We start from the raw sequence: 144179 nt of genomic DNA, 5'->3' as shown, positions 1-144179 counted from the left end.
GGTCATGGTCATACCCAACCTCCTTCACTTAAAACAGGAAGGAACAAATGCATTGGCAAGGAACGGAGGCTCATAACCGTGGGCTGCTTGTGAGCCTTTGGAGCAGGCTACAGGAAGTCCAAGTCCTCCCTCCTTCTATCATAGTTGCTCACCTGAACAGCAGCTAGGCTGCCCAGGCCCAGGCTCATTAGTGCCTTTTTGAATGCATCCCAGTCCTGGCCATGTGCCAGTCAATAGGCCACTCCTTCATTGCACGATTAGGATCCAGTTATATAATATCTTCACATACTCCAATTGGGAAAACAAGGTACTTTCATTACTTATGATCATGACTTTCTGGAAGCAGGTTTCCCAGCATGAACCTAGTACATTAATTATTGCTTACTAACCCCGTTATACTAAAATACCCTAATTTCTATATCATTGAAAAAGGACTCATTTTATCTGGACAGTAACCCCTCAGTAATTTAGAAAAATTACAAATAATATTAACAAAAACGTCACTCAGGAGACCATCAATTATTGCTTATAAACATGCTAACTTTCTCATAATTATAAAACCTTTGTGAGAATTATTTAAATTCATATGAAAAGGGGGCAGCTAGGTGGCGCAGTGGATAGAGCACCGGCCCTGGAGTCAGGAGTACCTGAGTTCAAATCTGGCCTCAGACACTTAACACTTACTAGCTGTGTGACCCTGGGCAAGTCGCTTAACCCCAATTGCCTCACTAAAAAAAAAAAATTCATATGAAAGGGATCCTTGCTGAAAACATAAGAAGGATTTTAAAAAATAAATGAGCCTTTACACATCTTTATTGTCAAACCACTGACTGAAAGGTGCTGAGAATAAATGACTGCTAAGTTTATTATATATTATTATTATGTATTGTTATTATAGCTCTGTGACCCTGGATAAGACATTTAACTTCTGTCTGCCTCAGTTTTCTCATCTGCAAAATGGGGATCATGAAAACATCTATCTCACATGGTTGTTGTGAGTATCAAATGCGATATTTGTTTTAAAAATGTGCCTGGTACATAATAGGTACTATATAAATATGTATTCCCTTCCTTTCCTCTCCTCTACTTCTTTTTTGAAAAAGAATTTGACTTGGTACAGCAAGACACACCCTTAAAATTTCTCCTCCAACGTAGAGTCCCTTGTGTATGTGCTAAGAAAATTCCTCAATAAATGATTTCACAAGGATAATTTTGTTAGTTGATTCTCTGATTATTCAAGTCAATCAAGGTATAAAATTGGGAGGTGAATGCTTGACAAAATTTGTTACTGCCATATGGAAGTTATCTTTTCCAAAATCCAAATGGAAGAATGAACAATTCTCTGAAGATAGTGAGACTCTTTGGATGCTCCTCTTTGTGGGTTTTATTGTGCCAGTCAATTACATTAAGTCCTAGAATGTTAAAGATATTCTTTATGATTATGAAAAGCAACTACCCTAACAATCTATACAGGAAAAATTAAATAGATGAAAAAAGACTATTATCCTGCCCACAATGTGCAATTGAAGGGCCAATCCATTACATATCATTATTACATATATCATCATTACACAGATTTGGGTCAGGCACTGCAGATGGACAATGAGCCGGACCCAGAACTGAATGGAAGAGGGGGAGCAGGCTGGATTGTATCTGGGGAGTCACGTATTTAAAAACAACAACTCTGAGGTCTTCCATCTTTTTGATACAAACATTTTCTTGGTAATGTAGTATTGTGAGCCTTGAGAAGCCACAGTATCTGAGGAATCAAAATTGTAGTTGATCCAAAGGTCATACAAGCAGGCTACAAGTCAAGTCAACAAGTCAAGAAGCATTTATTAAGCATCTGCTGTGTGTCAGATACTTTGCTAAGTGCTGGCAATACAAAGAAAGGCAAGAAATCTCTGACAATTAGGACACTAATGCATTGTGAACTGTTATAGCCATTCTGGAGAACAATTTGGAACTATGCCCAAAGGGCAATCAAACTGGACGTAACCTTTGATCCAGCAATACCACTACTAGGTCCATATCCCAAAGAGATCATAAAAAGGGAAAAGGACTACTTTATACAAAAATATTTATAGCAGCTGTTTTTGTGGTGGCAAAGAATTGGAAATCGAGGGAGTGTCCATCAATTGGGGGAATGGCTGAACAAGTTGTGGTATATGAATGTAATGGAATACTATTGTGCTATAAGAAATGATGAGCAAGCAGATTTCAGAAAAACCTGGAAAGACTTACATGAACTGATGCTGAGTGAAGTGAGCAGATCCAGGAGAAAATCACACACAGTAACAGCAACATTGTATGATGATCTTAGCTCTTCTCAGCAATACATTTCCAAAAGACTCATGATGGAAAATGCTATCCACATCCAGAGAAGGAACTGATGGAGTCTAAATGCAGATTGAAACATACTATTTTCACTTTCTTTGGTTGTTTTCTTTTGTGTTTTTTTCCTTTTGTTCCATTTCTTCTTTACAATATGATTAATGTGGAAATCTGTTTTACATGATTGCACATTTTTAACCTATTATCAGATTGCTTGCTGTCTTGGGGAGGGGGCAAAGGAAGGAAGGAAGGAAGGAAGGAAGGAAGGAAGGAAGGAAGGAAGGAAGGAAGGAAGGAAGGAAGGAAAAAATTTTAGAACTCAACATCTTAGAAACAATGAATGTTGAAAATTATCTTTATATGTCATTGGAAAAAACAAAATACAATTTACATTAAAAATTATAGATAAAAAAATTCCTGGTCTCTAGTTGCTCGTGGTCTAATGGAGGAGACAACATGAAAACAATTAGGTACAAACAGGATATATACTGGATGAATTAGAGAAAATCAACAGAGGGAAGGTACTAGATTTAAGGGGGATCAGGAAAGGCTTCAGTGATTCCAAGATCCTGGCTGTGCATTTTATAGTTGAAGTGGACAGAAGTCTAGCTACCAGCAAAGCAGGAGTACAAGAGTATTAGTTTTTTAATTAATTGATTTGTTTTTGGTGAGGCAATTGGGGTTAAGTGACTTGCCCAGGGTCACACAGCTAGTAAGTGTCAAGTGTCTGAGGCCAGATTTGAACTCAGGTCCTCCTGACTCCAGGGCCAGTGCTTTATCTGCTGTGCCACCTAGCTGCCCCTGAGTATTAGTTTTTAAAATAAATTTTATTGCTGTATGTTTTTATATTCTTGTCATTTCTGGATGTATTCCCTGTATTGCTCTTCACAACCATTATAGAAGCAAGTAAAAAATAACCATTGTATAATGACCACAACTGACAATGTATGTAACATTCGGTTCTCCTGGCCCCTTGTCTCTTTGCTAATGGGAAAGAAGTATGTATGTTTTATTAGTTGTTTTCTGGGACCACTGATGATTTTCCAATTACTCCGTTTGACTCGCTTTTATATAGTGGCCATTGTACAAATTCTTATGATGCTGTTTATTTCATTTTCTGTCATCTCATACACATTTCCCCCGTGCTCCTCTAGATTTCTCATCTTCAATTTCTAACCATACGATAATATTCTTTTTCATTCAGATCCCATTGTTTGGGTTGCCATTCTCATACCCACCTCTCAAGGTGAGGAAAAAAAAAGTGAGATAATATATGTAGAGTACTTTGTAAAACTTAAGGTTTATAGTAATGTTCTTATAATAGTAATATTATCTATAGCAAAAATATTATTTCCTTATATTTCCTTTCTTCACTCTCCTTGCCCTACTCAAAGAGGATAAAGATAGCACCATGGAGAAATAACTGACTGTTCTCGACCCTATGTCTTCACTTTCTACCCTGTTCAGTTTCTCTAATTAAATTTATGGTCAATTGTGCAATTTACTGTGCACATTGACCTCTGAATGACTTGTCTGTGGAGTCAGAGTCCTCTTTTTCCTCCTTTTTGGAAAATTTTTCCTCTCTCTATTTCTCTCTCTCTCCTTCCTCCCTCCTTCTTCCTTCCCCTCTTTCTTCCTATTCCCCTTTGGTAGCAGAATGGAACCAACCAGCTATGGAAATTCCCAAGACAGGAATGACACAGTAATCTCATATAACCAAGTGTCCCCAGGGAGTGTTCTCTGTATTGAGGCTTGAGTCAACTTCTAGGATATGGCTGGATCACCCACAGTCATCACCAGGGCTCTGGTTCAGGATGGGGTGAGTTGCTCCAGGGTTAGGGTTTGAGAAAGATTCACGGGGTTGAGCAAAGTCCAGGGAGGGACTGTGGTTTGAACTTGGGAGCAAGGCCAATTTAATTACTTTAATTACTCTAAGCACAGGTACTTGGAGAAAAGATTCTTGAAATAGGTTCCAAACCAAGGAATCAGTCCCTGGGGGAAAGGATAGGTGGAATGGAAGCACCATTGATGGAGAGTCCTATTGGGTCACTCCTCTGGGCAAAAAGTTCCAGTAGCTCTCTGTTTCCTCTAGGATGAAATACAGATTTCTCTTTCTTTTTTATCATTCAAAGCCCTTCACAATCTGGCTTCAGTCTATCTCTATGCTTATTGCAAGTCACTTTCTTGTCTATGGCTCTAAATTCCAAACTGGCCTACTTGCCCTTCCTATTACCTGTCATTCCATCTCCCATTTCTTCTTTCCATCAGGCTGTATCCCATGCCTGGAATATACTCACTCCTCACTTTTGCCTCATGGACTCCCTAATTTCCTTCAAGGTTCAGTACAAGTGTCACCTTCTACTTGTGGCCTTTACTCATTCCTCTGGTTACTATTGTCCCCTAAAATGACTTTATATTTGCATTTTATGTACTTATTACATAGTTCTTGAATATTTTTGTATGTTTTAAGTATAGAGGAGATCTTAGTATTCTTATATTCAGCAGGGGGGGAAGAGGAGAGTAAGATGGAAAGAGCACTCACCATAAAATCTCAGTGCCACCTAACAGCAGAGCAGGAAGGGACCACGTTGTTGTTGTTGAGTCATTTCGGTCATGTCTGACTCTCTGTGACCTTATTTGGAGTTTTCTTGGCAGAGATACTGGAATGGTTTGCCGTTTACTTCTCCAGGTCATTTGACAGATGAGGAAACTGAGGCAAACAGGGTTAAATGACTTGCTCAGGGTCACACAACTGGTCAGTGTCTGAAGCCAGATTTGAACTCCAGAAAATCAGTCTTCCTGATTCCAAGCCCAGTGCTCTATCCAATGTGCTACCTCGCTAGTCTAGGGACCATAGAGACCATTTAATTAAATCCCATACCTGAACAATAATCCCTTATGCAGCATTCCAGAGAAGCACTCATCCAGATTTTGCTTATAGACTTTTTTTTTTTTTTTTTTTTGCAGGGCAATGGGGGTTAAGTGACTTGCCCAGGGTCACATAGCTAGTAAGTGTCAAGTGTCCAAGGCCGGATTTGAACTCAGGTACTCCTGAATCCAGGGCTGGTGCTTTATCCACTGCGCCACCTAGCAGCCCCCTAGACTTCTAATTAGGAGGCACTCACTTTCTCCCAGAGCCATCTCCAGTGATCCTAATATGTATCTTGCCACTGGAACCAGAGGAGAGAGTGAGGTTAGTGACCTTGCACAGCTCTGCCTCACTTAAATCCAATTCACTGCAAGTCATGACATCATGACTTTTTTTTTTTAATTTTTAGTGAGGCAATTAGGGTTAAGTGACTTGCCCAGGGTCACACAGCTAGTAAGTGTTAAGTGTCTGAAGTTGGATTTGAACTCAGGTACTCCTGACTCCAGGGCCAGTGCTCTATCCACTGCGCCACCTAGCTGCTCCTGACATCATGACTTTTTGAGAATGAAGGACAAACAACAACAACAGCAACAGTAACAACAACAGTTGGCTCAGTGGATAGAGTTAATGCTAAGCTGTGAGGCAAGAATACTCATTATCATGAGTTCAAATCTAGCCTCAGATACTAGCTATGAGACCCTGGGCAAGTCACTTAATCCTGTTTGCCTCAGTTCTTCATCTGTAAAATGAGGTAGAGAAGGAAAAAGCAAACTAGCCCAGTATCTTTGCCAAGAAAACCCCAGATGGGGTTACAAAGAGTCAGATATGACTGAAAACCACCGAACAACAATAATTCTTAGGATGTTTCTCTTCAAAAAAACTTAAAAATTCCTCCTTGATTCTTCTGCTTATTGTTTCTCGTTCTGCCCTCCAGTCCTAAGCAGAACAAGTCCAATCTCTTTCCTACAGGATAGTCCTTCAAATTTTTGAAGATAACTATCACATCTATATCCCCTCCCTCCTTTCTTCCTAAATCTTTTTCTTTTCCAAGCTAAATAACCCAGTTCCTTCAACTGAGCATAGTATGGCACAGCTGCATTCCTGTAATAATCCTGGTCACCTTCCTCTTTACATTTTTGATGCCCAGAACTGAACACATTTCCCATAACCCCATTAGTTTAATCTAATTAGAATTGGCATAATCATTCATTTAGTATTTAATTGTTCTTTTTGATTCTGACTCTGTCATTTAATGTCTCATCCATCTTTGTGTTATCTAGTTATTTAATGAGCATGCCATCTATGCCTTTTTCCAAGGTTCTCTGTTAGAGCATATAGAGCCAAGCATAGATCTCTAGGGTACTGCCCTAGAGACCTTTCTCCAAGTTTATATCAACTCATTAAGTATTATTTTTAGGGTTGCTATACCATCCCACTATTTACACATCATGCTATTTCCATTTATCTCCCTCCACTGGGACCATTTCTCCCTATTAGAAAATTGAACTCTGCTCCTGAAATCACCCAGGGTCTTAATAGGCAAGCTTTGGCCTTGTCTTGCTAGAATCCATCTCACAATATAAGGTGGTACCCCTTCCCTTCACCTTTCTAGTGCTTCTTTATGGGTTATCTTCCCCCATTGGAATGTAAGCTTCTTGAAGGTAAGGACTATCTTCCTTGCTTTTATCCCCAGTATCAAGCAGAGTTCCAGGTACATAGTAAGCATCCAATAAATTCTCTCTTTATCTAGTCATTGAAACAGTTGTTCATCCACCTAATCTTACTATTGTCTAACCGACATCTGTCTATCTTGTTCACCAGGAGAACCGGAGGGACTTTCTCAAATGTTTTGCAAAACCCTATAAGGAACACAGGGGTAGCTAGGTGGGGCAGTGGATAGAATTCTGGGACTGGAGTTAGGAAGAGTTAGGTTCAAATCTGCCCTCAGACACTTTGTAGCTGTGTGACCCTGGGCAAGTCACTTCACCTTGTTTGCCTCAGTTTCCTCCTCCATCAAATGAGCTGGAGTAGAAAATGGCAAACCATTCCAGTACCTTTGCCAAGAAAACCCCAAATGGGGTCACAGAGAGTCAAATATGACTGAAAAATGACTGAACAGCAGTGTTAAGGAAAGCACCCAATAACAGAGAGCCATCTTTAGGAATAGACCATTTTACTGAAGTTTTGGGAAAGAGAAACTAGGAAGCTGAAATGTAGAATTCTGCCCCCTAAGAGCAAGTTTCACACTGAGGTTTTTATACACCCACAGAGATCTAAAAGCCATCATTAAAAACAATTTACAGTTTGTAGAGGAGCCAAGCACCAGGGGAGGAAATCTTCAAAGGAAAGAGATATGAAAGAAGGTGCAGCCTTCCTCTCTTCCTGGAATTATTTTACATGTTTCTTATCAGCGAGCTCTTACATAGCTAGGAGAAAGAGGCTCTTATGCTTAAAAGAACATTTTGGGATACTGAGGCCATCTGCTGCTTGCGTGAGGTAGAGCTCAGTTAAGAATCTGTGCATTTTAGTAACTTCCAGATAACCTAAGTTTGAATTTTGGATTTGAGATTTAATACCTCCGGATTGTGGGCAATTCTTTCCTTCTTTGGACTTCGGTATTCTCATGTGTAAAACAGGATATTGATTTATTCCCTACCCACCTCATAGGCTTCTAGTGGGAAAAGAACTTTGCGAATTTTAAAGCCCCACAAAAATGTGAATTGTTACCATTGGCACTAGAGATGCAAGTGAAAATGATTGATGGAGAGAGGTTGCAGAGGTGATGGTGACTTAAAACAGGAAGGGACTTTAGGGATCATCTCTTCCAATGCACTCTTTTTTTTTTTTTTTTTTTTTTTTTTTTTTTTAGGGAGGCAACTGGGGTTAAGGGACTTGCCCAGGGTCACACAGCCAATAAGTGTTAAGTGTCTGAGGCTGGATTTCAACTCAGGTACTCCTGATTCCAGGGCTGGTGCTCTATCCACTGCGCCATCTAGCTGCCCCCCAACCCACTCCTTTTAACAGATGAAGAAACTGAGGTTTAGAGAAGGGAAGTAATTTAATATCAAATGAGATCATATTTATAAAATACTTAGTATAGTTTATGGCTAATAGTAGGCACTTTGCTGGTCTCCTGCCCTTTATTCTCCCTAAGTTCATACAGCTAGTGAGTGCCAGAGTCAAGATTCAAATCCATTGCCCCTAACTCTAAAACCTTTGTTCTTACCGAGCTAGACTGCCAATGGCCCCAGGTGGAAGAGTTAGATGTTTAGGTGGGATGTATCGCCATGTTCACAAATCATTGGATTATAGATTCATTGCTAGATCTTAGAAGGCATCTAGTTCAACTCCTCTTCTTTTACAGATGAGGAAAGTGACAAGGACATAGGTGAGCAGATGAAGCTGTGTTTGGTGCGAGTTTGGGTGGGTCTTGACATCATTGTTCTGAGGTCAAATTTGCTTAACGCAAGGGACTGCTGGGGAAACGTGAGAAAATAATTATTAATGATGAATTTCTGGGAGAAAGCCAGATGTGTTGGGGTTAGCTGCTCTCGCCCCCCCTCACCAAAAACCAGCCTGGGATGAGCCTTCAGTTTAACAAAAGGTATGCAGACTGATCCTTCTGGTTATCTAGGGGAAGAAACAAATCTAGATGGTTGGAATTTGATCTCTAGACCACTCCCCAAGTCATGTCAATGAATGGAGCTGAATGATTAACCAATTAGCTTGGATCAATGTGTGGTGACCCGCTTCTATCAAAAAGAAGATAAAATCCCTGGGCACACCAGGGTCTCTCTTTTGTCTCTTGGCTCTCTTATTCCCAGTACTCTCTTTTACTCTCCACATTAGGTATGTAATTGTTTAGGCCCATAAGCCTGTGACTAGTGGAGAAGTCAGGAATACATGCAGTCAATACTTTATTAATATGTGATATTAGTTAATAATAAATGCTTACTGCCCAAACTGGCACAATAGCCATTAATTTATAAGTACCAATATTTTAGAAAACCCAGCCTAGTCCCCCAATAATTTAAATAACACAGAAACCAGGATTAAAAAGGCTTGGAGTCAGGGAATCTAGATTTCAGATGCAGCTCTGACATTAACTGGCCTTTGAATTTGGGGCAAATCACTTGAACCCTTTGGTCATTGACCTGCTTTTCTGTAAAATAAGAGGGTTGGTATAAATGATTGGTAAGGGACATTCTGGCTCTAATACCATATCATTTCTGGGTCATTAACTCATTCTCTGGATCTTCTTTTTCACCCCCAACCATCAAGACTTACCTGTCTCCTGCAACCCTCTACCATGGCAGTTGAAGTTGAATCAATGAAAATAATCAATACTGGTTGATAATGAGTTAACAACATATTACTTCCTTCAATCAGTAAGTAAGGACCAAATGTATGGTTCAGGAGGCATGTAAAGCACATTAAAGCTGAAAAGGTCTCATAATATAGGAAGTTAGCACCCATACAACAGGGTCCCATATGATTCAAGACTCCTTGGCTGCTTCTGAGGCATTTTGGATACACATAGTTATAAAACATGGTTCAAGCCTCCATCTAGTGCATTTTCTATCAGCTTTTCTATCAGGAACTATGATTAAAAAGCAAAGCTTTTTAATTAGGACAGAAGAGCCAATTGAATAGCCAGGGAAAATAATTCTCCACATCATATTCCCTGTCCTCCTCTACCCTGCCCTCCTGCGCCCACCTCCACATATACAAATGGGGAATAATCTTTTATAGCAGAGATGTCAAACAGGCACCTGCATGGCGCCTACCAAGTGTTGCCAGATTAAAATGGAATTGGGAAATATTTAACAAAATAAAATAAAAAAGAACAAAATAGATAAGATCATTTTTAAAAACTTAGTCAAGGGGGCAGCTACGTGGTGCAGTAGTAGATAAAGCACTGGCCTTGGATTCAGGGGGACCTGAGTTCAAATCCAGCCTCAGACCCTTGACACTTAACTAGCTGTGTGACCCTGGGCAAGTCACTTAACCCTCATTGCCCTGCAAAAAACAAAACAAAACCCGAACCTAAACAAAACCAACTTAGTCAATGTGCAAACCATAGGGATCCTTATGCAGGGATTAGTGGTCCCTATTCCTATTTGAGTTTGATATGACTGCTCCTAGCTCTGGGCAGAGGGAGAATCCTCCTTTGTCAACATGTGCTTCCATCTTTCATGGTTTCATCTCCCAGAAATGTGGTGCTACTCTGCTCCTTTCCAAAACTGTCATTTACTACTCCTCTGCTGAGTTAATGCTGTCATATGTTAGATCCGTCATCTACTACTGGGGGTTTTCAGCAGATATTGCTTTTTTGTGATACTGACTGCTAATGTGCTTGGTGCTGATCACACAGTTTCAGTTCTTTTGTTAGGCGGGCCTGTTGCATTATGCCTAGCTATGCATAAAAGGACTTTTAAAGTAGCTGTCAAAACCTTTTTTTCTTTCTTTCTTCACATTGATTCCCTCCTCTTATCTCCTCCCTTTTGTGAAATCCTTTTAGCCCCCCACCCTTGTTGTTTTGGGCAAGTGAATTTCTTTTTTTTTAATTAATTGATATTTTCTGTTTCTTACATCATCATAGTATCCCATTTACCTCTCTTCTTTTCCCCTCCCTGAAAGCCAAACCATATGACAGATAGTATTTTTTTAGAGAGGAAAAAGAGTCAATATAACTGATTGATACATTGAAAAAGTCTGAAAATCTGTGTGAATCTGTGGACCTCCCACCTCCACAAAGGGGTAGGTTGGGAGTATCTTCTTATATCTCTTCATTTGAGTCCCACTTGATCTTTATAATTTTGTTATAGTTCCTTTTTTGGGTGCGTTGTCATTCTTTCCATTTACATTTGTGTATATTTTCTGTGTATTTCACCTCCACACTAGTTCATATAGCTCTTTCCATACTTCTCTGCATTCATCACACACATCATCTCTTACAACACAGTGATATTCCATTACATACATGTATCACAATTTGTTTAGCCATTCCTCAACTGATGGGCATCTACTTTGTTTCCAATTCTTAGCTATCACAAAAAGTGCTGCAATAAATATGGAGTCTCTGGTTCAAATGGCATGGATATTTTAGTCATTTTATTTGTATAATTCCAAATTGCCTTACAAAATGGTTGTGCCACTTCATAGCTCCACCAACATTGACTATTGCCATTTTTTGTCATTTTTTTCACAATTTACAGGATTGTGGAGATGTGCATTTCTCTTATTATTAGGGTTTTGGAACATTTTTTCATGTGCTTGTGAATACTTTGCTATTCTTTTTTTTTAGAACTGTTCATTTAGATCCTTTGACCATTTATCTATTGGGGTATGGCTATTAGTTATACACACATATTTATTAATTGTTTATATACCTTTAAGGCCAAACCCATATTAGAGAAATTTGATATGAAGATTTTTTTTATTCCCATTCAACCACTTCCCTTCTTATCCTAATTGAGTTAATGCTGTCTGTGGAGAAGCTTTTCAGTTTCAAGTAATCATCGTTATCTATTTTATGTTTTGTAATTGCCTCTATCTCTAGTTTGGTTAAGAATATAGCTTTTATCCATAGCTGTGAGAGGTATATGATTTGTTTCTCTTCTAATTTTTAAAAGTAATATGATCTTTAATATTAAGGTCACATATCCATTTAGAATGTGTGTGGTATAAGATATTGATCTAAACCTAATTTCTACCAGACTGTTTTCCAGTTTTCCCAGCAATTTTTATCAAAGAGGAAGTTTTCCCCAAAAGTAACATGTTTTCTACTTTATCAAATATTGGGCTATTTGGTTCTATTATTTCCAAATCTCCTTTGTCTAATCTATTACAATAATATATCTAGTTTTTAAAGTCAATAATAGATGGTTTGGAGATTACAATATAGTTTGAGGCTTGGAAGTGTTATTTGCACTTAATATTCTAGATCTTTTGTTTTTCCAAATGAATCTTGTTATTATTTTAGCAGACTCTGTAAAATATCCCCTTGGTAATTTGATTGATTGGTATAGTATTAAAAGTGTAAATTAATTTTGGTAGTACTGTCATTTTGTTTTGGCATGACCTAGCCATGAACACTGTATATATTCCTCCACCTATTTAGATTGTTCCTTATTTCTTTGAGGAGTACTTTGTAATTGAATCTATGATTCTTTTGTGTGCTTTCAGAGTTTGATCCCTGGATATTTTGTAGTTATTTGGTATAGATTTCCATTCCTTTTATTGCTTCTTGTGTTTTGTTATTATTATATAGAAATGATATTGATTTTTGAGGATGTATTTTGTAGCCTGAAACTTTGCTGAAGCTGTTCTTTTTGTTTGTCCTTCATTTTAAAAGAGGGCCAATGACTTTACAGGTGATGTCCTGAGTTGGGCATGAATCGGATTTAAGTGAGGCAGAGTTTCACAAAATCATCAGCCTCACTATCTTTTCCTGAGTCATCAAAGTCCATTGGCAGGACAAAAGTCAAGATGATTGGCAGTGGCCTGGGATGCAGTGGTTAGATGACCGTGGCATCTTCTATGGTTGACCAAACTCTAAGTGTTCTACAGTGCTTGCCTTTGGAACACATTGTTCTCCTCTACCCCTTGATATGCTTTGGTTAGACATCTTCCCTAACCCACTGACAGGTTTGAGGCCCATTGGTTACTCTCAACTTGTTTAGCCTGTCTGCCAAGACAGTTTACCAGGATATGGCCACTGTGGGTACTACAGCTTCTTGGAACCACAGGTAAGAGTTGGGTGAAGGTAGACACCAAAAGTGGAAGAGGAGCCTTCACACCATAGGTGCTAGTCCTCTGGATTTCTATATTTGCTTAGAAATCTCCTCCTTGTGTCCGTGCTCTCCCACTCCTCCTGCAGCCAGTTGTCTCCAGGGGTTTCACCCCCCCCCCTTGGGACAAGTAGATTTGTCAGTCACCAAATCACCCAGGCCTCAATCAGTATAAGGTCCTTTTCTCTTCACCCATAGGAACATTCATCAGTGGAACTCCCTCCTACCCTCAAAGTAAGATCTCCCTTTCTTCTTCTTTTGAATCTTTACTGCCTCTTCCTCATCCACTTCCCTGTAGGCTCTTATCTTTTAAGAGCATGGAAGTTACCTTCCCTTCACTGATAGCCCTTGATTTGACTTCAGCACATCATTTACTCCTCTCCAACCCCTTGATCCTTTCCTCACCTTTCACATACACTCCCATGCGGTAATTACAAAAGAAGCATTCAACTCTAGGCATGCTGTCTCCAGGTTCTGCCTATAATTCTCCTGCCCACCTCTTTACTATTACTTTTTTTTTTTTTTTTGCGGGGCAACGGGAGTTAAGTGACTTGCCCAGGGTCACACAGCTAGTAAGTGTCAAGTGTCTGAGGCTGGATTTGAACTCAGGTCCTCCTGAATCCAGGGCCAGCGCTTTAACCACTGCGCCATCTAGCTGCCCCCTTTACTATTACTTTTACCAGATTTCCATTTGTACTCCTGTCTCCTTGTGTACCTTTAGAAAGAAGTCTCTTACTGGTCTTTCTGTTATCACTCTGTTGCAGTTGCTCTCTGCATTTATTCATTCCTACTTGAATTCTGTTGTGTGGGATGTTAGAGAAGCAAACAACATCTTAAGTTTTGGTTTTCTTCCTCCCTCCTTTTGTCCCTTCCTCTCTCTCTTCCTTCCTCCCTTCCTTTCTTCCTTATTTCTTGGCAAAATAGTTTTGCTGGAATGTGTTTAGTCACAGTTGAAACAAGCTGTATTGAAAAGATTAGTTTCTCCATAGCTATATAGAAACCATTACAAAAACCTATTTTTTTACATGAGAAAATTTATACATTTCATAATCAATAACTGAGTGGTTACCATGCCTTTGTATATATTGTTTCATATATCTACATATGCTTGTTACCTCCCACCATATTCCAGAATTTGATGCAATAAATCCCTCCTATCTCTAGTTTATAATAGGGGATTGTGTTAAATTATAAATGTCATTGTCAGTATTTAACTATATATACAAATAATGTATTGGCAAATGTCTAGTTTCAAATTAGGTTCCTAGAACATGACAAAATAGATGTTTCTGTTTTGAAACTAAATTAATAAATACACATTTTGGTGAAGGGAATGAGGCTGATCAGGAACTTGTCAATGTTTCAATTTGAACTGGACAATTGGCTCTTTACTTCTTTTAATTTGTTTTTTTTATTTTGCAGGGCAATGAGGGTTAAATGACTTGCCCAGGGTCACACAGATAGTGTCAACTGTCTGAGGCTGGATTTGAACTCAGGTCCTCTTGAATCCAGGGCTGATGCTTTATCCACAGAGCCACTTAGCCACTCCCTCTTTTTACTTCTTGAGAAAAAAAAACCTTAAAAAGTTGTATACATATTATTCATTAAATTATGTTGCAACCTTCTTCTTCTTCTTCTTCTTCTTCTCCTCCTCCTCCTCCTTCTCCTCCCTTTCCTCCTTCTCCTTCTTCTTCTTTTGTACATTGTCTCAGAATTGTTTTAATGGAGATATCACTGAACCAACCCCAACATTTCAGGACAATAGGAATGATAATCACCAGCACAAGGTTACCAGCAACCAGGGCCATGGTTGCCTTCATTTTGCATCCTTGCCACCACATTTGTCTTCCCAGCTATTTAGATCTGTTGCTAAAAGTTGTTGCATTATCTGATACGCTTTCTAATTCATCTTGTAGCTCATCCAGTCTCTCTCCTCTTTCAGTTTTATAATATTCTCTTGCATGATATTGCTTATTTCATCCACCTGATTCTGTACATGCCTAATTTATTCATTCTGAGCTCCAAATTTTGGTCCAGATGAGACCCTTAAGAAAAAATCCTTTTCTTCATCTGAATCTTCTTCCAAAAGATTTCTCCTTTTACTTTTCATGGAATCAGTGATGACGTCATCATCATTTAGGTAGAAATTGAATTTAGGAGGCATATTTATTACTGAAAAGGTTGTTTTCTTTCCCCCAACTTTAATAGACAGATATATACTATGATGTTTAAAATCTAAATGTGTGGTCGCCTTAAATTAGAAGCTTTAGCACCAGCCTTTGGGCATTAAGCATTTATTAAAGCATACCAGGTATTAGTAAAAAGGAAAACACAAGGAGTTAAGAAAAGGCCTATCTAGCCTAGAGTTCCAGCCTGGTCTGGTTCTTCCTCAAGTCCTCCACCATGAGTCTGCTTCAACCATGAACTCCTCTCAAACTGAATGTGGAAGCTTTTTATAGGTCTGGAGCAGAGGCGGTCCTTACACACTGCTTCAAGCTGATGGGTAGGCATCATCCAAATCCATTGGTTCACTGGATTTGAAGGTAGTCTCTTGTTGAGTTAAAAGTCCTTAGCTTTTGAGAACAATACCTTCTTAAGGGCCAGCCAGGTGTGGTTACAATCCAATTAACTTTAAGTAGGCTAATCAGCAAAGTCAATCACTTCCACTTAATTCAATCAGTTTAGGTGGGCCTTTGAGTATCTGCCAAATCCCATTGTTTTTTCACAATACCATCTGGACATCAGCTGGGAAACTTCTGGATGCCCTTTGGAGCCAGGCTGGGCTGGACTGGGTGGACTCAACTGGGCTGATTTAGAAGGGGAGGAGAGTGAAGGGAAGGAAGGAGGAAGGAAGAAGAAAGGGAAAGAGAGGAAAGGGGAAATGACTGTGGACCTGGACCATGTCAATCATTCTGCTTTTCTCCTGCTTGATGGGACCCTTGGTTTTCTTTCTAAAATATATCTAACTCTTTTTGTTGTTATTGAATTCATCTTTTGTCCTGTATGATTAAGCTCAGATTTGTAGGATAGGTCCCCTTGGGATGCACCCAGAGGTCCAATGTCTTTTGGTGGAACACATTATTCCATTCCCTCGTCCTTTTTTCTAGTAGGTAGGGAATGGTCTTGCTATTCAAACATCCTTTCTTTTGTATGTGAAGATCTTACTCCTGATGTCTTGCAGAACATGTTGTTTTTGAATCAAATTGTTAAATTTAACCACTATGTGTCTTGGAGTTTGAAACCTTGGGGCTTTTTTTGAGGTAATCTGTGAATTCTTTTAAGTAGGATTTTATTTTCTATGATCAGAAGTTCTGGGCAATTCTCTTCTATTATTTCTTTCATTATGGTATTAAGGTTTTTTTGTCCTGTCATCTTCAAGGGAAACTTATGATCCTTAGGTTGTCTCTATTCATCCTGTCTTTAAGATCCTTGATTTTTTTTTTTTTTTGCAGGGAAGTGAAGGTTAAGTGACTTGCCCAAGGTCACGCAACTAGTAAGTGTTAAGTGTCTGAGGCCGGATTTGAATTCAGGTCTTCCTGAATCCAGGGCTGGTGCTCTGTCCACTGTGCCACCTAGCTGCCTCTCCAGCTCATTTTAAAGATGAGGAAACTGAGATAAACAGGGTTAAGTGACTTGCTCAGAGTCACACAGTTAGGAAGTATCAGAGGCCAGGTATGAATTCAGGTAGATGACTGCAGGCTCAGGATTCTATCCACTGCATAATCTAGCTGCCTCTAAACCTTAGAGTACTAAGTAGATACTTATATAATAAATATATACTTAGAGTATATAAATGCTAGCTGTTATAAATAATTTTATTATTATTTCTTCTGCCTTATTGCTAAAGAAATAGCTATGTTTAAGGCTTAAATGTGTCCTCATTATAACCAGTGGGTTTTGTACAAATGGAAGCACATCACTGGGGGATCAAGAGATAGAGTGGTGAGTAAGAGCGTATATTACCCAACAACAGGGATACCCCCTAGGACTCTGAGAAAGTTTGAGTGGAATCATGTGGTGGTGCCTCTTTTTTGGGGACTTAGATCTGCCAGTGTGAGAGAAATTTGGGGGGAGTGAGACAGCTCAGAGAATAAGTACTATCAAAATGCCCTGTATGAGAGATGTGATGTGGGTGACCACCCCAGATGTCTCTTGTCCCATATCATAATTAATAAAAAGTTTGAGACCTGAAGGCACAGATTTTTTTCTCTATGGACTCCAGAAAGACATCCCTTCCCAGCCCATATCAGAAATAATGAACATACAGCCCTTTTGGCAGTGGGGATCAAATGGATAAACTTTGAATTCGGACACATTCCCATAAAGCGATTTGCTTCTTAACCCAATTGATTAAAAGGAGTAGAGAATATAAGATCCTTCTTGTATTCTCTAAAGAATAAAAGGTCTTTCTGGAGTCCATAGAGAAATGTGTTTATTATTTGTTTGACTATAAAAAGCATTTGGTTTGGTAGAGAAAAATGTCACCTTAGAGGTGCTGCTCCAACAAAGCACCTCTCAAACTTATGTCAAAATCACAGGATTCTTTGAAAGACATAGCAACAGCAATAACCTTGTTCAGTGTTACTCTGATTAGGAACAATATAAAGTGAAACACAAAATAGGTCATCGAAGGCTGGCATTGTTTCATTGGTTTTTAATCTTTCTATCCCCAGTGCCTAGCACAGTGTCTGGCTTATAAATGTTTGTTGAATGATTATGTGTTGTTGAAGTGGAATGAAGGTGTGGATTAGGGAGATAATCAGGTTGATGACCTTGGGAATTAGTATACTTGCACAATTATGAATATGATATAGATGATGTATTCAAATATAGTATAGGGGCAGCTAGGTGGCGCAGTGGATAGAGCACCGGCCCTGGAGTCAGGAGTACCTGAGTTCAAATCCAGCCTCAGACACTTAACACTTACTGGCTGTGTGACCCTGGGCAAGTCACTTAACCCCAATTGCCTCACTAAAAAAAAAAAAAACCAAACAAACAAAAAAAACCAAATATAGTATAAAACTCTAATAACCATAGTTCACAATGAAGAAACAGCACTGCATTTGCCAAAGCCCCCAAATATAAGAACACCCCAAATTGTGGTGGAAAGACTGGGAGCCAGGCCCTAAACTCTCATCTGTCTCCCCTGCATAGAAACTTCTAGCGACTTCTCATAGCTTCGGGGATAAGGCAAGAACTCCTCAGCATGGCATTTAAACTCCTTCACGATATGGTTCTAGTTAGCCTTTATAGGCTTGCTTACGATGACTCCTTTCATGTGCTGCAGGCTCCAGTCAAATTGATCTGCCTCCTGCTCCTTATTCCATCTTCTGGGCCTCTGTCTCTCTCCTCTAGTCTCTTTTCACCTCTTAGAATCATTAGTTTCACTCAAGGTAAAATTCACCTGTTAACTCCTAAGGGAAGATATGCTCTGGGTTGTTTTCTTCAGTCCATGTACATACTCATCTGTTTACATGTTCATCTCTCCTGTGAGAGGCTGTGTATGAAGTGGAGTAAGGATGTCAATCCTGGAGTCAGGAAGATCTGAGTTCAAGTCTTGTCTATGAATAATCTCAGAGCAGGTGCCAATCTATTTGCTTAGAGAGTTTCCCATACTAATCATCTCACTGAACCTGCTCTTTCTCCCTCCATTCTACAAAAAGAAAACAAAACTAACTTCTCATAGATTGTAAGCTCCTTGAGGGCAGGGAGTGTTTTGGGGTTATCTTTGTTTCCCCAGAACCTCTTATGGTGCCTTAAATATACAGTAGTAGGCATTTAATAAATTCCTGTTGGGGGCAGCTAGGTGGTGCAGTGGATAGAGCTCTGGCCCTAGATTCAGGAGGACCTGAGTTCAAATCCGGCCTCAGACACTTGACACTTACTAGCTGTGTGATCCTGGGCAAGCCACTTAACCCCAATTGCCTTCCCCCCCCCCAAAAAAAAAATCCTGTTGGACAGGATTGTATGACAATTGACAAGTAATTTCTCCTCTCTAGGTCTCATCTATAAGTGGGGATAGTCATAGCCTTCTACTTACCTCACAGGCAAGTTATGTATGAGTAAAGTGCTTTCTAGACTTAAGAGGGCTAAGGAACTGGGAGCTCTTTTCTGTTAGGACTGCATCGATGGGAATCGGTTGATTCTTTTTCATATAATGATTAATAAAGTCTTTGAGACCTAAAGGCTGGGAGGTTTTCTCCATGGACCTCTTCAGAAAAATATTCCTTCCCCGCCTCTTTTCAGAAACACCACAGCTCGGCTTCTTTGGCAATGGGATCAAACGAACAGACCTCAAATGCCAGTGTATTCCCAGAGAGTCAGCCGTTTCTCATCTCTGTGAGGCCTTTTATCTTTGGTGGGTCTTGTGTGCGCTAGCAGTAATATCTCTGGTCTTTAAGAGGTGTGCACAGTTATAAGTACCTGGAGGCTTCTTTGGAACTTTGAGACTTTATTCAAGTTGTATCTGAAGTTGGGTTGGAGCTCAGTGTAATGAGAATTTGTAAGTGGTGAGAGAGAGACAGAGACATAGAGAGAGAAAGACAGAGACAAAGAGACACAGAAACAGAAACACACAGAAAGAAACAAAGACAGAGAGACAGAGGGACAGAGACGAGAGACAGAGACAGAAAGACAGAGATAGTGAGACAGAGACAGGGAGACAGAGAGAGAGAGAGGAAAAAGAGAGAAAGGCGAAGGGGGAGAAAGAAAGACGGGGGAGACAGAAAGGAGAGACAGAGGCAGGGTCAGAGAGAGAAAATGTTGGAGATAGAAAGGATCTTAGAATATTAACTATTAGAATTATAAGGATGGGGCAGCTAGGTGGCACAATGGATAAAGCACTGGGCCTAGATTCAGAGGACCTGAGTTCAAATCCAGCCTCAGAAACTTGACACTAGCTGTGTGACCATGGGCAAGTCACTTAACCCTCATTGCCCCATCAAAAAAAAAGTATAAGGGACTTTAAATGAATGACTAATATAAGTACTTACTATGAACAAAAGGTCTGAGAATACAAATAGAAGAGACTGTCTCTGGTCTCAAAGGTCTCATATTCTAAAGGGGGAAGAGAACAGAAAACCTAGAAGGTTTCAGCTACAAGTCAGATGGAAAGATCCCATGATGCTTTAGGGTAAAGCCACAGAGCAGATAGTAACACCTCTTCCTCTTGTCACTCTAATTGACAAAATCTTTCAGTTTCTGATGTCAGCTAGGCAACTGGGTGGCAAAATGAATAGGGAGCTGGGCCTGGAATCGGAATGACCTAAGTTCAAGTACTCACCCAGATGCTTACTTAGTTTGTGATCCTGGCTAAGTCACTTAACCTTTGTCTGCCTCAGTTTCCTCGTCTGTAAAATGGGGATAATAATAGCACCCACCTCTCAGTATTGTTATGAGGATAAACTGAGAGTATTTGTAAAGCATTTTGCACAACTTAAAGTGCTTTATTTTTATTATTTGTTTTTATTATTGTTATGTCAAACCATTTAATAGTGTTAAAGCAAGAACTTTCTTATCTAGACATTCAATAGGCACAGCTCTGGTACCTGCAGCAATAGGCTACATACTACAGGGGTGTTTTTCCCCTCGAAATAAGCATTGAAGGAAGCTGAGGATTCTAAAAGAAAGGGGCAAGGGGCAGCACATTCCCTGCATGGAATCTCTATCTTGTGAAAGGCACTGGAGTAGAGAGTTGGGGCAGAAGGGAGATGGAATGCCAATTTAGTGAAAGCTGAAAATCATACAGTCTGGCTGGATCAGGACATTTTTTTTGTGGGGCAATGAGGGTTAAGTGACTTGCCCAGGGTCACACAGCTACAAAGTGTCAAGTGTCTGAGGCCAGATTTGAACTCAGGTACTACTGAATCCAAGGCCAGCGCTTTATCCACTGCGCCGCCTAGCTGCCCCTGGATCAGGACATTCTTGAAGGGGAGACAGGTGTAGTGGCAAAAAACAATGGACCAGGATTCTTGACCCTGTCATAAACCTGCCATTGATGCTATGTAAAAGGTCTTTCCTCACTATAGGCCCTAGGAAGTAGGCAATGTAAGTATTATTGGTCCCATTTCACAGTTGAGGAAACTGAGGCTCAGATAAGTCACATGACTAGTGAGTGTGGGAGCCAAGTTATGAGCCTAGGTCTCCTGACTGCAAGTCCAGTGATCCTTTCCACTATACCATGTCAGTTTTTTTTTTCTTTTTGTAAAGCTGGGATAATACAATAAGTGAGAGCAAGTGGTGGTATGGAAAGAGCATAGGATTTCATATCAAATGATCAAGTTCAAATTTGTTACTTATTAGCTGTGAGACTGGGCAAGTCAGTTGCCCTCTCTGGGCTTTAATTTCCCCATTTGTAAGATAAAGGGTATTGGACTAATTTCTGAGGTTTTTATGGTGCTGAATTAGATCATCCTCAGCATATAATGTGAGGATCAAATTAGACAACAGATGGAAAGTGCTTCTAACTGGGTGAATCCCTATAGGGACATGAGGGAGGATCATATTACTTTGCCAAAGCATTTTTAAAAATCTGCCACTCTGAAACATGGACTTTAAAGATTATTTAAAAAAAATTTTGTGGGGCAATGAGGGTTAAATGACTTGCCTAGGGTCACACAGCTAGTAAGTGTCAAGTGTCTGAGGCTGGATTTGAACTCAGGTCCTCCTGAATCCAGAGCCAGTGCTTTATCTGCTGTACCACCTAGCTGCCACCAACTTTAAAGACTATTAACAAATGGAGTTAAACCTCTGTAGGACAACTCAGATTTTTTTAAAAAGGGGCCCCACTCTTTGTGTGTGTGTGTGTGTGTGTGTGTGTGTGTGTGTGTGTGTGTGTGTGTGTGTATACGCACTCGCGCTCGAATGCGTATGTGTTGTGTGCTAAGTACCCTATTGGGAACAAAGGACTTTGAAGTAGGCATTAGGTTACAATTTAAAAAGCTATAATTGGGCATGAGGAGACCCAGGGCTTCAGCCCTACCTCTGCCACTGTCACTGTGTCACTTTTGGAAGGTGATACACATCACCTTTTTGGGTCTCAGTTTCCACATCTGTAAAATGAGGATAATTCTTTCAGCTTTACTCAGCTCAACAGGGATGCTATGAGATGGAATGGGAGGCACTTATGTGAATGTGGTTTGAAGAGTTGAGAGGTTTCCCAAAGATCCATTGATCCATTTTGGCTCCATTTTAGAGGGCGCATCTTCATTAGCCTTCTGAGACAACATGATGGCGGAAGGAGTGATGGGCTTAGAACTAAGAGAACTTGGGTAGGGTCTCCATATTGCTGCTAGTTCAAAGTAGCTGTGTAATCACTGGCAAATCTCTTAACCTCTCTGATCCTCAGTTTTCTCATCTACAACGAAGAGCGAATAATGCATTGGCAGCTATTTGGCACAACGGATAGAGCACCAGGCCTGGAGTCAGGAAGACTCATCTTCTTGAGTTCAAATCTGGCCTCATGCAGTTACCAGCTGTATGATTCTGGACAAGCCACTTGACTATGGTTATCTCAGTTTCCTCGTCTGTAAAATGAGCTGGAGAAGAAAATGGCAAACCACTCCAGTATCTTTGCCAAGAAAACCCCAAATGGGATCATGAAGAATTGGACACGACTGAAAAATGACTCAAAGTAATGTGTTACCTTAGTGTCACTTCTGTTATTGTACCAGGAGAGAGTTTATGTTAAGTACATCACAAACCTTATAGAACTAGATAAGTGGCTATTATTATTATTATTATTTTTATCTTTTTCTTCTCATTTTTTTTCAAAAGATAGGCAGAGTCTGAGAACAGGTAGCTGTATTGCTATGATTGTTTGATATGCTGAAGACCCAGAATATAAAGTTCTCACCACTAAGGTCCTGGTACTGCTAAATGACTCACCAGAAATAGTTATTATATGATTGCATATGCATAACCTATATCTGATTGTTTGCCACGGGAAGGGAAAGAAGGTAGGGATAGAATTTGAAACTCAAAACTTTATAAAAATGTTAAAAATGGTTTTAACATGTAATTAGGGAAAATAAAATATATTTAATTTTAAAAGAGAGAAACAATTATGATAATTAGTAGGAATGACATTAATAAGACGGTATTACCATCTGCTTCATGCCTGTGACTTAAGGACCATGGAATGTTGCTATCTGACTCTTAGCTGAAACCTCCTTAGCTGTTGCCTCCCCCATCAGGAAGGGGCATACAGGTGGTACAGTGGATAGAGCACTGGCTCTGAAGCTGGGAGGATCTGAGTATAAATCTGATCTCAGACACTTACTAGTTGTGTGACCCTGGGCAAGTCACTTAACCCCTATTGCCCTCTCCAGTCCTCCTGATATTTATCTCGTCACTGGACCCAAATGGCTCTGGAGGAGAGATTGAAGCTGGTGACTTTGCCCAGGTCTCCCTCACTTAAATCCAATTCACTGCAAGTCATGATATCACCCCGAGGGCGTGGTCCTCTTCAAGAATGAAGGACACACAACCCCCATCAGGATGTCAGTTTCTGCCATGCTTTTCTATTTGTATCCCTAGCACTTAGCATAGTGTTTTGCATACAGTAAACACTTAATAAATGCCTTTTAATTAATCAATTCCTTCAGCATTCATTCATTCATTCATTCATTCATTCATTCATTCATTCATTCTTCTTCTTCAGACTATCACAAAAGTGGATAAATAAATCTTTTTTGAAATAAAAAAATGTGTTTGGAGATCACCTTTTTCCACAGACTCACTGAAAGCATCAGACAGGATGATTGGGAGGATGTGTACCTTGTCCTATTTCCCATGGAGTTTTGCTTTCATCTGCTAGGTCTCTCTCTCTCTCTCTCTCTCTCTCTCTCTCTCTCTCTCTCTCTCTCTCTCTATTTTTTTTTAGTGAGGCACTTGGGGTTAAGTGACTTGCCCAGGGTCACACAGCTAGTAAGTGTTAAGTGTCTGAGGCCGGATTTGAACTCAGGTACTCCTGACTCCAGGGCCGGTGCTCTATCCACTGCGCCACCTAGCTGCCCCTAGGTCTCTATATTTTGAAAGCTTTTCATTCCTTCCCTGTTGGGAGATTTATGAGAATTCTTTATGGTGACATCTATTAACAAGGGTGTTCTAAAATATTAATGCATCAATGTTATGCCCAGGGGATTGTGGGTAACAGCTCTGTTTGGGATGATACTCTGGTTTTTGTTGCCTTCTTAAGAGTATTTTGGGGTCTGTATTTGTAGCTTGAGGCTTGTCATCTGCTGGTTATAGAGGACAGCAAGTGTCTGCCAGAGAATTGTAGCCACCTGGTTGTCTCTTTAGGTATTCGGTAGATGCTAAATGTTTGTACCCTTCGGTGATAATGTTAGCATTTGCCCCTTTTCTTTGCCTAATATGTTTTTATCAATATGTCCAGGCTCTTATGAACAAGCTTTCTGTAATTGCTGGGGGTAATGACCCGATCCTGAATTGCTATCATAACCCCACCCCTCACCCCATTCCTACAAACAAATCTTTATGACTCAACCATTTGCATGTCACTTCCCTGCTGACATACTGTTAATTGAGTTTATGTGGAGGTCGCTATGGGGAACCTTTTGATTTTGCTCATGGATCTTATTAGCTATTTCAATAGTCTTCATCCAGGGATAAATGCATTTGTTATATTTGACAAATCCAATGCTTTGCATCTGTTGGCAGCCTTTGCTATTGTTTTGTGAAATGAAGTCTGATTTTTAGAGTATTTCTGTAGAATTTTGGCCTGTTTATCACGTATTTACTCAGTACAAATGACATTTTGTTTTCATCAGAGAATTTCCATGAGCCAAAGTCTCGGTGTAATTCTATTTGCAGTTGATCCACAGAACTTGACGTCATCTGTTACAATACCTCCCATAGTAGGTGCTTAATAAATGTTTATTGATTGATTGATTGTTCTGTATACATTATATTAATACAATATCTTGGTAAGACTCCCTTTTACTTGAAAATTATACTGAGTTCTATTCAGTAATTTGAATAATGAATTTAAGGCTAGGCTCAAACTCTCTCCCAGTAAGTAGCACATTTTATGCCAAATTGTTCTGGCTATTATTGCATTGGTATTGTGTTTTAAATTGAGTTCAGTTTTTCATGTAGATGTTAAATACCTTAACATTATTATTGGTGTTGTTATATCTACATTTCCCAGGATCATGTCAGAGGAATTATAGGGAATTCAAACTAGAATGAAGTTAAGAGATCATTGGGTTGAATCTCCTCATTTATAAGTGATGAAGGGGAAGCCAAATACCTTGTCCATGGTCATAAAAGGAATAAAATGTCAGAGTTGGGATTCGAACTCAGATCATTGGCCTCCAAGTCATCAGCTTTTTAGCTGCATTTCATAGAGTTTAGTGTCACTTGCACTTTGGGTGTATTTCCCCAGGGGCATCTCTTCAGTAGTATTTTGGTGGTTATTTTAAGTGGATGTGTCTTCATTAGTATTTTTCAGGCATGGTGCCTTGTTCAGAGCAGCAATGTCAAAATGTGCAATGAATGGAAAGTTTGTTGAATCTGATGGAGATGTGTCTAGATAGCATTTCCCTTGCATTTCCGAATTTGCTTAGTGACATCTTTAAAAGGGGAAAATTACTTTTTCTTTTAAGAAATTGAAAATACTTTAGGGGAAAAAAGCATTTTGATGGCAGCGTTACCAAGACCTCACTTTTTTTTAAGCTGGAGAGAAGTGATTTGGTCTATGAAGTGCTTCTGACTCTTTTTGTCACAAACTAGGTTAGAAGATCTCTCTCTCTCTCTTTTCCTCCCTCCTTCTCTCTTTCCCTATCTCTGTCCCTATCTCTATCTCTCTCTTTCTCTATCTCTGTCTCTATCTTTATCTCTGTCCCTATCTCTATCTCTGTCTCTGTCTCTATCTCTCTGCCTCTGTCCCTATCTCTATCTCTAGCTATATCTGTAGTCTCTCTCTCTTTCTTTCCTTCCATCCATCTATCCATCCATCCATCTATCTACTATCTATCTATCTATCTATCTATCTATCTATCTATCTATCTATCTATCTATCTATCTATCTATCTATCTATCCATCTATCTATCTATGCAGGTCAAGACCACAACTGAAGCTCAGGAACTTTGCCTGGCTTATGGAATTTGGCTAAGAAGCCAGCTGCTCCGGGTTTCAGGGAAAGAGATACTTTGGCCTGAGCCTGGCTCAGGACAGTTCAGCCTTCACCCTTTGTTTTCTCCTTCTAAGTTTGAGCCTTTGCCCGAAATGAGCAAACACTGCCATCTCTTGTCTGTTTTAGGACATGTCCCATCATGACAGATACTCCAAGGTAAAAGGCACCCTGGAGGTCAACAAAGCTAACCCTTACCTGAATAGGAAACCCTCTGTAATGCTCCAAGCTAGAGTCCTCTATGATTGAAGTTCCCAGTGAGTTACAGGGAGACAGCCCAAGTCTACTTTTAGAGAGGTCACATTATTAGGAAGCCCTTTCTTTTTTTTTCTCTCTCTCTCTTTTACATATGGTCACAGTCTCTCTGCATTCACTCTGATCCTAGTTGTACACTTTGGGCTCAATCAGTCTTTTTTTTTTTTTTTGCTGGGCAATGGGGGTTAAGTGACTTGCCCAGGGTCACACAGCTAGTAAGTGTTAAGTGTCTGAGGCCGGATTTGAACTCAGGTACTCCTGACTCCAGGGCCGGTGCCTTATCCACTGTGCCATCTAGCTGCCCCTGGGCTCAATCAGAAAAAGCAAAATCCCCTTTGCACAGGGTAGCCCTTCAAATCCTTGATGACAGCTTGGCATGCACCCCCTAAATCCAGGTTCCTTTTTGTTCTTTTAGGAGAGAGTTTCCAGCTGTTCCAGAACAGCTGTGGAGAACTGGTAGGTCCTTGGAAAATTCCAAGGGGAGCTCCATAGAATCATAGCCAGTCAGTCAAAAAACATTTATTAAGCACCTACTGTGTGCTAGGAACTGTGCTAGGCTGGAGATGTAAAGAAAGGCAAAAAAAATAGTCCCTGCTCTCAAGGAACTCACAATCTAATGAGGAAGACAACATGTAAACAACTATCTGTCAATGAGATATAGGCAGGACAAATTGGAGATAATCTCAGAGGGAAGGCACTAAGAAAGAAGAAAAGATCAGTCACCCTGGGATGAACACATCCTCAGAGTATCATAGGTTTTAGAATTGTAAAGGACCATAGAGATCATTTAGAATGATGATGGTGGTGGTGGTGGTGATAATGGTGATGATAGCTAGCATTTCTATAGTGCTTTAAGATATGCAAAGCGCTTTATAAAGATCTCATTTGATCCTTACAGTAATCTCGGTGGTAGGTGCTATTATTATCCTCATTTTCACAGATGAGGAAACTGAGGTAGACAGATAATGATAGCTAGCATTTCTATAGTGCTTAAAGTCTGCAAAGCACGTTATACATTTTAGTGCATTTTATCCTCACAACCCTGGAAGATAAGTGCTATTATTATTCTCATTTTACAAAAGAGGAAGTAGAGAAAGAGGTTAAGTGACTTGCCCAGAATCATAAAACTACTAACTGTCTGAAGCTATTTTTGAACTCAGGACTTCCTGATTTCAGGTCAAGTGTTCTACCTGCTGAGCAACCCTACCTGCCTAGTACTATCCCATTATTTTAGAGATGAAGAAACTAAGGTTCGAAGAGAAGAAGTTTGTAGTGGAGTTCCACAGAAAGTTAGCAGCAGAGTGCAGATTTGAATCTATGTTTCCTGACTCCAAGTACAGGGCTTTTAAAAATTGTTTTTGTATCTCGATGGGGAGAGCAATGTTTGGGAGCATTCGGTGTTTATCTGTCTGTTAGTTACTTGTTATTAAAGGATCTAGTCTCCAGAAAGGAGAGAGATAAAATAATTAACCTGGATACCCTAAAATAGTAGAATTCATTCAGAAAAGGATGATGAACTTAGTCTGGGCTGGCTTGAATTTAAGGAGTTATCCAAGTGGGGATGTTTGGCAGGGAGCAAGAGATGCAGGTGGGAGTGGAGTTCAGGAGATGCATAGGTTGGATGCAAAGTTTTAGGAGTCTTTTGCATAGAAGTCATCATTGAAACCAAAGGCATGAGTACAGGTAGGGTTTAGTCTGATTGAATTGTGTGGTCACTAGCTGGTCTGAGATGCTGGGAAATTCCTGACGAGCAGGAAAAACTATCCACATTCAAGGTCTAATTCATAATCCTTGTATAACTCTTCCTCCCACAGCCCCAACTCCACCACAGACAGCTCTCTGCTGCCCCTTACTGGCTAAGGTCATTGCCAAGGGCTCCCTGTCAGTTTTCTGAATTTCAATAGACAAAAACCAAAACACAAAAGTAGACCAAATAGGATTATTTCCCTCTTTGTTATTCTTTCTTCATAATAACCCAGAACATTCATTATAGAAGATGACATGCATGACAATTAAAGAATGCCACATTCATTAGAGACTTTTGAAATGGTGACACTTAATTGCGTTAAGAATCTGGGACCATCTAGTTTGAAAGCTAAAGGTTCGTAAAGAGGTGTTTCAGAGGAAAATTATCTCTTTCTCTAGCAACATGGGCTTTCAATGCCACATATTCTGAATTGTCTGATCTCCTTGTGTGTTAATCAGTGACGAGCGTGTCAATAAATGAATATTTTCCATTTTAGCTGCTTAATTGTTTGAGTGGTTTAATTAGACTGGTTTCAAAATTCTGTGCTCTTTTTCTCATTCATTTCATTAATTCAACATTCTTATGTAGAGGAGATACAAAGATAAATCTCTAGTGCTTTCAGGTTTTCAAAGCTGTTTTTTTTTAACAGCTGTGAGAGGAATTGTGCAGAGATGAGCACCCTCATTTTACAGATGTGGAAACTGAGGTTCAGTGAGGAGAGATGTCTTGCTCAGGAATATAAGAATATGACTTCTCTCTCAAAGTGTATGTGTGGGGAAGATTTTCCTCTCTTATGAGAGGAAGGGATGGTGTGGATTCTCTTAGGCTTGTGGGATTTTGAGTTTATATTCATCTCCCTGGCCAAGGAAATACCGGGGAATGTAAACCTAGAATAGGACTTAGATGGAGGTAGAAGAGGAAAAGAGAGAATGAGAGTGAGTAGGAGAAAGGGCCCTATTGTTGGTGATCTGGGGCTCTTCCTCCTTCTTGGAGGAAATTGTGTCCATTGCAAGGGAGGTGAAGTTCTACTTAATTTGCTTTGAACAAAGAGACCGAGAGCCCCTTCTGAGCCTTTGCTCAGAGACCAACCCATCTGAGTTCTGGTATTGATGTCTATGCCCCCTTCAAACTCAGCTTAAATGTCCTCAAAGCCTGGAATCAAATCCAATGATTCTTTTGAATTGTCCTCTCTAGATGGGACTCAGTCTTGGGCTCTTAAAGCTCTCTGGGCACTTGGTCACCATTGAGAGTGTTGGGATTAGGAAGGGAAAATAGTCACATTGGCAAAAACTTTCATTTTGCTGTTCTGTACAATGGGAATGATTCCATTTTCCTTTTCTGACTCTCAATTCAATTTAAGTTGACCTACATTTATGAAAGACCCACTCTGTGTGTGCAAGGGCACATGCTAGGTATTTAGAATATACAGACAAAATCCAAAATCCTCTCTTCCCCTCATAAGGGACTTACATTTCACTGGGGAGATACAACATGGGAAATAAAGAGGAGGTAATATGAAGGGAGAGGGCACTGATAACTCCAGGAATCCAGGAGGACTTTACAGAGGAGACAGTGCCTGAATTGAGCCGTGGAAGAAGATAAGGATGCTTGAGAGGCAGAGATGAGAAGGGATTACATGCCAAGCATGGGGCATGGCTGGGTAACATCTAAAATTAATATATACAAAAAAAAGAATTCATCATATTTCCCCATAAACCCTCCCACCCTCCTACCTTCCCTAGTACTGTGGAGGACACTGTCATCTTCCCAGTCCCTCAGGGTTATAAGCTGAGAGTCATTCTGCATTCGTCACTCTCTCTCAGCACCCTCCACCCCATATCCAAGCTGTTGCCATGGTCAGTCCATTTCACCTCTGTCACATCTATCCTATGTTCCCTTTTCTCTCCTCTGATACTGCCACAACCCTGGTGCAGACTTCTGTTACCTCACACCTATCGCAATAGCTGCTGGTGGGTCTGCCTGCCTCACGGCTCTCCTCATTCCAATCCATCCTCCATTCAGCCACTAAATTGACTTTCCCAAAATGCAGTTTTGATCATATCATCCCTACCCCCAATCAATAAACTTCAGTGGCTCCCTATTGTTTCCAGTATCAGATACAAAATATTTTGTTTGACATTCAAAGCCCTTCATAGCCTAGCCCTTTTCTACCTTTCCAGTGTTCTTACATCTTTTTTGGGGGGGGGGCCAGGGCTATGAGAGTTAGGTGACTTGCCCAAGGTCACACAGCTAGTAAGTGTCAAGTGTCTGAGGCTGAATTTGAATTCAGGTCCTCCTGAATCCAGGGCTGGTGCTTGATCCACTGCACCACCTAGCTGCCCCTCTTCTTACATCTTACTACCCAATGTATACTCTTTGATACAGCGACACGGGCCTCCCGACTATTCCAGGAACAAGACACTCCATCTCTTAGCTCCAGGCATTTTCTATGGCTAACCCCCCATGCCTGAAACACTCTTCTCTGCTCTGACTACTGACCTCCCTGGCTTCCTTTAAGTCCCAGCGAAAAACCCATCTTTTACAGGAAGGCTTTTCCAAACTGTCTTAATCCCACTGCTTTCCCTCTTTTTTGTTGTTGATGAGTTGTTTCAGTCATGGCAGACTCTTTGTGACCCCATTTAGGGCAGAGATACTAGGCTTATTTGCCATTTCTTTCTCCAGCTCATTTTAAGATGAAGAACTGAGGCAAAACAGGGTGAAGTCACTTGACCAGCATCACCCAGCTAATAAGTGTCTGGGGTCAGATTTGAACTCATGAAGATGAGTTTTCCTGATTCCAAGCAGAGTGCTCTATCCATTGTGCCACCCAGCTGCCCCCTTTGACTTATTTCCTGTTTATCCTGAATGTAGCTTTTCTATCTATTTGTTTGCATGTTGTCTTCCTTGTTGTATTTTAAGCTCCTTGAGGGCAGGGGCTGTCTTTTGCCTCTTTTATTTATCCCTGTGCTTAGTACCATGCCTAGCACATTGGAGGTGCTTAATTAATGTTAATTGATTGATTAAAATGTGCAGAGGCGGGGGCAGCTAGGTGGTGCAGTGGATAAAGCACCAGCCCTGGATTCAGGAGGACCTGAGTTCAAATCAGGCCTCAGACACTTAACACTAGCTGTGTGACCCTGGGCAAGCCACTTAACCCTCATTGCCTGCAAAAGGAAAAAGAAAAAGAAAAAAGAAAAAAAATGTGCAGAGGCAGGGCATGGAATATTGAATTTTGGGAATAGAGTTGTCTAGAACCCAGGGGTCATGAAGGGGAGTCATGTGAAAGAAGGGTAGAAAGGTAGGTTGAAGCTAGACTCTGGAAGACCTTAGATGACAGGCTGAGAAACCCGTGTTTTATACAAGAGGCCACAAGGGGATTCCAAGCACCGACAGACTTATGTCTGTCCAATCCAGAAGAATCATTGTGGCAGCTGTGCAGAGGATGGGTTGAAGAGACGATATATTGGGAAAAAGGGATTCCAATCAGGAGACTATCCCAGAAGCCTGGGGGAGGAAAGCCTAGACCGTGGTGGTGTCCATAGGAATGGGAAAAGGGGGTCAGATTGTTTCTTTACTGGATCTACATGGGGGGGGAATGGCCCAAGGGGGCTGGTATGGGTCTGGGCACTGGATTTGGACACCAGTCATAAAAGAAGGGAACTGACAAGTCAACATGCATATCCTAAGTGCCTACTATGTGCATGAAGCACGGTGATGCTGCTAGATGATGAGAGGTGTTGTGAAGGCAGAAGTGATGAGCATCAGCAACTGATTGGTATAGGAGAATGGGGGGTGGGCAAAGGAGAGGGAAGAGTCAAGGATGGCTCCAAAGTGAGAAAGTTAGGGAGAAAGATAACGAGCTCCATTTTGGAAATAATGAGTTTAAAATGCCTACAGGATATCTAAGAGGAGATATTCAGCAGTAGTTGGTGATATACAATTAGAGTTCAAGGAAGGGATTAGGTTCAGATAAAAAGATTTGGAATTGTGTGTACAGAAGTGATCATTGAATCCATGGGATCTGATGATATCACCCTCCCAGAGAGTTTAGACAGATAACAAAAGGCAGCTCAGGACTGAACCTTGGGGAGAGCAGCCAATCAGCCCTGCCCATACCAAGGGAGAGATTGACTATGAGAAAGTGGGTCTGTGGATTCACCTACACACTTCCTATGAGTATCTTCCACACTTTCTACAGTTATTTCTAGAAGTTCTAAAATTGGGAGACCCCTCCATTTTGAGGCTTCTCTGGAGTATTCTTTTATTTACCCCCCCAGATTTCAATCATCTTTGATTTCCTGCCTCTTTCTGGAGCAGATTCAGATTCTCTTCTAGTCCCAGGACTAGAAGGGACCTTAGAACATAGGATGGTAGGGCTAGAATTGACCTCAGAGTTGGAGGCAATGCAAATTGTGAGGTCCTTTCTAGCTCTGACATTCTCTCATCTAAGGGCTCTTTTGGCTCTGATATTCTGTTTCCTTAGACAGTATTTACTTCATTTCTCTAATTTTACATATGGAAAAATTGAGGCCCAGAGAAGGGAGTGTGATTTTCTCAAGGCCATTATAGCCGAAGTATGTCAGAAACAGGACTGGGACCCAGGGCTCTGTCTTCTGCCTTCCCATCTCCATGGTTGAGAAGTTTGCATTTACTCAAGGGTACGTCAGCCAAATGTGATTGATATTGAGAGACTGTTCAGTTTAGTGTTCAAAGAATGAAACAGAACCATTTAAAAGACCCATAATTTTTCTTTTTATTTAAGTAAAAACCCAAAATATAAAAATACAGTACGTTCAGTGCAGCAATTTGTACAATATACAATTAATAGTTCCAGAAAACAATGATTATACTAAAAAGGGGTGGGGAAAGAAAGGTTTTACAAAACTTTATCCAACTAACATAACCTGAATGAATATTAAGTTAACTTGACTAGCACATAGTTAATTATGAATCAATATTTTGAGCTATATATATATTTGCTTGTTAGTATTATTAGTAAAATCTTTTAAGTAGAAAAAAACCAACATCCAGAAAAAAGAACTGTGGATTCTGAATGCAGATTGAACCATACTGTTTCTACTTTGGGGTTGTTTTTTTCCTTCTTTTTTGAGGTTTTTCTCTTGTGCTCTGATTCTTCTTTCCCAATATGACTAATGAAGAAATGTTTAATGTGATTATACATATATAACCTATATCAGATTGCTTTCTGTCTTGGGGAGAAGGGAGGGTGGGAGAAAAATTTGAAACTAAAAATCCTTTGAAAACAAATGTTGAAAACTATCCTTACATGTAACTGGAAAATAATAAAATACTTTTTTTTGAAAAAATACCTCAACTAGTGAGGAGTTCAGTAAATATTTCAGTGTTACATACATTTTGTCACAAAGTACAAGCACCCCAAACAGACTTAAGACATTGCTTCATGGATTAGAAATTGAGTCTACCAGGATTATCAGTATATTTCTTCTGGCTGTGTGGACAGTGAACTTTTTGATACATATTTGCCAAAGAATGTTTGATTTTTCAATTACCATGAGTGGCTCCTGATGGAATATGAGTCAGGTCTGGGAAAGTTTTTCTTGGTTCCTTTAGTGAATCTAAATGAGAGGAATGTCCCAATGGGGCTGGCATGAACTTGGGTGTAGGACTTGAATACCAACCAGAAGAGGAGGCAATGGATACCTCATACCCATTTAGCCCTGAGATAAAGAGGGACAGAGGCCTATCTCCATTCCATAGGAAAAAAACCAAATGGATGGGGCAGCTAGGTGGTGCAGTGGATAAAGCACTGGCCCTGGATTCAGGAGGACCTGAGTTCAAATTCAGCCTCAGACACTTGATACTTACTAGCTGTGTGACCCTGGGCAAGTCACTTAACCCCAGTTGCCTCACCAAAAAACAAAAAACAAATGGTGGTGGTAATGAGGAGGGATGAAGGGTTCAGATCAAGGTCAAGACAGCAAAGTTAGGTCCCTTCGGTCTTCACAGGGAATGAAGTTGACTTTTGTTGGGTGGTATTCCTAAGGAAAAGGACATATTGCAGTAGCTCCCATTTAGATAGCATTTTAAGATTCATTCTTTGTTTGCAGCCCTTTTGTGGTGCCTGCACAGATGACCCGGACTTTACAAAGGTTTTGCCATTGGAATACATGTTTCTTACTAAGCAGGAAGTATGGGCCCTGTGAACGTGCGCTTGTCGTTCAAGGACCAGACTAGATAAATTCAGAGAGGTACCTCACCAGGTTGAGCACAGGTTAATGAAATTTTCAGATACAGCAACTCTGAAAGACTACCTATTACATAGTAAGAGGTTTCCATATGCATTGGTTGGGGTGGGGGGGTGGTAACAAGGAGAACAAAATCACAGATCCTTTAAATGTTAAAAGTTGAAAATTTGGAGATGGACAAAAGATGGTCTTAAATTCTATTCTGTAGTGGGTCATTTCCCAACTCTATCATCTCATCTCATCTGTGAGGAAAAATTAAATCTGTATTTCAAAGGTTGGGAGAGGGGTTCAATGGATCCTTCAATGCCACAGTACAAGAGTTAAGTTGTTAAAGTGGTGTTGGGAGCTTTGTCTGGCTTTGTCCTGAGAGTGGGGGTGATATTGATGGGGTCTAGTCAACTCCAAGTTGAATGTAAGTCAACAATATGATGGGGCAGTCCCAACAGATAATGAGACCCAATGCTGCATTATACACAGGTGCAATAGTGCATTAATAGAGGCAGGATATTCAGAACAAGGGAGACGAGTGTCCCACTGTCCTTTGTCTTAGAGCACAACCAGAGTATTGTGTCTGATTTGAGGCATGCCACTGAATAATTAGAGCATATTCAGGGGAAGGGGGGATCAGGTTTGTGAGGTACTTAGGAGCATTGCCTTAATGGAGATTGGGTGAAAGAACTGGGAGATGGTCAGTCTGCAGGAAAGACAATTTAACAAAGTTTTCCTTAAGGAAAATATAAGCCTTCCTGTTTGCAAGTGTCTGAAGGTCTGCCATGATGAAGGATAAGAATTAATGTGCTTGGAATCAGAAGGCAGAATTAGGAGAAATTAGGCAGGATTATAATTAGGTGGAAATCGCAGGGGCAGATTTTACCTCTGTATAAGAAAAACTTCCTAACACTTAGAGCTGTCCAAAAGTGGAATGGATTGCCTTGGGAGGTAGTGAGTTTTCCTTCCCTGCGTCTTCACGCAAAGGCCATTTGACCAACTGCTTTTCTAGGATGTTTAGGAGCTATGGGGTTGGAATATCTGACCTCTGAGAGTTCTTCCAGCTCTGAGATTTTGTGTGTATTTGGAAGAGGATCTAAGAGAACAAAGGTAAGTACATACTTGATTGATGGATGCATTTCTGTTTCTAAGAGATGTGTGTGTGTGTGTGTGTGTGTGTGTGTGTGTGTGAGAGAGAGAGAGAGAGAGAGAGAGAGAGAGAGAGAGAGAGAGAGAGAGAGAGAGAGAGAGATTTCTAGGATCCACCGGCCATTCACTGAATAGAAATAGCCCAGCTAGCTGGATAGATCACATCCAGAAGTCACAGGTCACCAAGTTCACTTCTCTGTGGTCATGGAACCCAAACCAGACTGATCTAGAAGTTGAAATTCATTAAGGAGGTGCCTGAGAATTTTAACCACTGTAGCCTCCAAAGTCCAAAGATGGTCGCTGTGGTTAGCAGATTTAAGGAACTGGGTGTGGTGTGGTCTCTGTGTGTGTGTGTATGTGTAGGGGGGAGTCCTTCTAGTATTGTTGGTTCAAAGGGAGTAAGGGTGACCTATGGAGATTTTTCCGCAAAGCTTTGTGCTAATTTGAAGCAAAGCAAAGTGCCGTCAGCTTGGCTTCCCTGTGGATATCTTCTCTCCCAAAGTACTGCATGGGACTGAGCCGTCAGGTCTTGCTTAGTTGCCACGGCAAGCCGTGTAGAAATGGCTAATTTGCTCTCTCACGTGGCATCTGCCATCAGGTAGATAGATGGTGGTGCCTTCATCGTCAGAATGACCATGTTTTTCACATAATCCCAGGGTTTGGAGCCGGAAGAGACCTTAGAGGTTGCCTTGGTCTGATCAGCCCCAGTTGGACACACTGTACCTTGACCCTGACATAGAGATGCCATTTTGGTCTTCTTTGAGCACCAAAGGACAACAACCAGTCCATTCACTTCATTTTACAAAAGAGGAAACTGAGGCCCAGAGAAGTGACTTTTTCACATTCATAAGCAGTGAATAGCAGAGGCAAAATTTGAACTTGGGTCAAAATCCAGGTATTTTTCTACTACATCCTACTGCCTCTCCAGGTAGGTAGATAAATATGGGATGGGGTGTGTGATTATACTCTGTTTTTCTACATCTTCCAAATTCAAGTGAACTCAACAGTTATTGAGCAAGAAATTAGAAAGTGGCTTGGTCTATCCTTACAGTCTCTTTCAGGTGGCCTTGAGGATTTGGATTTTTTCCTGCAAAGGGGCTGGTTTCTGGGATCCAAATGAAAAGGGTTTTGTTGACCCGTAGTGTGAGAACTCGGCCTTCCGTGCCAATTGTGGCTGGCCTCTGACGACCTCTGTCCTTCATGGTCCCCAGTCAGTGGTGACTCTAATATACTAACTCATGGCTAGGCTCAGTGCCATAGAGCTCAGCCAACATTTTGAACCTGGGTCCCCAGTCATTCAAGAAATCATAGTCAACATCTGAGTCAGAGGAGTCCGTGACAAGGCTGCTGAGTGACTCGGCAATGGACTCGGCTCCTTCGTAGCCATAGATGTGGAGTGTATCATACGGGGGCCCACCACCATCATGGTCCGCCTCATCCTTCTTCACCTCGATCATGACAGCCATCTCCCCGGGAACCGCCTGGGGGTGAGCAGACCTCGGAGGCTTCTGGATCTGAGCATAGAGAGAAGGCCGAGCATCCAGAGCAGGCCTGGGGGGCTTCCCTCCCGGAGGCTTCCCGCTGGTCTTGCGGACTGAGTTGAGCACAGATACATCGTAGCTGTTGGTATCCATCTCCCCGCCACCTTCCTCATCATAGGTGACCAGCTGCTCATGGATCTCTGCTACGTTCTTGCCTTGGGCTCTGTCCTGTTTCCTTAACCGCCGTCGGAGGACGATTAGCACCGTGATCACTGCAAGGAAAACATATTTATGTCAACTGTTTAATCAGTCAGTCAGTCAAGAAATATTTATAAAGCACCTACTATGTGCCGGGTACTGTGCTAAACTTGGGAAAGAGGCAAAAGATAGTTCCTGCCCTCAAGCAGCTTACAATCTAACGGCAATGTACCTTGATAACCATGTCAGCCAATTGTGTCAAATCACACAATGGCAGAACTGGAAGGGGCCTCATCTTGTGTGAACAAAGAATGCTTCAACATTCTGTGACTAGTTTCTTAAGGGTTCTTCTAGTTCTAACATCCCGTGTTCTGCATTTTAAGGTTCCTGACATTTCTAATAATAATAAAAGCTAGCATTTGTATAGTGCATGAGGGTTTACAAAGAATTCTGGAACTGGAATAATCCAGAAGAATCTAGAGACAGTCTAGACCTACCTCCTCATTTTACATATGAAGAAACTGAGTCCCAGAGATATGACTTGTCGGGAGTCTCACAGCCAGTCAGTGGCAGAGCCTGATCTAGAACCAGCATCTCCTATATCTCAACCCAAGTGTTTTTTTTATGCTATAACATCTGACTTGGTTGGATTGCCTTATCAGTCCCCTTGAAGAGAGAGTCAAGGAGTAGTCAGACCACCACTCCTTTGACCAACATCTCCCCTCAGACCTCAATGGAGACAACCCAGCACCCTGGACTGAAGAGCCTTGGCCATAGGAATGGCCCACTGCCCTCGACCATCGTCCTGGGAAGCAACCCTTGTAGAGATGTAGCCTGGCAGTTGTTCCTACAAATGCTACAGTCACGGCTATAGTTCTTGTCATGAAAGTCACTGACACTGTCAAATGGAACATAAAGAAAGGTAAAAGACAGTCCCTGGGGACAGCTAGGTGGTACAGTGGATAGAGCACTGGCCCTGGAGTCAGGAGTACCTGAGTTCAAATCCGGCCTCAGGCACTTAACACTTACTAGCTGTGTGACCCTGGGCAAGTCACTTAACCCCAATTGCCTCACTAAAAAAAAAAAAAAAAAAAAGACAGTCTCTGCCCTCAGGGAGCTCACACTCTAATGGGGGAGGCAACATCCAAAAAACAGTGTACAAAGGATATATCCAGGATAAAAATAATCATCAAAGAGATGACACTAGATTTAAGGGGGATTGGGAAGGTGTAGAAGGTGGGGTTTTAGTTGGGATTGAAAGGACGCCAGAAGGCAGAGATGAGGAGGGAGGGAATTCTAGGTAGGAGAGACAACAAAAATGTCCAGAGCTAGCATTTTGAATTTTGTTTCTTGCATTGGCTAGGAGCAGTTAGACAATCTAGGTTTCTATCTTTCCTCTGCCACTTATAAGCTCTATGACTTTGGGTAATCATTTCATGTCTCTGGCCTTTACTTCTCTCCTTTGTAAAATGGGCATAATAATCTCTGCTTCTCAGTGGTATGTTGGAAAGAACACAGAACTAGGCCTGTCACACCATGGAAAATGAAGAAGATTAGATGTGGAATGGGCTTTCCAGATCATCTAATATGACTGATTTTAAAGATGAGAGAACTGAGGCTTGGGGAAGAGAAGTGAATTATGAAATGTCACAAAGTATTGAGCCAGATCAAGAATGTGGGTCTCTCAATTTCTACTCCAAGGCTTTAAAAATCATGTCATGTGGGGCAGCTAGGTGGCTCAGTGAATAGAGCACCAGCCCTGGATTCAGGAGGACCTGAGTTCAAATCTGGCCTCAGACACTTGACACTTACTAGCTGTGTGACCCTGGGCAAGTCATTTAACTCCAATTGCCTCACCAAAAAACCAAAAAAACCAAAAACCAGAAACAAAAATCATGTCATATACTTAAAACCCTACCCCTCCACCACCTTCTACCCCAAGTAAGACCTTGTGCCGTGAGGTCAAGACTCTAGCGCTTACCAATGATGGTGAGGATGCACAGAAAGATGGCTACAAGGGCCTGGATGCTCACTCCCACCTGCCTGGCTGGCTCTTCACAGAAGGTGGGCTCCCCATGTTCATTGCATTTGCACACTGTGATGACGAGGGTGGTGGTGCCTGTGAGGCTGGGTTTCCCGTTGTCGGAAACTACCACAGGAAGGTAGTGAACCTTGGCTCTCTCCCGATCAAACTGACCGTACTTCACCGTGATGTTGGCCGAATTGTCTGAAAGGGAAAGTATGTCTCAGTAAGGTGGCTGGACCTGATATGACCTCTAAGAACCTGGGAGTCTGGCATAATGTTATTGTGAGCTTATAACATCATCTACTGGGTTCCAAGAGAAGTTAGGGATCATCTTGTCCAGCTCCTTATCTTATAGAGGAGGAAACTGAGGCCTAGAGAAGCTGATTCACTTGCCTAAGGTTTTACAGGGAATAAATGGTAGAACTGGGATTTGAATGAGATAATATTTATAAAGTGCTTAGCGTAGTGCCTGGCATATGGTAGGTTCTTAATAAATTCTTGTTCCCTTCCCTTCTTTTCCCTACCCTTTCTTTCCACTCCCTTCCCTATCCTTCTCTTCCTTCCCTTTTTCTTCCTTTCCTTTTCCCTCCCTTCCCTTCATTTTCCCCCTTCCCTTCCTTCCTTTCCTTTCGTTCTTTCCTTTTCCTTTCTCTTCCCTTTCCTATCCTTTCCTTCCCTCTCCTTCCCTTCTCTATCTTTCCATTTCCTTCTTTTCCTTCCATTTCTATTCCCTTTGTAGGGACCAATTTTTAATTGGGGAGTGTTAGCTAAGTGGCTTGCTATAATATTGGGGCAAGGAAGGAGACAGACAGCCTCCCTCAAAACAGAGCAGGATTTATTTAACAAGAACAAACTTAAAAAAAAAAAACACCAACACAAACAGGATCAGTAGGATTAAGGAAAAGGAAATAAAATGGGGAAAGGGAAATTATACAACCTGAAAAATACCACAACCCAGGAATCAGCTGAGAACACACAGCACCATCCTGTCGCCTTCCGGCTTCAAGCTAGAATGCGGAAAAACCTCCCTTCTTCCCAGCAGACCCCAGGCTGACCACAAACAGCCCTCAGCCAATTGGCTGGCCGCTCTGACAGTTACGTGACTGCCCTCACTGGGCTTCCAATCATTATAATTTTGCCAGGCCCATGTAGGCATCTGCTAGTGGTGATGATGTGAGGTGCCAGTGCCATGGCAACGGCTACAACCAGTGGGTAGAGCACCGTGTGGTTTTCGGAGCCCCAGACCAATGAGCGTCCTGAGGTTTGTTTGTTTTTTTTTAATTCTAGCCAAAAGATGGGGTCATAAAAATCTCAAATAACAATTAATTCTTTATACCTTCTTTCTCTTTCCTTTCCTTCCTTTTCCTTTCTCTTCCCTTTCCTATTCTTTTCTTCCCTTCCCTTCTCTATCCTTTCCTTCTTTTCCTTATGTTTCTCTTCCCTGTCTTCCCCTTTCATTCTCTTCCCTTCTTTTCCCTTTCTTATACTTCCTTTGCCTTCTTAAACCCAAATCCTTCTATTGCAGGTTCAGCCTTTTTTCAGTTCCAGTTTGTTGTTTTCAACCTCTAAAATTATATGTGAGTTATATTTGTTTCCTAACAATATGTAATTCAGTTTCCCCATTTATAAATGAGAGAGTTGCACTAAATGGTCTCTAAGTCTTCAGAAAGACCTGAGTTCAAATACTGCTTCAGACACTAGCTATGTGACCTTGGGTAAGTCACTTAATCTCTCCTACCTTAGTTTTCTCATCTGTAAAATAGACATAACGAGCTGTGTGACCCTGGGTAAGTCACTTAACCCTCACTGCTGTGCAAAAAAAAAAATAGACATAATGATAGCACTATCCCACTGGGTCATTATGAAGATTAAATGAGAGAACATATGTAAAATATTCTGAAATCCTTAAAAATACTATATAAATGCTAGTTATTATTATCTCTAAAGTTCCTTCTAATTGTAAATTCTAAGATTATAAAGGAACTTTGCCTAATAATCTTGATTATACTTTCTCTTTTTTAATTGAGTCAGAAAATTGGGAATGAGGAGAGCTGGGTTTGAATCCTAGCTGTTATTTATTGCATGATATCAGACAATAACCTTTTTCAGCTATATTTTCCTTCTCTGTAAAGTGGTAATAACAATAACACTTCTAGTATCTTGCAAGTCAAATCGACATATAATTAAATACCTACTATGTGTCAGACACTTTGCTAAGTGCTAGGGTTACAAAAAGAGAAAAGAGATAGCCCTTGATCTTCAGGAGCTCACATTCTAAAGGGGAAGACCCCATGCAAACAATTCTGTGTGAATTGGCTATAGACAGGATAAATTGGAGATAATCAGCAGAGGGAATTCACTAGCATGAAAAAGGAGCAGGAAAAGTTTCTTGTAAAAAGGACGACTCTAAAAATTTTTTTTAAAAGGAGGACTCTAGTTGGGAATGGAAGCCAGAAAAGCTAAGAAGTGGGAGATGAGGAGAGAAAGAATTCCAGGCATGGGGAATAGACAGTGAAAATACACAGAGAGATAGGATGTCTTGTGTAAGCAATGCCAAGGAGGCCAATGCCACCACATGGAGAAGAAGAAGGCAGAAGAAGACTTGTTTTATTTGTGTTGTTTGTCCTTTGTTTTCAAAGAGGATGATGATATCACCCTGATGTCATGACTTGCACTGAATTGGATTGAAGTGAGGGAGGGCTGTGTAAGGTCACCATCCTTACTCTCTCCTCCACAGCTGTGTGGGTCCAGTGGCAAGATATAGATCAGGATGACTGGAGATGGCCCTGAATGTTTAAGACAACTGGGGTTAAGTGACTTGCCCAGGGTCACACAACTAGTAAGTATCTAAGGTAAGATTTGAACTCAGATCCTCCCAACTTCCACTGTGCCACCTACATGCTCCCCTGTAAGAAGACTGGAAAGGCAGGAAAAGGGCAGGTTATGGAGGTATTTAAATGATAGAGTATTTCATTTTTGGTTCTAGAGATAATAAGAATTCACTAGAATGTATTGAATTGGAGGGTGACGTGGTCCCACCTGTGCTTTAGGAAGATCAATTTGATTGTTTTTGTTTGTTTGTTTTGTTTTTGGCAGGGAAGTGGGGGTTAAGTGACTTGCCCAGGGTCACACAGCTAGTAAGTGTCAAGTGTTTGAGGTCACATTTGAACTAAGGTCTTCCTGAATCCAGGGCCAGTGCTTTATCCACTGCACCACCTAGCTGCCCCCGATCAATTTGATTGTTGAGTAGAATGAGAGACTTGAGGCAGGAAGATCAGTCAGAAAGATAGAGCAGAGGGAATTATTGGAAGGCATGGGAAATTCTTTATAAACTTTGAGGTGTCACAGAAGTTCAACATCATTATAAGCAGCATTATAATAAGAACTCTTGCAGAGATACAATACCTCCATTTTCTGTCAGGGTGAAGTTGCTGTCCTCTCTACTCAGTGAGTATCTGAATTTCACATCTGGTGGTGTGATATCCTTGTCTGTGGCTAAGATCCGCGTGACTAACTGGTGGTTGAAAAGAAGTAAATGGAGAGTCAGTGCCACCTATAATGGTAGTGAACTAGGTGCAGAAACATAGTTTGTCAGGAGTGGGAAATGAAGAATCTATGGATACAACTTCGGCTATCAGAGTAGGCAAGAACTGCCATGTCTGTGTAGCACTATGCATCTCCCTGGGAACTCCTGTGCACAGGCATAAGTAAACCCTCTAGGCAAAGTTTAAGATTTGTTGTTGTTGTTGAGTTGTTTCAGTCATGACTGTGACCCCATTTGGGGTTTTTTTTGGCAAAGATACTAAAGCGCTGTCATTTCCTTCTTCAGCTTATTTACAGATGAGGAAATTTAAGCAAACTGGGTAAAGTGACTTGTCCAGTGTCACACAGCTAGCAAGTATCTGAGGTCAAATTTGAACTCAGGTCTTCCTGGCTCCAGGTCTTGCACTCCATCCAATGGGCCATCTAGCTGCCCTAATTTTAGGATTACGAACCCTATTTAGAGAAAAGTGATTTTCTTGAGGGAAGGAGACAACTTTTGGTGGGGGGTGGGGAGTGAGGGTGAGGGCAATAAGACTACTCTAGTAGTTCTTCAAAGCATTTGGGGAACCTCCACCCTGAAAATCCTATATTCAAAGAGAGTCTTCCACTTTTCCCATAATCCCCTTGTATATGAACAAATTTGCATTTAAATATTAGGTCACACGGCCAAACCAGGCATTTCATGGGTCTGTGTGGGCAAGTTCCAAAAGAAGTAGGTCCAATCGACTTTCCTAATTGAGTCTCTTTAACTTTTACCCTTAAAGACCTGTGGGTCTCTTTGCCTTGAGAGGAACTTTGAGAAGAAACCAGTCACCAACAATCATTCTGTCTGCAGGGTTGAACAATTTACAGTAAGAGAGAATAGTAGTGTAGGATAGTGTAGAATAGTAGCCTTTGGGTTTTTTTCAGATTTCTTAGCTTTTTAATAAATGTCAATTTTGTACCTGAGCCTGGTGGCTAACCTAGCAATAGAAGTAATTCTAGACACCTTGAAAATAAATAAATCAGAAAAGCAAATAAAGGGTGAAAACAACCAAGAGCTATCTATTCTTCTGAATTGTAGGTCTACTGTCATCAGCCAAGAGTACCAAGTATCTTGGCTGTGTAGACATATGGGGGCTGTCAATTCACTTCAGTTCATAGACTGTCAGAGTTGGGAGAGATCTTAGAACATTCCACTCAACTCATTATTTTTTTTTTTTGGTGGGGAAATGAGGGTTAAGTGACTTGCCCAGGGTCACACAGCTAGTAAGTGTCAAGTGTCTGAGGTCAGATTTGAACTCAGGTCCTCCTGAATCCAGGGCCAGTACTATATCCACTGTGCCACCCAACTGCCCCTCAACTCATTCTTGAATGAACGAAAAGCATTTACTATGTGCCAGACACTGTGCTAGATGTTGGGATACAAATGCAAAAGCGAGATTGTGGCTGACCTCAAGGGGCTTACATTCTAATGAGGAACAGGGAAGGGAGTTTTGGTCTTTGAAGTCACAAAGGACCAAGAAAACTGTCTCTTTCCAGAGGCAATGGTAGTGGCCATTTGATGTACTACTCACAGAAAGAAGTAGAAAATGTGTGTGAGGTGGGGGTGGGGTGGAAATGGGGAAAAGATGAAGAGAGGGCACTTGTAGCAGGAATAAAAGTGGTCAGGGTAAAAAAAAATGAGAATTCAGGGGTCCCTGAGAGAGTCACGTTGAGTGGCTCCATTTTTCCTAGGCATGGCCTCTGGAAGGGATCTTAAGATCTAAGAATGGAGAGTCAGAAAGGACCTCAGAACTTAAAATGTTAGAACACAGATGATAGAATGTTCAAAGTTGGAAATACCAGACCTGGAAAGGACTTCAGATATCATCTAGTCTAAGTCTCTTATTTTCCATATAAAATTGGGGTGACTGAGATCGAGAGGCTGGAGCAAGTATGTCATTGCAGTACATCCTTTGAGTAGCAAAGCTAGTTGTTGCAGAGAAGGGTGCTATTAGGGAGACTCTACAGACATCTTGGGGCAGGAAACTCAGGCTGAGGGAAGTCCCAGTAAAAGGTCTGATTTTTTCCCAACACTTTCTTCTGGTGGAGATCTGTCCATATAAAGTATAATATATTTATTTTATTTTTAGTGAGGCAATTGGGGTTAAGTGACTTGCCCAGGGTCACACAGCTAGTACATGCTAAGTGTCTGAGGCCGGATTTGAACTCAGGTACTCCTGACTCCAGGGCCGGTGCTCTATCCACTGAGCCACCTAGCTGCCCCTATAAAGTATAATATAATCTGATGTATATAATATAAAATAATATATAATGCAATACAATACAATATAATATAAAATGCAATGTAATATAATATGCCATAACATAATATAACATCAATCCTATAATATAATGCCATATTTCATTACTCAAAAGCTTCTGGTAAACTGCAGCTTGCCTCAACCACAAAGATGCCAGGGGTTCACTAGAGATAGATATAAATGTAAAGTTATGCAGAGAACTCAACTTTTCCCTAAATGTTGGGAATTTTCTGAAGTAGGGGCTGAGGGTGATTGTGATTGAGCTCATAACTTTTAATCTGAAATAAATACCTTAAAACTGAAGAGGAGGAGACAGTATGGACCTTAGGGGGCATTATATTATGTCCTAGGCCTAAAACAAGCTAATTATTTCAGCAGGGATTTACATAGAGATAAGAAAACTGGCTCATATGCAATTATCCCTTCCGCATCATGACTTTCCCCATCACAGTTTTGTTATATCATGGGTTGGCATAAGAAATTAAATGGGAATTTTTGGGGAATTTTGCACACAGATGACACAGAGCCTATGACCAAATACTTGACCCAAATCTTACAATAAAGTACTGTAGATACCCCACAGAAGAAAAAGAAAAATAATCAGACTTCTTCTCTGGTACAAAGGGAGGGCCAAAAAAATTGTATGCAGATTTTCCAGACTGTGGGGGCACCATTCCCCTAACCCCTGCTATGTGGAAGGGATAAGTGTTGTCAAAGAATATTGGATTGAAGTTAGGAGGCCTGGTTTTCAATCCTAGCTCTGCTGCTAACCATCTCTGTGACCTGGGGCCAATCTCTGACCTCCTCTGCGCATCAGTGTGCTCATCTGTAGATTGAAGGAGTTAGAAGAGATGGGGTCAGATGTTCCTTTTCATTTAGATCTTGTGTGACACGATCCTACTTCCTAAGTTGAGTGTAAACATTCCCAGCTGAGGACTCATTCTCCCCCCAAGCCCATGCCCCACCAAGATGACCATGGCCAAAGGCGCAGGGTTTCCAGGGTACTCACTGTTCCGGGGGCGGCGTTCTCACACACTTTGGCATCATTGGGTTGTGCAATCTCTGGGGCATTGTCGTTCATATCCAGGATCTCCATGTGAACTTGAACAATGGATTCTAGTCCCGTGGGGACACCTGGGGATAGGAAATGATGATATTATCCTTAAATCATACCTCCTTCTCTGGTACTTGTGACTAGATGACTCAAGGGAGTCAGACCTAGGGAATGACAAAGCCATCATCACAGGGCTCCTAGCTTTGTGAGGGTGGCTGGTGACCCCACTAAGAACTAAGATTCATTGAAATGAGAACCCATGACTCATTCTTTCTTTTGCCAACAACAAGGCAAGATGGGGTAGAGTGGTGGAAAGAGTCCTGGGCTAGGAAACCAGGAGACCTGATTTCTAGCCCTAGCTCTGTCATTAACCAGCTTTGTGACCTTGGGCAAAGTAGCTCCTCTTTTGAGGTCTTTCAGTTGCCTCGTCTGTAACTTTTCATCTGAAACCAAGGATTATAGAAATACAATTTCTTGTCCAAGGTCACAACAGTTAGCAAGCATTGCATCTGGGATTCAAATCCTGAAACCAAGATCAACATGATCACCACACAATAAGGAGCAAAGAACAAGAACTCAATAAATACTTGTCATTTGCTTATCTGCACCATCTTGCTTGTTTATATCTTCATCAGCTTTGGTTGACTTTTCTCCTCTCCTTACCAAAAAGACAAGTGAATGTTGTTCTCTTAAGTCTTCCCTCCCAGCCTTTGTCAGAAAGAAGTAAACAGAGAAGGAGGAGGGAACCCCAGAAGGGACATCCCCCACTGGCAGCTCACCATGAGGATCCAGCTCTTTGGCTTCAACGGTCAGGTTATACCAAGGGTAGATTTCACGGTCCAACTCCTTAACATTGGAAATGTAACCCTGCTTGGTGATTCTGAAAAATTGTCCTCTATCGCTGTTCTTCCGGATGGAGTATCTACATCATGGGAGGAGAAACATATCCTGGCATATCTTTCCAACACCCATTATATGTTTTCATTGGGTTTGCTGTCTCGTAGATGAGGAAATCATGCTAAAGGAAGGTAAGTGACTTTTCCAGGGTCACAGAGGTACTAATTAAGCAGGGAAAAGTCAGGTTAAGTCTAAGAAATCAACAAAAAAATAATACAGTAAGCCCTGATTTGTAGAGTTTTCTGATTTCTGAAGTAGTAAATGCTCACACTACCAATTTACCAATCTCTTTATGTGCTGGATCCAGCACACCCCTGAGTGTGATTTGTCATTATTATTTGATTCCTGAAGGATTGGGATCTAGGCAGAAAGTTGGCAGCATAGGGTCTGACTATTGTGTGGGGGAAACAGCGAGAAGTCCTAAGAAATGAGAAGGGAGCCTGAGGTCTTTGGGAGATGAGGGTTGGGATGTCATAAGGTGGGGAAGAAAGGGGAAATGGATCAAAGAAAAGAGTATTGGACTTGGAGTCATATCTATGTTTGGTTCCCAGCTCCACCACTGATGACTTATACGGCCTCAGTTTCCTCATCAGTAAAATGAGGGTATTGGACCAGATGACCTTCAGGGTCCTCTTCAGTTCTAACGTTCCATGTTTATGTTTGGCATTTTAAGTCGTTCACTATCTGGCTTCTTCCTAGGCTTACACATTATTGCCCCTCATATTCTTAACAAACCAGTCTCTTTGCTGCTTCCTGTGGACAAGATGTTCCATTTCCTGCCTCCCTGAGTTGGCACAGTCTGTGTCCCATGCCCAAGAATGCTCTCTTTCCTCACTTCTTCCTCTTGGAACCCCTTGATCTCTTCGAGGCTCAACATAAGACTCACTTCCTTCAAGAGGCCTTTCTTGATTCCTCTGGTCATTAGTGCCTCCTCCTCAATCCCTCCCCATCACTGCATATGGATTTTTTTTTAATCTTTTTTATTTTTTGTAGGGCAATGGGGGTTAAGTGACTTGCCCAGGGTCACACAGCTAGTAACTGTCAAGTGTCTGAGGCTGGATTTGAACTCAGGTACTCCTGAATCCAGGGCGGGTGCTTTATCTACTGCACCACCTAGCTGCCCCATGGATTTTTAATATATCCTGCATTTGCTTATCTGTGAACATATTTTTCCTCCCTGGTGGAAGGTGGACTCCTTGAGGGCTGGAACTATGTTACTTTATTAGTTTTTATGTTTTCTAGCACCTAGCACAGCCCCTCACATCAAGTTGCTCCTTAAGAAATGTGTTATTGGTGGCAGCTAGGTGGTGCAGTGGATAGGGCACTGGCCCTGGAATCAGGAGGACCTGAGTTCAAATCTGGTCTCAGACACTTGGCACTTAACTAGCTGTGTGACCCTAGGCAAGTCACTTAACCCCAATTGCCTCACCCCCTCCCCCAAATGTGTTGTTTGTCCTTCATTTGCAAAGAGGACCATGACATCACATCAGGGTGATGTCATGACTTGCAATGAATTGGATTTGAGTGAGAGAGGTCTGATTGGCCCATCTATTCACTGAATGTTCCTTCCTCTCTAAACTTCTGTGAGTCTGTTGGAAGGGGACATGCCAGGGACCGGATTTGGGTATTTCCCCCAAAGTCACAGAAAACAGTTTCCTCTTACCCAATATTCCGTTGAGCCGCATCAGGGTCCCTGGCTAACACTGAGCCAATTAAGGGTTTCTTTTGATTTTCCATCAGCTTGAAGTGGTAGAAATGTTGAGAGAATACTGGTGGCTCATCCACATCAGTGACATTGATGTAAACAACAGCTAGGTTCTTTGAGGGAACGTTATTCAGGTACCGGAGGTTGATTGTTGGGTCTGTTGCCTCAATGGTGAAGCTATATTCTTTGATGTGCTCATAGTCCAGGGGCTAGGAGAGAGGAAGGAACAAGGAAAGATTCATGAACTTGGTTGGAGTTGGGAGATATGTATTGTAGTCAGGGGGCAAGTTGCCTTTTTTTTCTGGATCTGTTTTCTCATCTGTAAAAATGAAGATAGCAATCCCCTATTCTGCCTACCTCTGTGAGGAAAGAATCTAATAAGAATACCAGGGGACTGAGTTATTATTATTATGTATATGAAACCTACCCAAACGAATTCAAATTCTTGTTGATCTATGGAGATATAGACCTAAAGGTTAGGTCAATGGAGTCAGAATTACTTGTGTAAAACAGCAGGACTCCAACCCTTCGCTCTGTTTTGGTCACAATGACTTATGGTCCATGAATCCTACTCACCCCTGCAGGTATGGGCCATATTCTATCTCCTGCAGGAAGCCCTCCTAGATTATCTAAGCGCAGACATGGCTCTCTCAGAAAAGTGAGCCCCTATATCCCTCATAGGCATTTTGTTTGCACCTGTGGCTTTGTACCATTAGGCAGGAAGTCGGAAGGATAGGACCTGTCCACACTTAGATTGGGAATGAAAAGCGTTCTTGGCATTTGTGTTCATCCTGTCTCCTCGACCAGTTTCTGTCCTTCCTGAGGGCATGGAACAGGTCTTAGACTTCCCTGTCATGGTTCACAACACTGGGTGTTGATTGATAATTGGTGGACTGATGCACCTCCGGCAGAGTGGGTAGGCTTATGGGGTTTGGAGTCAGGATTACCAAAGGAAACCAATGAACCCCTTGCTCTGCTCTTGGTTGCTGGAGTTGGCGGGGCTGTTGTGGAATCATTTCTAAATCCATCAGAAAAACCACAGAATTTCAGATTTGGAAGGGATATCCTCCCTCTAATGATAATAATAGCTAGAATTTACACACTGCTTTAAAGTCTGCAATACACTTTACAAATACAATCTGATTTTCTCCTCACAATAACCCTGGTAAGTTGGTTCTATTATTATTTTCTCATTTTACAAATGAGGAAACTGAGGCCGACTTGCCCAGGGTCATGTGCCTTCTCTACTTCACCTCCATATGCTCCCTGTACCTTCATGGGCTTGATGATGCCTTCGTTCCTGGAAGCATCGAGCTCAATGACAAAGGTGTCCCTGTATTCTCCCTGGACGATGCTGTACTTGGTCATTCGGTTCTGGGGCTCATCAGGGTCTTCGACTGTCAGGGACCCCAGGGGGCTTCCCACTCGGATATCTTCAGGAACCACAAATTTGTAATTTGCTGCTCCACAAAAGAAACATTAGGGAGAGTTTGGTTAATGAGCTGTGCCTCTTAATTTACATTAATTAGATAGACCATTACTTTGCAGGGAATCTGGGTGAATTATGTCCCAGACAACAAAGTCACATAACTTTAATGGTACAAATAATCCCTGTTTACAGGTTCCCTAGCACTGTTTTCTTGTGTCATAAAGTACAGGGCAAAATTTATGTATCTCTCTTGTCCCAGCTTGTTTTCCTTATTAATAAGAGCTGAATGGACAATAGCGCCAGCATTTTAACTAGTCCTCTGTGTTACCCTTGTTATTCCTCATGTCTTTTGGCTAAAAAAAGAAGCTCTTTGAGGGCTGGAATTATTTTATTTTTGTCTTTGTGTACCTAGAGTTTACTACAGTGTCTAGCACATAACAGGTAATTAATGACCACTTGTTGATTGATTGATAGAGGTTCTGGGGTATCAATCAATCATCAAACATTTTTATTAAGCATCTGCTGTGTTCCAGGCATTGTGCTAGGCATTGTGGATACAAAATCAGAAATTAAACAGTGCCTGGAAACACGAATCTGTCCACACTCTCTTGTCCAGGTTTCCACAGGATCAACAATAGTCATTTACTAGAGTATTGGGGGCAGTAGTCTATGATGATTGAGTCTGTGATTAGGGTTAGAGCTCAGCTTGGGTTTAGACTGTATATTAGATTAGGATTTGGTTCAGGACTAGCTGTGTGACTCTGGGCAAGACACTTAACCCTTATTGCCCTGCAAAAAAAAAAAAAAAGGCCTAGGGTCCTGTCAAGAGCTGGGGTTAAGATCAAGTCTTCCAGGAGAGAAATGGAGCCTGGAATGGGAGCTTGGGAAATAGACAAGACAGCTCATCTTCCCTCTGTGCTCAGGAGAGAACACAGCCTGAAGGGGAGACGGGAGCTTATTAGGGCTCAGAATGTGGATGATTTCTGAGAACTAAAAAACCAGATTGGATGAAACCTCCTTACCCTAGGCTAAAGCCTTAGCTCAGGGTGTCCCATCTGAGTACAATACACAATATGTAGCCCACCCCTTTGCCATCCTCCTCCTCCCACCGCCTCCCTCAGCCTTGTTTTTCCAAATATCGACTCACTTTCAGTGAAGATAGGGAAGTTGTCATTGATGTCACTCAAAGTGATGACCACGGTGGCTGTGCTGGACTCCCCATGGAGCCCTGGACCATCTCTGGCTTCCACCACAATCTCATACTTGGACTGCTTTTCTCGATCCAGGTTATTTACAGCTGTAAAGATGGTGCCTGGATGGAGTGAGGAAGAGGGAGAGGGAAAAGATGCCAGAGGAATATGAACCAGGCAGTGACCTCCATTCTTTTAAATAGCAAAATACATCTTTAGGACATTGGTTAAACACTTCTTGCCCCACTATCCATACCACCTTTCCCAACCCCCTTTTCAACTTTTCTTCATATATTTTCTTCTCTTAGAATGGAAGCTTCTTGAGGGCAGGGACTGTCTTTCCTTATATTTGTACATGTATTCCCAACACTTAGCACAATGACTGGCCCATGATAAAAGCTTATTGATTGACTTTATATGAGGCCATGGGATTTCCCAAATTAGCCAATGTTTTCCAAGTTCTCTTTGCCTCTCTATGCCGCCCTTGGGCAAACCATTTCCCTCTGTAGGCTTCACTTTTCTCCTCTATAAAGTGAGGGAAACATGACAATTAGGCTCTAAAGTCTCCCAAGACCCTTTCATCTCTGTCACTTTATGTCCCCAAGGCGCCTCCTATAGTAATATTTCATGTTCCAAGTTCTTCCATTCCATAGACTATGGGAGGTCACTTTTGGTCCCTATAGTCTCTATTTCTTGTTTTAATCTACCATTTAAGGTCCCTTTCAGTTTTAACATTCTATGGTGCTTGGGAGAATATCTCAGTCAGTCAGTCAATCAATAAATATTTATTAAGTGCCTACTGTATGTTAAACACTAGGGATACTAAAAAAAAGGTAAAAGAGTATCATTGTAACAATCTTTATGTAAAGGCAGAAGAGTAATGGGATATATTGTTTAACTGACAGATCAAACTTAGTCACGTAAATGTGGCTTGGAAAGCATCCTCCAGGAGAAGCTTCCTTTAAACCCTAACAATGCTACCACAGTTCAAACCACATAAAGATTGTTCTTTGGAGCAATGTTGGCTTCTAACGTGGGTTTGAAGGCTGATTCCATCTCTTCTTAGTCTTGGCTCAAAGTGTGTTCTTTCCATCTTAGCTGTGCACGAGTCACTAGGAGCCATATCTGCCTCCTCAAACCTTCGTACTCCATGGATCTAGGATTTTGTCCATGCTGGGACCTAGCACACTTCTAAGGACCATTCTGGTTCAAATGTTCTGGAACTGTGGGCACTGACTCTTCTACCAGAGCCCCCAGCCCCTCCATGCCTTAGTAGGTGTCCCATTTAGTCTTTGGGCGATGAACTTTTCTGAACTGAAGAGGTATCCACGGACAAAGGAGAACATCACTGAGGAGATTTCAAAGAGTGTGTCTTAGGCTCTGAAGGCCATTCCCAGAGTAGAGTCCTGGGTAGTGGCAGTATTGGTGGAATTAGTGTGTCATCTCCCAAGGAGATGTCTTTGAAGAGGAGCCACATAGAAGCTTGTTGAGGGCAGGGGACTGTTTTCTTTTTCCCCCCTAACTCCTATGACTGTAACTGGTATATCATGGGTGCTTAATATATTATTTTTGAATATATAACATGTTCTTCTGAATACTTGATGTTGAATGAAATAACTCCTGCCTGTTTGTAAAAAAAACACCCCAAAACAACAAAAACACAACTACTTTCCTGTCACCTGGAAGTTCTAACTGAGCACCTGTATCTCAGGCATGAGAATAATGGTCATACAAACCAGAACTGTCGATGGTGAAATATTCTCTGCCACGAATTATATTGTAGGAAACTGAGGCATGGCCTAACACGGTGGGGTCATCTGCGTCCACTGCTGTGATCCTGGTGACTGAAGTTCCTACAATAGATTAGAATACCTTTGGTCAGATCCAGTGCTGATAATTATAACAACAATAATGATAGCTCCCATGGGGGCAGCTAGGTGGCGCAGTGGATAAAGCATCAGCCCTCGATTCAGGAGGACCTGAGTTCAAATGCAGTCTCAGACACTTGACACTTATGAACTGTGTGACCCTGGGCAAGTCACTTAACCCTCATTGCCCCTCAAAAAAAATCATAATGGGGGGCAGCTAGATGGCGCAGTGGATAGAGCACCGGCCCTGGAGTCAGGAGGACCTGAGTTCAAATCCGGCCTCAGACACTTGACACTTACTAGCTGTGTGACCCTGGGCAAGTCACTTAACCCCCATTGCCTCACTAAAAAAAAAAAAAATCATAATGGTAGCTCCCATTCTCATAGTGTGGGTGGGCAACCCTTCCAAAAAGGCTCTGCAGAGCCCCCTGCAACAGAGTTTAAATCACCCAAGACCCAGGGAGTTGTATTTCTTTAAGGGATGGGTAGGGGAGAGAAGGGAAGTTAATTAGACTAATTAAACTAAGCTAGCTAGCTAACTAACTAACTACAGTTACACTCAGGATTGAGAGGCCATGGTTTTCCCCACTACTGGGATCTCTTGAGGGAAGAGGGGAGAGATGATGGGGTTTTCACTTGACATATTGAGCAACACTGTGACCACAATGGCCAGGGTGGTGACATATTCAGTCCCTGTCCTCAAACCCAAGACTCCAAGGGAGACCACGGGAGGTGAAAATTAAAGGGACAAATGTCAAAGTGTAAGACTGCTCTTCTCTTTTTCATTAAATTTTGTGTGCTCACTCAAGTATCTGGTACACAGAGGAAAACATAGAGATAGAGAAACTGTGGTCCTTCTCATCATCTCTTGTCTTCCTTTAGAAGGGGCCATTGACAGCTGTCTCCATTTATTCTGTCAAAGCCTTCATCTGACTCATCCAATTTCATTTCTCAGACACACATGCGGTTCTTTTCACCTTGTGTTCCTTGGTTAACAGTATGAGTGCGGGGCAGCTAGGTGGCACAGTGGATAAAGCACTGACCTTGGATTCAGGAGGACCTGAATTCAAATCCAGCCTCAGACACTTGACACTTACTAGCTGTGTGACCCTGGGCAAGTCTCTTAACCCTCATTGCCCAAAAAAACAAAACAAAAAAACAGTATGAGAGCCCAGGGTAGCTCTAGCAGCTTAGCAGAGAAGACCCTTTCCTACCAGGGGTCCAAGATCCCACACCCCAGACCACTGTTAGAGAGTCTTCTCTCTTTAACTGGGGCCATCCATCACAAGTCATTCCTATTTCATAACTATAATTTCAGGGACAGGATTATTAGAAACTTGGGGCTTTTCCAGCCAGTTGATCAGGTCATAAGCCTAGACCTGTGGCGCCTCCTAGTGGTCACATGCACACATTTTCATTTGATTTGGAGTTAATCCCTAGCCCTCTCCAGCCCTCCCGAGGTCTACTGTTGAGGATTATTTCCCAGCCTTTGGCCAGGGCTAGGGCTCAGTCTGTGACTGTGGTTAGGGTTTTGTGGCCATGTTAGGATTAGGGCTCAGTTAGGTGCTTGATCTGTGGCCAGGATGAGGGGTTAGTCTATAGTCAGAGTTAAGGCTCAGTCTGGGAGTGTGAGACAGAAGGATTTCCTGGGTGTGAAAATGGGTTGTAGGGGATGCGGTGGGGTGGGGTGCAAACCCTAGCCTTGTCTCCATTCCCACTGTGCTATCGACAGCCACAGCTGAAGGGCCCAGATGGCTGGTGATATATGGGCCAGTCCTGGCAGGGCAGGGACTCTGCAGGGCAAGAGATGCCCAGTGTTTGTTAGAATGGCCGCTGAACACTGTCTCCCTGGCACGTACCAACACCTGACATCTCCGGCACCGAGCCATTGTAAACTCTCTGTGCAAATTCGGGGGCGTTATCATTCACGTCATGAACTTTGATGGTAAAGTTGGAGGGTGGCTCCAGGTTCTCGTTGGTATCTTTGTCCACAATGTATGCAGTGAGGTAATATTCCGATTTCTTCTCCCGGTCCAGTCTCTCGAAAGCATACACATCTCCAGTCTGTTCATTGACTCGAAAGAGTTTGCCTTTGCCCGCCTCGGGCCCTTTGAGAACATACCTGGCATTTTTGCTGTTCACACTTGATGTGATCTGAGGGGAAAAAAAATTGAGAGCACTTAAAATTGAGGGGGAGGGGATCTGCTCTCCCTCTGCGCCAAGTGAGCACATCCTGTTTTCTTATCAGCGAACCTTTGTTCACGGCATCCTCTATGTCTGCAAATCTTTCTTCCTTCCCCGCTCCCTCCCTTTGGTAGCGTTCAAAGAAGTCTCCACGTGGAGTCAGGAAACATGAGTTTGAACCCCCAACTCTGCTACTCAACTAGCTGTGCCCTTGGTCCAGTCACTAATCTTTCCTGGGCCTCAGTTTCCTCATTTGTAAGGTAAGGGCGTAATCTCTTCCAGCTCTAAATTCTATAACATCCCTATGGTAATGACTTTTCATCATTCAGAACCCAGCTCACATACCACCTGCTTTCACTGATTTCATCCTTCACAGATGAAAGTGATTTTCCCCCTCTCCTCTGAATTCCCATTGCCAGGGAGTCATTCACATTCTTTTTTGGAACCCAATCACCTTCCCATTCCCCATCCTCATCCCTATCCCTACCCCCATCATGCCCATCCTTCCAAAAAAGGATGGACAGATAAAATATGGACACTTCTTCTTGAAACAGAAAATGTGTCAGGTTGACTGATTGTTCTTATTAAAGATGTAGAGTCAATAGAGCTTTTTAATTAGAATATGCAAATTGGGTCTGGAATCATAAAATAAATAGCCAGAATACCACTAAAATAAATAGCCAGAATACCACTAAGGAAAAGGCACATTTACACCAAAGGCCTGGGGAATACAGGCACCTGGGAGTGATGAGACCTAAATTCTCCATCTCTCACCCCACAAAGAGAGGCCATTGTGGATCTGAGCAAACAATAGGCACTCAACCAATATTCAGTAAATTGGCTCGAAGGATTATTATATAGGAGAGAAAATAGACCTATTCTACTTGGCCCTAGTGTGTAGAGCTGGGAGACTGGGCGGAAATCTCAGGGAGGTGAATTTCAGCTTGATAGAAGGAAACACTTCCAATCATTCAGAGCTATCAAAATTAGAATAATAATGGCACAGTCCTGGCTCTCAAGTAGCTTATAATCCAATGGGAGAATATGATATATACAGGAAATTCTATATATAATATATACATATATATGTATATATTATATAAACATGTGCATATAATATATAAATGCATGCATATGATATATAAACATATGTTCATATAGAATATATAAATATATGCATATATCATTATATATAATACAAAAGAGAATGGGGTGGTCCACGGGATAGAATATAGAACTCTGGGCCCAGCAGACCCTTATTTGAATTTCACCTCTGATAAGTGTGACCTTGGGCAAGTCATCTAATCAAAGGGGTTGGACCAGATTTTGTGTTCTAGACCCCTTTGACAGTCTGGTGAAGCAAATGGTCCCTTTCTCAGAATAATATCATTAATTTCACAGAACAAAATACATAGCATTTAAAAGGAAACCAATTATAATGAAACAGTTATCAGAATATTAAAAAAAAGAAAAAGTTCATGGATGGCAGGTAAAGGAGCCCTGCTGCAGATGATATCTGAGACCTTTTTTTTTTAAAGTTCTGCATTTGTAAAACTATGATCCTCTCATGGGGCAAAGAAGAGAACCAAAAAAAGTACCATGGGAAGGGGGCAGCTAGGTGGCACAATGTATAAAACACCGACCCTGGATTCAGGAGGACCTGAGTTCAAATCCGACCTCAGACACTTGACACTTACCAGCTGTGTGACCCTGGGCAAGTCACTTGACCCTCATTGCCCCGCAAAAAAAAAAAAAAAAAGTACCATGGGAGTACAGGGGGAGGGAGGCTCAGAGAGGGGAAGGAGTGAACAGACATTTATTATGCATCTACCACGTTCCAGGAACCTCGCTAAGTGCAATTACAATATTATCTCATTTGATGTCTTTCAGCTAGGGGAAAATGGAGAAAGCTTCAGGAAGGTGATGGAATCTGGTCTGGGCCTTAGAGACTGGTGCATCCCCCTGCTCAGCAAATCCATGAAATGAGTTAGATGTGATCTAATTTCCAGTGATCTGCTGCTTTGTTGATCTAATGGGCCCACCCTGGCTGGCTGCAGAAACAGAGTAGCAGGCTCTTCCCCATGTGGGATGAGTCACTCATGACAATAATTGCATTCTACCTCTTCCTGCTGTGCCCTCCCCCCCCCCAACTCCTTCATTAGCTTTTGTAACAGCATATGAACTGAGAGGAAGCATTTGACAAGTGGGCCTTTTGCTGGACACTAGCCAGGCTCCCCCGAGGAGGAAGAAGCCATGGGAGTCATAACCATCCATTAGATTAGTGAAAATTCAATATGAGTTAACAGTGTGATGTTACTCCTTCCCTCCTCCGCACTGAGCTTAAGGTTGAGAGACATAGTGTCCAGCATGAGGGAGGAGACAACCTTGTGTATTTTGTCGCAGTTAGATCGTGACTGAGTAACAGGTACTGTTCTAGATGCCTCATGAAGGGTAGCTAGGTGGCATAATGGCCTGGAGTCAGGTGGCTGGGCCTGGAGTCAGGAAGCCTCATCTTCATGAGTTCAAATCTGGCCTCAGACACTTACTAGCTGTGTGACCCTGGGCGAGTCACTTAACCCTGCCTCAGTTTCCTCAGCTGTAAAATGAACTGGAGAAGAAGGAAATGGCAAGTCACTCCAGCAGCTTTGCGAAGAAAACCCCAAATGGGGTCATGAAGAGTTGAACACAACTAAACAACAACAAAAAGATGCCTCATATTAGGCAGGAGGTCGACGTGCTAAACTAGCATGGGAAGAGGGGGACTAGAGTGGTTGAGGGCACCAAAGTGGTTGAGTGCACCAGAACTGATGACGATTGATAGAAATATTTTAAGGATACTTCGTCAAGAGGAAAGAAGACCTAAGGGGGACATGATCTCTTTCTACAAATGTCATACCAAAGAAGGATATATCTCATTGGATTTGGCCCCAAAGGACAGAATTAGAAGCAATGGATTGAAATTACAGGATGGCCCATTTTACCTTGATGTAATTATAGTGTGAGATATCTTTTTTATATCTTGGCAGAAGAGCCATGGACCCCTGTGTTTCAGAGGTCAGCTCTACTCATCAAGCTTTGGCTCCTACAAAAAGAGGCTGTAAGAAATCACATAGATGGACCTTGGGAGACAAAAAGGAGGTAAGGTGGTCCCTGAGATGGAGAGAAAGTGAGCCTGCTTTGGCCCTGATGTTCTTTTCCTGTGAAAAGCCTCTTTCTTTGGAAAGAAACACATTTACGAGGCAGTTAATAAGGCAGGAGATGCTGGAGGTGCAGCCAGAGAGGAGGAGCCAACGGGCTGGATGATCTAAAAGAGGACGGTGTTTGAATCCAGACTCCTGGTGGCTTTCCTTGATGAGGGAGGGACCAGAGACAGCTGATGCTTCACTGAGTCCCTTGCTTGATAAGCACTGACTCTACTAGAGTGAATGGGACCACATTGGAGAATGTTTGTTCATTCCCGTTGGGATTGGATAATGGAGAGTCTACGTACCTGAATGGTGTCTGGGAATTCTTGCGTTTTCAGTGTGCCTCTGGACTGGTAAAAGACCCACTAGGTTTGGAAAGAGCTGTAGACACATAGCCTGTGTGGTTTTTGTTTCAATGTATGTTAATTTTATTTCCTGTTCGAATCATGAAGAGTAAGCCACGTTTGTGTGGTTGATTCCTTTATCCCATATTCACGTAATTAAGGTTCAGTGAAATGTCACACCAGGATGGAGAACAGAGTTTTCCCAGTTGGGAGGGGCTTGGACCAAGATTTTAACTGGATATGTTTACAAGGTCCATGCCCTTAGATTAAAGAGGGGAGCAGCAACATCCACAACAGGGGGAAGCTGTGGGTTAGAGGAAGCAACTCTATAATAACCAGCTTGTCGTTCTCCTTGGGTGTTCCCTTGTATTGAGAGGATGCCCAGTTGCACAGGGGAGGGAGGGGGATGCAGGCACCTGGGATCACTGAAAGGGGTCATTTAATTGTGTCACAGAGCCTCCTGGTGGTTCAATTAGGAAAAACTTCCTCACAATGAGATCTGTCCCAAAGTGTACTGGGCTGCTTGAGGAGGTAGGTAATGAATTCCGCATCACGAAGGTGGTTAAGCCAAGGATGTTGTCAGGGATGTTGCAGAGGGGATTCTTGTTGAAGTATCCCTTCCAACTCTGAGATTCTGTGTTTTATATAATTGAGCCTCAGATAGAATAGCTTCAGTGTTTTCTGAGCTTAGGAGAGACTGCCCTCAGACTTAGGCTTGGAAAACACCTTAGAAATAGTCAGTGTCGGGGGGCAGCTAGGTGGTGCAGTGGATAAAGCACCGGCCCTGGATTCAGGAGTACCTGAGTTCAAATCCGGCCTCAGACACTTGACACATACTAGCTGTGTGACCCTGGGCAAGTCACTTAACCCCCATTGCCCAGCAAAAAGAAAAGAAAAAGAAATAGCCAGTGTGGTATCATGGACAGAGCATTAGTTCTTTAGTCAGAAGACCTGGGTTCAAATTTTACCATTTGTTTGGATTTGGGCCAATCACTTAACCTTATGGGCCTCAGTTTTCTCATCTGCAAAATAAGCAAGCATGTCTAGATGACTTCTTAGATTCCCTTCCAGTTCTAGATGAATGAGTCCCTCACTTTACAGAATAGGAAATTGAGGCCAGTGAGGGGGAAGCAACTTGTTCAAGGTCACATGGTACGTTTATAGTTTCCCCAAAGCTATTCTTCCTCTAAAATTGAATGGAGGGAATTTTGTTTTAGTATCTCTAGCGCCTTTCATGTTTGCTGGATTACATTGAAATGTCAGAGTCAGAATTTGAACCCAGGTTCTTTAGTTTTGAATGCAGTGCTCTTCCCATTCCTCCAGATTGCCTCCAATGCTCACTGCTCACACCTGGTTGTTCTTCTAAGTGGCCGTGCTGACCTTCCTGCCTTCTCTGCTTGTTCAAGGTTCATTAATTTACTTTAAAGTCCACCTCCTCTAGGAAGCCTTCCCAGACTAGTTCAATCCATGATGTGTGTGCCTAGCAAAGGCCCTCGAGATGCAAACATTGCTGTAGAAGTTATGGTTCATATACTAATGGTTTCATGTGTGTTATTTTTGTCTCCCTTGATTGTAAGCCCCTCTGAGAGCAGGGAACTCTGTAACACTCAATTGGGTAAGTAATTGCTACTCTGGGAAACTCTGTATCTTTATGAAATAAGAAGGTTGGAGTCAATGATCACTTCCAACTTTTAAACTAGAATTTTCAGTGATTTCCCCCAGCTTTCCCAGAAGGTCTAGGGTGGCATGGGTCAAACAGCAGGGGCTCTGGGAAAAGAAGGGTGGGGGTCCTAGGTACGACAGTCAGCCTCTGAAGGAGAGAATCCTTTACCTTGCCCACGTGATGAGGGAGCTTGCTAGTCATCTCCTCCTGGATGTGCATTTGGTTCCAAATCCAGTCTCTCTTAAAGCGTGGACGAACATCCTGGGCCCCTGAAAGTGGGAGCTGCTGAGGGAGGTCCTCTGCCTCTACAGAGGCTCTTATCACACTTTCGCAGGATGCAGCCAGGAAAATGATGAGGATCTGCTTCTCCATCTTCCTGTGACCTGCTCAAGTCTATAGAAAAAAAGGTAAGGACAAATTAAAACAATAGTAATAAGTGTTTTCAGGTGTGCAGAGCACTTTATGAATGTTATGTCATAGAACAACTCTGAGAGGTAGGTGCTATTACCTCCGTTTTACAGATGGGGAAACTGAGGCACAGATCGATTAAATGACTCGTCCAGGGTCACACAGCTACTAAGTGTCTGAGGCTGGATTTGAACTCAAGTCTTCCTGACTCTGTGCCCAGTGCCCTATTCACTGTTTCACCTAGCTTGCTTCATATTACCTCCACTAAGCCATCTATCTGCCTAAAAAATTCTGTTACTTGAATTAATATTAAATTAAAAAATTAAAATTAAAATATTAAGTAACTATTATAACTAAAAGGCATTGTATTTTGGTGCTAAGGGGGGGACAGCTTTTTATATACATTCTTTCCCCTCGCCCCACTAGACTGTAAGCTTCTTGAGAGCAGGACCCATGTCACATCTCTGCTACAAGAATGAGATAAGTGCCAAGTTGAGGTTCAGGCAAAATGGGATGAAGAATTTGAACGAGGAGAGAATATTTTCACCTGAATAGTTCAGAGGGTGTTAAAGGCACAGATTGTTATTACTGTTGTTCTCTTAATATCTCCAGTCCCAGCACAGTACCCTGCACATAGTAGGAACTTTATAAATCTTTGTTATTTGTGGAGAGGAGGCTTCAAGGATGAAGTGGCATCTGAGTGGACCCTGAAGCAAGGGAGAGAATAAAACTGATGGAGATGATGGGGAAACCCATGGCAGGCATGGAGAAAGGCATGAGCAAAGAAATGGAGATGGGAGAGGTAAGGATAACAATGGAGGATGAAGAGTGGTCCAGGAGACCATAGGAAGGGTCCTAATATGAGATAAGATTGGGAAGGCAGATCACAGACAGATAATGGACCCTGAATGCCAAGACAAGTTTATACTTCAATTGAGAGGCAATTAACAGCCACAACTTATATATAATCATATATAATTATAGGAGATTTTTGAGTGGAGGAATGACACGATTGGTGGGAGATTTTGGGCTGTTGGAAGAAGGATGAATTGGAGAAGAGAGAGGCTGGGAGCAAGGAGAGCAGTTAGAAGTTTATGATCAGGGGGCAGCTAGGTGGCACAGTGGATAAAGCACCAGCCCTGGATTCAGGAGGACCTGAGTTCAAATCCGGCCTCAGACACTTGACACTTAACTAGATGTGTGACCCTGGGCAAGTCACTTAACCCTCATTGCCCTGCAAAAAACCAAACCAAACCAAAACAAGAACAAAAAAGAAGTTTATGATCAAACTCTAGGTGAAATGAGAAAAAGGCCTGAATTAGGGTGATATCAGTGGACATAGATGGGAGGGGACAGATGTGGGGGATGTTGTAGAAGTAGATCCCACAGGAATTGAGTGATGTGGAGGGCAGAGGTTCTAATAATAGAAATGGAGAAGTTAGAAGGAGGGGTGGTCACAGGGGAAGGTCCCCCTTACCTAAAGCTCCACTTTGGAGCCTTGATGGCTTCCACTCACCCATTCACTCTATTTCTTCTCTCAGAGTCCATCATAAAGGATGGGCAATGAGAAATACACTGCCACTGCCAATTGGCTATCGGGCACTTGGCAGCTCTGGCATAAGAGTGAATTTCTTAGATTGGGAGTCTATTCTCCAGGAGGGTCACAGGAATTTTTTTAAAGATTATAGACATCATCAAGTCTAACCTCATTTTATGTATGAGATAATTTTCATATAGATAGATGAAATGATTTACAAAAGGTCGCACAGGTAGGAAGTAAGGAACAGACCTGGGATTCTACACGCTGGCCTTCTGCAAATCCAGCAGATTTTTTATGACAACAGAGACCAGAGAGACAAACTCGGGATTCTCTGCAGAAGGGGAGAAACTTTTACCTTCTGGTTGATTAACTAGAAAAGAAAAGAAACAGGCTCACAGCTTTGTCCTCCACAGTGCTTAGGGCTTGAAGGGGAGGTATGCTCAATTCAGTTTGGCTAATATCTATTAAATTGGAGCTATTTGAGGGCAGGGACTATCTTTTGCCTCTTTTTGTATCCCAAGATTTAGCACCATGCCTGGCAGATAATAAGCACCTGTTCATTTGTTGTTTATTGTTCAGCCATTTTCAATTATGTCTGATTCTTCGTGACCCCATTTGGTGTTTTCTTGGCAACGTTACTGAAGCCATTTGCCATTTCCTTCTCTAGCTCATTTTACAGATGAGAAAACTGAGGCAAACAGGGTGAAGTGACTTGCCCAGGGCCACATAGCTAGTAAGTGTCTGAGGCCACATTTCAACTCAAGTCTTCCTGATTCCAGGCTTGGAGCTCTATCCACTATGTCACTTAGATGCCCTATGAAGAATTGTTCAGTTGTTTCAGACTCTTTGTGACCCCAGTTTGGATTTTCTTGGTAAAGATACTGAAGTGGGTTTGCCATTTCTTTCTCCAGCTCATTTTATAGATGAGGAAACTTAAGCAAACGGGGTTAAGTGACTTTCTCAGGGTCACACAACTAGTAAGTATCTGAGGCTGAATTTGAACTCAAGAAGATAATTCTTCCTGACTCCAGGTCCAGTACTCTATCCACCGAGCCACCTTGCTGCCCTGGGGTTGGATTAGATGCCCTTTAAGTTCCCTTCAGATTCTTGTCATTCTATGAAATAAGACTGAGACTGCCTGAAGTCACCTGGTCTATCCCCTTGCCTTTCAATAGCCCTCTCCCAAACCAATTGGCTTGAGGGAAGTATTTTCTTCTATTACATGATTCCCCAAGAAGCATATTATCCATCCCTCTGGTCACTCAGCTCAGTAATAATAGTAACATATCACATTTATATAGTGATTTATAAATTCCCAAGGAATATATTATTTCATTTGATCTTTACTGTAGCCCAGTGAAGCAGGTAGGATGGGATTTCTTTTCTCCATTTTTTTATCCTCTCCATTTTATTTAATTAAATTAATTAATTATTTTTTTCAGGGCAATGAAGGCTAAGTGACTTGCCCTGGGTCATATAGCTAGTAAGTGTCAAGTGTCTGAGGCCAGATTTGAACTTTATCCACTGTACCACCTAGCTGCCCCCATCCTCTACATTTTAAAAATAATATTTTACTCCCCCCTTTACATGTTAAAACAATTATTTTCTTTTCTGTTTTGAGTTCTAAATACTATTCCTTGCTCTCTCCCTCCCCTCCTTGTTCCCCAAGACAGTAAGCAATCTGATACGTGTTTTACCTGTGCAATCGTGTCAAACATTTCCATCTTAGTCATTTTGTAGAAGAAGTCTCGAATGTAAAATAAGAATGAAAGAAAGTGGAAAATGGCACCCTTCAGTCTGTATTCAGACAATATCAGTTCTTTCTCTGGAGGCAGATGTGCTTCATCCTGAGTCCTTTGGGGTTGTCTTGGATCATTGTATTGCTGATATTCTCTCTAATTTACAAATAGGAGGCAGCCTCTGGGGCAGCAAGGTGGCGCAGTGGATAAAGCACTGGCCCTGGATTCAGGAGGACCTGTGTTCAAGGCCGGCCTCAGACACTTGATACTTACTAGCTGTGTGACCCTGGGCAAGTCACTTAATCCTCATTGCCCCACCAAAAAAACAAAAACAAATCAAACAAACAAAAACAAACAAAAAACCCCAAACAAACTCCAAAACAAATAAGAAGCAGGCTCTAATTTGCTTGGTGACCCTGGGCCTCTGTGGTCCTCAGTTTCATGATTGGTCCAATAAATGGTCTCAGAATGTCAGAACACCCAAGATAGAAGGGAATTGAGGGCATTAAACTTCCCTTTCAGCAATAAGTTTGTGTGGTCTGCAGTGCCTCGTAGCTCTAACATTCGATGTTCTAAGGGTCTCTCTGGCTCTGAAATTCAGTGTTTTAAGGCCCTTTTTTGCTTTGACATTTTCTATCCTAAGGTTCCCTCTAATTGTGACATTCTTTGTTCCAAGGCCCCTTCTAGCTCTGACATTTATGTTCAATTATTGCATGCCCTCAAGGCCCCTCCCTGCTCTGACATTCTATGCTCCAAGGGCCCTTCCAGCCCTGAAATTCTATGCGCTAACATCCCTCCGAGCTCATGTTCTATCAACAGATGGATTAATGAATCTTCCTTCCCCACAGAGGGATCAAACTGGCAGCCTTGGTAACCTTAGCCCAAGCACTGAGCCTCATCCTAAACAGCCTATTTAGATTTACAAGCCCAGAGTATGGCCACTGAAGACTCCTGAATGATGATGGTGAAGGAAGATCACTTGGGAAACCTCTGCATCTGCCTGGCCGACTATGGCTACTATTGTAAAAGTCACCCAAACCAAAGGTTGTCCTACCTCGGCTGGCTGGTCTGCGTGAGGGTCTGCCTAGCGCCAGCACTGCTCCAGAGGAAAGTGTCAAGTGGGAGGAAGCTCTGAGAAAGGACAGAGAGCTGAAGCAGGAGATTGCAGATCTTTTGCTGGCTTGAGGGAGTTCTGTGAACTCTAGTAAGGCTATTACATTTGAGTGACTGGCGCCAAGCTGGCCTCAGGAAGAGCTGACCATGTTTTCTGAGAAATATAGAAATAAGAGCGGAGGGATGAGGCCACTGGGGTCATTGGCTCTTTTTTCCCCTGGGGGCGAGCTGATCTTTGAGCCTGGGGTATCTAGGATGAGACCTGGTCTGGGAGTCAGGAGACCTGGGTTATAGTCCAGACTCTCCTTCTAACTTTCTATGTGACCTTGGGCAAGTTATTTCTCTTTCGTGGGCTTTTGTTCCTCCACCTGTAAGATGAGCCGGTTGGACTAAATGTCTAAGGATCCTTCTAGCCCTCAGTCCACTATCTAAATGGATAAAGCAGTGATAATAACTTACATTTACATAATGCTTCATGGTTAAGAAGTGCTATGTTGTCAACACACCATTTGATTCTCCCAACAGCCCTCTGGGATATATGTGCTACAACTACTGATAACCAGAGACCCTGGGCAGGTAGGTTAAAACCCAGGTTACATGGCTGGTGGGTGGAGATGTTGTTAGAACCCAGGTTCCAGAGCCAATGGTCTTGCTAACATATGTCAGTGAATAGGACACTGAACCTTGAGCCAGAAAGACCTGAGCTCAAATCCAGCCTCACACATTTACTAGCTGTGTGATCCTAGGCAAGTCACTTAACCTCTGCCTGCCTCAGTTTCCTCATCTATAAAATGGAGATAATAAAAGCACTGATCTCCCAAGGTTGCTGTGAGGATAAAAATCAGCTAATATTCGAAGACTTGACAAACCTTAAAGTGATCTGTACATGCTCTTATTGTGGTTGTGATTATCATTATTCTGGCACAGCAGAGGGTGGTGGGAGATAGAAGATTTTGGGGGCAAAAAGGAAGCTCTAGTGCCAGCTCAGAGACCCTTTCTGGGTCCAGAGTGTTTTCTGCTACAGACTTAAGAATCACAGAATTATAGAGTTTGAGCGGTGAAAGGGACCTCAGTGGATACTGAGTCCCACCCATACCCAAAAGGAATACCCAACAAATGATCTCCAGCCACTCGATGATTGTCCAGCCTGAAGACCTCACTCTAGAGAATGTTTACGCTTTGCGCTACTTTGGCTAGCTGTGGGCTAGGCAGAGAGGGGGCCACAGGGGGAGGAGGCTGAGGAGAAAAATGAAAGAAAAGCCAATGGAAGTGAAACTTGAAACTGTCATGTGAGGTTCACGGCCCCTGAGGGACAGACGCCAGTGAGTCCTGCTTGCCTGGGAGGCTTTGGTGACTTTCCCACTGCAAGAAGGACCTTCTCTTTTCCTTCTTTGGTAATCCCCTCCCCCACCCCAGCAGCAGCACAGAAGAGCTCCCATTTCTGGAGTGGTTTTTTCTTTCTCTCTTTTTTTTTTTTTTTTAGTGAGGCAATTGGGGTTAAGTGACTTGCCCAAGGTCACACAGCTAGTAAGTGTTAAGTGTCTGAGGCCGGATTTGAACTCAGGTACTCCTGACTCCAGGGCCGGTGCTCTATCCACTGCGCCACCTAGCTGCCCCGTTTCTGGAGTGTTTTAAGGTTTAAGATTTACAAATCATTTTCCTCACAACTTTTTGAAGTATCCTCAAATTTCCCCATGGGGCAGCCAAGTGGCACAGTGGCTAATGCTGGGCCTTGAGCCAGCAAGACTTTTCTATCTTCCTGAGTTCAAATCCGACCTCAGACACTTACTAGCTGTGTGACCCTGGGTGAGTCACTTCATCCTGTTTGCCTCAGTTTCCTTATCTGTCAAATGAGCTGGAGAAGGAAATAGCAAACCACTCCAGTATCTCTGCCAAGAAAATAGCAAATGGTGTCGAGAAGAGTCGGACATGACTGAAATAGCTGAACAACAAATGACAACATAATTCCCTTGCATGTATCATCATCCCCAATTAGAATGCTCCTTGAGGGATTTTTGCTTTCTTAGTACAGAGTCTGGAATATAGCATGTGTTTTTTTTTTTCATTTGTAGATAGTACATTGCATGTGCTACCTATTCAAGGAGTATAATGCAATGAATATCATACTTCTTTTACAGATAATAATAATAGTAGTATAATAGTTACTGTAGCAATTGTGTGGCTCAGGGGATAGAGTGTTGGATCTGGAGTCAGGAAGCCCTGAATTAAAATCCAACCTCAGACACTTACTAGTTGTGTGACTCTTGGCAAGTGACTTAACCTCTGTTTGTCTTAGTTTCCTTATCTGGAAAATGGGGATAATAATAACACCTCCATCCCAGGGTTGTTGTGAGGATCAAATCAGAGTATAATTGTAAAGCATTTGTCATAGTGCCTGGCATATAGGAAGCACTATATAAATGTTAGTTATTATTATATGGTACTTTATGGTTTGCAAGATACTTTGTATGTGTTATTTCTTTTGATAATCACAACCTTGTGAAGTGTGTGCTATTGTCACCATTTTATAGATGAGGAAACTGAGGCAGACAGAGACTATGTGACTTGTCCAGGGTCACACAGCTAGTGAGTGTCTGAGGCTGGATTTGAATGCAGGTCTTCCTGACTTCAGGTCCAACATTCACCGTTCCCCCTAGCATCTGTGGATTGCTAACTGACCATAATTCCTTCTGAAGTGGTGAACTGAGCATAGCTAAACGTTAGCTCACCAGGTGAAGGATCTCTGCGCCACACTCCCCACGCCAATGACCCCAACCACAAGAACATCCTGTGTGGTAATATCTTCAGGGAGACTTCAAAGGTTCCTTGATTTCAGGAATAAGCTTGGTCATTGAGGTTAGGGTATCTTCACTAGTCACCCAGCTCTTACAACATCCCCATCTCAACCCCTCTTTGCCTGAAGCCTGCCTACCCCCTCTGTGGTTTGTTCTTTTGTTCCTTCAGGGAGTCTTTGTTCATGCCCGTGGTGGGGGTGGGACGCCCTTGCTGGAGAACTCAGTAAATCCCGAGATAATTTGGTGTTCTTGGGTCTTATTATTCTTATATCACCCACACAGCTAAATGAAGAAACTGAGAACAAGAAAAGGAAGTGATTTGTCCAATAAGTAGTAGAGGAAGAACTTAAACCCAGGTCTCCTGACTTTAGGCCCAAGGCTGTAGAAATGGGCCCCACCATGGATCCCTGCAAAGAGTCAGCTGAGATATTAGCCACCATTAAAGGGAGTATGAATTCCCAGTTGTTACAAAGGTATCTCTCCCCACCATTATCTCACGCTCAGCACATCTGGACCTGAACTCAGACTTCTCCCCGCTAAACCAGACCCCTTTTTTCTATCTGCCAATGACCCCACTATCTTCCCAGTCACTCAAACTAGAAAACCTCAGAATCAGCTTTTACTGATCTCAGCTCTTCCCCAAGCCCCCTCCCACTTCCTCCTACCCCTGACAACATTGTTAAATCATGTCGTTTTTGTCTCCCCGACACATCTCTGGGATCCATTTCTTCCTTTTGGCTCACCTGGCCACCACCCTAGCTCAGATCCTTCTCCTCACTACACGGCTGCCCCCAGATGAATTTTTCTAATCCAGCTTTGACTATGTCGTTTTCTGACTTGGTAAGTAAACACTTGATGGCTCCTTGTGACCATCAGGTCCAAGTGTATACTCTTCTGTTCAACATTTCCACCCCCATTACACATTCTTCCACTTTACACATTGGGTTCTGGGTAAACTCTGCTCCTTACTAATACTCAAGGCTCAAGGGCCATGCTATCTTTCCTCATCCTCCAAGGTTCTAGTACCTCCTCCCATCAGCTTGCTATGGATTTGGTACCTACCACTATAGTATATTCTATACATATACACATACATATATGTGTGTATATATTCTATGTAGAGAGAGAATAAAAAAAGGAGAGAGAAAGAAAGGGAGAGAGAGAGAGAGAGAGAGAGAGAGAGAGAGAGAGAGAGAGAGAGAGAGAGAGAGAAAGAGAGAGGGAGAGAGAGAGAGGGAGCACTCCTTGAGGACAGGGAATATATTTCCTTTTATCTTTGTACATAGTAAGTGCCTAATAAATGCTTGTTGATTGGATTTTTGATTACCCAGGGAAGGGGAGCTGAAGAAGGGCTCATTGGGAATAAGCAACTCAGTTTTCGAGTCCTATGGGGGTGAAGGGTGTGCTTCAGAGTTTGTCCAGCCATATACACACTTAGAGGTTACCTATAAAATTTAATTTTGAGAACAGGGTGGGCATGCCATGGGATTCCACGTCTGCCTTATCAGCCACATTTGTGCACACAAGAAAAGTTGCCCCCTCACCACTGTTATCTTTAAATACAGGAGGCAGAGTGAGATAGGGGAAAGTCCTTTGAGGGGGTCTGTTGTCCATCAACAAACAATGCTAATGATGGTTTATATCGATGATACTTTTACCATTTTTACAAAGTGTTTTCTTCATAATCCTGTGAAGTAGTTAGTGCCATTTTTTGTTATTCCTCCTTTATAGATTAGGAAACAGATGTAGAGACGTCATAGAATCGTAGCTGAAAGGGCTTGATTGTAGAGTTCAATGTGTTTTGAGGCAGCTGGTGGCTCAGTGGAAAGAGCAAGTCCTAGAGTCAAGTCTAGACCTGAGTTCAAATCCCATCTCAGATACTTGTTAGCTGTATGACCCTGGGCAAGTCATTTAGCCTCTTTCTGCCTCAGTTTCCCCAAATGTAAAATGGGGGTCATATTAGCACCTACCTCCCATGGTTTTTGTGAAGATAAGATGAGATAATATTTGTAAAAACTACTTAGCACTGTGCCTGCTTGGTGCATAGTGGGCACTATATCAATGCTTATGCCCTACCCTCTTGTTTTATAGCTGATAACTGTGATGTTTAAAATCTAATGTGTGGGGCAGCTAGGTGGCACAGTGCATGTAGCACTGGCCTTGTAGTCAGGGGGACCTAAGTTCAAATTCGGCCTCAGACACTTGACATACTTACTAGCTGTGTGACCCTGGGCAAGTCATTTAACCCCCATTGCCCTGCCAAAAAAAAAAAAAATCTAACGTGTGATCGCCTTATCAGCCCCCCCCCCCAGTATGTGTATGATGTATGGGTAGAACTAGCTAAGTTTACTGATAAATTCGGCAACAATTCAAGCTTTTAAGCATTTATTAAAGTATATTAGGGGTTAGCAAAGAGAGAGAGAGAAAGCTATCTTCACCTAGCTATCCACGCTTCCAAAGAGATTACGTGAAGTTCTGCCACCACATGCCGGTTCCCGAATGAAAAGAGCTTCATATAGCTAGCAAGTATCTGAATTAGGATTTGAACTTTTCTGTCCCCAAGTCCAGTCCTTGATGTCCTAATGTCCTGTCTCTCTCACCCATGGTCACATAGTTCCTAAATGTTCCAAGCAAGGCCTGGTTTTTATTCTCAGTTCTGATTTAAATCCAGAGCACTTTCCATTGTGAAACACAACCTGCCAATTATCAGCACATTAAATTGCGCCTCTGCTGACCCTTTCAATTTCAAGTGGTATGTTCATTTAACCTCATCCTCATCAGGCATTGTTAGCACATCTTGCCTGACACATAATGGGCCCGTTGCCTACATGACAAGAACAACCGACCAAGCAATTCAACTTGAGATTCCCGAGCACAATTTTCACTTTGAAAAACTTACAAATTTGATGTGCTAATAGCCCCTCACGTAGGCAAGAGACAGCAGTTAAGTCAGGAAATGATTCGCTGCTCATTGTTGGGCAATAACTGGGAGGGGGGGGGAGGACTTTGACTCTGACCAAATATAGAAAATCCTTCACATGTTCATTGTGACAACTCCTTTATCCATTCAGCCCTTTGTGTCCAAATCCCTCCCAGGGGCTAAAACTGAAGAGAAATGAATTTAATCTGATGTCGACATCTTTGCCCATTTCCAGCTTCTGTTTCACTCTTAGCCCTGATTGAGTCTCCTTGCATATACAAGTTCCACCCACAACTTGGTCTCCATAGTAGTGGACTTAGGAAAGGAGAGTCAGTCAGTGAATATTTATTAAGCACCTACTATGTGCTAAATGCTGGGGATACAAAAAGTGGGGAAAGACAGTCTCTGCCCTTGAGCAGTTCACAATAGGTTAAATGAATATTCTACAGGAATCTCTCTTTGCTGTTCTCTCTCCTCTGGCCATCATCAACTACTAATGAGGAAAAAAAAAAAGCAGCTTGTAGGCACCTTTTAGGGAAGAGCACATGGGTCTTAGTGAGAGGGACCCACGACCTCTGCTGAAGCTTGGAGCTTTGGCATTAAGACAAAGTTGGTGGAAGGAAAGCCAGCCCGATGGGAAACTCACTGCCTCTTATTTTTTTTCCTGTCCTATCCCCTTGCTTTGCCATGCTCATTCATCCTGTTTCCATCTGTGTGAATGCTATTCCTTCTTCCTCTCTAGCTCTCTACTTCCCACTAGTCAGTCTCACTGCCTCTAAGAACTCCATCCTGACTATCTTAGCCCATAGTGATCTCCCCCTTTTAGAACGTTTGGTGTACAGGTGTCAGAGCTGAAAGACACCTTAGACACTAGTTTCTTAAACCGTGGGTCTTGACCCCATATGGGGTCCTATAACTGAATGGGGGTCTTGAAAAATTTGGCAACAGTAAAAGTTATGTATACCTATTTTATATACCTATATACCTGGGCTCGCATAAACATTTCACAGGAGAAAAGGGGTAGTGAGTGGAAAAAGTTTAAGAAGCCCTGCCTTAGAACACTGGGTGTTAGAATAGAGAACTGAGAATGTTAGAACCAAGAGGGATCTTAGAACATAGAGTGTTTAAATACAGAATGTTAGAACTGAGAGGAAACCTAGAACACAGAATATCTCTCTCTCTCTCTCTCTCTCTCTCTCTCTCTCTCTCTCTCTCCCTCCCCCTGTCTCTCTCTCCCTCCCCTCTCTTTCCTCTCTCTTTCACACACACACCCCTCTTCCTATCTCTCTTTCAACTCTCTTCCTCTCTCTTTTTGCCTCTCTGTCCCCAAATTTCCCTTAATTATAATTCTCAAAGCACATATTTTATCCCCTCAGTGGAAAGTGGATTCCTTGTGGGAGGGGGCTATTTTATTTTAGTTTTTATTTTCCTAATGCAGTTCCTTGTACATAGTAGGTGTTTAATTGAAGTGAATTGAATAAATGTTATTCTAGGGTACTAGGATTATAGTGTTTAGAGTCAGAAGGGATTTAAGAGATCATCTAATTAAAGCTCCTTTATTTTACAGATGAGGAAATTGAGCCCTCCCCCCCCCCAAGTGAAACTATTTGACTAAGCTCAAACTGGTTGTAATGACAGAACTGGGCTTCCTGCCCCAACCCTCTGACTCCAAATTCTCTGGCACCATATTGCCTCTTCAATCCAAGAATCCTCAAATTTTAGTTTGGAGGGTCTTAAGAGGCCATCCGTGCCTTCTTGATGCAAGGATTCCTTTAACAGCCCCCTCAACAAATGCTCATTTAGCCTCTGCTTGGATACCTTCAGTGACAAGTAGTCTACTGCCCACTCTATCTTCAAAAAATTCTAATCATTGCCAAGTCTTTACTTGCTTTGGTCTGAAATCTACATCCCGGTAACATTCCCCCCTTCACCCTAGTTTCTTATAGATCGCCAATCTTTCCTTTCCACCACACTGCCTCCCTGCTCCCACAAAGAAAAAAGCAAACAAATACACACCGATTGTGAGTACACACTCTCTTCTTGACTGGAGTCAATCAGCAGCAATGTCCTAACCATCCTAGAGGCTGCCCCTTTCATCTTAATTACAGGCAAGAAGCAGATTGTTGGAAGCTGTGATGGTTGTAACTGAAGCATGAAAAAAAAAGAAACTTCCCAGGGAGAAGGGTCAGGACTCGGGTCGAGGGGTGGGAATTAACTTTGGCAGAGACGGAGGAATGGTCCCAGGTGGGAGCACACCCTCCAACTGTCTTCCCCGGCCCTCCCAATCCAGCTGTGTAGAACCACTTCCCATTGCACTCTGCTCTCCCCATGGAGATTCCCCTCAGAAAACCCCATGGAGCTGGGGTCTCCAGGTTCAGGAGTTAGCAGGCTAACAGGAAGAGATGACAGAACATGTTTCTGTGGAGGGCCTGTGCTGGTGAGAGGGGAAGGGCCCCCGCCACTCCTGCTGCCCACTCTCTGATGTGTAGTTATGCTAGCAAACACTCCCGTTCCTACAACACTTTGAGCCTTACAAAGCACGTTCCTTACAACTAGCCTGTGAGGCAGCTGGTGCAGAGATTATTGGCCCCCAGAAAGGGGGAAGGAATCGTCCTGAGTCACATAGATGGTTAATGGCAGAGTCAGAAATAGATCTTCCACCTTCAAGGGAATCCTGTCTTCAAAGAGTTCCTCTTTTGGGGCCTTGTGGACAGAGGGGAGAGGTATTTTGGGGAGGCTTGTATTTTAGGCACTTTGTAAACCTTGAAATTTCATTTAAATGGGAGTCTTTATCATCATAAATATTCCTCCCCACTATGGGTGGGTGCTGAGCCCTGCGAATGTATTATTAGATGTTTAGGGAGATGACCTTTTTTTTTTTTTTCAGGCCACTGCGGGGCAGCTTTCTCCTCTTCTTCCTTCCTCTTTCCCTTCACGGACAGAATCTTACAATTAGTCTAACTTATATTGGAGCAGGCATTCCTTCTTCGACATCCCTGCCAAGTGATCATCCAGGCTATTCTTAAAGATATCCAGTGTTGGGGAATTCATTAGCTTCTGAAGCTGTTCTACTTTGGGTCATAGTACATAGTACTATGGGTCTGATTGGGTCAGAGCTATAACTAGAGTGGGATACGAGTGACATTGCCCTAGGGCCCCAAAATCTAGAGGGTGATGACAACATTTACACCCCTTGAGTATCATAGAAACAACCCATCTTAACATCTAGGCACAAGAACAATTAGTTTCTTGATTGTTCTCTCTCTTTTCTTTGCTTGGTGGTGGTGGTGGTAGGGGATACCACCTCAGAAGTAATGGTTTTCCCAGAAGCAACACTGGGCTATTCTAAAGGTCCTTTGCCTGTGGGGACCATTGCCCCAGAGTCTTTGTTTCCTTGTTATGGCCTGGAAGGACAACTAGGTGGTCCAGTGGGTAGAGCACTGGCCTTGAAGTTGGAAGGACCTGAGTTCAAATTTTACCTCAGACACTTACTAGCTGTGTGACTCTGGGCAAGTCACTTAATCCCAATTGCCTTAAAACATCCTGGGCCTAGGGGAGGGAGGGAGAAAAATTTGAAACTAGAAATCTTATAAAAACAATTGTTGAAAACTGTCTCTAAATGTAACTGGAAAATAATAAAATGTTTATATTGAAAAAAAATATATATATAATTGACCAAAAACCAAACCAAAACAAAACATCCTGGGCCATCTCCAGTCTTCCTCATGTATATCTTGCTACTGGACCCAGAAGGCTCTGCAGGAGAGAGGTTGGTGACCTTATATATACAAATATATATATATGTGTGTATGTGTGTGTGTGTGTGTGTATACATATGTGTATATATATAAATACAAGGTGGGCCAAAAGTCACAAAGGAGTCTGATGTTTTAATAATTTTTTGAAAATTATTATTTTTTCTTTTTTTACCATTTATGAGATATAATTTTTCATATGTAATATAAATTCATTTCTTATATATACTGTATACGATGCTATGGTATTATAAATTAAAAACACAGAATAAAGAAGTTATTAAGTACTGGTGACTTTTGGCCCACCCTGTGTGTGTATATACTCACACATACATACATACACTGCCGCCCTTAATTTTTTGAAAGTTTCTTCTTATGCCAAATCAAAATTTGCTTTTCCATAGCTTCTACCACCACTACCCTGAACGAGTCAGTTAATCCTCCCAGGTTGTTGTTGTTTGTCCTTTGTTCTTAAAGATGACCATAACATTAGAGTGGTGTTATGACTTGCACTGAATTAAGGGAGGGCTGTGCAAGGTCACCAGCCTCACTCTTTCCTCCAGAGCCATCTGGGTCCAGTGGTAAGATAGATATCAGGACAACTGGAGATGGTCCCGACTGTTTAAGGCAACTGGGGTTAAGTGACTTCCCCAGGGTCACACAGCTAATAAATGTCTGAAGTGACATTTGAACTCAGGTCCTCTTGACTCCAGGGCCAGCACTCTATCTACTGCCTTGCCCCCCAGCTGCCCCAATCCTTCCAGGTAAGATCACCTCAGACAACTCTCTGAGATGATAATTTGTAGAATAGCTCCCCATTTGCATTGGTGAGAGGGACTTTCTCCACTGGGATGGTTTGGGTCAACTTGTAGACCATTGCTATTACTTTTTCCCCTGGGACTAATCCTAACAAGTTTAATCCTTCCTCCCTGAAAGTCCCTCAGATACTTGAAGATGGCTATCACATTTCTTCTTTTCCTCCTTCAGTTGTTCTTACAGAATTATCTTGGCACTCTCCTGTGATCATCCCATAGTTTGCTGATGCCTCTCCCTAACTGTGGCAGAGCTAAACAGAGATCCTGTATATTTTGCCCTGTTTAAGCCACATCTGGAGAATTATTGCTTCTCCACGACTCTCGGTTATCCATTTTGCAGATTATCCATAGGGCAGGCTTAATCCACATGTTAGTTTCATCCTTGCTCACATGGTTGCTCCCCTTCACTCTGCTGATAGATTAAACTGCATGATTAAAGTTTTTCTTTCTTCCCTTCCTAGGTCAAGGTTCCTGTTGTAGTTTTTTCTAGATCAAAGTTCCTGTGATACCTCGACAAGTCTATTACTAGAAAGCCATCATATTCTGCGGTTCCAATTCATTGGGAGTCTGTGGTTTCCCGTTAAATCAGTGGCCACAGAATGAGCCCTGTTTTGACCAGTCGATCAGAAGTGGGCCAATTGATTTCTTTGTCCTCCTTCTTATTCTGGGGAAAGGCAACGGTTGGGAAGGAACCTACCCAATATATTTGGTTCCTCATGCTTAGACTGTTCAGTAACCCAAAGGTGGGATTTAGGAAAGGTATGCAAAGGAAGAACAAATCACTTTCCTATTCACCTCCCATTCATTTCCTATAATGGAGAACACGGGATTTGAAGTCCAAATATCTGACTTCAAATCCCATCACTTACTACTGAAGCAACTGTGGGCAAGTCAACAGAATCTCCCTGAGCTGAATGCTGTCTCCCCTGTCCAGAATTCATTCATTCTCTCTCTCTCTCTCTCTCTCTCTCTCTCTCTCTCTCTCTCTCTCTCTCTCTCTCTCTCTCATAATCCCTTGATTCCTTCAAAGCTCAACTCAGGATCTACCTCCTACCAGAGCAGGGGTTCTTCTTCTTCTTTTTTTTTTAGTGAGGCAATTGGGGTTAAGTGACTTGCCCAGGGTCACACAGCTAGTAAGTGTTAAGTGTCTGAGGCCGGATTTGAACTCAGGTACTCCTGACTCCAGGGCCGGTGCTCTATCCACTGCACCATCTAGCTGCCCCCAGAGCAGGGGTTCTTAACTTCTTTTTTGGTAGACTCCTTTGGTGGTCGGCTGAAGCCTTTGGACTCCTTATCAGAATGATGGCTTTAAATTCATAAAATAAAATATATAGGATTACAAAGGAAATCAATTATATGGGAAATAGAGAGGTAATGTTTTTTCCCATTCAAGTTCATAGATGCCCTAAAACAGGGGTCCATGGATCCCGGATTACAAACTTTAGTGCTGGGGCAGCTAGGTGGCACAGTGGATAGAGCACCAGTCCTGGATTCAGGAGGACCTCAGTTCAAATCTGGCCTCAGATACTTGACACTTACTAACTGTGTGACCCTAGGCAAGTCACTTAACCCCAATTGCCTCACCAAAAAACCCCAAAAGAACTTTAGTGCTAGAGTCCTCCCTTGATTCCACTCCCCCATGTCTCAGCTGTTAGACCTCCCTTAAATGACTGGTTCTGATAGAATATAAGTCCCTTAAAGGCAGGCACTGTTTCATTTTTGTCCATCTCTTAGGTGCCTGGCAGGCATATGGTAAGCATTTGATGAATACTTGTTTATTGATGGATTCATTGATATAAAATGGGCTTGCTAACAAATGCACTGCTTCCTTCACAAGGATGTCAAAAAGAAAAAAAACAAACTTTATAAACCTTAGAGTACTGCAGAATTGTGTTTCTGTTATTAATGACAGTCATCCAGGCTGGGCTCAAGGACTATCTTCTACATGAAGCCTTCCCTGACACCTTAAAGCCCCCATCATTTCCCTCTTAGCTCAACCTCTAGAGAACTAAGATTATATAAACGGCTGAGAAATAATCATGAAGGCTCACAAGTTTCTAGTGATTTAGAGTTTACAAAATGCCTTCCTTCCAAACAGCTCATGAAACTTTTAAGGGTTTACATGGTAGCACAGGAACCAAGACCCTCAACAATTAGAGAAAATTCTTTTCAGTACTTTGCTATTACCTTGAGGATAAAATACAGGCTCCTCAACCTGGCATTTAAATGCCTCCCAAGCTGGTTCTCTATGCCTTTCCAGACTTATTTCATGTTACTCCATTTTTGTGCATTATTGTTTCAGCCAAACTGTTCGGTTAGTTGGTTTCTGAACTCACCATTCCATCAACTATCACCATGTTTTTGCCCTATGCCTGTTTGTCCCCTATCCCTGAAATGCTCTCTCTTCACCTCTATATCTCAGTATCCTTAGCATCTATGAGAACCCTTGCATCCTTCCCTCCTTCCTTCCTTCCTTCCTTCCTTCCTTCCTTCCTTCCTTCCTTCCTTCCTTCCTTCCTTCCTTCTTTCCTTCCGAGAGTAGTGGTATATTCACCATCTAACCCTACCTATCTCTTTTCTAACCCTGCCTTCCCATTTGTTAGTTTTCTCTCCTGAAATTACTTTGTATTTGCATAAACTATGGAAACATTGTATTCCCCAGTGGAACATAAACTCTTTGAAGGCAGGGGATATTTAAAAATATATACTCAGTCTCTAGCACATCACCTTGACATAGTAAGCATTTAAGTAATTTCTGTTGGAATGAATTGAACTGAACTCATGCAAGATAGCATATACTTGAAAACAGGGTATTAAAGGCATCTTCATATATCAATTCATAGAATCGTGGAATCTCAGTATTGTGGAACATTCCACTGTCACAGATTCAATGGTCTAGTACATGTCCAACTTTAACCTCAGTGGGGCACTTCTTCCAGTGATGGAGATAATGGCCTGTCCTTGCCTGGGTATCCTGTGCATTTCTTGGCCATGTCCTCTCATAAATCCACCACAGTGGATTAATGTGCCCTATGCTCTGGAGGATTTCCTATAGTTCTCTTGACATTTTGTGAATGCCACTCTATACTTGACTCCTTTTTACAACATCCCTAACATATAACCATCTGGTCTTGAAGATCTTTATCCCAAAGGAGCCAACTCTGCTTTTGGACAGCTCTAATAGTCTTTTTTTTTTTTTGTGAGGCAATTGGGGTTAAGTGACTTGCCCAGGGTCACACAGCTAGTAAGTGTCAAGTGTCTGAGGCTGCATTTGAACTCAGGTCCTCCTGAATCCAGGGCTGGTGCTCTATCCACTGCGCCACCTAGCTGCTCCCAGCTCTAATATTCTTAGTACCCCACAAATACTCTAATGGATCCTTGACCTTTACTATGTAGACACTCTTTTTAAGGACAGGTTATTTAATATGGTGGATATAGTACTGGACTTGGAGTCAGGAACATCTGATTCTGATCCCACCTAAGACATTTACTAGGTATATTGTTGTTGTTTAGTCGTGGCTGACTCTTTGTGACTTCATGGTTCATACTGTCGAAGGAGTTTTCTTAGCAAAGATATTGGAGTTGTTTGCCATTTGCTTTTCCAGTGGATTAATACAAACTGAGATTAAGTGACTTGCCCAGGGTCATACAGCTAGGAAGTCTCTGAGGCTGCATTTGAACTCAGTTCTTCCTGACTCCAGATCCAGTGTTCTATCTACTGAGCTACCAGCTGCTTCTTACTATTTGTTCAACTCCAGGCAAATCACTTACCCTCTCTGTGACTTGTTTTTCTTATCTATAAGATGAAGGGACTAGACATAATAGCCTTCAAAGTCTTTTTCAGATCAACATTCATAATCATATTGTCACAGGGGAGAAGGTGGTGGTTCTTAGTATTCCTCAATAAAGAATTACACTCTGGCACACAGAATTAAAGTGGTTTTTTATTTGGCACTAGAGAAAGTGACTGTGGGAAGTCAAAGACTTCACTCCTCGAGGATGAGGTGACTTAGAACCATTCTCCTCTTCCAACAGAAGAAAAGCAAAGGCTTTTGTAGAGTATAGATGGGGTGTCCACTGGAAAACTGGAAAGTTCCCTTTTGGGGTGAGGTGGGGAAAGCCTGGATACTTGTCATATTCCTGAGAGACAAGGGGATTTTTTTGAAATAATGGTCCTGACCTTTGGGGTTATGTCTCTCTCCTAGCTCTGGTCAGGTAGTAGCCAAGATTAATTGACTTTCCTGCTGTAGAATTTTATCTCCCCTTACTTAGGTGTGTCTGTTTTTATATCTAGTGGGTCAATCTAAACTTTAATAGTCCCTTGATTCCTTGATATGTCTGTCCTGTTATCTGGTCATCTTTGGTTTTGCTTCTCATAGAAGAAACTTCTGATTTAGCCAATGCCCCATGTCAATATGATCCTATGCCAATTTTATCACATCCATGCTGGCCCATCCTGTACAACTTTGATCCACATCTTCGTGTAAGTTAGACCCAGGAGCTTCACTCAATCTGCTTGAGCCCTTTCTCTGGTTCTCCTGCCACCATGAGCTGCCCATTGACAGGTTTGTTATGGGACTGGCCCCTATTTTTCCAGTTACACATCTCTCTGCTGACAACCTTTGTCCTGCTTTCCTTGCTCATGCCCACCATGCACTTCCACAGTGCCTTTTGGTTGACCCTCAGCTTCCATTCTTCAGGGACTCTAGTGTTCCCCATCATGGACAAATACTATAATGGATGAAGAGCTGAGTCCAGGACTGAACAGGAGCGGTCTAAATGGCTGCAGATGATAATTATAGTAAAATGTTTGTTGAATGAATTAGTGAGGTAGGGTTGCTTTGACTCTGGGAAATTATATACTTTTTTTTTAATGACCCCAAGTTTCTCCCTGGGACAAGGGTCCACCTTTTCTAAGTACCATGGTTTTTAATGATGATGCCCTATGGCTATAGAGCATGGGATTTCTTTACAATGTGATTTAATCAGACTTTCTGCACTTTATATAATTACTTAAGCAGAGCAGGTCTAAGCCTTCTTTCACATGACCAGTACTGGAAAGCAGCTAACATGCTTTTCTCCAGGTCAGACGTCTCCCTAGCTCCTTTGACCAGCCTTCACATGCAGTACTCTTTAGGGGAAGAGGTGAGTGTGGTCTAGGGGAAAGCACACTGGACTTGGAGTCGGAAGAGAAATAGGTTCAAACCCTCTGACCATGACCAAATTACCTAGTGTTTCTCAGTCTTCATTTTCTCTTCCATGAAATGGAAATAATCCAATAAGATCTGTAGCCCTTCCCCCTGTGGGTTGTTCTAAGGATCATATGATGTAAGTTCTATAAAGTGGTAGACAACTAGCAGCAGTTATTATGATCATCTCAAGGCTCTTTACAATTCTGGTTGCCTTCCTCTGGATGTATTCTAGCTTGTTGATGTCTTCCTAAAATGTTGCCCCAATTTTTAAAGAAGGAAAGAGGGTAGACTCTTCAAACCTGGTCATCTGGGTTTGCAGCCTAGGCATCACCCTGGATTTCTCACTCTCTTTCACCCACCGTATCCAATCAATCACCATCTTGTTGATTCCACCTCTATGACATCTCTCACATCCACCTCTTCTCTACACTCATGTGGCCCCCACCCCAGTTTAGGTCCTTATCACTTCTCACCTGGACTATCTCAATAGCCTCTTTTTTTGGACAGGGCAATGAGGGTTAACTGACTTGCCAGGGACACACAGCTAGTAACTGTCAAGTGTCTGAGACAGGATTTGAACTCAGGTCCTCCTGAATCCAGTGCCAGTGTTTTATCCATTGTGCCTAGCTGTCTCTTTCTTCTGTAGTCTCTCCTGACTATAGTTGCCAAAGTGATTTTCATAAAGTACAGGTCTGACCGTGTCACTGCCCTGCCCAATAAACTCCAATGGCTCCTCCCTATCATCCCTAGTATTAGACATACATTCCTTTGTTTGGCATTTAAAGGTAGGGAGCAAACATTTACTGGGTTCCAGGGACTGTGCTAAGTGGTTTACAAATATTATCTCATTTGATCTTCATAATAACCGTGGGAATAGAAACTGAGGCAATCAGAGGTTAAGTGACATGCCCAGGGTTACATAGCTAGTCTTATGCTAAGGCAAGATTTGAACTCAGGTCTTTCTGACTCCAGACCCAGTGCTCTGTGCCACCTAATTGTCCTTTATGACCTGGCTTCAACTTATCCTTCCAGCCTAATTATACATTATTTCCCTTTATGTATCCTAAAGTCTAGCCCAACTGGTTTGAGTGGTGCTTCCTAAGTATGTTCTATCTCCCAACATTTTTGCTTTGCATAGGGGTTTCCCCATGCCCCAAATGTACGCCCTCCCCATTGCCACCACTTATTAGAATCCCTAGCTTCCTTTAAAGCTTGACTCAAATGCTACTTCCTGCATTACATCCCTTGTGATGTCCCCCAGCTGCCAGTATCTCCTTTCTAAAATTGTCATGGATTTATTCCATATCTATTTAATTTTGTATCCATTGACTCCCCTGATAGAATGAAAGTTCCTTCAGGCCAAGGACTGTCTCATTTTTGTCTTTATATGCCCAGTGTCTAGCACATCAGTGTCTAATAAATGTTTGTTGACTGAATATTGACTGGTAAGCTTGGTAAAAATGGTAAAAAAAAACACCCCACAATTCTAGACTTATTGTTAAAGGAATGGTTTATAAGTACTTGGGAAAGAGTAGAGTGATCACTATGGAGTCAACAAGAATAAGTCAATTCAACTTGACCTTCTTTCCTTTTTTTGTCAAGTTCAGGGAATGCTGTAGACATTGCATACTTAGATTTTACAAGGCATTTGACCATCTTTCGTGGTATACTTGTTCTTTTGATGGAGAAATGTTAGCTCTGTGATAGCACAATTAGGTTGATTTGAAACTGGTTGATTGGCCAGACCCAAGGAGGAGTGATTAGTAGCAGGATATCAACCTGAATGGAGGTCTCTATTGGATTTCTCCAGGGATCTGTCCTTAACTCTATTCTGTTCAATATTTTTGTCATTGACTTGGATGAAGGGTAGAGGAAAGAGGAGGGTAAGAGAAATATAGCACCAGATTGAAGTCAGTGATTCTGGGAACAATGGACCTTGAGACAAAGGTCCATCTTTTTAAAATACCAATGTTTTTCCGAGGATGACCTATGGCTGCAAATCATAGGATTTCCTTGTTGTTTTTGAGTCATTTCTGACTCTTTGCAATCCCATTTGGGAGGTTTCGCCATTTCCTTTTCCAGCTCGTCTTCCAGATGAGGAAACTGAGGCAAACAGGGTTAAATGACTTGCTCAAGATTACTCAGCTAGCAAGTATTTGAGTTTGAATTAGGACTCAGGTTTTCCTGACTCCCGGGACAATGCTCTATCCATTAAGAACCTAACTGCCTCACAAAAACATTTTTCTTCTCTAGTGAATTAAGGGAAACAGGTTAAGTGACTTGCCCAAGGTCCTACAGATACTAAGTGTTAGAGGCTGGATTTGAACTCAGGTCCTCCTGATTCCAAGCCCAGCACTCTATCTACTCAGCCATCTAGCTGGATACAATGTGACTAAATCAGATTTCCTCTACCTTATATAATTAATTACTCCAAGCAGAGCAGGTCTAAGCCCTCTTTCACGTGACTAGTACTTGAAGGCAGCTAACATGTCCTCCAGGTCAGATATCTCCCCCGCTCCTTCAACCAATTTTCACAGCAGTCATTCACATTCTTCACTCCTCTTCAGAGGAAGAAATGTGTGTGGTACAGTCGAAAGGAAACTGGAAGAGAAATGGGTTCAAACCCTATGAATGACCAAATTACTTAGTGGCTCTGAGTCTCAGTTTTCTCTTTCATGAAATGGGAATAATCTGTAGCATCTAATAATAATAATAGTAACAATAATAATAATAATAATAGTCTGTAGCATCTAATAAGATAAAGTTTAATAGGAATAGATGTTCTTTACTTGAGCTTAAAAAAATTCAACCATAAAAGTACAAGCATGATAAAAGTGTAACAAGATAGCATTCTGTGGGGCAAGTCTGGTGGTTTTAGTGGACTTTCACGGTCAGCATGAGTCAACAGTGTGATATGGCAGCCAAAAAAATTAGTGCTGTCCTAGGTCTCATAGAGAAAGGTGTAGAGTCCATTACGGGGGAGTTGAAGATCCTATTGTCCTTTGCCCCAGTCGGCCCATATTTAGACAATCTTATTCATTTCTAGACTACACATTTTTGGAAGGACATTGAAAAACAGAAATGTGTTTTGAGGAGGGTGACTAGGATTAGATACTTCCATATGAGTATCCACTGAAGGAATTGGGGATCCTGGGCAAGAAAATAATATAGTGGGCACGACCTAGTATTTGGAGGGCTGTTCGATAGTAGATAAATTAGTTTTGTTCTGCTTTGCCCCCAAATAGCAGAATGAGGAGCAATGGGTGGAATGAGGGGCTTGGGTGAGATAATCTCTAAGTTTCCATTTTTAGCTCTAAATTCTCTTATTCTATTTATGGCAAGGGGGCAGATTTCTCTCTCAACATAAGGAAGAGCTTCTTTATAATTTGAACCCAAAGTAGGATGGTCGGCCTTGGAAAGTCCTGGGAAAGTCCTTGGAAAGCCATCATTGGAAGGCTTTAAGGGGATGACTGTTTTGGGGGGCTGTTGGAGGATATAGAGAGAATTCCTTTTCAGATGTGGTTTAGACCTCTGATGTGGTAGCAGCTAGGTGGCGCAGTAGATAGTGTGCTGGGCCTGGAATTAGGAAAATTCATCTTTGTGAGTTCAAATCCAATCTCAGACATGAGCTACATAACCCTGGGCAAGTTGTTTAACTCTTTTGGCCTCAGTTATTCATTTGTCAAAAGAGCTAGAGAAGGAAATGCAAACCACTCCCGTATCTTTGCCAAGAAAATTTCAAATGGGGTCACAAAGAGTCAGACATGACTAAAAAAATGACTCAATAATACTTCTGATATCCATTCCAAGTCTGAGAGTTTGTAATTCTGATTGATTTTGCAGTGCAGAAATACCCTGAAGGGGCTCCCTGCCCCCACCCCACCTCAGATTGCCTTCCATCTATCTATTCTGTTTTATCTTATAGGCACCTAGTTATTTTCATGTTGCCTCCCCTTTTAGAGTGTAAACTCCACGGGGGCAGTGATTATTTTTGCTGATCATCGTATTTTCAATGGTTAAACCTAGTTTAATAATGCTTGTGGATTAACTGATTTGGCCACGGCTCCCTTCTTTTGTGTGGAAGGAGGGAAGAGAGGAGGAAAACTCCAATATTTGGACTCTGGCAGTGGCCAAGGAAAAAAACCAACTGATAAAATGGATTTTTATTTGACTCTTGCTGCCTTGACCAGCTTTGCTACCTGAGAGTCATCTCTCATCTCCTAGTCTTTCTCAGCAAAGGGCCATGAGTCACTAGGGCTTCTAAGTTTAAAACTAAACATGCCACCTCCTGCTTTCCTGTTTTTCACATCCTGCTTTTGTTTCAGCAAAACAATCATCCAGGTTGGTCCTGCCCCGCTCTCCTAAACTTAACCCTCTCAGGGAAACTCCGACAGCCCAAACAAAGCAACGGAGAGACAAGATGGGGCTTTTGTAGGGAGGTAACTGTATTTATTGGACTTCAAAAGGAGTCCTCTGTTCTTGTTTGAAGGGATAGTTAATTCAAAGCTGAGTGGCTTCAGCAGTCCTGAGTATGCCCTGATGAACCACAAGTAGACTGAAGGTTTTCTAGCTAGAACAGAGGGAGAAACTGGGAAGGAAGGCAAGAAAGGGGGAAAAATCAGGGAAGCAAAATGGCTGAGGAAAGGGGGAAATGGAAGAGATGGAGAAGGGAAAGAGGAGGTAGAAGAAATCTCAGTAACGATTCTTTAATTCCTTTTTACATTTTCCCTACTCATTCCATTTCTTTGATCTGCATCTCATTTATTCCTGTAGTATTCCACAGGTGAATCATTGGATAGAGTGTTGGGTTTGGAATCAAATCCAGTCTCAGATATTCACTACCTGTGTGACCCTGGGCAAGTGACTTAATATATCTTTTAGGCACTGTTTCATGACCTGACAGAAAGGACTGAACAATGAAGCCTCCGTTTTTTCATCTGTGAAATGGAGATAATAAATAGCACCTATTTCCCAGGATTGTAGTCAGGAGCCAGAGAATACATGTAAAGTCTATTGCAAGTAAAGTACTTTCTGAAAGTTAGCTATTATTATAACTTCCCTTCCCTAGATAACAATAAGGGATAGTTATCTAAGCCATCTGGCTTAGTGGATAGAGCTCTGAGCCTGGGGTAAGGAAGACCTGAGTTCAAATCTGCCCTCAGACACGTACTTGCTGTGTGACCCTGGTCACATTTCCCTCATGTGTAAAATGAGCTGGAGAGGGAAATGGCAAACCACTCTTTGCCAATAAAACCCCATGGACAGTATGGTCCACAGGGTCACAAGGAGTTGGAATTGACTAAACAACACCATAAAATATTAATAATGCTAGTTATCATTTAGATAGTAACTACCAAGTGCTAGACACTGTGCTAAGCACATCACAACCATCTCATTTGGTTCTCACAATAACCCTTCAAGGTAGATACTATTGTTATCCTCATTTTACAGATGAAGAAACTGAGGTAAACAGAGGTTAAGTGACTTGAATAAAGTCATCCAGAAGTAAGTATCTGAGGCTGGATTTGAATTCGGGTCTTCCTGACTCCAGGCCCAGCACCCTATCCACTGTGCCAACGACCACCATGCTGTCTTCTAGTCTCTGTGCCTAGTGGATAGAGTGTTGGGCTGGGACTCAGGACACCTGGATTTGATTCCCACTTCAGATGCTTAGTAGCTGTGTGATCCGGGGCAGGTGGCTTAAACTCTCAGAACCTCTGTTTTCTCATCTGTAAAATAGCAATAACAATACTTCTATTTACCTTATTCATTCATTATAAGGAAGGGACTTGGCAAACTTTAAAGCTCTATGTGTCATTATTATTAATATTATCATTATTATTACTGTTACTTTTCATTTCATCTTTTTTTGTTTGTTTTTTTGTTTGTTTTTTTCTGGGCAATGGGGGCTAAGTGACTTGCCCAGGGTCACACAGCTAGTAAGTGTCAAGTGTCTGAGGCCAGATTTGAACTCAGGTTCTCCTGACTCCAGGGCTGGTGCTTTATCCACTGCGCCACCTAGCCACGCCCCATTTCATCTTAACCTAACCCATTCCATTCCCCCCCCCCATTCCATTTCATTCCCTCTCACAGGACCAGAGGACTAAACATTGAATGGGACCTTAGAGATCATATTAGGCAGCATGTTCCTTCTTTTGCAAAGAAGAAAATAGGAGTGTAGGGAGTGGCTCACCCATAGTTATCTCAGTAATAAGTATTAGAATCAGCATTTGCCTCTTAAGTATTTTGACTCCAAATCCAGTGCTGTTTTCACCATGCCATCCCATCCATTTGCATTTATTATGCACCAACTGTGTACTGAGCACTTTGTTGATATTACCAGTGACATGGGTTGCCCTCCTTTGGCTTAATCTCTGTGCTCTTGTTCACTCATTCAGCTTATGATCAGAGCTCTTAAAAGCAGGATGAAGCCCAGAGTGTGTCTTTGGAAGCCTCCCCTACCTCTGTTTCCTGCAGTCCTCTCTCTCCTACCAGCTCCTTCACCTCTCTCCCCAGTGTAGGGTCCCAAGCACTCTTTTCTCCCATGGTGCTCTGAGCTCCACATCTTTTCCCCACCAGTCCCACCAGAACCACCATCCTTCCAGAGCCCTACTCCTGCCCTGAGGGTCCTGGCATCTCATCCATCTAATAACAGTACCAATCCAGCTTTCATTGATATTGATTCCACTCTAAGGTTCACAAAGCACATTCCTTCTGATACTCCTGTGAGGGAGGAGGGGCAAGTGTTATTTTACAGACGGGGAGAGGAAGAGATGAGGACTGACTGGTCATACAGGATGAAAGTAGAAAGCTAGAGCTCCCTGCTGATAGCTGTTCTATGCCAGGAGAAAGTGAGGAAGAACCCCAGCTCAGTGGGTGGAGCCCCTGTGGGGAGAAGAAGGAGGAGGGGGTAGGGGGGAAAGAGTGGGCATGGAAACACAGGAGGGGGGAATTCCCAAATTGATGAGCTCACAGAGAGAGCAGAGAAATTGTAGATTGGAGGCCCTCATTCACACTGAGGCTCAGCCCCCAAGAAGAACTTAATACTCCTTCCCTTACATGATCTGCATTTAGGGCTTTTTTTTTCCCCAATCTTAACAGTATTTTTTTTCTGGTTTCATGTAAAGATAGTTTTCAACATTTGTTTTCATAAGATTTTGAGTTCCAAATTTTTCTCCTCCCCTCCCTTCTCTCCCCTCTCCGCAAGACAGAAAGCAATCTGATATAGGTTATATATATACAATCATATTGAGGGCTTTAAGAGAGGGTGTTCTGTATAACCAATATCAAATTGATTTCCTTCCCAATAAGGGGGTGAAGGGAGGGGGAGACAGGGAGAATTTCAAACTCAAAAATTAAAAAAAAACCCTATGGTTAAAATTATTTTTATGTGTAATTGGGGGAAGATAAAATATTCAAACTTTTTAAAAAGAGGATGTTCAGGGAGGTAATGATCATGATAGCTTGATTTATATAGAGCTCTCTAGCCTACAGAGTACTTTACTCAAAACAACCTTGGGAAGCAGTGGGGACCTAGCCCACAGAACTATAACTTAGTCTCATGACTTGGAAAATGGGCAGAAACTGGAGAGAATTTGGAGGAAACTGTTTTTGAGATGGCTTGGAGGGGGTGGGCCCCTGTCTTGCCACATATTCCTTTACCTCATCCTTCTGATTCAGTCTTTGAGCCATTAAGTGGACAAACCAGACGACAGGGTTGGGGGAGAGAAATTCAACACACTGTATGATAGAAGAGGCAAAAAGACAGGATACTACTTCTTGTAAGTAGTCCGATGGTGTGGAAAGGGAATTGGGCTGGGCGTCAGCTCTTGAGTTTGAGTCCTCTCTCTTCTGGGGGACTGTCTCTTACAAAGTGTGGAAAGCGGACAAGATGGTTTCTGGGATCCTGCTCCAAGGTTTCCTTTCAGCCTAGATTTCCTTTCTTTCTGTGGTCATGGTAGCATAGATTTATGGCTAGAAGGGATCTCAGTGGTTATGCAGACCAAGCCCTCTGTTTTACAGAGGAGGAAACAGTCTCAGAGAGTCTAAATGAGTTACCCAAGGACAAACATATAACAAGTAACAGAGCTATGTTAAGAATCCAGATCTTCCTACTCTGAATCCAGGGCTCTCTCTCCATTGTACTTCTCTTATAATCCTTTCCATTTCTGAACTTTTAAAGTTCTGCATAAGGAACAGGTATTGAGGATCACACTGGACCGGTCAAGGGTTCAAAGACTTCATATACATAGATGTATATATGTACATGTATACATATCTATTTCTCTCTCTCTCTCTCTCTCTCTCTCTCTCTCTCTCTCTCTCTCTAATACATACACAGGTGTGTACACACATTTATTTGAGACCTGTGATTTTATCTATATTGGGAAGTCTTGGTACAGAAAGCCCCCTACACTGATTGAGAGAGGCTGGGGGTACTGAGAAGGTATGTTACTTCTCTGTGGACACACAGTCAGGGTGGTCAACGTACATGGGTTCAGCGATTGGAATAATTTCTTTCCTACTTCCAAAGGTAGACCTCTATCTCCTATGCCTTGCTTCCTAAACACGCATATGCGTATGTTTATATATTTACATTTACTTTCTCTTACTGGCCTAAATCTCCTAATAACCCCAACTTCCTTCCTCCTTTCTCCCCCTACCCCATTGGGATATAGGAAATTAAGAAAGTTGTTTTTCCCCGGGAGGGGGGAGTGGTAGCAGTCCCTTACCTTAGCTTTGGCCCCGAAAGTGGGGCTGAATGTCCCTGGGTCTTTTGCCTTCTGCCCAGCCAACGAGAAAGGCACGGTGGAGAACACACAGCGACTTTGGGGTCCCTGTCCCGAGTGGGCCACTGGGTGTGTGCAGCCTCTCTTCTCCCTCCCACTTTTCCAGTTCAGCTTCCCACCCGGCATCATTTCCTGTTATTGTTCCTCTGAGGGTCAGGCCCAGCTAGGAAAGCTGGATACATGGAGGCTACATTGTGAGGGGCAGAGCTGCCCTGGCCCGCCTGAGGACCACCCCGGGGATATTGTCAATCTAGTGGCCTCTGTTGATTTTATGTATGTCCCATTAATTTTATATGGGTAAAGAGCTTTGGGACTGGACCCCAGGGGAGGCTTCTGGGACTCCGTTTAGAACAGCCTACACCTTTCACCCTGCATTCTGCAGGCAGAGGGTTCCACTTGCTTTGGAGCGAGGGGCAACCAAGGCTAGAATTGATCCAAAGCCTCTAGAATGGGAGTGGGCAATGGGTCAGAGGGTCCTGGGCTATAGACTCATCGTGGGAGGCTAAGATCCTAGAAGGTATGTAGGTGAAGTGACTTGGTTGGTTCAAGTGTCAGTCAGGACTTGAACCCAGATCTCTTAACTCTGAATTCAATGCTCTTTCCACCACATCAATCAAGTTCCATCTTTGTAATTGAATTATTTGGGCTTTCTCTTCTCTATTTCTAATATAGGTGGATTTGGGGGTTTATAGGGCTCAGAATCAATAGTCAACAACTCAGCTTCCAACTGACTCTTCTGCCTTTAATGAAAATCACTTCCCTTCTCTGGACTTCATTTCCCACATCTGTAAAATGAGCTAGAAGCACAATGTCAGAGTAGGTAGAAAAGTAGCCTGCAAGTCAAGAGTTTTAGGTTGTAGACCTGCCTTGGCCACCAATTAGGTGTGTGACCTTAGACAAATCACTGCCCCTGTCTGGGCCTCAGTTCTCCTCTTCTTTAAAATGAGGGGATTGGATTATATTATCTCTGAGATCCTTCCCATTTTACAAACTTTAAATAGGACATAACACTATTTTTTCTTTCTTTCTTTTTTTTTTTTGCTCTGAATTTAATGAACACCAAAAAATGAAGAGAACTTTTCCTTATCGAAAGTAGAACAGAAGATTATGTGTGAAGTGATGAATCTTTTTTATGCAGCTTACTAAAAAAAAGCAACGTTACTTTCAAAGGTGTCCAGATTGTCTGCGTCTCCCTCTCAACTTCCTCTCTGTTCTTTTCTGTGAAATTTTAAATGCTCTTCAAAAGACCTTCTCTTCTTCTTTTTGGAGGGGAATACCACTGCTAACTCCTTTCTCATTCTCCTTAACCTCCCTCCCTATCCCCAAGGCACAAAGGAAAGTACAGTATTTGTAACAAATAAGCAGAGTTAAACAACAGAAATCTACACATTTTCGATGTTCCATTCTGTCCTTGGCTTCAGGAGTTGGGTGGCTTGCTTCATTACCAGGGATTTGGAGATGGTGGTTGGTCATTGACTTAAATAAGAGTTCTTAAGTCTTTCCAAATTGTCTTAGGGTGTTGTTGCCATAGGCATTATTCTCTGCCTGCTTTGCTCTGCCTCAGTTCATGCAAGTCTTCCTAGATTCCTCTGAAACCATTCCTTTTATGATTTCTAGTGGCATGATAATAATATATTATGTTTATGTATTGTACTTTGTGAAACTGTGGCCTAATTGATAGTTACTCCTTTGTTTCCAGTTCTTAGCTATAACAACAACAAAACACTATTACAATATTTTTTTATAGATGCCTTTTCCATCTCTTTCTTTGGTCCCTTTGGGGGTACAGGCCTAGTAGGGATATCCCTGGGTTGAGGTAAGTGTATTGACTTTTGGGGTGGTTCCAAATTGCTTCCTAAAATAGCTAGATCAGTTCACAACTCCATCAGCAGTTCGACAGAGCGTTCTGTCTTTTGAAGCCCCTCCAATAGTTGTCATCTTCATTTTTTGTCATCTTTTCCAATCTGATAGGTGTGAAATGGAATCACAGAATTGCTTTAGTTTGTACTTCTTGGGTGGCTAGGTGGCACCCTAATGTATAGAGAACCTGGAGGCAAGAAGACATCTCCCTGAGTTCAAATCTAGCTTCAGATACTTCTTAGCTGTGTGACCCAGGCAAGTCAGTTCACCCTGTTTGTCTCATTTTCCTCATCTGTCAAATGAGCTGGAGAAGGAAATGGCAAACCACTCCAGAATTTTTGCTCCCTACTCTGGCTGCCACATCCACCCGAGCTCCAATTCCTCTAAGTCAGAAGATGTGGAAGCTATAATCAAGGAGCAATGAAACCCAGTGCTATGATAATGAGGAACAAATACCCTTTCTGGGGATAGCAAGATGGATGAATTGTGCAGCCCTTATTTGGGAGAGGAGCTGACTAATCTTGCCCTGAGTTCTTTCTCTGGTTTGGGTTAGGGCGAGTTTTAACTGAAGGGTTGATCTATAAATCTAGAGTGACTGTAGAAACTCCTTGAGAAGGTGAAGTTCACCATTGGGTGGGGGCTTCCATGACTCTGGTCTTTTCCTTCTGGAGAAGGCAACTCAGGAAGGAGGAATGGATCAACTCCCAGGAAAGATGGCATCCCACTGGAGAGGCAAGAGGTGGTATATTGACTATTTATGGATTAGGGTATCAGTCTTCACATTTTTTGCCAGATTAAATGAAGTTTGTGCAACATTAGATATTGTATTAGCCCAAGTGTTTGTATGGGGAATTTAAAAGCTATTTGCCTTTTTTATTGAGATGTAGATTGGAGTCAGATTTTTATGTTCTCAGAGGACACCCTGGGTAGGGGAAAAACAGTCAAATTCTCATTTTCTCTGAGGAAATCCTGAGTGTCAGCATGAGCTAATGAGATTGTCTTAAGCTTCTCAAGAGTGAAACCTGCTGGTGTGTGCCCAGAGTATCAGTTCTGAGCCATGAATTACATATGTGTAATGAGGATTGAACCGTGGGAACATGAGCAGAGCTGCCTGCCTGCTTCTGGTTGGCCAGAGCCCTTTTTTCCATCAGTGCCACCCAACTACATGTGCTAGTGATGTAGGGTACGTGGATACAGGCCCAGGCCCAGGCTTGGACACATATCCATGCAGACACATCCATGGTACTAGCCAGTTATTCCAATGTATTTTCAGACGTTACGGGTCCTTTGTAGTATTCCTTGTCATTGAAGGTTGCTTCCTGTATTACAGAATTTTGAGAAAGATAATAATGAGAGCTGGTATTTATATGGTACCTGAAGGTTTGTAAAGTACTTTATGTTTGATTTATATAGTGCTTACTAGGAGTGTGCCAGGCACTGTGTTAAGTGCTTTACAATTATTGCCTCATTCGATCCTTATTATCCACATCTTCCAGTGAAAAGGGGCTTGCCACTTGGCTAGTAAGCGTTCTAGGCAGGATTCGAATGGAGGTTTTCATGAGTCTAAATCCATCACTCTGTCCTCTATGTCTTCTGAATTCCAAACCTGGACCTTTTTTGGATGCCCAGCTTGTATTTGGATTCTCCTGTGGTGATTCATTCACTGGGGCCTTTGGGATATTGTATGCCTTAAAAACAGAATAAAACACAAATGATCCCCATTGACTACCATGTTGTTGGCTGCTAGGTGATCCAGTGGTTAGATCACTGGGCATGGAGTCAGGAAGACCAGAGTTCAAATCAGGCCTTGGGCAAGTCACTTAACCTCTGTCTGCCTCAGTTTCCTCATTGGTAAAATGGAGATAATAATATGACACCCATCTCCCAGGGTTATGAGATCAAATGAGATGATAATTGTAAAATGCTTAGCACAGGACCTGGAACAGAATAGATGCTATGTAAATGTGCATGTTCAAATAGTTCTCGGGTCTCATTTATGAGATTTCAGAGTTGGAAGAGACCTCAGCACTTAATGCTAGAGGAGGGAGCTTAGAAATGATATAGTCCAGTTCTTTCCTTTTACAGGGGTGAGAAAACTGGCTGAGCTGGCTCTCTTTACCAGTCTGATTCTCTCTCTACTGGACCAGCCTTATCTTCTTTGTCAGCTAGATCTGGAGGAAAAAAGTCACAAGAAGGGGAGCCCATCGCTTGGGTACCCGCCCCCACCTCTTGCACTCATTGTTGCCTCTTCTCTGGTCAGTAATCAGGACTGGGATGTTCCAATCTCTGCTTCCTGCCCTCCACAGCTTCCTCAGTGACTGTGGATTGCGATTTCCTGAGCTCTCTGCCCTGTGTGTGTGTGTGTGTGTGTGAGAGAGAGAGAGAGAGACAGACAGACAGACAGACAGACAGACAGAGACAGAGAAACAGAGACAGAGACAGAGAGAGACAGAGACAGACAGAGAGACAGAGACAGAGACAGACAGACAGAGACAGAGAGAGACAGAGAGACAGAGACAGAGACAGAGAAACAGAGAGAGATGGGGAGAGGGACAGAGAGAGAGACAGAGAAAGAGACAGAGAGAGGGGGGGAGAGAAGGAGGGGAGAGCTTGGAAGGTTAGAACTAGAACGGACCTTCAAAATCATTTATTTCAGCTCTTTCATTTGACAAATGAGGAAGTAATGAATAATAATAATAATAATAAGAGCTAAAATGAACATAATAATTATTATGTGCCAAGCAGTACATGCTAAGTACTTTACAATTTTTAACTCATTTGATCCTCACAAAAACTCTGGGCTGTAGATGCTGTTATTATTCCCTTTTTTTTACAGATAAAGAAGCTGAGGTTAAATGACTTGCCCAGGATTTCACAGCTAGTAAGTATCTGAAGCTGGATTTGAATGCAGATCTTCCTGACTCCAGGCCCCTCACTTTATCCCCTATGCCACCCCAGCTGCCCCTAAATGAGGAAGAGATTTGGTGTAGTAGAAAAAGAACCGAATACAAGAATCAGCAGACCTGGGTTCAAATCCTGGCTCTTAGTAGCCGCATCACCTTGGGCAAGCCCTTTCTTTCTTTGGCCTTGGTTTTCTTTTCTGTAAAATGAGAGGTTTGGCCTAGATGGTGTCAGAGGGCCCATCAATCTCTGAATTACCTGATTAGTCAACAAGCATTATTAACAAGCTTAGCAGGTACCAGCCCCTGTGCTAAGTGCTGGTAGATATGGTGAAATACACGAGACAGTCCCTTCTCTAACCACCATTTTCCAATGGAGGAGACAATAGATACTTGTCTCTAGTATGTACATACATAATATGCACAACATGGATACGTGATGGCTTTGGCCAGGTGAAGGCTGGCAAAGGGGAAAGCAGGAGACTCTTCATGTAGCGATTGTGCTGAGTCTTGAAGGAAACCTGTGATTCCAAGAGGTGGAGCTGAGAAGGGAGTACAGATAGTTTCATTGCTTTAAAAAAAGTCCCATTTGCTACAACTACCCTAAAATTACACCCACTGGTCTGAGGATAGATAGATGATACCATGGCCAAGCCACTGACTGGGTTGATGCGGCTTAGAATGATGGTGGAACAGTAAGCCTTACAGAACATTAAAACAGAGTGGTAGAGTTGGAAGGGGTCTAGTGGAGTAAATATTAGAATATTAGAGCTCATTGTATAGAAAAAGAAACTGAGGGTCAGAGAAGAGCCAGAGGCTTCTCCAAAGTCACAAAGACAGATCATAGGGTCATAGGTTGAAATGGGGATAGCAATAGCACCCACCTCTCAGGGTAATTGTGAGGATCCAGTGATAGATGGTATTTGTAAAAAGTGCTTAGTCCAGTGTCTGGCCCCATAGAAATGTGTATTCCTGTCCTGTTCTAACATTTTACATTCTAAGATTCCTTCCAGCTCAGACATTCAGTATTCTAAGGTTCCTTCTAGCTCTCATATTTTATGTTCTAAGTTCTCTTTCTATAACTTTTGTGTTCCAAGTTCCCTTACAGCTCCAGGATCATGCTGAGCTCTGATTGTCCATTTCCGTGTCTTTGAGCAATATTACCTGGGTTTTCCAAAGGCAGGAGGGTATATTGAAAAGAGCATCAGCAGAATCTAAGAGCAAGTCCCTTCTCAGATGCCTCCTATCCTTGGACCTTGGTCAAATCTGTAAACTTCCTGTGCCTCAGTTTCCTCATCTGTAAAATGCAGGCGTTGATTTAGATGGCTTTAGAAGTTTCTTCTAGCTAGGTCTAGATTTATGGTCTGTGTACTGGGGCAGCTAGATGGCATAGTGGATAGTGTGACAGGCCTGGAGTCAGGAAGACATGAGTTCAAATCCAACCTCAGACACTCACTGGCTGTGTGAACCTGTGCAAGTCATTTTACCCTGTTTGACTCAGTTTCCTCATCTGTGAAATGAAATAGTAAACACCTCCATATCTTTGACAAGAAAACCTGAAATGGGGTCATGAAAAGTTGGACACAACTGAAACAACTGCATAGTACAAACAGAATAATGGGCTTAAAGGACTAGGGTAACTATATTTCTGCACATGATGGTATAGCTCCCTCTCTCCAACCCTGCAAATGCAGCGTAGGCCATCGCTGGGTGTTTCAGCTAAAAAAAACAAAACAAAACAAAAAACCTCCAGTGGCCAGAAGCCCCCAGCATTTAAATTGATGATACTGCCAGTCCATTCTTGCCAACGGTTTTTTTCTCTTAAAAAAACTTTTTTGGGGGACAGCAAGGTGGCATAGTGGATAGAGCACCAGTCCTGGATTCAGGAGGATCTGAGTTCAAATCTGACCCCAGACACTTGACACTTACTAGTTGTGTGACCCTGGACCCTGCCAAAAAAAAAAAAAAAGAAAGAAAAAGAAAAGAAAAGAAAAGAAAAAAAGAAAGAAAAAAGGCTTTTTTCTAAAAAGAAACTGGATTCATGTAACAGTATTGGCAGTGATCCACTCAGGCCCCTAGGATTTCCTTGCTTACTTCCTCCAGAGGCATAAAGCACCCTCGCAGATGCTGCCTCACTTGGCATTTGCAACCTTCTGGGAAAGCAGGAATTCCATCATGCGTCTTCCTCTTACCCCCCTTCGGTTTTGCTCATGTTTCAGTAAACGTGCACGTGTGAATTAATCCCTGAAGAATGTCAGAAATGGAAGGGCCCTTGGAGATGAGCAGGTCCGAGCCTGTCATTTTACAGAAGAAGAAATCAAGCCCCAGAGGTGTGTGTGTGGCGGGGAGGGAAGGTGGCATACAGCACGTCTGTGGAGGGCATGTTCCATTTCACGGTCAGGCCAACTCTCACGCCAGTCCTGGGGGCTTGTCCTGAAGGGACATCTTATTTAGCTACAGCTACGCTGGCCCTGGAGGAACTTTGCTGGGGACTTCCTGTCACTAGAGGCTCCACATTCCTTAAGGCCCTGGCCGGGGGTCCCAAGGAGAACAATAGGGCAGGAGCTCTTAGGCAGGAAGGTAGGTCATTGATAGTGTTCCTGCCTCATAATTGTACAAGCAGACATTCCTTCAGCCTGTGAGTCCCAGGGGTGGGTTTGGCTTCTTGCTCTCCAGACTCCCCATACCTCCCATCTTACAGGGAGCAACGATGATCTCTAAGAATCCCTCCAGAGCCAAATCCTGCAGCCTTAGGAGAGAGCACATTCTATAATGCCCGATTTCCTTGGACCCTTGTCTTTTCTTCTGTAGGCCCATGGGATCGTTTGGCTGCTCTTAACACTAGTCGTGGCTGTAGTAGCAGCAACAGCAGTAATAATAACAATAAAATATTTAAAATGATCATCATTGACAGCCTTTATTAAGCATTTATTAAACGCTTAGTATATACCAGCTACCATGCTATGCAATGGGAATCCAAAAAGAAATGTAACTATGGTCCTTCCACCAGAGTTCTCTTACAATACTTCTGGGGTGGATCCTGGGTATATAAAGGCTATAGCAAGGGAACACAAACTCTGTCTGGTCTTATGGATCTGGAAAAGAAGATTTTTTTTTTCAGCATCAACTGGTGTTGGTCCCAATCTGGCTCCTCCTTATACTAATAGTATTATTAATATTATTTTATTATTATAATTATAATTAATAAACATTTATTAAGCATCTAATACATGTAATGTACTGTGCTAAGCCCTGGGGATACACAAAGAGGCAAAAGACAGTGCTTGCCCTCAAGGAGTTTACAATCCTACAGAGGAGACAATACTCAAACAAATATACACAAAACAGACCAAATGTGGAGGGGCTCATTATTAGAACTTTTCAGGATAGAGGATGGGTTTTTCCTTTTTTTCTCTTCTCTCTCTCTCTCTCTCTCTCTCTCTCTCTTTACAGGGCAGTGAGGGTTAAGTGACTTGCCCAGGGTCACACAGCTAGTAAGTGTCAAGTGTCTGAGGCTAGATTTGAACTCAGGTCTTCCTGAATCCAGGGCTGGTGCTTTATCTACTGCGCCACCTAGATGCCCTCTGGGTTTTTCCTTCATGGCAACTCATGGCAACTCATGAAATCATTGACTCATGTGTCATTTGAGAATGTATCTACTACCATGAAATTACAGATTCGAATCCAGGCTCTGCCCCTTACTATCTGTGTGTGATTTGTGGTAAGTCACTCCCATCCATGACCATAGCTGATCTTTTTGTTTTTGTTTGTTTTTTGTTTTTTTATTGCGGGGCAATGGGGGTTAAGTGACTTGTCACACAGCTAGTAAGTGTCAAGTGTCTGAGGCTGGATTTGAACTCGGGTCCTCCTGAGTCCAGGGCCAGTGCTTTACCCCTGCGCCACCTAGCTGCCCCCGACCATAGCTGATCTTAAAGACCCATGTATGAGATAACTCCAACGGGAACATCCTCAGGAGTAGAGACAATCCCCTCCCTCCAGCCTAAAGCCCATTGGGTTGAATACTCATTTCCCAAGTCAGAAAACTGAGGCTGAGAGGTGAAATACTGAAGGTCACATGGCCAGTAAGCAGAGGAACTGGACCTAGAAAGCCTTTTTTCTGGTTCTAGGTGTGGGGTGCTTTCCCTTATAACATGTATCCCTTCTTGGCTGCCATGCCCCATTCTCCCTTTCCCAAGATTCCCTCCTCTTGGGACTGATGAGAAAGGGGTTACTGACTATGCTTTGTCCATAGCTGCTATTCCTAACTAAGCACATGTTTTGTTTGTTTTTTCAGTCATAGGGAACTGGGGCACAGATGGGGTAAAAACAACAACCCTGGAGAAAGCTGGAATGGAATCGGGGTTTGACCTTGAGTCCTGTGAGCTTTCTGTCTCTGCTGGCTTAGCTTTGTTCTTGTTTTTAAAGAGTGAGAGTTCCCTGGGACCTTCCACTCATTTTTTACCCCTGGTCTCCTTTCTCCTAAGTCCCTACTTCCACTCTCTTGCAGTGCTTGGACCACTGGTCTCCAAACTTTTAAAATTGCTCGTTCCATTGGTAAAGTAGTTCTGAGTGCTGCCCCCAATCTAAGTACATTTCTTTAAAAATTAAGTACATAAACTACTGAATGACTCACCCTGACCCACTACAGATGAAGATGTGTAGGGTCATTACCTCAGAGCACAGAGCCCACCTTGCTTGGAGGGTCTGTCAGAGACAGGAGGTGATGATGGGAAAGGGAGGGAAGGCAGGGTGAGTATGCTGAGGGTAGGAGGAAAGAATTTTCCCTATGGTACCTTCAGAGATGCTACTGTTAGCCAGTCAGTCAATAAAGATTTATTAAGTGCCTATTATGTGCCAGGCACTGTGTTAAACACTGGAGAAACAAAAAAAGGTAAAAATAGGGTTCTTCCCTCAAGGAGCATCCGATCTAATGGGATGGGGGCCTGAGAGGTTGGATTGTGACTGCCCGATAGCTGGGGCAAAAAGTGAGGGGCTGGAGGAGCCTGCACAACAGTTAAAGTGTGTGGGTGGGGGGATTTGGGGAGATGCTAGGCGAAGATTGGAGATAAGCTCTATCACTGACTATTGCAGAGAGTATATGGTATTTGGCCCATCTTCTCATTCACTGGTAAGTTGATCATATACCTCTTAGGGTCATGCCACCATTTTCCACTTTGAAGGCCAATGGGCTAAGATATTGAGTGTTAGAACTGAAAGGGCCTTTACAATATAGAATATACAGCAAGCAAGATCTGGCCAGAATCTTAGGGATAATCTATTCCAATATGTTTATTTTATAGCTGGGGAAACTCAGGCCCAGGAGAGAGATTAGGTAGATATGACGGAGAGAACAGTGGATTGGCAATCAGGAACCCTGGGTTCTAGCTCCAGTTCTTTCTTAGCTATGCTTCTGACTTCTTAGACTTCATAACCATTTCTCCGTTTTAGTCTTGCCCCTGGGAACTCCCTCAGCACCAAGGTCTCCTCTCTGCAATATCTATCCATCATTCCAATTCTCTTCACCCATTGGTGAATTCTTCCTGTGACTTTCATTTTAGAAAGGATCCCAAAGGGCAGCTAGGTGGCACAGTGAATAAAACACTGGCCTTGGATTCAGGAGGACCTGAGTTCAAATCTGGCCTTAGACACTTGACACTTGCTAGCTGTGTCACCCTGGGCAAGTCACTTTACCTTCATTGCCCCACAAAAATAAATAAATACATACATACATAAATGAATGAATGAATAAGTGAATAAATAAATGAATAAACAAGCAAGCAAGCAAATAATAAATAAATAATTTTTAAAAAAAGGATCCCAGGCTGGCCAATGTTTATTCCCTTTCTGGGTATGCTTCTGAGGCAGCTGGTGGCACAGTGGATAGAGTGTTGGGCCAGAAGTCAGGAAAACCTGAGTTTAAATCCAGTCTTAGACACTTACTAGCTGTGTGATCCTGGACAAGTTACTTAACCTCTGTCTGCCTCAATTTCATCATATGTAAAATGAGGATAATAATTTATTTTTAATATTTACTATAAATTTTTATTATGTTCTTATATCATATATTATTCTACATAATAATAGCATAAAACCTCCATGCATTGTTGTGAGAATCCAATGAGATAATATTTGTACTTAGCACATAGTAGGTACTGTATAAATGCTCACATAATACTATATAAATACTTATTCTCTTTTTTTCTTTCTTCCTCCTCCCCCAAGCTATTCAGCTTTTTGTGAGTTGTCATCTTCCGTTAGATTGTAAGCTTCCATAGGGCAAGGGCTGTCTTTTTGCTCAGATTTGTATTCCCATTCTTAGCCCAGGTACCTGGCTCATAGTAGGCTCTTAATAAATACTCGTCACCTACCTATCTACCTACCCATTCTGCTATTGACTTTTTACGTGATATTGGCCAAATCACTTCACCTTGTCTGGGTGGTTCATCTGTCAGATGCAGACAGTTGGATTGTAGAGTCTCTAAGGTTCTCCTTGGCTCTTTTTCAATGCTTTAAGGAGGTGGTTGGTGGGGACCCATTGTTTTCTCCTACTTTCCCTACAGACTCTTTTCCTTCTGTTTATTATTCTAGTAGCTTTTCCCACCTGCCTGTATCCCATAGGATGGCCTTTAGTAGAATGAAATCCCCCCCCACTTCTCCTCTCCCTATTCCTGCCCCTCCCTGCCAATACGGGGAAGAAGGAAGTGAGTGTCTTTCCAGTACAGTAGGGTACTGTGGACTACAGGACAGAAGAGAGAAAGGGTCATTCATCAGACTTAGAACTGGAAGTGATCTTAGGCATCATCTGGTCCAATCGCCAATTTCTCGGGTGGGGAAACTGAGGCTACATATTTTCAGATGGGGAAACTGGGACTCGGCTGTAGCCGTGTGGATACCAAAGAGCACAGTAGTCGCTTTAACCCAGTCCTAAGATCCAAAGCTTCTCCATCGCCTTTCTTTCTTGAGCAGGGCAATGACCTCTGTTTTAACTATTCTGTTTTTGTTTCTCGACAAAGGATTTCCTCCCGAGCAACAAATCCCAGGCTTTGGGTCTCAATGACAGGAAACACCTTGTGCAACCCAAAGATGGGGATGCGTATGGGGGAGCCCTCCAGGGTTTTGTGGCACAGTTTCCTCTCCTTGGGACTCCTTGTTTTTGATTGGGGGTGGGGAGAAAATCAGGGAATGCTGCAGAAAGGCCTGAGGAATTGGAGCAGGGAGGAGAAGAAATGAGAGTACCTGTTATCTCCCCATATTCCTCCCACTCTCACTTTTGGGGTCCCTCTATTGCAGATGTGATGACTGTGTGAAAGCTCTCTTGGGAGGAGGGCAGTTCAGATCTGAATTCAACAGTCAAGGAAGGCTCCCTGGAGGAGAGCTTATTTAAACTGGGCTTTGATGGATGGGTAAGACATGTCCAGGCCATGGAGAGAAGAGGAAAGCAGAGAACAGCGCTTAAACTTTTTCCACTCGTGACCCCTTTTCACCAGAGAAATTGTACAAATCAAATATTTACTGCCAAATATTTTGCAACTTCCACGTTTGGTTCCGTGACCCCATATGGGGTCACAACCCACAGTTTGAGAAGCTTTGCTCTAGGAAGCAGCACGGTATAGGAAAGACTGTTGGAGCTGTGGGACCAGAGTTTAAATGTCACCTACTGCCTAAGTGACCTCGGGCAAGACACTTAAGTGTCACTTTCCTTATCTGTAAAATGAGGGGTTGGATTTGTGGGTCCCTCAAGTTCTTTCTGGATGGTGCTGCGGATAAAGGGCTGGGCCTGAAGTCACGAAAACCTGAATTCAAATCCAGCCTCAGATACTTACTTGCTGTGTGACCCTGGGTAAGTCATTTAACCTTGTTTGCCTCAGTTTCCTCATCTGTACAATGAGCCAGAGAAGGAAATGGCAAGCCACTCCAGTATTTCTGCCAAGAAAACCCCAAATGGGGTCATGGAGAATTGGACACGGCTGAATAACAAGAAGAAGTGCTTTTGGGGGTGGCAGCAACGTAAACAAATGTGCTGAAAAGAGAGCTGAGTTTTGTCAGAACTGGGAGTAAAATCCTTGCTCTGCTACTTAATCACAATCACTAACATTTATAAAGTGATTTAAGGTGTGCTAAGCATTCACAACTTGGTCTGTACAACTACTGTGAAGTTGGTGCTATGAATAACCCCATTTTACAGATGAAGAAACAGAGGCCAAAAAAGTTGAAGGGACTTACCTACTAGGATCACATGGGTAGGAGTAATCCGAGGTGAGATTCAAACTCAGGTCGCTAAGCCTAGCCACTATTTTACCTGTTGTTGTTCTGCCTTCATTCTTTTTTTTTTTTTTTTTTTTTTGGTGAGGCAATTGGGGTTAAGTGACTTGCCCAGGGTCACACAGCTAGTAGTTAAGGGTCTGAGGCCGGATTTGAACTCAGGTCCTGGAGTCAGGAGGACTGCACCACCTAGCTGCCCCCTGCTTTCATTCTTGAAGATGATCAGTGATATCACAAGGGCGATGCTTTGACTTGTATATGAATTGGATCTGAGTGGGGCAAGTAGGATAAGTACTAGTAGTCCCATTTTGCAGGTATGCACACTGAGGTTCAAAGAAGTTAAACAATTTATCTATGGGCTGGCAGCTAGTAATCGGTAGAGCTGGGGCTCCTGGTATTGTTTATTGTATGACCCTTCCTACAAGTCACCAAATATTTTCCTTAAAAGCAGAATTTGGGGCCCCCAAACAATGTGAAGTGTTTTCGCTGGAAAGTGTAGTGTGAAAAAAAAAATGCCCAGGAATGCACCCTAGACTGGGCTAATGGTCACTGAAGGCAATCATCATGGGTTAATTCATGCATTTATCTTTCTGTTCATACTTCAATTCTCAAAGATAATTATGGATATTTAAGGAGATTCACAGAATATTAGTCAGAATGACCTCAGATGTTGTCTTATCAATAGGATGATAGATCTGAAACTGGAAGGGGACCCTCTAAGCTAACTCTTTTATTTTACAGATGACGAAACAGAGGCTCAGGAAGGTTGAGTTGCCCAAGGTCCCACAGATAGCAAGCATCTGAGACAGGATTTGAACCCCTGTCCTCTGACTCCAGAACCTCTTTACACTGTACCAGGCAGTATAACATAGGGAAAAGAACTCTGGATATGGGATTTCAGGACATGGGTTCACATACCTGGGCTCAGGTACGTGGCTCTCTGCACCTGTCTACTTGGGTGACTTTGGGTAGATTACATCACCTGTCCAGGTTTTTTTTCCTGTGAAATAAGAAGGCAGGACCTGATAACTTTGAAGGTCCCTACCAGGTCTGAGTCCTATGAACCCTGAAAGCTAGAGACTTATTCAAGGTCATACAGGAAGTAAATGATGCAGTTGGGAGAGCTGGAGTCAGGGATCCCCTCTGTGCCCAGCAGGACAGTGGAGCAACCTATGGGCCCCTGGGCCACAGTGATGCTTTTAGGAGGCTTCTAGGAGGCTGTCTTGAGCTTCTGAAAAGTCACATCATTAAAAGGGCCTGTCATCCCAGTTCCCTTAGGGAATGTATCACCGCTGATGAATGCTGCCTGCCGGGTCTATGTTTTGTCTCTCTACCCGAATATGAACATTCTCCTCGGCCTTTCTTCAGCAAACGTTATGATTAGGGCAAGAGAGCTGAATTTATACTAGTTTTCCCCTTAAATAAAGGAAATCAATCTGTTCAGCCTGCATTTTTGCTCCCGACATCGATCTGGCATAAATTCAGAGGAGTCTCAGATCATAAATACGTTTATTGCCAATAAGAGTTAGTGTAAATTACTGGGAGGCTGATGGCAGGTGTCGTCAATTTCTCTTTAGTTCAATTTCCTCTCCTGCCCCACTCAGGATGCTTTTTGATGGACTTGTCAATTATCATTATTATTAATTATTATTATTATAATTAAACAACTCCAATTTCAACTGTACTTTGAGGTTTACAAAGCACTTTCGTTACAACAACTCTGTGAGATACAATGTGCTAGTGTTATTGTACCCATTTTTGTTGTTGTTCACTCATTTTCAGTTGTGTTCAACTAACTCTTTGTGAGCCCCTTTGGGGTTTTCTTTTCTTTTTGCAGGGCATTTAGGGTTAAGTGATTTGCCCAGGGTCACACAGCTAGTAAGTGTCAAGTGTCTGAGGCTGGATTTGAACTCAGGTCCTCTTGAATCCAGGGCCAGTGCTTTATCCACCATGCCACCTAGGTGCCCCCTTCTTTAGGGTTTTCTTGGCAAAGATACTGGAGTGGTTTGCCATTTCCTTCTCCAGCTCATTTGACAGATGAGGAAACTGAGGCAAACAGGGTTAAGTGATTTGCTCAGGGTCACACTGCTAGTAAGTGCCTGAGGTTGGATTTGAACTCAGAAAGATGAGCTTTCCTGACTCCAGGCCTGGTGCTCTATCCACTGCACCAGGAGGAAACTGAAGACCAGAGAGGAGTGCCCAGGGTCACTAAGTTAGTTGGCATCATAGTTGGGATTTGAACCCAGGTCTCCTAACTCCAATACCAATCAACTGCTCTAAGCAGCTTCCCTTAGTATCAAGTGGTAGTGGTAATCGGCCAAGGCAAATAGCTTCCATTTATTTAGCACTTTATATCTAATGAGTTCCTATGGGGCAAGTCAAAGCACTTATTATTACCCCCATTTTGTGTGTATATGGAGGTGGTATTGTGGCTAGAGTGCTGGTTCTGGATACCCAGGGAGACCTCAGTTTGAAACCTGTGTCTGACATTGGTTTTTGTGACCTTGGACAAGTCAATTAACCTCTCTCAGCCTCAATTTCCTCATCTGTAAAATAGGGATAATAGTAGCACCTGCTTCACAGGGTCATCATGAATACAAAACTTAAAGCCCTCCCAAAATGTGAGCTATTATTATTATGAGTGTATATACAGGAAGGGTTTTTTTTTTTAATAGAAGCCTTTTGTTTTGACATTGTAATCATTTCTGAATGTAGGTCCCTCTCTGTCTAGCATTGCGTCATCCCTTGGGACAAAGAAAAACAGTTAAGCCAGAAGAAGCTATATACTGTGACCTCCATGTGATCTCTGTAGCCAGGCTTGCTATGAGCAAGAAAGTCTCAGAGCTTCCCAGGATCTCTTCTTGCTTTTCTTCCTCTTGGGATTCATGGAATATCTGAGTAGGAAAGGGGCCTTGGACTGTAGGTAAGGACCCAGAGCGGGGAAGAAACTTGTTAAAGGCTATAGATTAGCAGAGATGCCTGGGATCAAACCTAGGTCTTCTGAGTCACCTTCCGGGGTGCCTTCTCCGGCCCACCATAACCTCACCCTGCCCCACCTTCCCCTTGCCCTGTTTCTTTTTGTCCAGGTTCCCTTTCCCTTTATCATCTATACTTTTCAGCCTTCTTCTTTCAGATAATTGCAGGATTTCAGAGTTGGAAGGACCTTCAGTAACCATTAGTCCAACTGATATTTTAAACAGAATTCACCTGAATATAACCGACAAGTGGCCATCCGGTCTTTGTTTGGAAGTCTGCAATGAGGCAGTCCATTCTGCTTTGGGATGGATCTGATTATTCCAAAGTTCTTCTTGACATCAAAGCTGAGATTTGTGTCGGTGCGATGTCCAGAACTCCTAGCTCTGTCTTCCAGGGCCTAGGGAATCTCTCTTCAAGGTGAGAGATCCTTTTAACTATTTGAAGACTGCTAGCATGCTCCCCTACAGGTTTCTCTTCTCTAGGTTGTCTCCATCTTGGCTGCCCTCTGGAAATGGTTCCTGTTTATCCTCTCCTCCTTCCTCTCCTCCATATCCCAGCCTACCCCTAGTAGAAGTAATGACATTATGGTGATCTTCTCATATTACAACAAGGAGGATGGATGTAGGTATGATGCAGGATAGCACTTCCTGTCATGATGGGGCTGCTCAGTGTTGGGTTTGGAAAATCATCCTTGGTGCCCTCCCTTGCCTCAGACTTTCACAACTTGGAATGAAGAATGTTAAACTGGAAAATATCATACATCCTCAAGTCCCTTGCAGCCTTATCATTTTAAACTTAGCAGAGTACCTGGCGCATAGTGAGCACATAATAAATACTTCTTGACTTGACTTGGTGACTGAGTTCTAAGTTCCTTCCAGTGGTGACATTCTATATTCAGAATATTCTATGTTTTAAAGTTTCTTTCCGCTTTAACACTTTATTTTCTGTGTTCTAACATCGCTTTCATTTAGCATTGTCTCTATACTCAAGTTTCTTCCAACTTTAACATTCTGGGTTCTACAATTCCTTCCTCCTTTATCCTATATTCTAAGGCAGTGGTGTCAAACTCATTAGACATTTCCTGCTGGCTGCATATTGACTTAGAAAACCACAAATTAATACTATCTATGTTGTGTTGTATTTTTTATTTGCTTTGTTCATCATTTCTTAATTGTATTTTAATCTGATTCAGTGGTTTGGCTGAGTTTGAAATCTCTATTCTCAGATCCCACCTAGACCTAACAGTCTATTTTTTATGTTCTAAGGTTCCTTCTAGCTCTAACTTTCTATGTTCTATGGTCTCATCTAGAACTAATAGTATGCATTCTTTGTATTAAGGTGCTTTCCAGCTCTAACATTCCATATTCTTATCTTTGGTGTTCTAGCTCTAATATTCTATGTTCTAGAGTCTCATATAGATCTAACAGCCTACATTTTTGTTCTCAGATCCCTTCTAGCTCCAACTTTCTATGTTCTATGGTATCATCTAGATCTGACAGTCTATATTCTTTGTACGAAGGTCCATTCCATTTCTAACATCCTATATTCTTAGTATGGGCCTTCTAGCTCAAACATTCTGTCCTAAAGTCCTTTCCAGCTCTAACTTTTTATGTTATGAGATCTCACCTAGATCTAACAGTCAATATTTTTGTTCTAAGGTTCCTTACAGTCCTAAGGACTTTTCTAGCTCTAACTTTCTGTGTTCTAAAGACTATCTTAACCTAACATCCTATGTCCTACATTCTAAGGTCTCTTCTATTTCTTGTAGTCAATAAAAAAAATCCCAGTAAGCTAAAAATATGTGGCTTCATACTGTGAAGACTGGGAGCAGAAACAATGCACACACAATAAGCCAATTTTTCATACTGTGTTAGCTACTTAATTACCAATTAATAGGAGATACGAATAAATAATAGTTCTCTGCATCTGCTCACCAATAGGTGATGAAGAGAAACCAAATATTCATTTGAAAAGCAATGTATTTCCTACCAAAGCTATTTTTCCCAGGCCATAAATGTCATAGACAAATGAATATATTTTACTAAGAGATCAACATATCGGGGATGCAGGCGTGTCTGCTGGCTGGATGAATTACCAGGCTCTGTTGCCAACTAGCTGCTCTGTAGTTTATAGCTGATTGTGTCCTGCCCCCCCCCTCCTGCCCCACAGTATTAACATCTCAGAACAAATAGTCATCTCAGATGCTCATTAGTAAGGAATCATTGTAGTCTCCCTGTTCTGCAGGTAGATCGATGATAGTAGTGAGTCTGGGAAGGGAATCATTCTTCAAACACGACGGTACAGTCAGAGCCAAGTCTTGGCCAAGGTGGATGGTAGAACCCTGTCTCAGAGAGAGGACCTGTTACTGAGGTGGCTGTGGGGACTGGGTTCTCTAGACCTGGCTCTGCCACTCTTCTGCTTTGTGAACTTGGGCTCATCTGAATCCTTTCCTTGGGCCTCAGTTTTCCTATTTGAAAAAATGAGGGGAGGGGGGCTCTCCAAGGTCACTCCAGCTCAAACATTCTCATTATATGGTCAAACTTCCTATGCCTAAGAGGTATACAGGTAGAAGGGACTTTAGAACACACATCTTCTGTTTTTAACATTCAGAGATTCCTACCAATTCTAACATTCAATTTTCTATTTGTTTTTATTTATTTAAAAAAAAACAAACCTTCTACATGTTCTTCATTCTACAAAGCTCTAGAGTTTTCTTTCTAGGCTTTAGAATTCTATATCCGAAGGTACATTCTCTCACCCATGCTGAACTGGCTGGCTTCATCATGGTTTCTAGGTCTCGATATCCTATAAGATCATATGGGCAGCTAGGTGGCACAGTGGATAGAGCACTGGCCCTGGATTCAGGAGGACCTGAGTTCAAATCCAGCCTCAGACACTAATACTACTAGCTGTGTGACCCTGGGCAAGTCACTTAACCCCAGTTGCCCCCCCCCCCCCAAAAAAAAGAAAAAAAAAAGAAAATGCTTTGGAGCAGCTAGGTGGCGCAGTGGATAGAGCACCAGCCCTGGAGTCAGGAGTACTGAGTTTAAATCTGGCTTCAGACACTTAACACTTACTAGCTGTGTGACCCTGGGCAAGTCACTTAACCCAATTGCCTCACTAAAAAAAAAAAGATATAGCCTCTGCACTTAGGTAGCTTATCTGGGGGAGGTGGGTGGAGGATGGGGTTAGGGTGGAGGGAAGCAGCCTTGCTGGCCCTGATAGTGATCTTTTTGTGTTTGGATATCTGAAGGGGCATATTACTGGTAGTGAGTTCTTTACCTCATGAGTCTTCAAAACAAATGCCACTATGGATGTTGTAAGGAGGAGTTCCTGATCCAAGTTTGGGTTGACTACATAACTGAATCTGTCCAAGGCTGAAATTCCCCAACTCTGGGAAACTTACTTTAAGGGCTACAGACATTCAGAATTGGTCAAGTTCCATGAAGACCAAGGTGTATGGAGATGGGCCAAGGGCAGCCCCTGAGAGAGTAGCTCTTGATTTCATCCTAGAGCATAGCTCAGAAAGAACCCAAGGATGATTTGTATATTTCCCAAAGAAGAAGGAAAGAGAACAGTGATAGGGCCAGAAAAAAAAGTCCTGTGCCAGGGCTGTTAAGGGGAGAGGAAGGATGCACGTAGTATGCAGGAGAGGCACCCTGGTAGGAAATGCCTCACTGGAAATAGCCACAGTCCTTGCCTGTGTTTGGGAGATAAGGGAGAGGACTCTAAGATCTTTGGGTTGCCTGCCAAACATCTGCACCATCTTCATACCCCTCCTCCTAGCCTGTTCTTCTTGGCCAGTCAAGGTGGAGAGACAAATCCGCATGCCAACTCTATGACTCTACTCTGCCAGCTGGAAGAGAGCCTATGTCACTGGGTTATTGTGAGGATCAAACAAGATGTCCACACACACACATTCTAAGCAAAAGGTCTAGGATAGTTACTACTAACAGTAATAATCATAAAAACTAACAATGGCTAATAAACACTTAAAATTTACAAAGCATTATATCGTCAGTTGTTTTTCAGTTATGTCCAGCTCTTTGTGACTCTACTTGGAGTATTCTTGGCAAAGAAAGTGGTTTGCTATTTCCTTCTCCAGCTCATTTTATAGATGAAGAAATTAAAGCAACCAGGTTAAGGGACTTTCCCGGGGTCACACAGCTAGTGAGTGTCTGAGGCCAGATTTGAACTCAGGAAGAGGAATCTTTCTGAATCCAGGGTCAGTATTCTAGTCACTATGCCACCCTAGGGCACACATATACATAGTATGAGTGTATATATATATATATATATGAGGTATGTATATACTTATGTCTATATGCATGTACATATATGTATACATGTATATATAATAGTTTGCACATTTTAAATTGCCATTGTTATTTATTATTTTATTAGTAGTAGTAATAGTAATATTCCTATAACATTTTTAAGAATCCAATCACTCTTTTGCCTACATTACTGCTTCCTTATCATGTGTTTACATCTTTCCCTATTTCATGTTGTATCTCTCCCTCCCCTCACTCCTCCCCCCAAATAGAACACAAGTTCTTTGAAGGCAAAGACTATTTGATTTTTGTCCTTTGTATCACCTACTATCACCAGTCTAGTGCCTGGCACAGTTGAACTGAACTGAATAGAGAAAAGTTAGTCAGCCAGCATTTATTAAGCCCTTACTGTATGCTAGGCACCATGCTAAGTGCTGAGGGTATAAACAGAAGATAAGAAACATGGTTCCTGCCACTGGGGAGCTTACATTCTGATGGTCTGGGCTTATAGAATTATGGACTCTCACAGCCCCATGGGATATTAGAGTGTAAAATGTCAGAGGTGGAAGAAACTTTAGAATTCTAGAGGCCTAGGAGGTAGAAAGTTACAACATAGAATACCAGAGGCAGAGAGGACCTTAGTACATGGAATGTTAGAACATAGAATACCAGAGGCAGAGAGGACCTTAGTACATGGAATGGTAGAGCTGGAAGGGACCTTAGACTCAGCCTAGCTCAATTCCTTCATTTTCAAGAAGAGGACACGGAGCCTCATAGAGAGGAGATGACTTGCGGTATTCCTGAGCTGGACCTTGAATGCCTGAGTTCCCTCTGTTACACTTTGCTCCCTCCTTAATTCCTTCCCCGGGGCTTGGCTCTCTGTGAGAGAGAAGTCCTAAGCTGGGAGAGGCCCCAGCTGGCTGTTGTGGAGGTGGATCTGCAGCTGGCTGGTTTGCCGATAGATACAGGGGGGTTCCTGGCACAGGGTTCTGTGGCTTCTGCCAATGCACACATGGAGACCATCTAAGCCAAAGAGGCCGATTCCACTTGAACCTCCTTAAGCCCGTGTTGGGGCCAGGTGGGCGCTAAACCAGCCGTTTCCTCCCTCTTCTGCCTTGAGTGCTTGTTTCTGCAGGGCCTGGGCCTGGCATGAATCCACTGTGTGCTGAGTTTAACGAGTTCATTTCCCCCTGGGGATGAGAGAGCTTTTGTTCTTCTGCATGGATAAGATATTATTCCGAATTTTCCTCTTTGCTGCATTCTCATTAAGATCGTTAAAAGGACCCACCCAATTTCTGCCTGGAAGGGAGATCACAGAATGTCGGCAGGAAGGAACAGAGGGATTATCTAGTCCAACCCCTTCATTTTACACGCTAGGAAACTGAGGTCCACAGAAGGAAAATGACTTGACTTAATTTAACAACGAGAGGACCTGTTGTTTTTAGAGTCTTGGGGGAGATATAGTTTATATGACATTCACCTTCTGACCTCATGGAGCTTGAAGTCTTGTAGGGGGCATAGCACACTGAAGATGGTGAAGTATTGATTAGGTGAGGCATGGAAAACAGCTTGCCAGCTTAAGCATAATCGTCAGTCACAGTTACCTTTTGCATCCATGCTGTGGCAGTGAGTAGTTGGTCATAGTAGTTTAGTTGAAAGGTCTCTGGGCTGAGAGTCAAGAGACTTGATTTTGAATCTTCTGTGACCCCAGGCCAATCACTTCCTCTACCTGTCCCCCCAGGGCAGAACCAGGAGATGCATGAACTAGTGGTGGGTTTCCTCTGCAAGTAGAAGCTAAATGTATTCTTTTTTTTTTTTTTTCCTGCTCAGGGCAATGAGGGTTAAGTGACTTGCCCAGGATCACATAGCTAGTTAAGTGTCAAGTGTCTGAGGTCAGATTTGAACTCAGGTCCTCCTGAATCTAGGCCAGTACTTTATCCACGGCGCCACCTAGCTGACCCTGAAGCTAAATGTATTCTTGTTGAGGACATATGTCATGTTGGGATCCCATTTCTATATGGGTTTGGACTTCTGAGGACCCCTAACTTTAAAATGTGTTACTCTGTGATCTTCTGTTCCTTAGTTTATGTCTTAAAGGCAGTATGAAGTAGTCCAATCTAATCCGATGAGGATTTATTAAACAGATACTATGTTCAATGCCCTTAAAGTGGGTGTTAGGGATATCAAGACCAAAATGAAAAACTGTCCCTGGTAGAAGCTAGGTGGTGCATGTGGATAGAAGCTTCGGACCCTGGAAGCAGGGAGACCAGAACTCACATCTGCCTCGGGACCACTTTTGAAGCGTGTGACCATGGGCAAGTAAATTAATCTCTGTCTGCCTCATATTCCCTAATGGTCAAATGCGGAAAAATAATAGCACCCCCCCCCCCAGGATTGTTGTGAAGACGAAGTGAGGTAGGCATTTAATAAATGGTTATTTCCTTCTATTCTCAGAAGCTTTCACCATCCTAGGGGCATATAGCATGTTAGCAGAGAAGTTTTTTAATGAAGTGGTACAGAGGACCATCAAATCCTAGATTTAAGCTAGCAGAGATCCTAGAGTTCGTCTATTCTTACCTGATTATTTTAAAGATGAAGGAAGTTGTTTAAGAGGTTGAGTGATCACCAAAAACAAAAACAAAAAGGGGCAGCTAGGTGGCACAGTGGACCAGCCCTGGAGTCAGGAGGACCTGAATTCAAATCTGGCCTCAGACACTTGACACTTACTAGCTGTGTGACCCTGGGCAAGTCACTTAACCCCAATTGCTTCACCAAAAAAACCCCAAACCAAAACCAAAACCAAAACAAGAGGTTGAGTGACATCACAAAGGAGGTAGAACAATGACTCAAGCTCAGATCCTCAGAATACATATCCCGTGCTCTTTGCACCACTGTAGAGGGGAAATCAGAAAAGACTTTTCATAAGAGCTGATTTTTGAAGGAAACAAAGGATTCTCAGACATGAGGATGAAGTATATTGCTGTGCGGAAAGACAGAGAGTCAGGAGACAGAATGCTGAGATCAGGGAAGAATAAGTAGGCTAATTTGGCTAAGACAGAATGTGTGAAGGGATGCATTGTGAACTAAGTCTGGAAAGATAGGCTAGAGTAAGACTGTGAAGGACTCTCTAGGCAAGTTGGGTAGTTTGTAGTTTATCCTAGAGAGAGGTAGGAAGAATCACTAAGGGATTTTGAATAGGAGTCAGATTGGTGCTTTAGGAACGGTATTTTAGCTATGCATGTGGGATGTGTTAGAGAGAGGAGAGACTGGAAGTCCAGAGTTCAATCAGGAGTTTGCTACAGTAGTATAGGTAAAAGGTGATAAAAGCCCAAATGAGAGTCATTAATTAAAGACTTACTATGCCCTAAGTATTATGTTAAGTGCTGGGAATACAAATACAAGTTTAAAGAGATAGAGGTGGTGACTATTTGAGTGGAAAGAAGGGAATAGATACAAGATATATGTTTGGAGGTAGCTGTCATAAGACCTGTCAAAACTGATTGGATATGTGGAGTGAGAGAGAGGGAAGAGTCAGGGTGAAATTGTGAACTGAAATTATGACACCTGGGTTCACATGATGGTGGTGCCATGAATAAAAATAATCAAGTTTAGAGGAAGGTAGTTTTGTTTTGGACCTATTGAGTTTGAGATTCCTACAAGATATTATTCAATGTGGGACTAGAGCTCAGGAGAGAGAGGAACTGGTCATATAGATCTGGGACGTCATCTACATAGAGATGATAATTGTACTCGTGGGAGTTGCTAAGGTCACAAAGAGAGTTCATGAAGAGAGAGAAGGGTGCCAATTTAGGCCTCTTTAGGGAGGAGCAACATACATGATGAAGATGACTGAGAGGGAGCAGTCAGACAGGTAAGAGAAGAGCCAGAAGTGAGCAATACTATGAAATCCCAGGGAGAAAGAGAGTATCCAGGAAGTTGGTCAACAATAGCAAATGCTCTAGAGAGCTCAAGAAGGATGAAGACCCATAAAAGGCCATTGGATTGGGAGCAGCTAGATGGCGCAGTGGTAAAGCACCGGCCCTGGATTCAGGAGGACCTGAGTTCAAATCCGGCCTCAGACACTTGACACTTACTAGCTGTGTGACCCTGGGCAAGTCACTTAACCCTCATTGCCCTGCAAAAAAAAAAAAAAAGGCCATTGGATTTAGCAATGAAGAGATAAGGCAGTTTCAGTTGAGTCGTGAGGCTGAAAGCCAGATTGTCAAGGGCTGCAAAGGAAGTGGGAGACAGGAAGTGGTGTAGAGGGATTTTTTTTTTTCTTCCATGAGTTTAGCTATGAAAAGGAAGCTGAGCTTAGAGTTTAGCAAGGGACAATATGACAGAGTCATAGAACAGAGAACAAGAGATGTTCTAGTCAGTCAGTCAATCAACAAGAATTTATTAGGCAGTTATATATTGTATATAAATATATATTTATATGTTGGACAATGTGCTAAGCACTGGGGATACAAGAAAAAGGCAAAATTCTTGCTTTTGAGGAGCTCACTTTCTAAACAGGTGAGACAATGTGCAAACCATTATATGTATACAAGAGATAGAGAGAGGTAAATGGAAAATAGTCTCAGAGGGAAAATCCCAGGAAAGAAGAAAGTGGGGACCAAGAGGGACTGCTTGCAGAGGGTGGGATTTGAACTGGAACTTGAACGAAGTTTATTGAGTAGGACGGGGGTGATATGGTTAACTTGTATTTTAGGAAATTCACTTTGGTGGCCAAGTGGAGGGGGGATTGGAGTGGGCAGAGTTGAGTCGGGGAGACCAATCAAGAGATCATTGTAATAGTACAGGTAAGAGGTGAAAAAGGCCTGCACCAGAGGGGAGGGCCTGTCACATTGTAAAGACAGAAATGACAGGATCTGAGAAGAGATTGGACATGGCGGGGTGAGTCTGAGGTGAAGATGATCCCAAGGTTGTGAGCCTGAGTGATTGGGAGAATGGCCGTGTCTTTAACAGTAACAGGAAAGTGGGAAAGAGGGGAGGTTTGGGGCGAAATGATAATGAGCTTTGTTTTGGATGTGATGAGTTTGAGATGCCTATGGGACATTCAAATCAAGACTTCTGAAAGATAGCTGCTGATGTAAGATTGCTCTCAGGGGAGAGATTAGGGCTGAATACATAGGTCTGGATATCATCTGCATAGAGAGATGACAATCCATGGTATTTAATGAGATCATCAAGCAAAGTTGTATAGGGGAGAGGGAGGGGGTGTGGTTCTTAATCTGAGGTCCACAGATGATTCCCCCTACCCCCCACCCCCCACCCAAGAGGTACATGTTTAGATTTCAGGAGGTCTGTGGATTTGGATGGGTAAAAAATACGTCTTCATTTCACTAACCTTGAACTGAAATTCACAATTTCCTTCAATTATCAAATAGAAAAGAAAGCTACATTCTAAGATGTCCATAGGGACTGTCAGATTGCCAAAGGAATTTTTGACAAAGAAAGGTTAAGAAGAGGACCCAAGACAGCCTTGGATATGACCTGGATTAAGGACAAACAAAGGAGACTGAGAAAGTGTGACCAGACTGGCCACCCCTGGGACTAAATATCTACTTTTTCAACCAACCCACCTTCCATGGCCACCTCCTACCCCCTGACCAGACTCCTCTAAGCCTTGTCTCTGTTCCTTCCAGTCCTCCGAGAGCCTCCCTCAACAGACCTCTCTCCAACCACTAATTCTCTGCTTGGTTTTATTCTGTAGCTGTTAGCTTACTACCCTGGCCCCTCCCTCACCCCCTTATTCTTTAGTCATTAGCATACTACTTTGCCCCCAAACCCCCTGCTTTCCCTTCCCAGTGATTCTGAATCCTCAGCTGCCTGTGTCCAAGCCCTATTTCTTTCTTCCTTTTTTTTTTTTTTTTGGTGAGGCAATTGGGGTTAAGTGACTTGCCCAGGGTCACACAGCTAGTAAGTATTACGTGTCTGAGGCCGGATTTAAACTCAGGTCCTCCTGAATCCAAGGCCAGCGCTCTATCCACTGCGCCACCTAGCTGCCCCTGTCCTGATCTGTTCTTTTTTTTTTTTTTTTTTTTTTGGTGAGGCAATTGGGGTTAAGTGACTTGCCCAGGGTCACACAGCTAGTAATTGTTAAGTGTCCGAGGCTGGTGCTCTATCCACTTCGCCACCTAGCTTCAGACACTTAACTAGCTGTGTGACCCTGGGCAAATCACTTAACCCTCATTGCCCTGCAAACAAAACAAAACAACAACAACAACAACAACAACAAGAACAGACTATGACAGAGAATTCATTTCCTATTTTTGTTTTTCAAAGTCAAGGTTCCTAGTATCCAGAGCAGGGTAGATTATGGTGCAGAAGTCCTCTGGAATTTTGTGTTCAGTTGTGAGTAATGCACAACTTTAGAAAGGCCTGGAGGATATCCAGAAGATGCTGAAGGGCCTTGAGACTAATGCCATGTAAGGGGACTGTGCCTATTCAAGGAATTTAGAATGTTTAGCTAAGGGGCAGCTAGGGAGTGCAGTGGATAAAGCACTGGCCCTGGATTCAGGAGGACCTGAGTTCAAATGTGACCTCAGACACTTGACACTTACTAGCTGTGTGACCCTGGGCAAGTCACTTAACCCTCATTACCCTGCAAGGGGGGGGGGAGAGAGAGAGAGAGAGAATTTGTTAGCTCAAAGAAAAGAAGATTTAGGGAGGGCTTAAAGCTGTCTTTAAGTATTTGAATGGCTATCCTGTCTGGTGGATAGAGCACTGGACCTAGAGTCAGGAAGAGCTGAGTCCTGTCCTAGACACTTATTAGCTGTTTGATCCTGGGCAAGTCACTTAAGCTCCACCTGACTCAGTTGTGTCATCTATGAAGGGGGAATAATAACAGCCTCTAACTCCTAGGGTTATTGTGAAGATAAAATGAGATATTACTTGTAAAGTGCTTTGCAAATCTTCATGTGCTCTATTTGTTGTTGTTCTTCAGTCGTGTCAGACTCTTCCTCACCCCATTTGGGGTTTTCTTAGCAGAGATACTGGAGTAGGTTTGTAATTTCCTTCACTGGTTCATTTGACAGATGAGGAAACTGAGGCACACGGGGTCAAGTAACTTACCCAAGGTCACAGCTAGTAAGTGTCAGAGACTGGATTTGAACTCAAGAAGAAGAGTCTTCCTGACTCCAGGCCCTGTACCCTATTCACTTCGCCACCTAGCTCTGGATGCCAATCATTTTATCAATGTCCTTCCTAAAATGTGACATGAAAACTGAACATGGATATTCCAATAGGAAGTCTGACCAGGGAAATACTGTCTAGTACAGTGGCACTGGCATCTTCCTAGTCTTACTGAAGTGTTTCTTTTATTTTTTAAAAATTTTCTTTCCTTTTCTTTTCTTTTTGCAGGGCAATGAGGGTTAAGTGACTTGCCCAGGATCACACAGCTAGTAAGTGTCAAGTGTCTGAGGCCGAATTTGAACTCAGTTCCTCCTGAATCCAGGGCCAGTGCTTTATCCACTGCGCCACCCGAGCTGCCCTGAAGTGTTTCTTTAAAAAAAAAAAACAACCAAACAGACTACAGTGTGGAAAGTAGGAAACAAAAAGGAAGAAATGACCACTGAACACTTGGAACTAAAAATCAGAACAGGACCACATTTGAGGCTGTTTCAGAGGATCTGGATGTTCTGAGAAGGAAAGGGCTCCTCATTTGGACGAGGTTAATGGCAAAGATAGAGTGAACCATTAGTGTTACAGTGGGCAAATCCCTTCTTCCTCCTCTGGGTCTAAATTTCTCCATGTGTAAAATTGGGAAGCATGTCTTGAGTGGGGAAAGTGTGTCCCAAAACATCTCTTATTCCTGCCTGTCATTGGGCCTGGAGCGCCACTATTAGAGCACATCTGGATGGCTTAAGGGGGAAGAGAGAGTGAGAGGTTGCTGTGTGACCCTGGCAAATCATTTTCCTTTGTTCATAAAATTAAGGGGTTGGGCTAGATGCTCACTAATTAATCTGTGATCCTTGGTCTGGGGGCAGAGGATGCTGCTGCTTACGGGTGGTTGTACCCTAGATAAGGGGGAAGACAAGACAGACAGACCCTGATAGTCCCGGACACTTGGGGGCTTCTAGGTCACACTTGGATTCGGAGGCTCCATCCTCTGGCCCTTACTCTTGCATCCTTGAATGAGTTGGGGTGTTTTACAGCGGGGTTACAATGGCTGTGTCAAGGTTTTCCCGTCAGTGACAACCCAGACGACCCAGCAGCTAGGAGACATAGCATTTGGAGCCAGAAGTGACCTTGGAGTTCACCCAGCCCAGCCCCCTCCCTGGAGGGAGGCTCAGGGAGAGTAAGTGATTTGTCCAAGGTCACCCAGAAAGTATACAGCCGAGTTTGGATTCATACCAGGTCTTCTCATTTTAAATCCATTGCTCTCTCTCTTTCTCTCAGTCTACTTAATTCCACGGCCCCTTAGAGACTCCTTCTGAGGGTGGAAGAACGATCTTTATTCAGGATGAAGAATTCTGAGAGCAGAAGTAAAGGAAGCACTGACCTTGAAGTCTTCCCAACCGGGGTTAACCTCACCCTTTCCTCCTCAGGCCCAAAAGAAGGCTGGAAGGAGACACCTGGCTTCTGCAGAAAGAGTTGGTGAAATTCCTTGGTCCTCAGTGATTTCAATAGAGGGCAGTGTTACATTATATTAGCTCCGGTGCCTTCACACTCACAGCAGAGCCGGGTAATCTGAGGAATGTTCTTCTAGTCTCAGGGAAGGAATTGTGTTGCGAAGAGTGATGTGAAGAGGCAGGAAGAGCTGCCCGGTTGGAGGGTGGACAGATTGAAGAGGGGAGGGGAGCAGCTCAATCTCAGCTGCAGCTCTGAGGTGATGGAAGGAAATGGGGAAGGAAATGTCTCTGTAGTAGATGTTCCTACACTTGAAGGTTTGGGGATCATGGGGCAGGTCTGTACCAGTCCAGGATACAATAGCCTGCATGCATACATACATACATACATACATACATATACACATATACATATATATCTATATCACTTTGAGATTTACAAAGCAATTAACACTATATTATTTGATTTGTTCCTCATGACAACCTTGTAAGATAGATGCTATTTTATCTGTATTTTACAGATAAGGAAACTGAGTCTGAGAAATATTAAGTGATTTGCCCAAGGTCACACAGCTAGCAAGTGTCCAAGGCAGAATTTGATCTCTGGTCTTCCAGACTCCAAGCCTGGTACACTTATCCCCCGTGCAGATTTAGATGTGGTATGATATAATGGAAAGCTTCTAAGATTAGGAAGCTAGGAGACTTGAGTCTGAGTACTATCTCAGAGACTTTGGGGAATTCCTTCTCCTTTTCTGGCCTTGGGTAAAATGAGGGGTGTGTGTGTGGGGGGGTACTAAATGATCTCTGAGGTCTCTTCCAGCTCCGACATTCTATGTTCAATGTCCCCAATTCCTCCAACCTCTAGTATCACCTATTTTAGCAGTCTGTATTCTAAGTCCCCAGCCCACTTGTGTTTCATGATTCTAAGTGGGGTCACTTTGGCCTCACTGGCAATGCCAACTGGGCTCAGTCTGCTGGGGCTGTGGCCAGTGGGGACTCGTTCCCCAGAAGTCCACAGCTAGGCACAGACAGAAAGGCTCAGGATAGGAGCAGGAAGTCGGTGGGGCTGTGTTGTTACAGTCAGATCAAGGTCTTTGTGAGACTGCCTTCCTGCCCAGTGTTCAAGGGAGAAGAAATTGAACACTTCCCCCCAGCTGGGAACTTTCTCAAAAAGAAGGAAATCCTAACTAGATATCAGTCTCTACCCATATCATGGGACTCCCTTCACTCCTTGAAGGAAGAGAAGGTCTAATTAATGACTTCATCCAACTATTGTTTGCAGGTTCCTTTAGATCTGGAACCTGGCAAAATTCACCCAAGCAAAGTACAGGAGAAAAAGCCATCAGGAGAGAGCCAGAAAGTTTGTCGCTTGGGTATCGGTTTAGATTTTGAGTCACTTGTGATGCTGGGAAAATAAATGTCCCTTTCTGAGACTTGGTTTTCCCATATGGGGTTAATAAACATCCATGAGTGCATACACACACACTGCCAATCCATTTAAAAGTATTTATATCTTTAATGTAAATACCTGAGCTTCAAGATTGAAGATGGACGTCCTTTTGGGGCAGCTAGGTGGCGCAGTGGATAGAGCACTGGCCCTGGAGTCAGGAGTACCTGAGTTCAAATCCAGCCTCAGACACTTAATACTTACTAGCTGTGTGACCCTGGGTAAGTCACTTAACCCCAATTGTCTCACTAAAAAAACAAAAACAAGAACAAAAACAAAAACTGACTCCTTCTGAAGATGGACGTCCTTTTGTCCTAGCTAGGGCAGGTGTACACAGAATGGGAGGTGAGGAATGGGTGCAGATCTTGGTCAAATGCTATGGGATGGGCTCTTTCTTGGGGTATCTGGTGTCTTCATGTAAAGACTAGATGACCACTTGCTGGTATGTTTTAGGTGGAGTTCTTATCTGTGAATAGATCAGACAAGATGGCTTCTGAGGTCCTTTTCAGCTGTAACAGTAGTAGTAGTAGTAATGATCAGTTGTTCTAGTCATGTCCAACTTTTTGTGACCCCATTTGGGGTTTTCTTGGCAAAGATACCAGAGTGGTTTGCCATTTCCTTCTTCAGTGGAGAACAGAGGTTAAGTGACTTGTAAGCTAGTAAGTATCTGAGGCCATATTTAAACTCAGGTCCTCCTGACTCCAGGCCCAGTGCTCTGTCCACTGAACCACTTAGTTGCCTGCCTCAACATGGCTCTAGGATTCTATTAAATAAGAACCTTAGAACTGTCACAAGACTTTTCACCATGACAGTTCTAAGGTTCTTGTTTAATAGAATAAGCTAGCAGAGGCTATAAGGCAGACAGGTAAATTGCAATTTTTTTATCTACTCAAGAGTGGGCCACATACCATCAGTAGGTGATGGACATGTGTGTGTCTCACAATTCCACAGATGACATATACATATTATAATATATATTCATATACATACATACATAAATACACATATTATATATCAATACACATATTATATATACATATATACCAATACAACATATTATATACGTATATATTGGTATATATATATGTGTGTATATCAGTACATGTATATGTATATATTGTGAGATTTAAAATTGGATATTAGATCATAAATCTACCCTCCTTAACCTTTCCCTTAATTTATCTCCCAGACTAGTAAATGGAAGAAGCTTCTGGTTTTCTAGTTAGAGCTTTTATTGTGTGGTAGTTACCAGGTGATGTTGATTAGAGGGATAGGGAAGTAGAAATACAAAACAAATAGTCTTAAGTCTAAGCTTAGTCTATATTCCGTATAAAACTCACCAAAAGCCCAAGGCCACCTTTGGGGAGAGAGAGAGACCGAGTCAAGCGCGTGCTGCTAACCGCGAGCCAGGCTGAGTTGAACTCCAGTCAGCGTCTGTCTGTGCAGCGCAGCCAGGGGACCAGCAGAGCAGGAAAAAAAAAAATCTCACTTCCGTTCTCTCCTTGCCTTTTAAGCTCGCACCCTGGAAGTCGAGTGCATAGCAAGCAGTCTGGCGTGCATAGCAGGCGGAATGGCATGCGTAGCTCATGCTGTTGGTCTCCTCCCCGAAAGGGTGGTCCTTAAAAAAAACTGGCGTCTCTCCATTATCGCTAACCAACTGTTAAAACTTTTTACCACAATATGAATGTATGCATGTACACATACAGTGCATGTGGGAACACAAACACATACCTATGTATATATGTATTGGCACATGTTGCATATGTATATGCCACACACATGTATATGCATGCATATAGATAACACACATATATAGATATACTGTATTTAGGTAAGATCAGGTAGGGCTTTATAGACTATAAAAAGTACATTTTTAATAAAAGAAAAAGGATGTTTAAATGGTCACAAAAGCCTTTAACATAGTTAATTAGCATTTGCTAAGCTCCTACTATGTGTCTTATTAGACAGGATAAAGAGAAGGAGGCGAGTTGCTGGAACTATTAAAAGTCCTGATGAGTTTTCTTTTTGTAATCATAAAGTTATTGAAGGAGACATTCAGTATTTTTATATAGTAACAGCAATCAGATGACAAAATAGAGTCGGTCATGTTCTCCCCCAAATCTACTTTTGACAGAACATAAGACAGTTACAACTGGGCGGGACTTTGGAGGTTATCAGAACCAACATTCTCAGTCTTCTTGCTCTCTAGGATCAATTGGAAATGCCCATTCCACCCTGGTGCTGGGACTCGTGGAATGACCACAAAACTCAGAACTGGGCCTAGAAGGAAGGCCCGCGATTCAGACATTTCTTAGATGTAGGACCCTGAGCGAGTGTGCCACCTCTCCAAATTTCATTTTCCTTATTCATCAAATGAAGATGATAATACTCGCACTCCCTGCCTCACAGGGTTGTTTGGATGGAAGGACTTGGTGAACCTTAAATGTGAGCTGCTTATTATTAATATACGGGCCATGTTCCTTCTGAAGAAATTAAAAAAAAAAGGTGTGGGCTTAGCAAAAAGAGAATCTGATGAAATATTGAAAATGAAGAAAGTGTGTGTGTAAAAACGGTCAGGAGAAAGAGAAGCAGGGGCAGAGGCTATCTTTCATCAGGTCATTTCTCTTCACTGGGTCATGTCTCTATCGAGTCTATTAGAAGTTTGTTCCACAAAGCCAGCCTCACTCTCACAGCCATTTGGCTGAGATCAAATGCCTCTTTCTCTACCTTTGATCCCTTTTACTTAATGAGGGCCAGGAGGGAGCCCTGGGGAAACTACTAAGGGGGGCTGAGGGGTAGGATGTGGGGATCTCCCTCATCTTCCTCTTCTCTCCAATACATGTTTCTCCTGCTAATCAGGCTGATTTTCTCCTGGTATTCTTTCCCATACTGCCTCTGTGCTCCTACTAACAATAATTCCCTCCCCTTCTTGAATCGTAAGCACCTGCAACATTAGAATGGGAAGGGACTTTAATGGATTATGACTCAACAAATACTTAATATGGGTCTACTATATATACAAAGCCTTGCAAAAGGACTGGGAATATAAAGATAGAACAAATGGTACAATTCCTGACTGCAAAGAGCTTGCATTCTTTTGGAGGTGGGAGGGTGTAACAAGACACACACACACACACACATATGTATATGTCTACATGTGTATTTATAAACCACACACATATAATACATGTATATATATACACATACAGATACATAACCACCATAGCCCAGTATATGTACACATTTATGCATAGTACACACATGCACGGGTATGTAAACACACACATGTATCTATTCGCACATGCATGGTTACATGTACATATAAACACACACGTGTGTGTGTGTGTGTGTGTGATGGGGTAAAGGAGGTATCCAGGCAAGATACTGAAGAAAAATCTGAGGAGGACCAAGGAGAAGAGAAGATGTATTTACTAAGTACCTACTATGTGCCTGACTTTTGTCCTGCCACTGGCCTTTGATGACTCTGGAAGGGAGAGTGTGGCTGACCACTTAGTGTAACTCTGCCTCACTTAAATCCAATTTCTGGGAGAGTCAAGACATCACTTGGAGATGTCATTGGTCTTCTTCAAAAACAAAAGTAGAATGTCAACCACCATTGTGCCAAACACTGTATTAAGTGCTTTATAAATATAATCTCATTTTGAGCTTTATAACAGCGCTGGGAAGTAGTTGCTATTATTGTCTCCAATTTCCAGTTGAGGAAACTGAGGCAGACAGAAATTCAATGACTTGCCCAGGATCACACAGCAAGTAAATGGATGAGGGAAGATTTTAATTCAGGGTTTTCTGACTCCAGACCCAGTGTTCTATCCACTGTCACAATTAGCTGAAGGGGAGAGAACTCTTTTAGCTGGCAGGATCCAAAAAGACCTCATGGGAGAAATAGCTTCTGCTCTTTGAAGGAAGAGAATTCTGATAGGTGAAGATGAAGAAGAATTTGTTCTGGGCAAGAGGGATTGTTGTTGTTCATCCTTGATTCTCAAAGGGGACCAGTGACCTCAAAAGGGCGATGTCTTGACTTGCAAGTGAGTTGGATTTCAGTGAGGCAGAGCTTTGCAAAGTCATTAGCTTCTCTCTCTCTAGAGTCATCAGGATCCAGTGGCAAGACTGGCAATGGCCCCCAGAGTCAGTGGGAGACCTTGCCCTTTTTTTGTTTGTTTGTTTGTTTTGGTGAGGCAATTAGGATTAAGTGACTTGCCCAGGGTCACACAGCTAGTAAGTGTCAAGTGTCTGAGGCCAGATTTGAATTCACGTCCTCCTGACTCCAGGGCCAGTGCTCTATCCACTGCACCACCTAGCTGCCCCGACCTTGTCCTTTTAAAGCTAAAGTCTTTCCCATGTCTCAGTTTATCTGGGACAAAATTCAGTAGTTAAAGGCTAGGTAAGAATTGAGGCAAAAGATGGCCTCCTTTGCCATCACAAAAGAATCATTCTGGAAGGAGAAGACCCTAGGGGTTTCTGGCCAGAACAGAAACAATTGCTATTTGGACTGGGTCAATGTATGAGATAACTAGTAGCATCGTTTGGTTGGAATGTGGAGTTCATAAAATGTAGCCATGGGAAATAAGGCTAGAAAGGCAAGCCAGGGCCAGACTGTGAAAGATATTCCATGCTAAATGAATGAATTTGTATTTTGACTTATAGCAAGAATTCCTAACTTGGGGAATGTGAATTTTTTTAAAAAGACCTCTTCCTCCTGGTTTCTCTGGTTTCTTCCAAGTCCCCAGTAAAATATTTCCTTCTACAAGAAGCTTTTCCCAATCCTTCTTTCTTCCTTTTTTTTTTTTTGGTGGGGCAGAGAGGGTTAAGTGACTTGCCCAGGGTCACACAGCTAGTATCAAGTGTCTGAGGCTGGATTTGAATTCAGGTCCTCATGAATCCAGGGCTGGTGCTCTATCCACTGCACCACCTAGCTACTCCCCTCCCCAATCTTTCTTAATTATCCCTGTTCATTATCTCCTTTTTATCCTGAATACCGTATATCTTGTTTGAACATATTGTTTGTATGTTGTTTCTACCATTAGACTTTGACCTCCTTGACTGTCATTTGCCTATCTTAGCACAGTGCATGGCACATAGCAGGTGCTTAATAAATCTTTATTAACTAAAATAGTTTGATATCTTTCAATAGAATTGTTTCCTTTTTAATACTATATAGTTTATGCTTTCAAAGACATTATTCTGAAAAGGGTTCTGAAGGCTTCACCAAGGTTACCAAAGAGGTCCATGTTATTTTTTTAAAAAACAGGCTAAGAATCTCTGTCTTAGAGAAACAAAATACAACTGAAGCTTTTTGAGTAAGGAATTGACAAGGTCAGACGTTTTTCATAGACTATTTTAGTAGCTTTGTGAAGATGGATTAGAGATAATCTATTCCAAACACCTCACTTTGGGTGAAGTGATTTGCTCAGGGTCACAAAGCTAATTTGTGGTATGAATCAAAACCCAGATCTCTTGTTCCCCTCTTCCTCATTTCCATATTCTTATCAGACCATAAGGTACTCATGGCTAGGAACACTGGGTATCCCTCCAAAACTCCTGGCACTGGAACCTATATAATGTAGAAACAATAAGTACCTGTTGATTGATTTGTTATCTGAAATGTTATTTGTCCTTCATTCTTTTTTTTTTTTTTTTTGGCATGAGGCAATGAGGGTTAAATGACTTGCCCAGGGTCACACAGCTAGTAAGTGTCAAATGTCTGAGACTGGATTTGAACTCAGGTCCTCTTGAATCCAGGGCTAGTGCTTTATCCACGGCTTCACCTATTTGCCCCCTTGTCCTTCATTCTTAAAGAGGACCAACATCATCACAAGGGTGATATCTTGACTTGTGTGTGAATTGGATTTCATCTGGGGTCATCTCCAGTCATGCTAATGTATATCTTGCCACTGGGTCCAGATGGCTCTGGAGGAGAAAGTGAGGTTGGTGACCTTGTGCAGCCCTGTCTCACTTAAATTCAATTCAGTGCAAGTCATGACATCACCCCAATGTCATGGTCATCTTCAGGAACAAAGGTCAAACAACAGAATTGGATTTAAGCCTAGCAGAGCTGGGCAAAGTCATGTAGTTTTGTGGAAGGTTAGGATGTGGGAGCCGAGCTGTGTGAGTGATCGTAAACATGAACATTTAACCACTAGGTGGCACTGTTAACCACTTTCCTTACCCTATTCAACAGGACCCATCAGAACTTGGGAGAGCCCATGCTTGCCCTGTTGGTTATGATTCTCTGCTTCACTAAACACAAATGCCAGAGGTGTCAAGTTCTCTGTCACAGAATCATAGGATCACAGAATGTGTTTTAAAGAGACTTCAGTGGTGATCTAGCCCAACCCCCACACCAAATACCCACTATAATAATAAGCTAGCCTTCATATATAGTGCTTTCAGGTTTGAAAAGCACTTTACAAATATCCTCTCATCTGATCCTCAGCAAAGTTATAAGGGAGATGCTATTATTATTCTAATTTTATAGATGAGGAAACTGAGGCAAACAGAAAGATTGAGTGACTTGCCTGAGGTCACATAGGCAGTAAGTGTCTGAGTCTAAGATTTGAACTCAGATCTTCCTGACTCTAATTCCCATGCTCTATCTACTGCACCACCTAGCTTAATGACCTCCAAGGAGAGGTTACTCATCACCTCTTGAAGTTGCCCATTCCATTTGTGGGCAGCACTCTTTGATTCTTAGAAAGTTGGCAACCTTTAGTCCTTGAATGTTACTTCTTTTTGGGTGGTTGCATTGACTTAACTATTGAGGGGCTATAGATTATTGTGAATTTACCCAATCAGAATAAATTTAAAAAATTTCCTTCTGTCAAACCCTGCCTGTTCCCTCAACTTGCTATATTTTGCTGAACCCTATTCATATGACCTTGGCATAATGAAGTGATTCCCTACAAGAAGATATTTATCCATATAACATATTTAGGATTGCTCTTGCCATAGAATCAAAGAAAAACTTTTTTTTTTGTAGGGGAGGACATCAGATTTGTGATTTCATTGGTACAGGGAATTGCTATCTTCACTGAGAAAATTCCCCTCTATCGATGCAACTCTGTAACTGCTTTGCAATTTACAGTCTTAAGGTGTCATCTGTGGCATTGAGAGGTTAAATGCCTTGCCCTGAGCCACACAGTCAGGAAGAGTCAGAGGTGAGGCTAAAAGCAATTAACAGTGTGTAATAAAACATCTACTGCTTGGTTGCACCTCCATAACCTCTGCTCAGAATGGAGCAGTTCCTAGATTAGCACATAGACCATCCTGAGCCTCAGAGTCCTAGAAAACACACAGTTCAATTTGCTTAAGCCCCCATGACCACTCTGCCTCTGAGTGGTCTAAAGGAGTTTAATAGGCAGGGCGACTGATTTTTGATTCAAGCATTCAGTTCTACGGATCATTGGGGACCTCCTATGGCTTTCTATCCATCCCACCCTCGATTCAGGCTATTCAATAGGAGGCAAGGACTTGGTAACTGAGGCTCTTATAGGTGGGACTTTTTGCTTTGGTCCCTTGTCAGTAATAGGGACCTCTGACTGACTACTTCTTGCCATTGTTAACTCATCATTGAGCAGGGATGTAGGTAAGGGCAAGTCAGAGGCAGAAAGAAAAATCCTGCTTGCTTTACTCATCATCTTGCCTGACTCTTCCAGCATATACGAGAACCAGCTCGGGTTGCCTTTCAGGAACTGATTGCTAAGCTCTCAGTGTGAGCATTCATGCCTTGAAAATGGCAGAGACTCCAAATCAGGGACTGATTTAGTGCTCTGTTGATTTTCTAGACTTAAGAAGGTAATGGAGAAAATGTGAATAATGCAGATTAAATTTAAAAGTCTGTTGTCTGCACATTGATTTTTTTTTTTTTTTGCTGATTGATAAACATATACCAACTGGGCCGCTAGGTGGTGCTGTGGATACAGTGCTGGGCTTGGAGTCAGGAGGAGTCATCTTCCTGTGTTCAAATCTGGCCTCAGACACTTACTAGTGCAAGTCACTGTGTGCCTCAGTTTCCTCATCTGTCAAGTGAGCTGGAAAAGGAAATGTCAAACCACTCCAGTATCTTTGCCAAGAAAACACCAAATGGGGACACGAAGGATCGGATATGACTGAAAAACAATTGAACAAAAACAAACATCTACCAACATGCCCTTACTTTTCTTTCACCCCCAAGTTATCTCTGAGCTTGAAAATTTTCATTGCTGGGAGGGGGGGCAGCTAGATGGTGTAGTGGATAAAGCACTGGCTCTGAATTCAGGAGGACCTGAGTTCAAATTTGACCTCAGACACTTGACACTTACTAGCTGTGTGATCCTGGGCAAGTCACTTAACCCTCATTGCCCCACAAAAAAAAAAAAAGAAAAAAGAGAAAAGAAAGAAAATTTTCATTGCTGACCTCTCTCTGTCTCGGTCTCTGTCTCTGTCTCTCTCCCCCACATTGCATCATTTCTGGTTACATGTTTTCTCTTTTTCTCCTCACCTCAGACTATAACCATGCTTCTCTGCATGATGGAGGTGGGCAGTCTGAGGAAAAGGGAATATGAAGGGATATAGCATCAGTAATGGGAAGGGTGATTGGGATTTTGGTAATGGTAACAACAAAGACAATGATGGTGGTGACTATTATGGTGAAGGTGGTGGTGGTGGCAGGTTTTGAAACAAAATCCTGGCCGTGGAATGACCTGGAATGATCCCTATGAACTCCAAATAGGCAAAAAACCCAACTTACTTTCAGGCCTTGTGCTTTTTACTGTGGGACATGGTTACTGGGACATCCACTCTCAAGCCTCCTTCTCCCCTTTGTCTGGGTGGATCTTCCCAGCTCTGAGTTTACCCATGAAACAGTCATCATGTGGCCCCTCTCTCTCCATTGTGTCTAGGACATGGGTGGTGTATCTCTTTCTTTATAAAATATAGATGGAGGAGGTATTTATAATTCAGTCTGACACCTCCTAAAAAGGGAGACTGCTGTGATGAGTTGTCATGAACCAACAACTTGATGCCAGGAATCTTTGCAGGATGAACAGTGCATTTTACATTGGCTCTGGGGTTTGGTGGCTCCATTCTCAGCCCTCATACCTCAGCTGCTAACTCACTTCTTATGCAACCTCGGACCAGTTATTTAAGCTTTTGGGGCCCTGGATTCCTCCTTAATAAATTGGGACCCTGCTATTTCTTGTGTGAACTATCTTATAAGGTTGCTGTTGTTTTGTTGTGTCTGAATCTTCGTGACCCCATTTAGGATTTTTCTCGGCAAAGACACTGCAGGGGTTTGCTTTTTCCTTGTCCAGTTCATTTGACAGATGAAAAACCGAGGCCAACAGAGTTAAGTGACTTGCCTAGGGTCACACAGCTAGTAAGTGTCTGAGGTTGGATTTGAACTCAGCAAGATGAGTCTTCCTGACTCCAGGCCTGGCGCTCTATCCACAGTGCCACCTAGCTAAGATTGGCTCTTTCCCAATCCCCCCTTTAAGGAGGGCTCCCAGGCTAGCCATGCCTCATTCCTCTCAATTCTGCGCTCTGGACTTTCTCTACCAGGACCCCCACATCAGATGCCTTGGTGCCCCCCCCATTTTCAGATTCCTCGTATGTATCTTCTTCTATCAGAATCTAACCTCCTTGAGGGCAGAGGCTCTTTTTAAAAAAAACATGTATTTGTATTCACTTCGCTCCGCATAATGCTCCTCACCCAGTAAGCACTTACTAGCTGTGTGATCCTGGGCAAGTCTAGCTTCCCTAGTTAGGTATTATGGTTATTATTTTAGGGGATGGATAGGAGCTCCTCATGGGTGCCAACAAAGTCAGATCTGTCCCAGGCTCACTCCTCGGGGTTCTGCTATGGTCCCTTTGGGAATGGAAAATGACCCCAGGATGAGATACATGATTTAATTCTCTCTCTTGGGCCCCACCTTTAAATCTTTGTCACAAAATCCTCCTGGGGTAATATGAGATTAATTTCTAGAAGAGGATGGGTGATTTATTACTGGGCTGCTGGCAAGGAACTACGATCCCTGGGTAGGATGATAGATCTCTTCGGTCCCTCTGTGCCCAGCCAGCAGTGAGACCAGAGTTGGCCAGGCCGGAAGTACCCAGATGCTGAATCCCAGTCTTTGACAGAGGGCCTGCCCCGCTGCCCTCAGGGACCTGGGCACAAGAAGGGGGAGCTGTTAGCTCTGTATCACAGTGTCCCAGAATGTCAAACATTGATGGGGCCTCAGAGGTCGCCTCCTCTAACCGATACGTGCATATGAATCCCTTCTACAACATAACCTACAGGTGGCCAGTGGGCATCTGCTTGACCTTCCATAGGGGATAACTCCCTACTTCCAGAGACAGCTCATTCTTTAAACAAACAAAAAACCAACCAAACAAATGAACAAACAAATGAATGACCAAACGAATGAATGAATGAATGATTAAGTAAATTAATAAATAAATGGATGAATGAATAAGTAAATAGCTTTAATTGATCCAATGTTTTTCCAGTGATTACTCTGGCAAGCATTGTCTGAGAGCCAAATCTGTTGCATTTCACTCCTTCCCCAGGGTTCTCTAGTGCTCTTAAAAGAGATATTTGGGGTGTTTGGTCTCTGTCATCAATTTAAGCCCCCAACAATCATGTTCCCCCAATTTTAGGTGCCCCAAATACCCTGGGTAACTTAACTCAGTTCTGATCGCCTCATTCCCCCAATTCCAAGTCCCAAACTACCTTCCTCCCCTGGAATTCACACATTGGAAGTACCCTGCTCCCTTGCATCCTCTCTTTCTGATTGGATGGTTCCACCCAGAGCCTCCATTGTAAAGAGGAGGTCTAGTCCAACCATATCTTCATTCCTTTCCAGGCTGCATCCCTGACTCTCTCTCTCAGACCTTTCCTACTACCTCCCACCCTTGTGATCTTCATCTCTCTCTTCTCCTCTCCCCCTTTAGCAGCTTCCTTTCACAGGCTGTCTTCCTCCCTGAGAATGTAAGCCTTAAGGGCAGGGGCTGTCGTGTTTTCTGTACCCCCAGGACTTGGTACAGTGCCTCTGTCTGTTTGTTTCTGTCTCTGTCTCTGACTCTGTCTTCTCTCTCTCCCCTCCCTCCCTCCCTGTCTCTCCATCTCTCTCTCTCTCTCTCCCTCCCTCCCTCCCTCCCTCCCTCTCTTCCTCCCTCCCTCTCTCTCTCTCTCCCTCCCTCCCTCTCTCCCTCCCTCCCTCCCTCTCTCCCTCCCTCCCTCCCTCTCTCCCTCCCTCCCTCCCTCCCTCCCTCCGTCCCTCCCTCCCTCCCTCCCTCCCTCCCTCCCTCTCTCCCTCCCTCCCTCGCTCTCTCCCTCCCTCCCTCCCTCTCTCCCTCCCTCCCTCCCTCTCTCCCCTCCCTCCCTCCCTCCATCCATTGAACATACATCAAACTTTCTTTGCTTTTTCCAAAATATCATATTATATCCCAGGACTCCACTCAGGAGCAGGATAATTGGATAAATATCCATTTACTTTTTTTTCTTCCTTAGCTGAAGGACAAAAATAAAACCATAAGATTTAGAACTGGCAAGGACTTTAGGGATTATCTAGTCCAACTTAAAACTATTACAAAGGAGGAAACTGAGACCCAGGGAGGAGACTGACTATCACACAGCTAATAAGCGGCAGAGCTGGGATTCAAACTGAGTTCCTCTGACCCTAAACTCTTTCAAATCAACCTTTCTGCTCAAATGTCCTTAAGGAGATACGTTGCTGTGAAAACTAGACATTAATTCTCCCCACACACGCTCACCTGCTGGATATTCAGGCTTCAGTCAAAACAGAAAGAACTGTAATTGTATATTGGCTGAATTCAAGCCAGGTGGAATAGTGGCAGCTCGGACATCTCAGGATAGACGGGCATATATGATGTCGACGAAAATTCTTATATTTTTCATGGTAAGAAAAAGAGATCCTTGCCACTCTCCCTAGGTCGTACAAATGCCGATTGTCTATATTGTAAATCTGGAACAATTTGGAGAGATGAGATGTGCCAGGCACCAGTATAGGCTGCTGGGACAATTCTTTGCCTACTGGGCCAACATGCTTATTAGGGTGGCTGGTTCCTCTGGAAATAAGGGAAGCCTCATGTGTAGCCTAGATCTGCCACTTAATAAGCACAGCAAGCAGTGGAATACTGAATAAAGACCATAGGCTGTCCTGAGTGGGAGGGGCATTAGAACACAGTTTATTAGAATTGAGACTATTGGGACCTTAGATATTGGCACTGGAAGGGACCAGTTAGATCATTTGGCCCAACCTCCTCACTTTAAGATGGAGAGACTGAGGCTTAAGAAGGTCAAATAACAATGAGAGATGGCAGAATTGGGACCAGAATCCACATCTACTGATTGTTTCTTTATTGACTAGTTGCCTGCAGTTGGCAGGGAAGAGAAAGGAAACATTAATTCAGCTATTTGATCCAGGTGAAGTGTAAAAAGTTGGTAAAATATCACCCTTGTTCCAGGCTAGCCCACTGAACTGAATACCAGAGTGGAAGGTCACTGTGAGGTATGATTTGTAACCCTATAATATCATATTTCCTTCAGTCAAGGCTGTCTTTACCCATAGGTATGATGGGGCACATCCTCTCCCTACCCAATCCATCCTCCAAGTTCTGAATGCTGCCTAAAATACCACCATTAAAGCTTTTCCTTTATCCCTGTTAATGGGAGCTGTCAAATTCCAAACTGTCAATCTTTGGCATCTCAGTATGAGAAGGGTTTGAATCAAAGGAAGAAAAGTGAGAGGGATTGGAGAGGGCAGAAATTGATGGAGGAAATAGACACTGGTATTGTGGAGCCCACATTTGATGACTTTCCAAGTTTTCTTTGGATCATCCCTGTCCACAGGGCTCCCTCACTGGGACCTGAAACTGCCTTCAGTTGTCATACACTGAAACATAGGCAGTATGATATGGTATAGCTAATACTGAACCAGAGACCAGGATTTCAGTCCTAGCTCTGGCATGGGGGCAAATCAGAGGCAGTCCAATGGAGAGGGCATTGGGCCTAGGATCAGAAAGACCTGAATTCAAATCTGGCATCCGACACATTAACTATGTGACCCTGAGCAAGTCACTTAAAGCCTATGTGTCTCAACTTACTCAAACATAAAATGGGAATAATAACAAATAATAACAGTACCTACCTTGCAGAGTTGTTATGAAGATGAAATGAGATGATATTTGTAAAGTGCTTAGTATGGTACCTGGCACATAGTGGGCTTATTACCCTTCCTCCTCCCTCTTTTTTTGTGGGGGTCTTGGTTGCCTCCTCTGTCTGGGTGATCAGATTTCCAAGGTCCCTTTTAGCTCTAATGTTCTGTGCTCATAGAAAGGGGGAGAATGGATGGCATAGGAATGTTCCTAGAAGTATGTTGCTGAAGAATGGGGATGGGGGACTCCTCCTATTTGGAAATGGAGAATGATGCCCTGACACTGTCCTTCCCTCCTCCTCCTCCTCCTCCTCCTCCCAAGCCTTAGGATCGTAGATTTTGAGCAGGAAGGGACCTTAGAGGCAATCAAGGCTGCAAGGCACAGAGAAGGGAGAGTGCTTTGTCCCAGGTCAAACAACCAGAAAGCAACTGAGACAGGATTTGAATCTGGTTGCTCTTGATTCCAAATCCAGTGCTGTGTGTAATAGGTCATTCTGCCTTCCACCCGGATCCAACCTGGTAAACTTGGCTTGGGGGAGTTTTCAACGTTTTTCTCAGCTGTCCACACTCAAGTAGGCCTTGGCTGCCCCCTACTGATTTCCATGCTGAAATCCCACAGATGGAGACAAGTAGAAAAACCAAACCAAACCCAAAACAAAAGCATGACAGGCATGAGAGCTGGAAGAGAGAGACCTTAGAGGGCATCCCATCCATTCCATCTCATTGAAGGAAAATGAAGGTCAAAGCTGGAAAGTGACTTGGCTAAAGTCATGTGAATAATAGCAGAGTCAGGATTCAAACCTGGTCTTTGACTTATGGAGGTAATTCTCTTGAATCACTGCTCCATGGAACCTCTCAGGTTTCTGCTTGCTCCTAATCGGGCCAAAGGATGGAATTACACTCTGGACCAGCTTCCTCAGTGCTGCTATGGTAATAAATGTGGGGAGGGCTCCAGGGCACTTGGGAGGGAATCCCATTACAATGCTCATTATATGGGGAGGTGGTGTTTGTTTTGCTGAGGAACCTCGGGGTCTTGTAGTGAATATGAACCCCAGGAAAAGCTGGGACTCAGAGTTTCCCAGAGAAACACAAATGGACGAGGAAGTTGTAAACATCACCCAAAGAGCCCTCATAGCAGGGAACAGTGGGGCCACTGAAGACCCCACAGAAGTTCTCTATGTCTGGGTTAGAGTTACTTATCTGGGAAACACAAGGGAGCCCCTTTCTCATCTTCTCAGGTATGACCTTGGCGGCTCATGGGATTCTTTCTTCTTCCTTTTCTCTGTTCCATTGCTGGGTCCTCATCAGTGATCCCTCACCATTCCCCTCTAACCTGTCCCCTACTTCCCCAGGCTATAGGTCTCAGTTAACAGGAATGGAAACCAGGGGTGCAGTTGTTTGATAAGGCTCTGGGGATGGCTGGTGACTTCATGTCCCGTCTTCCGTCCTTACCCTCTGCCCTTCCAAGTTCATTCCCAAACCTTTGTTTTTACTAATACTATTTGACCTGACCTATTTTGATCTGAAGGTCCTTATTTAACTTTTTTATCCAGCTAATTTTTTTTTTTTGGTGAGGCAATTGGGGTTAAGTTATTTGCCCAGGGTCACACAGCTAGTAAGTGTCAAGGGTCTGAGGCTGGATTTAAACTCAGGTCCTCCTGAATCCAGGGTCAGTGCTCTATCCACTGAGCCACCTAGCTGCGTTCCTCTTCCCCCCCCCCCGCCCCAGCTAATTCTTTTTATCCATCAAGGCCCATCTCCATGAAGACTCCTGATTAGAATCACAACATCATGGAAACACAAAACATCAGACCTTGGAGGGACCCTGGACTATAGAATGTTAGATCCAAGAGGGACTTTGGAACAGGGAAAGTTAATAGTTTGGAGTGACCTCGCCGTGTAGAATGTCAGATCTGGGTTTGACCTTAGAGCTTCCAATGTCAGAGCTAGAAGGAACCATAGAATATATCATGTCAGCACTAGGAGAGACCTTAGGTCCCTCTCAGTCCATAAGAGGGTCCCAATATATGGCAGCAACTATCCAGCTCCAACTGGTCAACGGACCCTTCTTGGAACCTGCTTCTCTAATCCTCCTTTACTTCTTTCCTTCTGGTTGCTAGGGAGTCTGATGAACTCCCATATGGACTGTTAGCTGGTGATTGTGATAGATCATCTTTGCCACACCCCAACCATTTTTAGGGCTACTTTGTAGATGGACAGATGACCCAACCTTTGCTTGATCAAAGACCTGAGAGTGGACATTTCCAGTTTCAGAAAAAGCAGAAATTGGGGGCAATGGTGGAACTACTCTAGAAGAAAGGGAATTCACAAAGTTCTTGACCCCCAATCTCATGATTTTGATTCTTGATGTATTTTACTTGCTTCTCTCTAGATTTTTGGGCTGCTTCTCTCTCTCCTTTTTCTCCTTCTACCTATTTGACTGTTCCTTTTCTCTTTCGTTTGTTGGATGTTTATCCATATTAAGTCTCTTAGCCATGGATGTCTGATTTGGTTCTGTCCTAGGTCCTCTTCTCCTCTCCCTCCATACTATACTCGATGATCTCATCAACTCCCATGGATACAATGATCATCTCTATGCTGATGATTCTGAAATTTACCCTAGCCTCTCTGCTCTCATGTATTTAACTGCCTAGACATTTTGAACCATATGTCCCCTAGACATCTTAAACTCAACATGTCCCAGATTGAACACCTTATATTTTCCCCCAAACCCTATCCTCTTCTTTACTTACTTATTATTATTGAGAGTACCACCATCCTCCTAGTCACTCAGGCTCAAAACTGAGATGTCATGCTGGATTCCTTACTCTTTCTCAAACCCTATATCTAATCTGTTGTCAAGGCCTGTTGATTCTACCTTTATAACATCTTTTGAGAATGTCCCCCTGGTGCCGGCCCTCATCACCTTAAACTTGGACTTTTGTAAACAAACAGCTTTTTTGGTTGGTCTCCCTGCCTCCAGTCTTTTCCACTCCATACTATTTTTGTATTTCTGTCAAAACAATCTTTTTATTTTTATTTTACTATTTTATTTTATTTATTTATTTGTGTGTGTGTGTGTGTGTGAGAGAGAGAGAGAGAGGCAATTGGGGTTAAGTGACTTACCCAGGGTCACACAGCTAGTGGTGTCCAGTGTCTGAGGCTGGATTTGAACTCAGGTACTCCTGACTCTAGGGCTGGTGCTCTATCCACTGTGCCACCTAGCTGCCCCCAAAACTATCTTTTTAAAGTGCTGGTCTGACCATGTCACTCCCCCTGTCCCCCACCCAATAAACTCCAGTGGCTCCCTGTTACCTCTAGGACCAAGTATAAAGCTCTCTGTTTGGTGTTCAAAGCTCTTCATAACTTTCCTTACCACCCACATTTCTAGTTTTCTTACACCTTATAAACCCCCATGTATTTGAGATCTAGTGATACTAGCCTTCTGGCTGTTCTTTGAAGAAGACATTTCATCTCTTGACTCTGGGCATTTTCATCGACTGTCCCTCATGACTGGAATACTCTCTCTCCTCATCTCTGCCTTCCCTGGCTTTTTCCAAGTCCCAGCAGAAAATTCTACCTTCTATAGGAAATCTTTTCTGATCTCCCTTAATCCTAGTGCCTTCGCTGTGTTGATTATCACCAATTTTTCTTTATAGCTTGTTTGTACATAGTTGTTTGCATGTTATTTCCCCCACTAGACTTAGAACTCTTTAAGAGGAGGGACTGTTTTCACCTTTCTTTGTAGCCCTAGCACTTAGCACAGTGCAAGGTGCATAGTAGGTGGCTAATAAATGTTTATTGACTAACCGACTGAGTACGCAGTGATCTCAGAATCTAGTTTTTTTGCTAGAGAGGATATTACTTGGACAGAACCAGCCTTGGAGTTAGCCTAGCAAGCACCCCCAAATGTAAGAATTTGATCAAACCTTCTAGAGAGGAAAGTAGATTTTCTCAGCAGGGTGTCTCTTTGGAGAAAGGAAAGGTTTGCCCATGTGGTCCCTGTAGTCAGGGCAACAATCATGTGTAAAGCCAAGCCTAGAAGCAAATGGGAGGCATTGGTGATTTCTCTATGTGTGAGAGGGAAGGAGAGGAAGAGGGAAAGAGGAGAGGAAGAAGGGAGGGATGACCCGGTCCAAGTTGTATTCAGAAAATCTTTTCCAGTTTTCATATTGTGCGGTTTTTTTTTGAAGGGCGATGAAATAATTAGTTTATGAAAATGGTTCAGGCATTGCATTTGCAAAGGTAACCTAAAACAATTGATTTGCCGAACTGATTCTTCTAGAAGGTATTCTAGCTCACCTCAGATATGACTTCTCAGTGTGTGGCGACAGCATTTGGCAAATACCCATATTCAAAGGTTAGATTCAATCCCAATGCCTCCTCCCATCCTATGGTGTCCAGAGGTCCTCCCAGACCAGGGGGAGGGGTGGCGAGGAGAGAGCTCTCTCCAAGCAGGGCATCAGGACCTGTCAGAGGTAACTAGTCCCTCAGCATTCCGGGTAGGGGGAAGGTTGGGGAAAGGGGAGAGGGAAGTACTCGACAGATGTTTGTGTCTTTCCTAATGAGCTTGGCTCTGAACCCCTCAAGTCATGGAGGGCATCCAAGTGTCTCCATGATTAGCTGTATTCAGGTTGTTTCTGAGCAGAATATGGAGTGTGATCTGGCTTGGATGCAAGTCAGAAGCTCATCGAGACATTTCATTCAGATGGGGAGACAGGAGACCTAGGTTCTAAACAGGAATCCTGGCTCATGCTTCCAATAGCATTTTAAGATTTACAAAACAGGGGCAGCTAGGTGGCACAGTGGATAAAGCACTGGCCTTGGATTCAGGAGGAACTGAGTTCAAATACAGCCTCAGACACTTGACACTTACTAGCTGTGTGACCTTGGGCAAGTCACTTAACCCTCATTGCCCTACCAAAAAAAAAAAAAAAAAAGATTTACAAAACAGTTTCCTCACAATAGCTCTGCGAGGTAGGCAGTTGACAGTATTAATTTATTCCATTGTATAATAATGATAATAATAAGAGCTAACATTTATATAGCTATTTGAGGTTTGCAAAAAAATGTTACTTATCTCATTTGATCCTTACAACAGCCCTGGGAGGTAGGTGGTGGAATAAATGGAGCACTGGGCCTAGTTAGGAAGACCTGAGTTCAAATTCTACCTCAGACATTCACTAGCAGTGAGACTCTGGGTAAGTCACTTGACCTCTGTTTGCCTCAGTTTCCTTAACTGTAAAATGGGGGTAATAAGAGCACCTACCTTTCAGGATTGTTGTGAGGTCATACTTGTAAATGAGGTAATACTTGTAAAGCTCTTGCCACAGTGTCTGGCACATAGCAGACCCTCTATAAATGCTAGCTATCATTGAGCTATTGGGTGGATGGGAAACTCGTGTAATCATAACCTACAGTTCAGTCCTCCCCATCAGGAACTGGAAATGATTGTGTCCTGAGAGGAGAGATGCCCACAGTGGATTTGCTCAGCCCAACTTCTCTGTGATTGGTGTGCAAGATTCCTCTTCTCTCAGGCTGCTGCCTTCAGAAAAGGTCTCCATCTCCTTCTGTCTACTCTTTTGTGTTTGTTTGTTTGTTTGTTTGCAGGGCAATTGGGGTTAAGTGACTTGCCTAGGGTCACACAGCTAGAAAGTGTTAAGTATATGAGGCCGGATTTGAACTCAGGGCTGGTGCTTTATCCACTGCGCCACCTAGCTGCCCCCCTTCTGTCTACTCTTAAGGACAAAACAAACATCATCAGCTCCATGCACTAGAATCCAGTCTGTAATTACTGGTGGCCCTGGTAGTCATCTGCTAGAGTTTCTATGAGTTTCTAGGTCAAAGGCAGGATAAAACGGAGACAGTCGTGTCTTTACTTATCTCTGGGGATCCACTGCTGACCCTCTGGATCTTGTTTCTGATGCTGCAGCAGCCTCCGTACCCTGGAAATTTACTTCATCCCTGCACCTCTCACACTGGAAGTCCTTTTGACGTTTTGTCCCCTTCATCTGATTGTCTGGTTTCTCCCAGGACACCCAGACCAGCTATGCCTTCATTTCTCTCTGAGCTCTACTACTGATTCTCTGGATTTTCTCTAGTACACCCACAAGGGCAGATCTCTGTCTCTCTGTCTCTCTTAGTCTCTGTGTGTCTGTGTCTGTCTCTGTGTGTCTGTCTGTCTCTCTCCGTGTCTGTCTGTCTCTCTCTGTCTCTGTCTCTCTCTGTCTCTGTTTCTCTCTCTCTCTGTCTCTCTCCTCCCCCAGCTTCCTTGCTTTGTGTGTTATCTTCCCTCCATTAGAATGTAATCTTCTTAAAGGACTTCCTTCTTTGCATTCCCAGCCTTTAGCATGGTGCCTGATGCAGAGCCAGCACTAAATCAATAAATGCTTGTTACATTGGTGTTGACAGTGGAGCCACAGACAAGTCAAATTTTGATATCAATCCATTATAGTGATGTAGCTTCACTGAAACCCAGAACTGAACCATCATATTCTCCCCATTTTACAAATAAGGGAACTGAGGCCCAAGGAAGTGAAATGACTTGGTTTGGGTGCCTCCTTTGAACTGAAGGTCAATCCTATTTCCAAAATCTGTCACTGAATAGCTGGGACTTCTCTCACCTCTCTCAGAGCTTTAGCTACTTTATCTGTAAAGTGGGTATTTTTACAGCTCTGGGCTCCACATATTTACTGTTTCCCTCCCAGGGCTATTATGAGGATCAAATGAAATCGTGCACATAAATGAAGGCAGCAAAGATGATAATGGCACCTACCTCACAGTGTGCTTGTGAGGATCAAATGAGATACTTTATGTATCTGATAGATAAACAGTCTTCATTAGCATCCTCACTGCACTATATAAGTGAGTTATTGTGAATCATTATTATTAACCACCACAACCCTTCTCTTGCCTTTCATTGTCCCTCATATTTGTAGGCAGCTGCTGGAGAATCGTGAGCCTGTCAGGGGTCAGGAAGCACTGGGTTCAGGCCCTACCTCAGCCATACTGGCTGTGTGACCCTGGGCCAGTCCCAGGCAAATCTCTTAAGACCATACTTTGCAGAGCTATCCTCCGTCTACAAGGGCAAAGAGAGTTTTCTACGTCCATTACGGTACCATAGACTGGTGGAAAGGGGGCTGGGGAGGCTGGGGCAAAGGGGGAGGAGAAGCACACCAAGTCAGTGAGAGCTATTCTTGGTCTGGACTTGTTATTCTGAAACTGACTAAAACTTCCCTCTTTGCGCCCCATCCTTTCAAAGCCCATCTTTCTTGGGGCTCTCGTTCTCTCACCTCTTTCTTTCTCCTCTCGCCTTCTCTCTTTTTGTATTATATCTTTTTTGCCGGCTTTACCCATCCTCGTCTCTTTCTTTTGAAGCGTCCATCAGAAGCTGCGCCTGAGAACTCTGCATCTCGGGCATCTAGTGCGGGGGCTTTGTGACCCCCGAGGCAGAGACGTGCGCTTTCATCTCACCCCGAGCCTGGCCCCCGGCTGCCTCCGAACCTGCCCGATAATCAGGCGGCGGCGGTGGCGGGGGTAGCGTCAGAGCGCTCGGCAGTCTCTAGTCTCAGAACCTATTCCCCCAATCCCAGGTTCGATAAACTGCAGGCTTATCTTCAGGTTGGCATACCGCACCTCTGAGTTGTTCTCAACGAGACTTGCCTGGTGGGGCTCAAAACCCATCACAGATCAAAAACAAAAGGCCGCCCTCCGACTGCCAGGGCGTAATTGAATTGGGGGCATCATTTCCCAGTCAATTTTGAGGAAAGAGACGAATGTAGATGTGTGTAGGGGTGTGTGTGTGTGTGTGTGTGTGTGTGTGTGTGTGTGTGTGTGTGTGTGCTCACTTCCCTGCCAGAAAATTCAATTCCATTCCGGTCTGTCTTTATTTTAAAGGAAATGGCTTTTATTCTGATGTGACCAACCTGTGATTTTAATCAAAAACCTTTGTGATGGCAGGGGGCAAGAGCTCGAATCATTTGAAAGGGATCCCTTGGGCAATTACAGTAGCAAAGGTAGGTTCCCTCTATGAATATTCTGGCTTTGATCACAGAATATTTGCTGAGATACAGAAATCATACAACCATAGATTTATTGGCAGAGCTGGGAGAGATCTTCAATTGAATAAACATTTATTGTGTCTTCTATCTGCTAAGGCTCAGTGCTAGATGCTGGGGATAGAAAGACAGTGCCAGGACCTGAAGAGATTTCATTCTCCTGGTTGCAGATAACATTTGTAAGGCATTGAGCACAATTCCTACAGGTTGTAAGGCACCATATAAATGTTTATTTCACTTACATTCCCTTTCCCTTCCCTTATACCCACCACCATTGTAATCAAATCACCTCATCACCACCACCACCAACACCATCATCTTTAGCAGCAGCAGCAACAACAAGAGCAGCAGCTGCAGTATTTATATTGTGTAGCACTTTAAGGTATAATTTGCAAACTTTCTCTCATTTGATACTCACAACAACCCTGGGAGGTAAGTGTTATTATTATCCCCATTTTATAGATGAGGAAATAAGAATTAGACAGAGATTTAATAACTTGCCCAGGGTCAGGGCAGCTGGTAAGTATCTGAGGCTAGATTTGAACTCAAGACTTCTTGATTCCATATTCAGTGCTCTATCCACTGTATCACCTAACTTTCTTTACTGATAACTGACACTTAAAGTTTGCAAAGCCCTTTACATACAACTGAGATACAGTTATCTCACCTGAACCTCACAGCAATCCCAAAAGGTAGGTATGATAGGTATTATTTTCTCCATTTTACAAATTAGGAGACAAGTTTAGAGAGGGTAAGTGACTTGCCTGGGATTACAGAGCTGCCAAGTGTCAGAAGCATTTACTACACTGCTTATCTGAGGATATAAAATGTTGAAATTGGAAGGGACCTTAGGAAAGCCAATTCACTGAATTAACTTTTCTTCCTGAAAGATTTTAGGCTTGCCTCAAACATGACCTTGCAGCATGTGGTGGAGGTACCTCGAACTATTTTTAAGGAATCTCCCAGACATGCCTATCTCTCCCCCATCCTTAAAAAACCCTGGCTTGATCCAATTATCCCTGCCAGCTGCTGCATTCTATATTTCCTCTTTTCTTGAGAAAGTCTCTATAGAATCTGCTTCCATTTTCTCTTCCTCTCACTCTGCAATCTAGCTCCCGACCTCATCATTCAACAGAAGCAGCTCTCTCCAAAGTTACCAATGATCTCTTACTTGACAAATTTAGTGTTACTTTCTCAATCCTCATCCTTCTTAAACACTCTGCAGCATTTCACACTATTGATCAGTCTCTTCTCTTGGATAACTTTCTTCTCCTCTTTTGCTTTGTTTTTTGGGGGGGGCGTGGGGGTGGGACAATGAAGGTTAAGTGACTTGCCCAGGGTCACACAGCTAGTAAGTGTCAAGCGTCTGAGGCCGAATTTGAACTCATGTCATTCTGAATCCAAGGCCTGTGCTTTATCCACTGCACCACCTAGCTGCCCTCACCTCCTCTTTTGTTTTTTGTCGCATTGCTCTCTCCTAGTATCTGTCTGACCACTTCTCAGACTCCTTTGATGGATCTTCATACAGGTCATGACCACTAACCATGTGTGTTCCTTAAGGCTTTAACCTGGGTCTTCTCCTTTCCCTCTCTACTAAGGGTTCTTAGCCTCTCATATATCATGGACTCCCTTTGGCAGTCTGGTGAAACCTGTGCACCTTCTCAGAATGTTTTTAGATGTATAAAATAAAATACATAGGAGGACAAAGGAGATGAATAATATTGAAATATGGTTATCTATCTATCCATCCATCCATCTATCTATCCATCTATCTATCCATCTATCTATCTATCTATCTATCTATCTATCTATCTATCTATCTATCTATCTATCTATCTGTCTGTCTGTCTGTCTGTCTGTCTGTCTGTCTGTCTGTCTGTCTGTCTGTCTGTCTGTCTATCTATCTATCTATCTATCTATCTATCTATCTATCTATCTATCTATCTATCCACTTACCTCCCCCCCCCATACATAGAGCAGCTACATGGTGCAGTGGATAGAGCGCTGGTCCTAGAGTCAGGAAAAATCATCTTTCTGAGTTAAAATCTGGCCTCAGACAATTACTAGTTGTGTGACCCTGGCTAATTCACTTAACTGTGTTTGCTTCAGTTTCCTCAACTGTGAAATGAGTGGGGGAAGGAAATGGCAAACCACTCTAGAATTTTTGCCAAGAAAACTCCAAATGGGGTCATGAAGAGTTAGATGAGATTAAAAAACAATTGGACATGCATATATACATATGTATACACACATATATATATATTTTATGTACATAATTATTTGCACATTTTCTTCCCCATTAGAATGTGAGCTTGTTGAGGGTAGGGACTGTTTTTGCTTTTCTTTGCATTCCCAGCACTTAGTATAGTGCTTATAGTGGGCACTTTATAAATGCTAGATAACTAACATTTAACTTAGTCAAGTACAACAAATGGACATTTGTCATGTCTGAGAATGTATTTTTCATTTTGCATTTTATCTAATTTTCTCTTTGCTTAGAAGTGGAAGACAGATGTCATCTTCAGTCTTCTGGATTGTGATTGCTCAGATTTGAATTCTTAAGTGTTTGAAAGTTGTCTTTCCTTACAGTGTTGTTATTATACAATTTGTTTTCCTGGCTATTTTTTATTTCATTAAGCATCAGTTCATACAAATTTTCAAAGGTTTCTCTGAACCAATCTTTTCATCATTTCTTATACTACAACAATGGTCCATTACATTCAGATAATGTAATTTCTTTCACTCTTTCCCAATTGATGTGCACCTACTTTATTTACAATTCTTTGCTATAATGAGAAACTTCTAAGTATTTTTGTACATGTAAAGCTCTTCCCCTTTTCTTTGATCTCTTTGGGGAATATATGCAAATAGTGTTTAAGAGCATGTACAGATTCATAACTATTGTTAAATTTCTTTCCAGAATGGTTAGATCAATTCACAGTTCCACCCACAATAACTGGGTTTCAAACCTTAGGAAGAGAGAGAATAGGGTAGGAATAGCATTCTTAGGTGATACCTAGT

General features: G+C 42.6%; 1 protein-coding gene across 2 annotated transcripts; it reads right to left on the bottom strand.

Annotated features, from left to right (window-relative positions):
• Positions 1–33359: 33359 nt before the first annotated feature.
• CDH5 (cadherin 5) lies at positions 33360–89696 on the bottom strand. Of its 2 annotated transcripts, none has more exons than XM_043989782.1 (12): positions 89578–89696; positions 60737–60961; positions 55052–55346; positions 53061–53177; positions 51282–51446; positions 49978–50165; positions 48664–48914; positions 46883–47025; positions 46059–46183; positions 42627–42735; positions 39177–39422; positions 33360–37269 (listed from the first exon to the last, which is right to left on the bottom strand). In XM_043989782.1, exons 2-12 carry the CDS (start codon positions 60938–60940, stop codon positions 36740–36742), a joined length of 2373 nt encoding a protein of 790 aa, XP_043845717.1. In that variant the 5' UTR covers positions 60941–60961; positions 89578–89696; the 3' UTR covers positions 33360–36739. The 2 variants fall into 2 exon arrangements, with proteins under 2 accessions (XP_043845717.1, XP_043845716.1); XM_043989781.1 differs by lacking the exon at positions 89578–89696 and adding an exon at positions 62766–62888.
• Between the last annotated feature and the right edge of the window lie 54483 nt (positions 89697–144179).

Source organism: Dromiciops gliroides, chromosome 2 (assembly GCF_019393635.1).
Source record: "Dromiciops gliroides isolate mDroGli1 chromosome 2, mDroGli1.pri, whole genome shotgun sequence".
Lineage (NCBI taxonomy): Eukaryota > Metazoa > Chordata > Mammalia > Microbiotheria > Microbiotheriidae > Dromiciops > Dromiciops gliroides.
Note: the sequence above shows the minus strand (reverse complement) of the source record. Positions and strands in the feature narration are given on the sequence as shown.

Excerpts from the sequence above, each read along its gene's own strand:
- CDH5 (XM_043989782.1), bottom strand. The coding sequence starts at position 60,940 with ATGGAGAAGCAGATCCTCATCATTTTCCTGGCTGCATCCTGCGAAAGT. Across the intron at positions 53,178-55,051 it reads GCCGGAGATGTCAGGTGTTG|GAACTTCAGTCACCAGGATC; the intron begins GTACGTGCCAGG and ends AATCTATTGTAG. Across the intron at positions 39,423-42,626 it reads CACCCTGACAGAAAATGGAG|ACAATTCGGCCAACATCACG; the intron begins GTATTGTATCTC and ends TTTCCCTTTCAG.